The following is a 110,005-nucleotide window of genomic DNA, read 5'->3' as shown; positions in this document are numbered from 1 at the left end:
GTGAATTGTCACACATGCTTTTTCCGGTAAAGTTCTGGCTTGGATGATCTGAAAGGTCCACTGTTCAACACCACACCTCATCAGGCCTGACAAACTCACTGCACCTAACACATGACTTTCACGATATCCTGAAAGAACTGTGGGAGGTGTCTTATCAAAATGAGCCACATAATCAGAGCAAGAGGTCCATATGGGTGATATTTAAGTTGCTGTGTGCATGTATTGAAAATATATTCTAGAATCTGTGTCCCTAGCAGAGCTAGCAATCTGGTTTTGCGAGACAGAGGGATTGCTTGCCTTGGTTTGTATAGAAGTTTAAAATCAACACAAAGTAAGCCCCACTTAACTTTGAACGTAGCATTCTGAAAGGGGGATGTGAAATGACCAGGAGTCTAGAATCAGAGAGGTTGCCATGTTAGTCTGTAGTTTCAAGAACAAGAAGTCGTCTTGTGGCACCTTTATAGACTAACAGCTATTTTGGAGCATAAGCTTTCATAGGCAAAGACCCGCTTCATTGGATGTATGAGTCGGGGGCGGGGGGGTGGTTTCAGAGAGATATTTAAAGAGTGGGGTCCCAGTGAAAGGGAGGGTCAGAGCTGACAAGGTGTATTCAGCAAGGTGGAAATGGCCCAGTATCAGCAGCACTTACCAAAAGAGGAAAAAACAAGTCAGATCAGACGGGGATATGAGCCATTAGACTCTGACAATGGCTCATATCCCCTCGTCTGATGTGACTTTTTTCCTCTTTTGATACGTACTGTTGATACTGGGCCACTTCCACCTTGCTGAATAGACCTTGTCAGCTCTGGCCCTCCCTTTTACTGGGACCCCACCCTTTAAGTACCCCTCTGAAACTACCCCTTCCCTACACTCATGCATCTGATGCAGTGTGTCTTTTCCCACAAAAGTTTATGCTCCAAAATATAAGGTGCCACAAAACTTCCAGGAATCTAGAAGACACCTTGGAGTCTTAGTACTCCCTGGTCAGAAACCACAGGATGCCCTCCTGGCACCAGGGACAAAACAGTTGACTTCAGGATATAAGAGGAAGGCAGAAGGACTCCTCTTTTATTCTACATGTTTGGGGGTAACCCTTGGCAAATTTGTGGATGACCCTAAGCTAGGGGGACAGGTAGACACATTGCAGGGTAGGGATAGGGTCCAGAGTGATCTGGATAAATTGGAGGATTGGACCAAAAGAAATCTGATGAGGTTCAAACAAGGACAAGTGTTGCACTTGGGACAGAAGAATCCCAAGCATTGTTGCAGGCTGGAAACTGACTGGCTAAGTAGCAGTGCAGCAGAAAAGGACCTGGGAGTTATAGTGGATGAGAGACTGGAAATGAGTCAACAGTGTGCCCTTGTAGCCAAGAAGGCTAATGGCATATTGGGATACATTAGGAGGAGCTTTTCTAGCAGGTCTACAGAAGTTATTGTTCCTCTCTATTCAGCACTGGTGAAGCCACATCTGGAGTATTGCATTCAGTTCTGGGCCCCTCCTCAGGATAGAGAGGATATGGATGCACTGGAGAGGGTCCAGTGGAGGGCAACCAAAATGATTAGGGGGCTGGAGCACATGACCTACGAGGAGATGCTGATGGATTTGGGTTCGTGTAATTTGCAGAAGAGAAAAGTGAGGGGTGATTTCATAACAGCCTTCAACTTCCTGAAGCGGGGCTCTAAAGAGGATGGAGAGAGGCTTCTCTCAGCAGTGACAGATGGCAGAACAAGGAGCAATGGTCTCAAGTTAGAGCTGGAGGTGTAGGTTGGACATCAGGAAAAACTATTTCACTAGGGCTGGGTCTACATGTGCCCCTTCCTTTCGAAGGGGGCATATTTAATGAGCGTTTTGAAAGATGCTAATGAGGCACTGCAATGAATATGCAGCGCCTCTTTAGCATAGTGGTGGCCGTGGGGATTCGAAAGCGCGGCTTTTTGAATTGCGCGCCCCCAGTGGAGACGGGACCTTCTGAAAGGACCCCCCCCCCAGTTTCCAAAAGCCCTTCTTCCTATCTGGTGATCGGAAGAAGAGTTTTCGAAAACTGGGAGGGGTGTCCTTTCAGAAGGTCCCGTCTCCACGGGCGACGCACAATTCGAACAGCCGCGCTTTCGAATAGCTGCGGCTGTCATTATGCTAATGAGGCACTGCATATTCATTGCAGCGCCTCATTAGCATCTTTCGAACCCGCTCATTAACATGCCCCTTTTGAAAGGAAGGGGCACGTGTAGACCCAGCCTGGGAGAATGGTGAAGCACTGGAAAGTGTTACTTAAAGAGGAGGTGGAATCTCCATCCCTGCAGGTTTTTAAGTCCTGGCTTGACAAAGTCCTGGCTGGGATGATTTAGTGATTGTTGATCCTGCTTTAGGCGGAGGCTGGACTCGATGTCCTCCTGAGGTCTCTTCCAGCCCTAAGATTCTCTGATTCTATGGTAACCAGGCAGTAGTTTTAACCATAAAAATGTGATCTGAACCAAACTCAGTTGAAACCCTTCAAGAAGGGGCTTCGTGTGAGAAATTGCTTTAGACAAGTTTAGCCTGTTGCAGGTAAGTCTTGGTAGAAGGATGTTACAGTTCTGTTTAATTTGTAACTTATTCTTACCACCCTTGCTCACTATCTGTTAAATCTTTAACTTAATTGGTAAACTTACATTTGTTTTCACTATAGATTCCAGAGCTGCTATGTTATATTGGTGCTGATACCCAGCTGAATCGGATAAGTTGATGTATGCAGTACTATTTCCTGGGGAGAAGTAACAATGATAACTATTGTGCAGTGACCAGTGATGGGCTAGACCCTACGAAAATGCTCTGAGTTGTTTAGGGACAGGTGTACATAGTGTTTACCTGCAAGGCACAGTAGAGGCATGTAGAATCCTGAGCAGAGAGCTTGAGTGGCTGAAAGACTGACATCATCCAAGATCTAACACGAGAGACTCCTCCTTGCTGACGTGCCAGGCAGAACTCCATCCATGTGTCTCGGACCTCTTCAAATCTTCTGTCCCACACGTCGTGTGGGAAGGGGGAGGAATTGAGTCTTTGATCTCCTGGGCTCCAGGCAAGTTCTCTGTCCACTCAGCTGCCACGCGCTATGTGGATAGTGACAGCAGCATCAACAACTCCTCCTCTTCTTCCTCCTTCATCAAAAACAGTGTTGAGCGAGGCAGACACCTAACACATCCATGCAAAGAATGCCTTAGTCACCTGACTCCAAGTGGTTAGCTGGTTCCCATTTGTGGGTTGTTAAGCAAAGACAGGCCCCTTGCTGCAGCCCAGACTTTGGTGTCTGATTCTGTAAGAGGGGGTTGTGGCTTAGCAGACCAATTAGTTGGCATCACCAATTGACTAGTTTATCTCCCTGCCGAGCTTGCTAGCTATTGTGGATCACGTTCTAGGGCGCCTTTCTCACCCTATCCATGGTATAGAGAGTCGAGGTACCTAATTCATGTTGTGGACTGTGATGTTGTTCATCTAATTTCCTAGACCTTTAAAAGTTAGGCACCCACAAGGCTCAGTTTCACAGTGCCCAAGTTCCTTCAGGGAACACACTCCTTCTCATATGTCAGCAGAATGTCCTTGGTTCTCACCCCATGTCTACCACTGAAGACTTCTGTGATCTGGCAGCAGGCTCTGCCACTGCTGGTTTCCCTTTCTTCCTGAGTTAATCAGACTTCCTCTTCAAATGTGGTCTTAGACATCTAGTCTTTGCTTTGTGGAGTTGGGTTTATTAATGTGAAGTTCAAAACAATACATCTTTCAGCCTTCTGAGCTGGCTTACAACCTTAGATTCTTAGTCCTGCCCTTGCTGAAGATTTCCTCCCTCAGGCTTGGTCCCCCACATGCCAGCCTGCTTCCTGCAGGCTTGCACTCTAGGGCTACATCTGCACTAGACATAGAAGTGGACTGCGATACACAATTTTAGCTACGCCAATTGCATAGCTGAAATTGATTTATCTTCAGTCAACATCCACATCTGTCCACACGGCGGAAGGTCAATGGAAGTGTTTTTCCCTTCAGCCTTCCTTATTCCACACCTCTTACGAGGAGTGCAGAGGTCATTGTTGACCCTTGGAAGCATCATTTTACACACATGCAAAATGAAACTCCAGAAGATTGACCCTGAGTGGGTCGACCTTCCGTGATAGTATGACTGTAGCCAAGGTCTCCAAACAAGCCTGGTTCTGAATCGTATGTTCCCTTCATGTGATCCCTGGACTTACGGCCTGCTTCTAGGCAGGCAGGTTATACCTGGTAGTACCTTCTAAAAGAGCCAGATGATCCCTGTTTCAGGAGACCTCGACTCTAAATTCTTCAGGGCAGGAACCTTCTCTTGCTACATGTTTGTATGGTTTTGATCATGGCTGGAGCCTATAGGCACTACTGAAAGGGGAATAAAACAATCTGTTTTCATTAACTGAGTGGTTAATTTGCTCCATGTAGTTTGTGAAACCTAAATTGCAAAGTGTGATACGTGAATGTCTAATTTGCATGCAATTCAAGCTTATACATTACCTGAAAGCTGACAAAATTGTCCCATAAAAGTGAACCTTCTCAATCCCTTTACAATTTTTTTTTACACTGGTGGTATAAAAACCTTCTCTGGAACTCCTGCCGGCCTACTGTTCCCTTTCCAAGTTCATGAGAGAGACTATGAGTAAGATCATGGCCTCACTGAAGTAGACGACGAAGCTTTCACTGGGGCTAGGAGTGCATCCTATATTTTCTTCTATGTCTCTACTAGTCTTTTTAATTGCTTTCTCAATTTTAATTTTCTTTTTACTTTAAGTATATTATTTACATCATTATGGGGTCTTTGGGTATAGTTTTTATACAAATGTTACTATACAGATTAAGGGCTCAGTTCTGCAAACATAAGGTATATGTAATTTCATCTCCATAAGTAATACCACTGAGGTCAGTTGGACTCCTGAAAACAAACATTGACTTTACTCATCTTAGGTCTGTACCCTAAAGTTGGATTGCATTGTAAGAGTTATCTCTACAGGTGCATGAAATGTTTGCAACAAAAGCAAAACTCTTTGTGTGTGTCGCATTTCATTATAAATTGAGAAATAGGCTTGCTTTTTAGAACTATTTTCCATGTTTCATGGATATTTTTCTAAAAAGTGAGCCCTTGTTTCAGTGAAAATAAGACTTTCTGGAAGCAGGAAGGGAAAGGCTCATTCTAAGAAAGAGGTGGGTTTAAAATTCAGTTTGATTAGGAGTGCCACGGAATATATGATGTTGGCCAGCTGTTCACCACCAAAAAGTCAAATCTAACTTACTTAGAAATCAAAAGTTAACTTTAATTGGGCCACTCTCCCATGGGAACATCATCTTTCAGTTAGGTATTTGTTCCTCAACTTTCTAGAAAAGTTCCATACTGAAAGCTAACTTCAATAGAAGTGCTGGATTGTGAGCAACTGGAAAATAAATAAATACGGCTAATTTACATCAATCTTGGCAGAAACTTTTTCAAAACAAAAATGTCTGTATACGACATGGTGAACTGACTGCCGTCTGTAAAAGGCCAACAACTTTGGGGTATGCCAACAAAACATAATATATTCAAGGTACAATTTCAGTCAGTCATATTGTACAAGATACCAACAAAAAAAATAGATCTGTTGAATGAGGATAAACGTTGGAGAAATTGTGGTGAAAGATTTGATTGTTACACTTCGTTTCTCTAACCAAAATAAGTTCCACGTTATAAGATTAATATTTTATTTCTGGTGTTTACCCGCTAATCATTTTTAAACCTGCTAAAACTTACTACATAAATAATTATAACCTCCCCTCAGAATTTGAAATTTTGTACATATTTTCAATGAACAAATCACCATTTCCTTGAACATTGCAGGTGTGAGAAATTTGAAGATTGTGAGATAGCTGAAACAGCTAAAACTGTCATGTGAAACTTCGAGGAAAATTACTGTTGTTTTTGGATGATCTAGTTCTTGCCAGCACTCATCCTGGGTAACTCTTCATTTATGCCTACCCATTTACAAATGGGAGTTATTTTTGGAAGTGCTGTGTCTGTATTAGCCTCTGATTTCACCCCCACTTCAGAACCTTTGAAGAAACTCTACTCAACTACTTTGGTGCATCATGAGTACTCTGAAAGAGACACTGGAAAATGGACCTGTTTTCAGTTCAGTCTTTGTTTTGGCCTCAACAGTGCAAGGTGCAGTGCAACTCCTTTGGTTGTTGAGCACTCTCAGCTCCTACTGTAGGAGCTGAGGCAGCTCGGCCCTTTGCAGGCCAAGCCCTTTGTCCAGGATGTCATTCCACCAATCCCTTAAAGACTGGCTCTGATTAATTCCTTTCCATTCCTATAGCTGTTAAGACTTCTATCTTCCCCCTTACATTGTTGTTTCTCTAGCTATCGTGGATACGCACGTTTTACCAACTGGTTTATTATTATAATTCCCAAGGGAAAACTTTGCCATGACTCACACCATTTAGCATAACAGGCCTTACTGTCACTGTCCAAACAGGAGCAACTGGCATTTCAAAGTCAGCCTTTGTGAGTGGCTGTATTTTATTTCTCAGAGTGATTAATTTCTGGCCTTTTTCAATTGTTGTTCATCAGTCACCATTGAGGATAGATTCTTGTTCTAAGCCTCCCTTTTTCCTGCATTTTCTATATAATAGAGTCTAAATATGTTCTTTTTAATGAGACTGGTGTTTGTTTAATCTAGTTTGCATTCTGGCATTTCATCAACAGTAAAGACATTGCATGATGATAAAACAGGGAAGTCCCTTGCTGATCTCTGGATTTTATCTTGTTTGCACAGAAAATAATTTTGTCCTTTAACAGAACTGTGCTATGATAGTTGCATTCATTACCTTTAACACAAAAGTAATTTTCCTCTTAAATCGCCATAATCAGTTTTTCCTGAAGGTTGGGTGGTGGCTGCTCGTTTTGCTTTGTTTTTGGGCATCTGGTTGGTCTCTCAAACTATTTGCTCCTGTAAATTATTATGAATGATAAATACCCTAAGGTCCCAACCTCTCATTGTGCTGGTTAAACATAGAACAAAAGACGTCTCTGTACCAAAGAGCTTAAAATCTTAAGGCCAGGTTTGCACTAGGCAGTTCGGTTGACATAAGCGGCTGTGCCTCAGCCTACCCGTGGAAGTGTCTTCACTTAAAATTGTCTCCTGCCAGTGCGAGTTCCTCTTTACACTGATGTAGTAATATCGCCTCCCTGAGTGGTGAAGAGTCATAGTCACTGTAGTTAGTTTGACACTGTGCCCATGTCGACATTCTGTTGCTTAAATCAAAAGTGACTGGCTTTCAGGAGCTGCCCTACAATGCCCCATACTACCAAGACAGAGGTGCGGAGGGGAAAAGAGTGAAGACAGCTGGGGAGTCAAGAATGAAGTGAGAAAAGAGAAGAGAGGGCCGTGGAAAATATTTGAAATACAAAGCAAACTTCTCCTGAATTGCCTTATATACTGTTCTAATTATGGAAACAGTTGCTTTTTGTGTCGTTGGCTCTTTGCCATTTTATACACGTCCCCACCAAAATGTGACATTCCTCAGCCAAGTTTGAACAATAAGTCAGCTCTTGTCTGGTCTGGTGTCTAGGTGACCTCAGTTACGTAACTGTAACAGTCTTGGCATGCTAATGTACTTCTAATGCAAATGTGAGCGCACAGGGAAGACAGTCTGAGATCTTCAATGTGCTGGACATTTTTGCAGTGCTGGATGCCAAAGTAATTATTATTGCTGTTTTTTTAATGCAGGCTAAATTGTTTTCATACATTCTCAAGCAGTAACTGTTGCGGAAAGAAATCCTGGCTTAGATTCTTGGCTGGTGTGAATTAATGCACTGCTGATTTGGATCAGCTGAGAATCTGGCCCATCAACCATAATAATTCAGGGTAACCTTAGCACTTTCTCATGTTTTATTTCCATGTAACGCTGTTGGAAGATCTTGGTGCTGTATACATATTTGTATTGAATCAGCATCCAGAAAGACAACCTCCCCACACTTGTTTGTTGTTTCTATTGTTTTTGCCTCCGGAATCCCAGTCAGGATCGCACCTCAGTGCGCCACATACAATGCAAACCTAGAGGGAGACATTGCTAGTCCTTCCCAACTAGGATAGTGACCGACTTACCTTCCCTCAAATATCTCCATCATCCATTAAGATTTTCCTACCTCCTCAGGGAAAGTCCCTGGAACTAGAGGTGCTTCTGTTGCAGCATAAAAATACTGTGATAACTAGCCATATTTCTGTAATTTTCAAAGAAGCTCAAAATAAAAATGATGGAACTGGAGGTGAGGAGAGGCTAACAGAAGGCGAGTAAGAGCAATGCCATTGTCCAATGCATTAAACATTTAAACAAAATAGGAAATTGAAATCAGCAACAAAGTAAAGGTGCTCTTCTCAACAAAAGCCACATACTTGGGGCAATGTTAGTGAAAATCTGGTGTAAAGTCCTGGCCCCATGCAAACGAGTCAGAGTTTCACCATCGGCTTCCAAGGTATCAGGATTTCACCATAGGCAGTGTTTTTGCTGTAAGCTGAGTGCTTGTGAGAGATTCAAATTCCTCTTGCTGGTGCACTTCCACACTGGCCTTGGGGCACATAAAATTTATTCCACATCTGGATGGAAACAAATTAGAGAGAACCCTGGGCATAGGTCCTGTAGATTCATAGATCAAATAAACTCTAAGCCAGCAACGAGCTTGGGTTTATCTTGATAGGATGGTCTCGGCTTCCTCTGCTCACATGAGGTGGAACTAAAGGGACTTACTTGATCTTGTAAAATTTATTTAAACAAACGGAAAGTGGTAACTTGGGAGATCAGCTCCAACCAGATAGTGCCAACAGTGTCACCTAGTTGGGAATCAGTTGCTGCATCGTTATAAATTCAGATTTTGAGGAGTTAATTATTTTTACTTATTTTTGAGTTTTATATAAGGTCACAGTGAGTCTGAGCCTCCTACAGACAATAAGACGACAAGATTCCTGCCCCCTCCCCATTCTAATTTAAAGAGATGACATTCAGATGAAGGGTAGGGGAAGCACCAGAAAATGAAGCAGGTGAGCAGCGAATTTTACATCTATAGTGGTTTATAATGAACATTCCACAGTTTTTGTTTGGCTTTGAAAAGAATTAATCTTATCACCTGTCTCTTTAACACTTGTTTTAGAGGAGACTAAGGCTAATAGACTTCCTGGAAAAAGTGTCTTAAGGGATTTATAGCAAGCATTCTCTGTGGTTACAGATTGGCACATTGCAGGATCTCGGCCTTCTGCCAGATATACATTTGAAAAGAGTCTATGCCACAGCTCATCAGGCTTCAGCTTTCCTATCCATTCTCTTTCCATGTGTGTGAGTATATGCATATAAGAAAAAATATATATTGAATGGTCCATAATTCTGTTTGCCATTAATGTACAAAACAGAAACTTACTGTGCTTTCCGTTCTTGTTTGGGAATGGTTATTATAGAACAGATTATTCTGAGACATTTGTTCTTGCTGGCTTCTTGTGGATGACTCCCATAAGCATTAGTGAGTCATACACATACATCTAGCAGATGACATTGCTGTATAAATCCCATGCAGTGAGCTGGAGGTGGGGAAGAGAGCTTACTCTGACCCTCAACTGAGAACCAGAGACTGCCGAGTTGTAAGTCTTTCTGTGGCTTTAGTTGTGGCCTTGGTAGGTCTACACAGCAAAGTTATTTCAAAATAACTGCAAGCGTCTATAGAATGCAACCGCAATTTTGAAAAAGTGGATGTTTTATTTTGAAACTGGTAAATCTGATTGCCTGAGGAATAGCAGCTATTTGAAATAAGCCGTAGTGGCTGTGGCCCCACTAGCCCCCCTCCTTTCAGAAAGGGCATGTTAATGAGGGATTTCAGCAGATGCTAATGAGGGATTGACAGGAATATGCAGCAATATTCCAAAATGCAAATATCCCATTTGGTTTTAGGAAGCAGGGGCTTTTGAAATCATGGGGTCCTTTCGAAAGGCCCCTGGTTACAGAGGTGGCGTGCTTTTCGAAATTGGCACTTTTTGAAATTGCGCACAGGCACCATCATGCTAATGAGGTGCTGTATATTCATGTCAGTGCCTCATTAGCATCTTTGGAAATCCCTTATTAACATACTTCTCCCAAAAAGGGGGCTGGTGTTGCCACAGCCAGTGTGGCCAATGACTCTATTTCAAAATAGGCTCTATTGCATGTAGATGCTCTATTTCAAAATAGTTGAGCACTATGTTGATATGCATTTTGTGTGTAGCTGCACTATTTTGAAATAAGCTATTCTGAAAAATCTCTTCTGGAACAGCTTATGTCAAAATAATGCTTCTGTATAGATACAGCCTAAGACACCGGACCTCTCTTCCTGCAGCCATATTGCAAGGTCTTAGGCCTTTGTCCACAGCCATATTAAGAGAGCAGGAGCCGTAAATGAAAAACCAGAATGTCACATTTCTCACATTTTGTCTAAATTATATTAAAATAATGTGATATTGGCAATGTTATCCTAATAGCATCCACCATCACTTGGTAAAGATACAGATCTTAAGATGGTTAAAGATTTGTCTGATGGCATTCTGTTTGGCAAGAAATCACTTCAATATTTCTGGTTGTTAAATTCCCATTTGTTTTGTCTTTTTGGCCCCCACTTGTGTGTGCGTCTCTTGCCTTTAATTATTTTTGTCAGTTGTATAATTAGTGTTGCTGGGTGTAAATCAACCTTGGGGGTGGGTTATGGTTGGTTAAAGAATTGTTTTACAATGTGGTAGAACTGGTTAGAAAATTGTTAGTAATATTTTAGGAAAATGATTGGTTATGGTACAGCTAAGCAAGACTCAAGTTTCACTATATCAACTGGACTTCAAAAGAAAGTTTGTGGAAACCAGCTCCAGGACACAGCCCCACGATCAGACCTGCCAGACCTCAACGCTTTGCCAATACCACCCTGAAGAAGCTGGAGTACTCCAGAAGACCTGATTCTGACTGATCAGCAGGAAAAGTTCTGCTTTTTGGAGAGCGGTGAGCATTGTATGCATCACACGTGCATCCTGTTTCGGAGTCTGTTAAATAGAGATTAAGTAGGATATTACTATGAAAGGCTCTTTCACTGGTAAAAGGCCCTACAAACCAACAAAAGATTAAGTCCTTTGTCCACAGAGCATGAGTATTTGCTGTGAGTGTAACAGAATTTCATGCAGGTAGCACTTCCCTTTTTAGCTGTACAATAGAAAGAAATATTTACCTCAGAAGCTCATTGTGGGAGCAAATTAATATTCACCGTGATATGTATATTTGTGCTGAGTAAGGCATTATGAATTTCTTAAGAGCAAACAAAGAGCTCTCAAGTACCATCACTGCCAGCCCCTGCAATCTCAGAAAACTGGTCATGTGAGATACACCCACTTCATCCCAGCAGAGGCTGGTGGCATTTAAAAGCTAGGAGGGAAAACTGACACACTAAGGCGCACTCAGGACCAGCTAATAATAGCGTGACAGTACACCTGGCTCAAAATAGGGTAAGCAAAGCACTGCCCACCCTGAGCAGCCTTCCCAGCCTCAGCCTCATGCAATTTTTAAAGCCAGCCTTGTATAGGCACATGAGCTTCCCAGCGTAACATGGGGAGGGGGGGTTTGCGGGACACGTACATTGGCTTTTCAGATCTGTAACAGCCAACCTGAGAGGAGGGGGCTTGCTATAAGCAGAGGAGAAAAAAATTAAAAACTACCAAAGAGACTTAGGAGCCTTTAGGAGCTCTGAGCACCCTATGAGCAGGAAGGGACTGCTGCTTTCAGACCTACCATCTACTAGGGTTTTCTGCATATACTGCTCTCTTGCAGAGCCTTTTGTAGGTCCACAGGAAAAACTACTGTCAAGCTGTTTGCATTTCCCATTCTGATTGTCCACCTCTTTTACTTCTCTGCCTCCTGGGGACAGGCAGCCAGTGAGTCCTACTGCATACAAGAATAGGGTGACCATCCGTCCTGTTTTGGCTGGGACAGTCCTGTATTTCAGGCACCACAAAGGCGTCCCGACTTATTCTAACAAAAGGGCTAATTGTGCCGTATTCACTTCTCCTGCTGAGCGGCTCTTCCCCCAGGTCAGGGCAGTCACAGCTGCAAGTACCAGGGGCCAGCCAGAGAGCATGTGCAGCAGGTACTGACCAGCCAGGTGTGCAGGCAGCAGCAGGAGAGGATCCATCAGGGGCCGTGCCGTAGGGTAAGGGAGGATATGTTGGGCAGATGGTCGGGGTAGTGTGTCCTCCACAATCCTTTTTGCTGTCCCTCCAGCTAGGGAGACACCCCCCATGTACACAAGACAGGGCTTGCAGCCGCATCCCTGGCTCCCTGTGGCTTGGGGAAGCCAGGAACCTCAGCCCTGAGGCTGCATCCCTGTTCCCGGTGTCACGCAGCTTGGGGAAGTCAGGAGTCACCCCCCAGGGCTGTAACCCTGTTCCTGGTGCCTCGTGGCGTGGGACAGCCAGGGAGCACCCCACGCATGGCTCTGGAGCGCCCACAGGGCAAATGCCGCTGGCGTTTGGGAGCTCCCCTGCAGGATGGCAGCCCCACTTGCTGTCAACACAGGGCAGGCAGGGATGTCCTCTGCAGCAAGGAGGCAGCCAGTTCCCAGCACCCCGCAGCATGGAACAGCTAGGGTGCCCCTCGATGTTGGGCAGCTGCAGAGGAGCTCTCCCATCCTCCTCCGCGGGGCAACCAGGGAGCCCCCACTGCTTGGGGCAGCAACCCCTGAGCCAGCCCCTTTCTCTGCCAGGCGGTATTCCTGGTGCCCCATGGCTGGGGCGGCTGCCTCCACAGTCAGGGAGGACACCCATGGGGCTACAGCCCTCATGCCTGGGGTCCCCTGGCTACACTGGAAAGCTGCAACCCCTATGCCCAGGGCCACCACTGCAAGGCAGAAGCCCCCCTGCCCAGTGCCTCACTGCAGGGCAACAGCTGGGAGTGGCAGGGCTAAATCCTGCATTTCCCTTGTGCTCCCTGTGGAGGAGAAGCCTCTGGAGCCCATCGGACAGAGTCAAGGACAGATTAACCTCCTGTGAGCCTGGAGTCCAAACATTTATGTGGGCCTTTAGGGGGACAATGGACCGACAGGCAGGCCCTGCTAATGAGCAGTAACCATCTACTTGTCAATAAACATTTTTAATTTTTTTTTTTACCTATTAGTTATACAAATGTAGTACGTCTTTTTTTAATGGGTGTTAAGTAAATGATGTTATTTCAAACGTTTGCACGGCATAGGGCTGATTGATTTTTCCATTGAACTCGCTGAACTCTGAGCAATTTTACCAGGTGTCCTGTATTTGGCATAGGGAAATATGGTCACTTTGTACATGAAGGACAGCAAAGTGTAGTGAGCTGAGCTCTCCTCTGCCTTGGTCTCACCCTAGTGTGAATGGAGTCCTGAGAGCCCAGAACCTGCCTGGGAGCAGGTGCTCCCAACTTCCTCTGCAGCTCCTTCACTGGGTCCTCCTGCCCATAGCCCACTAAGGCCCCAAGGGAGGGAGGCCCCAGCAGGCTTGAGGTTGGGAGGAAGCTTCTTCTACTACCTCCTCCTGCTCCCAGGTCTGAGAGGGTGGAGAGGGAGGGGGTACAGCAGCTGGAGGCAGCAGGGAGACAAGATTGCAGGCTCAGCTGAGGAGCCTGCAGGAAGGTGGGGATGTACCTGTGGCACTGGGCAGCAGACTCAGGTGAGGGTGCAGAACTGTGAAGTGGCAGAGGAGAAGAAAGGAAATCTCTGGTTCCTTCCTTATTTCCTCCATTTCTGCCTCAGAAATGCTGTCACCTCTTTCCCCCAGACCCACTCTTCTCCCCACTCAGACACTGCCATTTTTTTCTACCTAGGCCCTATGTTGTTTTTCTGAAGGAAAAAAAACTGAAGGAGGATGAAGGGCTGGGGAGAGCAGTGGTATCCCCCCGCTCCCACCCCAAGGCAGGGCCATCCCATGGGGAGGGCGGGGCCCCATGCAATATCCCACAGACCCTGCCCCTCCCCTGCATGGCCAACTTACCTGCTCACCACATGGCAAGGGAGGGGAGTTGGAAGTTCCTGCACTGGCCCTGCCCTGGTGTGCAGTTCTGGCAAGAGCTGGCTTAAGCGGTGGCAAAAACCAACGGGGAGCTATTTAAAGAGCTGGCAGAGACCCAGGTTGGAATTGGACAGTACCTGTAAGAAATGTGAAGTTGCTTTCAACCCTGTGGAGCACTTTAATATGGTTCTGTGAAAATGTAAGCAAGTGGGAGGGCCAGCAGAATATTTACTCAAACACAGTTCCTTGTTCAGTATACAAAGGATATGACTTTGAGAGTCATGATCATGTATGTTCGCATGTGAAAGATTAATGGAATGAATGTAAACTCCGGAAAATGTAACTTAAATTAGTGATCTTTTCACATGTTACAAGTTCAATAAGCACTACATGTGATAAACAGTTCACTGCTGTTAGTTTACTCAGTTCTTCTCCGCTGAGAGAAGAGGGAAGAAGGCACGTCAATGAGTGGGATATTTCCTTTTATCCTCTTTTCAATTTCCTTTTTTATTCCTCTCTTCTTTGACGCCTGATATCCCCTGCTCTCATACTACTACCACTTAAACCCTTGCATTCCAAGTGGAGTATAGGTCATCTGCAAATGTCCTCCACTTCACTCTGTCTTGGGACAAAACTTCTAGCTGACTTCAGGAGTACCTGTCGTTGTCCTTCAATCTCAGGAGATCATCTCCATGTTGTATGAGGTCTTCCTCTTTTGTGTATCCTTACAGGTTCCATTTGAGAGCTTGATGGACTATGCTGGAGGATGGTTTTCTGAGAGTGTGGCCTAGCCATTCCCACTTTCTTCTCTTAATTTGAATATTAATTAGTTCTTGTCCTGCTCTGTTCCAAAGCTCCACATTTGTGACGAAGTCTTGCCGTTTGATATGAAGGATGTACCTCAGGCATCTGTTTATGAATGTCTGTATCTTGTGATTTGAAGATTTTTTTTTTAGTACGCCAGACTTTTTAGTCTCGAATCCATACAAGAGCGCACTCTCCACCTTTTGTGGTGAAGATCCCCAGTTTCATCTTTGCAGATATTATTTGTGAACTCCATATGGGATGGAGAGTCTTGAATGCAGCTGTTGCTTTCCCTATCCTGGCATTGATATCCTTGTCTGTTCGTCCCTCTCTGCTCCACATCTTCCAGGTCATCCCCTCCCAGTGTGGTGATGGTGGTGTTGGACTGGTTGATCCTCATTGTCTTGGTCTTCACCTTGTTAATGCTCAGTCCAGTCACCTGAGGCAGTTTTGTCTAGTGTTGTGACCTTTTCTTCCATGCTTTCATGTTGTTGTGAAAGGAGGGTGACATCATCAGCAAAATCAGCATCCTCTAGTTATTTGCAAAGTGTCCACTGAATGCCTGTCTGTTGTCTTGTTCATAATCCAGTCCAAGAACAGGAAAGGTGACAATAGGCACCCTTGTCGCACTCCTGAGAGTATGCTGAAGGATTCTGTCAAGGCACAATTGTGAACAACTTCATATATCATATCTCACAGAGCTAGAAGGGATGTTGAGAAGTCATTGAGAGCAGTTCCCTGCCCTCTTGCCAGGGCCAAGCTCCATCCCTGACAGATCTGGCTTTTTGAAAATATTCGTCCAGACCTCTAAAGAGCAACCTCAAGGACTGAGCTCACAACTTGGGATTTACAAGGCCAATGCTCAAACCACTGAGCTATCCCTCCCGCACTTGGCAGTTAGTATGTTGAACAGCTCAGGTTAATAATTTTGGACAGGATGCCATTGTGTTGCAGCAGTTTCCAGAAAGTGTCTCTGTCAATGCTTTCGAAGGCTTATTCAAAGTCTTTGAAGGTTATGTACAGGGGGGTAGGGATGAATTCCATTCAAGCGATTGTTCTGTGATCACTCTGAGACTTGCTATTTGGTCACATCAGGATGTCCCACATTTTCCCAAGTAGGTTATACATCTCGTTGACTGATGTCTCGCTACCTACTTTGATTGCTTCTCAGGTGCCTTCTGCTTTTCAGATGGACAGTGAGTTTTCTGGTTTTCCCTTTTATAGGTCTGCTGCTGTTAATTTGCAGAGATGTGTTTGCAGGCGGTAACTCGTGAGGTGCCATGTGGACAGGGTGATTTAGTAGCTCTTCAAAGTGTACCTTCCATCTACTGAGCTGCTCATTTGAGTCTATTATTACACGCCCCTCCTTACGCTGTCTTGGCTGATCCGCTGTACGCCGTGACAGCTAGTTCTTTTTTTCCCATTTTACAGCCTTTTAACTTCTTTGTTGGCTTCTGAATACAGTCCCTGAGCTTCCACCTTGGCTGCTCTTGTTTTGCTGTTGTTGACGGCTGCTTTTCTGTCCTTTCGTTCATTTTCCTCAGAGCTTCTGCTGTGATCTATTCTTTGTGACACCTTGTCCTCTTTCTCAATGTTTTATCACAGGTCTCTTTCCAGGCTGTTTTGTTGTGTTCCCAGATTTGTTCCATGGTAGCATCTTTTGGGATGAGGTTCGTCAGAGTGCAGATCTGTTGGGCAGTTCGACTTTGAAACCGGCTCTTGTCTCTGTCTTTCAGCTGCTCCGTGCTGAGTCTTAGTCCCGGCTTGGGCACTTTTGTGGTGTACTTCTTGAATTTGAACTTGTTTTGTCATGAGCAGATGGTGGTCTGAACCTACATCTGCTTCTCTTCTAGTGTGGATATCCTGCGTAGATCTTATGAAAGAACTGCTGATACAGATGTGATTGATCTGGTTTTCTGACTGGTGGTCCAGTTAAACCCACATGAACTTATGGATGTTTCTGTGTGGAAAAGCACTACCACCTAACACCAGTCTCTTGAAGGAACAAAAGTCACTGAAGCACTCTCCATTTTCATTCACATTGCCTAGGCTGCCTTTTCCCATGGTCTGCTCTCTGCCTGTTTTTATGCTTCTGATTTTCACATTGAAGTTGCCCATCAAAATCAACACATTCTTCTTTGCTTTCTGGTTCACCGCACTTTGTAGTTTCTCAAAGAAGTCTGTTTTACATTCCTCAGCTGCTTCGTTGGTTGGTGCCTAATTCTGAACAATTAGTACTTTTTGCACTTTGGTATAGAATCTCGCTGTGATGCTGCTGCTGTCCTCTCTATTAAAACGCCAGATGCCTCTCCTGATAACATCAAGCCCACGCCTTCTGTGTGTGACGTGCCCTCTTCTTCATGCCCTGAGTAGATGAGGGTTTCACCTGTTGCCAGGTGTAGCTGCCCAGATTGTCTCCATCTGGTTGCACACAAGCCCAAAACTGCAAGCTTGTACTGTTTCATCTCTGCTGCAGTCTGTGCTGTTTCCCACATACCAAACTGGGTGGCTGTCCTGGGTGAGAGAAGGGTCATCTGTGGGGCAGCTTCCTTTCAACTTTCTCTACTGTGCTTCATACTCAATCTGTGCAGATTGCCAACTCCTCCCAAGCCTTGCGTAGTTGTAGGGTTCTTTGTAGATGTTCCTGTAACTTTTTTTTTTTTATTGGATAGTGTTAACCCTAAGCCAATCCCTTTTACCTGGGGAGAGGTGATCCAAATTTGTCTGGTCTCTACCCTTTAACCTCTCCAGTTTGGATGACTCCTCCAGGAGCTGTAGCTCCCGCTGCCATAGCTCTCCAGGTCCTTCAGGTACACAGTCCACCTCCCCACAACAAGGAATGGACCATAAAGTGGTCCTGCTCTGATACTCCATCAATATTGCTTGATTCTGCTATATATCATACAATCCTGTATGAATTACGTCTCCAGCTTGAAGTTTTCACCCTCCCCCAAACAGAGTTTGCCATAACAGGGGCCAAATAAACGGGGAAAATATGTGACCCAAGGGGATTGTGGGAGCATCTGAGAGGATTTCCTGTTGGGAAGGAAAAATTGCTACGAGACACTGAACCGCTGGTGACCATAAAAAATGAAAGCAACAAATCATCTCTTGAAAAATGGTCATATATTTCTCTCTGATTTCAGTAGCATTCAGCAGTCATGATTCATTACGAATGCTGCCTCCATTCTAATTAAGATTCCGTATATCACCTCTTCTCCCTCACTTGTAATTAGATGGAGGGGGTGATAACGATGCATAGTTGTAGAACTGCTTCCTAAACAAGCAGGAGCATCTTTTCAACTATACCTCACAGTGTATTCTTACAGTCTAGTCCCATTATCATCATGTACTGGATGTTCCCATCTTTTGTATTCTTGAATGTACTAAATTATTAGAGACAGTCCTGAACCAAAACACCCTGAGTTTTGGGAGTAGAGGGGGCGGATCAGAAAGTGATTCAAATCAGATTGAAAACACAAAAGCGTGAAATTTCTCGAAAACAAGTTTTCTGAAACAAAATGCTGGGGCTTGAAGCTGTCCGCCTTGTTAGCAGCTCCTTAAAACACAGTATTGAAACTGGATAGTCTTTCCATGGGCTTCAGTGGTTTTAGATCAGACCCCAAAATCCTAGTGTCCTAGTAACTATTTGAGGAGTGGGCAAAATTTAAAACGAAGGTAATCGCTGATGGTTCCAATTTCCTGGACAGGAACATGTTGGAACAGTGTTTGGACATCACACTGACCACCTCTGAGCTCTAAAGGGCTTGAAGTCTGGTTCCATATCAAAATTCTGTGGTGTGGGTCTTATCTTCCTAGAATATTCAGGTGTATTTTCCAAAACCTGTAGAGTGTATATTAAAGCACCTTCCCCCAACCTCAATGCACTTTGTCTTTATCACTTCATTAATGCTCTGGATGATAATACAAGTATGTTAGTGTGCCGCCTTGGCTCATTTCGTACTTTTAGCTTCACGCTCAACAACATACATGAGCTTTTCCTTTGTATCTCTTTCTCCACATGCTCTTACAAGTCACCAGCCCATTTTGGAAGACAATTTATAAATACCTCCAGCTTTGTTTACTTGGGTAGGTGTCAGACTGTTGCACTCTGCCATAATTTCTGTTACCTTTAATTTTTCAGTAAGGGTGCTAAATGTTTCTTTTCTGTTTCCTAGCAAACTCTTAATGTGCTGCTCTGGTTTAGTTTGAAGCACAAGAGTAATCCTAAGGGAAGCCGGAAGAGGGAGTTCCAAGTCAGGAAATAATGAGACAGAGCATTAGATCATTAAACACAGAGGTCTTTTGCCTTTGTCCTTAGCTAATACAGTGTGATCCCTTCATAATTTTTTTTTTAAATCGGCATAGGAGAGTCCTCATTATTCTTTATCTTATTAGGCAAAAATTAAAATCAGTCCAAAACCCTGCTCTGTGTTAAAAAGAAATAAAAAGTGGTGAGGGAATGGGGTTAGTAAAGCGTTACAGCTCCCTTTGCTACTAGATCACCAGTTCAAATCTATCCTAGGGCAGAAGTAGCTGTTACCAGCTGAAGGCAGTCACTGGACTGTGAGAAATGAGCTGGTGGTCTCAGTCTAGTTTGCTCAGGCCAGGTGACCCCAGCTCCATAGCACATGACAAAATTGACACTATTTGGTATAGTCACTTTCTCCCAGAGGGCAATAGTGGGATGAAAATGGAAGCGGAGTTACCCTCTCGCTCCCTCCAGCCCTGGTTTGAGGCATGTTGTCAGAGCAATGTGGGGAAGCTGACAAAGTCAGTGCTCTTGTAGCTGTCATTATACGACTTTAGTTTCCAGGGCTGTCAACCTGACATCCTTCACTAACACAATATGAGCTCAAAAAGAGAGACCATGAGAGAAAAAGAAAAGGCAAAAGAGATGCATTAACTCCATAGAATTCATGGAAACAACATGGAGGATGTTTTTATATTTAGACTCTTTAAACAGAGTGCAAGTGAAAATGATCCATTTAATGGGGGAGAGGAGACTAAGACAAAGTCACTGCTTCCGTTTCAAAGAAAAACCTCTGAAGACTTCACAAAACTGTTAGGCAGAAAGGAAGCTCTAGTACTGCTGAGAGCCAGACTCAACTTTTATCATTTTTATTCATTGTATGATGGTATATCATTCCTTAGTTTACTTCATCTCATAGAAAATGCTGGTTTAGTATAAGACATTGCTGGAACCTCAGTACTTGTTTAGTTTTTGTCTTTAAAACAAGCCGAATTAATCGGTCTCATTTTTCTTGAAGATTTTCCAGTGGTTGACTTACAACTTGTACATACCTTTCCTAATGTGTGTTCTCAGCTGTGGCTCTGTACTTTGAGGTTTTACTTTTTGTAGCCTTTTGATTTTCTGAGCCATTAATATATAAAATGGAAAGTGGATAAAGTACCGAGAGGTTTCTACTTCCAAATTCTTTATACCTTTGCAACACTGTTTCTCCAGGTTCCTTCTATTTTTCTTGAACCATTAGAGAAACTCGTAACTAAGGGGAAAAATTATTCCTTCTCGACCAGTTTTGATTTATTTTTCTGTTTTACTAGGCTTGTATGAGGCAGCTTTAGCTGTGTACTATTAATTGTCAACAAAATATCTTATCCCGTTAGGAAAGCCATAAACATGTTATAAAAGCTGTGGTATTTGTATGGCTTTTGGGCATTCAACACTATAGTCAAGGCATGACTAATCAACATTCTAGTCATTATTACCAGGAGTTTGGAATGTGTTATTTAGGGCCTGTGCTTAATAGCTGGTGGAATTAAGTGGACAGTAGGAAACCATGAAATTTCTAACACATTTTTCAGCTTTGGTTTAAGGTGTGCAGAAATTGGAGAAGGTCCAGAGACAAGCAACAAGAATGAGTAAAGGTCTAGACAACATGAGCTATAAGGGAAGACTGAAAGAACTGACCTTTAGTTTAGAAAAGAGAGGACTTAGAGGGGACATGATAGTGCTTTTCAAGTACCTTAAAGAGGGTTACAAGGTAGAGAGAGAAAAATTGTTCTCCATAGCTGTGTCTACACGTGCACACTACTTCGAAGTAGCGGCACTAACTTCGAAATAGCGCCCGTCACGGCTATATGTGTCGGGCGCTATTTCGAAGTTAACATCGACGTTAGGCGGCGAGACGTCGAAGCCACTAACCCCATGAGGGGGTGGGAATAGCGCCCTACTTCGACGTTCAACGTCGAAGTAGGGACCGTGTAGTCGTTGCGCGTCCCGCAACATCGAAATTGCGGGGTCCTCTATGGCGGCCATCAGCTGGGGGGTTGAGAGATGCTCTCTCTCCAGCCCCTCAGCTCAATGGTGGCCGCGTGGAGCGGCCTCTTAAAGGTCCCCTCCCCCTCCCTTTCTGTGCAGGAAGCTGAGAGAGCATGCAGGCGGCAGCCCAGACACGCGGCCAGCCTGCATGCTCTTGAGCAGCCCCAACAACCCCCAACCAACCTCATGGCCGCACGGCAGCCCCCCAAGGGGAGCCAGGGCAGCAAGCGGCAGCAGGGCCCCTCCTGGACGGAGGCTGAGCTGCGGGACCTGCTGGGGCTCTGGAGCGAGGAGGAGGTGCTCCAGGTAATGGGGAGCAAGAGGCAGAATGCGGATGCGTTCGCTCGGCTGGCCGAGGGCCTGGCAGCCCGGGGTCACCCTGCCCGCACTCTAGACCATGTCCGGAATAAAGTGAAGGAGCTGCGTCAGGGTTACGCCCAGGCCCGGGGTGCGGCCGGCCGATCTGGGGCTGCCCCCGTCACTTGCCCCTTTTACAGGGAGCTCAGGGACATCCTGGGCCCCCAGCACACCTCCTCTCCTCCGGCCACTCTTGATACCTCAGCTGAGGAGCCCCAGAAGGCCCCGGAGCTGGAGTCCGCCCCAGAGGTAAGCCCCGCACCCCGGGGACCCCCCCTGGAGCCCACCCCCCGGGGCATCGCAGCAGGAGGAGGAGGAGGAGGGGTACTCCTCCTCCGCTGAGACGGGGGCTGCACATCGTCCTCCCCTCCCGGAGCAGCAGCCGGGCGTCCGCCCCCCGGGTGTCCCCCGACCGTGGGAGTGGACCTACAGGTATGTACCCCCCTGGTGTACACCCCTGGGGTTGAGGAGCGGGGGTAATAGATATGGTCAGGGCCCTCCACATGCCCAGATGGCCATGGCCCCAAGGACAGCAGGGGCATGTCCCTCACAGGAGGGCATCAGCCCCTGCCCCCCCCAGCACAACAGTGCCATGCCCCATCCCCGGGGCAGGGGGGAGCACAACCTCTAGGGTCCCCCGGGAGGAGGGGGTGGGACACTCCGCAGCAGCAGCAGCCGCAGCAGCATGTGATGGAGTGGGGTGAGTGCAAATGCGAGACTCAGGCTAGATATGAGCAGCAAGCTGAATATTTCCCAGGGGCAAAGGATGATCCTGGGACTACAACTGGCAGGTGACACCCCTGCCCTGAACAAAGAGGTGGGAGGAGCCAAGCTGGCTTTGAATCGGTGGGGCTGCAGGTAGAGGCTAGGGGAAGGGAGAGCTGGAAGGCAGCCAGCCTGAGGAGGGGGAAAGCTACACCCTAGAGGGGCACCCCTTGGGGTCTTCTACCCAGGACGGGTTGGAAGGACTGTCTCTGACTGCTGTACTGTCGCTTCTGGGAGAAACTGGGCATCTGTGGCCTAAGAAACCTCCTGTCATACCTGCTGAGTGAAGTGAGAGTCACTCCCGCCAGGGGATGGGGTGTAGTGCAGGGGGACCCATGAACCCCATCACAGCAGCATCTCCCGGGGACGGGGATGGGGAACCTGCAGCACAGGGCTGGGGGGACAAAGGCCCCGGCTTGGGGCCCACACTAATGCCTGTCTCCACTCTTCTTCCCCCGCTCCTGTGTTCCGCAGCTGCACCATCGGAAGGACCGGAGAGCGCCGGCGAGGCTTCAGTGGTCCCGGAATCCCCTCCGGGGCCATCGCTCCAGGCCAGCCCCTCGGCAGAGCAATGACCGGCCCCACGGCGGGCAAGATGGCGGACCCCACAACACCACACAGCGGCGACAGACCCCCAGCTGCTGGCCATCCATTGTTGGCAGCTGGAGGTCGCGGAGCAGCATCTGCGGGTGGAGCAACGCCGCCTCCACCTGCAGGAGCGGGCGCTGGCCTGGCTCCAAGAGGCATGGGGGGCCTACATGGAGATATTCAACCGTCTCGTGGACTACCTGGCCCCCCATGCCGCACCGGCTGCCGCAGTGCCCGCCCTGCCCGCTCCACGCGCCGCGCCACCCGCTGCTCCGCTCGTCGTGACGCCGTCGCCCCGCCACCCGCCACCGAGGGCCGGACCGCCGAGGGACACCTGGGGCCAGCTGAGAGTCGCCGGACGTATCTTCCGGTCCGCCCGGCCCCCAGCCAGCCCCGGACAGGGCTGCGGCCGAGGCAGGGCTCCTGGCCGCCCACCCCCAGTGCCGGACTTTAGGGGTGTGGGGCCCAGGACGTGGCCCCCCCCTTTGTATATAGTTAATTTCCACAAAATGACTATGATGGACAGTTTCATTTATATTTGTGCCCCCCTTTGCCCCGTCCCCCCCCCATGTAAATAGTTCTCCCCTTCCTTATCATACCTGGTTTTCTTTTTATTGAACAACAGACCCATATTATTATATGCAAACTTTTTATTATTATTGTTTCATTTGTACAGATTACTTTTGTTAAAGATGTCTTGTATATAGTTTGTTCTTGTTTTAATTATAGTTACAAAAAAACAGTTCTAAAAGAAAAACCAGTTTAATTTTAGCCACAAGTGCGTGCTGTCATTTGTACAGGAGAAGTGTGGGGGGGTGCTGTTGGGAGCTCCGTGGTGTGGGCGTAGGGGCAGGGAGTGTTGTGGAGGAAGTGGGGGGGGCGCAGTGGGGGGCCTGGCAGAGTTCACCCCGCGGCCTCCTCGAAGTGGGCCCGCAGGGCCTCCCGGACCCGGGTCTCTTCGGGGTCCACCTGGCGACTGGGGGCAGCGGGTGGCTGCACGTCACCCCTGCCGGCTTCCACAGCCCAGCCCTGAAAAAAGGTCTCCCCCTTGCTCTCCACCAAATTGTGCAGGGTGCAGCAGGCACCCACAATCTGGGGGATGTTGTTGGGGCCTGCATCCAGGCAGGTCAGGAGACATCTCCAGCGCCCTTTGAGGCGGCCAAATGAGCGCTCCACCACCTGGCGCGCGTGGTTCAGGCGCTGGTTGAAGCGCTCCTGGCTAGCAGAGAGATGCCCCGTGTACGGGTGCATGAGCCAGGGCCGGAGGGGTAGGCCGCATCTGCGATGACGCAGAGGGGCATGGTGGTGTCCCCCACAGGGATCTCCCGCTGGGGGATGTAGGTCCCCGCCTCCAGCCGGCGGCACAGGCCTGAGTTCCGGAAAACCCAGGCGTCGTGGGTGCTGCCAGGCCATCCCACATAAATGTCCTGGAAACTGCCCCGGCTGTCCACCAAGGCCTGGAGGACCACTGAGTGGTAGCCCTTGCGGTTGATGTATCGTCCCCCACTGTGTTGCGGGGCGGGGATGGGGATGTGAGTCCCATCCAGAGCCCCGAAGCAATTGGGGAAGCCCAGCGTGGCAAAGCCCGCGATGGTGGCATCTGGGTCCCCCAGCCTCACGAGCCTGTGGAGGAGCATGGCGTTGATGGCACACACACGACCTGCAGGGAAAGCACATGGGAGAGCACCAATGAAGGGTGAGCAGGGTGTGCGTGGCCCTGCCCTGCCCTGCCAGGGCCCCCCTGCCCTCCCCCCCCGTGGGTCCTCTTACCTCCATAAGGACAGCCCCGACGGTGGCCTTGCCAACGCCAAACTGCTGGCTCACGGATCGGTAGCTGTCTGGAGTGGCCAGCTTCCAGACAGCGATGCCGACCCGTTTCTCCACTGGGAGGGCACGCCGCATGGCGGTGTCCTGGTGCCTGAGTGCGGGGGTGAGCCACTGGCACAGCTCCATAAATGTCTGCCGGCTCATCCTGAAGCTCCTGAGCCAGTGGTCGTCGTCCCACTCCTCAAGCACCAGCCGCTCCCACCAGTCAGTGCTGGTGGGGTAGCTCCACAGGCGGCGGCGTGTGAGGCGGGGGGGGGTTGGGGTGCTGCAGGGTTGGGGGTTGAGCCCTGCTCCCTTGGGGGCCGCTCCTCCTCCGGTGTGGCAAGGAGGTGCTCAGCTGCCTCCCGCATGGCATGGATCAGGGCAAGCCCTGCTCCTGCCAGGAGGGCTGGGTGGACCTCTGGCGGCTGCTGCTGCTGCTGGGGGTCCATGCCTGCGTCGCCCGAGGTCTGTGTGCCTATGGCTCTTCAGACCGCGTGTTGTGCAGGCTGTGTGTGTCTGGGAGGGGCCCTTTAAGGGAGTGACTAGCTGTTGCCCCGGAAGCGCTAGTCCACCCTGTGACCCTGTCTGCAGCTGTGCCTGGCATCCCTATTTCGATGTGTGCTACTTTGGCGTGTAGACGTTCTCTCGCTGTGCCTATTTCGATGTGGTGCTGCGCAACGTCAAAGTTGAACATCGACGTTGCCAGCCCCGGAGGACGTGTAGACGTTATTCGATGTCGCTACATCGAAATAAGCTACTTCGAAGTAGGCTTCACGTGTAGCTGTAGCCCTTGACATCTAAGGATAGGACTAGGAGCAATAGGCTTAAACGGCAGCAAGGGAGATTTAGATTAGACATTAGGGAAAACTTATTAACTGTCACGGTGGTTAAACGCTGGAATAAGTTACCTAGGGTGGTTGTGGAATTTCCGTCACTGGAGTTAGACAGACACCTATCAGGGATGATCTAGACAATGCTTGGTCTTGCCAAGAGGGCAGGGAACTGGACTCAATGACCTCTCAAGGTCCCTTCCAGTCCTAGTGTTCTATGTTTCTATGATCTTTGTATGAAAATATACTAACTTTCACCTTTTTACAGTAGCTTGTATCTGTTAATTACAAAGTGCTACACATGTTAGCTAAGCTTCATGACATCACTGTCTATTAGAGGAAGTGTGTAAAATAATGCAAAGCCCAGCTAACAGCTAGGAGGGATAAACTGGAGAGGAAATAATGCTGACTGAGACCTTAGCATGACAGAGTGCAGCAAATTAGACAAACATTTGAAATATGTGAACATAGGAAAAGTCGAATGCAATTTTGGGATGCATAGGTAGAGATGTTTCAGAGGAGAGATCACAGCAGGCCTTCTCCTTATTGCTCTTTTGTGACGACACCTGGAATGGCGTATTCATTTCTGGGCCCTTCATTAAAAGATAGTAATAGAGAAGTAGCCTTGTTAGTCTGTATTCTATTAAAACAAAACAGCAGTCATGTAGCACATTTAAGACTAACAAAATAATTTATTAGGTGATGGGCTTTCAAGAGACAGACCCACTTCTTCAAATCCGAAGAAGTGGGCCTGTCTCACAAAAGCTCGTCACCCAATAAATTATTTTGTCAGTCTTAAATGTGCTACATGACTGCTGTTTTTTTCATTAAAAGATAGTTATAGACAAAGTGGAAAGAGATCAAAGAAGAAGAACAAAAACAGTGAGATGGATTGGTCAACCAATAGGTGAGTGAAGAGAGATTTTAAAAATTTGCCTTTTCTCCACGGGGGAAAAATCATATAATTAGTTACTGTGATTAGTTAGCTTTACTGGTTTTCAGTAGATAGCTCAAGAGTAGATCGTTAACTCTCATGATAAGGAGAAGCTAAGGAGGTGGAAGTCTCCATAAGGTGGTTTTTGCAGTTTTTCTCAAGTTATTTTGTCACATGAGTGAGGCTGGTTTCCCTGTGGGATGAGCCAAGTGTCTGTGCTCCTAGCCTCATATAATCTTTATAAGGGTGCTGTGCTTCTGTGCCTGCCCTGTGCTTCCACAGCTGCTACTCCAAGCTCCTCATCCCATCCCACGTTGACTTCCTTTTTAAAGGGGCTCCACATTGTGTAGAGAATGCATGTCCAAGATAACACTGTCTAGAGTGTATTTGAACATCAGAGCCACCACACTGGGTCAAAACAAAGGTCCATCTAGCCCAGTATTCTGTCTTCTGAGAGTGGCCAGGTGCCCCAGAAAGATGAACCAAACAAATAACAGTCCTGTGATCCATCCATCACCCATTCCCAGCTTCTGAAAAACCAGAACCTATGGATGCTATACATGCCTATCCTGGATAATAGCCACCGATGGACCTACCATCCTTAAAGTTATCTAATTCTTTCTGTGAGCCCTGTTATAGTCTTGGCCTTAACAACATCCTCTGGAAAGGAGTTCCACAGGTTGACTGTGTGTTATGTGAAAAGTATTTCCTTGTTGTTGTTGTTTTTTGTTTCTGTTGTATTTTAAATCTGCTACCTAGTAATTTAATTTCTTCTTCGAGTGTCCCCGTGGGTGCTCCACCATAGGTGACGGCTTGGCCGGCGCCGCAGATCGGATCTTCCAAGCAGTTTCTGCCGGACCGCGCATGCGCCGGTACGCGCCGCTCCCTGGCGCGCTCCTGGCCATGTGCGCGATCCGGTCCCCGCCAGTTCCTCTCAACCGCCGTCGGCTGCAGACGGAATCCGACTAGGCTAAAGCCACATAGCGTATTCAACGACTTTATTTGTTTTTCTCTTTAAAGTTTTTCAGTTCTTAGGATACCATAAGTAACCGGTTGTTATTTTGCAAAAAAAAAAAAAAAAAACAAACAACAAACAAGCTACGGAGGGACAGCTCAAGCCAGTCCCAGTAACCAGCGCCGGAGGCCGGGAGCTAGGGCCATCAGCCCTCCTGCGGAGGCAGGCCATCGGACGGGGAAACAGCACAAAGAAGTGCTAAGTACCCACAAGCAAACTCAAAGACTCACCAACAATGTCCGCCTCAGGCTTTAAAAAATGTGAGTCCTGCCGAGAGGCGATGCCAGTGTCCGATGGGCACAGTCTATGCATAAGGTGCCTGGGGGAGTCCCATGTGGCACAAAAATGCGCCTTCTGTGCAAAGTTAACGACCAGAGCACGGAGAGACAGGGAGATGAGAATTAAACTGCTGCTTCTTGACAAGGCCCTCCAGCCAGACGTGCCGGAGCGGCCGCAGCAGGAGGGACCCTCCGGGGCCCTTAGAAGGAAAGCTGCCTCCCTCACTCCATCTGCGCAAAAACGGAGGAAAGTTTCTCCAACCCGATCCCTGCCGGCAGTAACAGTGAGCGGGACGGGAGGAGCGAGCAGCCCCCAGCCGCAGCAACAGCTGATCGGCGGCGGCACGGAGAGCCACGTGGAAGCGGCTCAGCCTCCGATCATCAGCCAGCCGCCCCGCACCGCAGGCAGGGCGGCGGCTAAGCAAGCGCCGGTACCAGCGGCACCGCAGACAGCGGCACCGATCCCCGGGGAACCGGCGGTGCAGGGCGCGCAGGCACGTAGCCTGCAGGCGCACAAGGACTCCGCACGTGTGGCACCGCCCTCGAGCGTGCCTAGCACGGTGCCGACGGGGCCGGGATCCCCCGCCCATCAGGGGGCGGAGTTACCTCCTCAAGGGAGGGGGAAGGCTGCACACAAGAGGAGGCATTGCAGCCCCTCTCCAGACAGGGCTGTGGAGCTCTTCTCTCACAGCCCTCCGCTCATGTTGCAGACTCCAACCAGAAGGCAGGGGCCCCCCCTAGCCTACCCGGAGCCCCCTTCTCCTTTCCTGCAATCAGCCTCCCCATGGCTGGCACCCCCCTCGCCCTTCCTGGGATTTGAATCGCTGGACTATTATGCAAAATCGCTCTCTCCAGTGTCTCGACAATCCCCCTCTCCCAGACACACAGGGTACGTGCAAAGGGAGTGGTCAAGGTCACCTTCCCAGGAACAGTGCCTATACTACCATGGTCGTCCCCTCCACGCGGGGCATGGACACCATCGGCAATCTACCAGGGGGAGATCCCCACATATTACCTCGTACCCCCGAGGGCAATCGCGATCGGGGACGGAGACTCAAGCATCCCAGGGGGGGCTGGCCGTGGACCCACGAGATTTTCCCTCGCAAACCTCCAGCGAGAGGGCGCACCATCACCATCAAGAACCGGAAGGGTCCAAAGAAATGTACCCCAGCGGTTCCTCGTTTTCCTCCCCGGATGAGGCCACGGCTTTAGGGGACGTCCATCCCAAGGACGATCTCAAACAGTTTCAGGAGCTGTTTAAGAGGGTAGCTTTCACGCAAGGCATCCAGACAGCACAAGTGCAAGAGAAACATCATAAGCTCCTTAAAAATTTGAGCTCCCCGGCCTCCTCCAGAGTAGCAATCCCGCTTGATGAAGCGATCTTGGAGTCCGCCACTACCATATGGCAGACCCCGGCAACTATTCCGCCTGTCCAAAAGAGAGCGGATAAGAAATACTTCGTGCCGGCGAAGGGCATGGAGTTCTTGTTTAGCCACCCCCAGCCAAACTCCTTGGTGGTGGAGTCCTCGCAGCAAAGATTAAAAACATCTCAATTTAAAACAGGGGGAATGGACAGAGATGCCAAGAAGCTAGAGCTGTTCGGCAGAAAGGTCTACTCCTCCTCCACTTTAACCTTGCGAATGGCAAATTATGCAGCGCACTTGGCGAACCATAATTTCGACAACTATGCCAGATTAACTTCCCTCATGGACTCGCTTCCAGAGGACAAAAAGCCGGTCCTCAAGGCCATAGTGCAAGAGGGCTACGCGGCTGCGAGGATGGAAGTTCAGATTGCTTTGGACGTTGCGGACACGGCAGCACGTTCCACAGCAACTGCAGTGGTGATGCGACGGGAGTCCTGGCTCCAGACCTCGGGCATACCGAGAGATCTGCAGGCGAAGATAATCGACCTTCCCTTCGACTTGCAGAAGCTGTTTGCTGAATCAACTGACTCGGTCCTTCATTCCAGTAAAGACTCAAGAGCCACACTCAGGACCCTGGGGATTTACACCCCTCCATACTCAAAGAAAAGGTACTACCCACAGCAAAGGCGGTACCAATACCAGCAACAGCGCCCCCAGTATCACAGGGGTTACGAGCAAGGGCGGCATCAGCAGCACCAGCAGTACAGAACCCCCAGGCGACGCTCACAACAGGGCCGTACGTCCTCGGGGCGGGGCCAAAGGCCACAAGTTTGACATACAAATCCAGGGCTGCGCCATCACCACCATTGCACAAGATCATCCGAAACGACTTTTTCACCATCGCCTCCGACCATTCTACGACCAGTGGCAAAGGATCACCACAGACAAATGGGTGCTGGAGATCATAGCCACGGGGTACGCCATCCCCTTCCAGTCGCTCCCGCCGCCGCGACCCCCGCCCAAGCCCCACCCCCAGGAGGCCTCCCATGTAGCCAGGCTCAGGCAGGAGGTGGCCCACCTAGAGTTCATAGGGGCGGTGGAAAAGGTGCCGGAGCAACTGCAAGGGAAAGGGTTCTACTCTCGGTATTTCCTGACGGAGAAAAAAACAGGAGGCTGGAGGCCCATCTTAGACCTTCGTGGCCTCAACAGGTATCTGCGCAAGCAACGTTTTCGGATGATCACTATTGCCTCCATCCTTACAGCACTGGACGATGGAGACTGGTTCGCAGCCCTCGATCTACAAGACGCGTACTTCCACATAACCATTCATCCGGCTCACCGACGTTTTCTCCGGTTCATGGTGGGCAACGAACACTTCCAATACAAGGTCCTGCCGTTTGGCCTTTCCTCGGCCCCCAGAGTCTTCACCAAGACCTTGGGAGTGGTGTCAGCCTACCTGCACAGACAGGGGGTGTTTATTTTCCCGTATCTGGACGACTGCCTGCTCAAAGGGACCTCGAAAAGGGAGGTTCTCCGCATGATACGCGTCACAGCAAACACGTTCTCCGCACTTGGCCTGGTTATCAATATGGCAAAATCAAAGATAGACCCCTCACAGGACATAGAGTTCATAGGGGCTCGCATAAACTCAGTCTCGGCGAGAGTATACCTTCCAGAGGCTCGCTTTCGAGCCATCGGTTCCCTCGTGCAGGTCATCACCTTCAGCCCTACGGTGCCGGTCTTGACGTGCTTGCAGCTGCTGGGCCACATGGCAGCGGCTACGTTTGTGGTACAGAACGCCAGGTTGCACATGCGCGGCATGCAACATTGGCTGGCAAGTGTATACAAGCCGGCAGTACACACCGTTCACAGGGTGGTGTCGCCCCCACCTGGGGTGCGCGAATCCCTGCAATGGTGGGTAAACCCCGGGAACTTGCTAACAGGGGTACCCTTCCATCAGCCGCAAATATCGGTTTTCCTCACCACGGATGCCTCCCTCATAGGGTGGGGAGCGCACATGGGCGAAGAGGTGACTCAAGGACTGTGGTCACCCACGGAACAGTCTCTGCATATCAATGTTTTAGAGCTCAGAGCAGTGTTCAACGCCTGCAAACACTTTCGAGACCGTATACAAGGCAAAGTCGTCGGGATCAGTACAGACAATACCTCCACCATGTTTTACATAAACAGGCAAGGAGGAGCTCGATCCCGTACCTTATGCGCGGAAGCAATCCGCCTATGGAACTGGTGCATCGCCCACGATATAATCCTGAGAGCCTCCTACTTGCCGGGCACGCACAACGTGAAGGCAGACCAGTTGAGCAGACGTTTTGCGCTCACCCACGAGTGGCAGATCCGTCCCGATCTACTACGGCCTATTTTCCACGCATGGGGGTTTCCCCAAATAGATCTGTTTGCCACTCAGCACAACAAACAGTGCCCACGATTCTCCTCCAGAGCAGGGCTGGGCCGGGGGTCCCTGGGGGACGCGTTCGCGATCCCGTGGGGAGGCCCCCTGCTTTACGCGTTTCCCCCCGCAGTGCTGATCCACAAGGTTCTGCAAAAAGCCAGGAGAGACAAGGCTCGGATGATCCTGATAGTCCCAACATGGGATCGCCAACCATGGTTCCCCCTACTCCTGCGCCTGTCGGACCGCCCACCGATGCCTCTTCCGGTGGCGCCGGACCTGCTCACGCAAGCCCAGGGGTCCATAGTGCATCCGCACCCCCAAAGCCTGCGACTGCAAGCGTGGCTAATCCATGGCTCAGCTCCCTAGAGAGCACATGCACAGTGGAAGTACAGCAAGTCCTAGAAAGTAGCAGGAGGACTTCCACTAGGAAAACCTACAAACAAAAATGGACTCGCTTCATGGTTTGGTGTTCTACCAAGCAGCTGGCCCCCCTTTCGGTGCCTATACCTACAATTCTAGAGTATTTACTGGACCTCAAGAGAGCAGGACTCTCGCTATCCTCGTTAAAGGTCCACCTGGCCGCCATCTCGGCGTTCAGACATGAGGAGGGAGGGCACACGGTGTTCGCCCACCCTATGGTTACCAGGTTCCTCAAAGGGTTGGTAAACCTATACCCCCCTCGGAAACCGATTCCACCTTCGTGGAGCTTGGACCTGGTGCTTACCACACTCATGGGACCACCGTTCGAGCCCTTGGCCACGGTTCCCCTTCGCCTCCTTACAGTAAAGACGACCTTTCTTCTTGCAATTACGTCAGCCCGTCGGGTGAGCGAGCTTGCGGCAGTCATGGCAACGCCACCCTGCACTGTCTTTTCCAAGGAGGCGGTAACCATACGGCTGCATCCAGCCTTTGTTCCCAAAGTTTCTTCCGAGTTTCACATCAATGAACCTATTGTTCTACCCTCGTTCTATCCAAAGCCTCATAACTCCAGCGAAGAGGCGCGCCTACACCTCCTGGATGTGAGGAGGGCGCTAGCCTTCTACGTAGACAGGACCAAGTCCTTCCGAAAATCGGATAGACTCCTGGTCTCCCTCGCTCCCAAATCTAAAGGAGAAGGTCTCTCATCGCAGAGAATCTCAAAGCACATTGTATCCTGCATAAAAATGTGCTACGAGCTCAGAAAGACTCCTTTGTCGGCCACTCCCAGGGCTCATTCCACCAGGGCGGTGGCAGCATCAACAGCCTTTTTCAAGGGCGTTGCATTGAAAGACATTTGCAGAGCGGCGACCTGGTCATCCTACGACACGTTCGCCAAGCATTACGCCCTTCACAGGGTATTCCAAGAGGATACCCGTCTCTCTGCAGCGGTCCTCTCGGGGACCAGCTGCACATAATCCGATTACCCACCACCTATCTGGGTTACTGCTGGGTAGTCACCTATGGTGGAGCACCCACGGGGACACTCGAAGAAGAAAGAGAAGTTACTCACCGTAGTAACGGTGGTTCTTCGAGATGTGTCCCCGTGGGTGCTCCACTTCCCGCCCATCCTCCCCGCTTCGGATCTCTGTTAGTGTTTTGCAGGGGCAACCGAGGCGGTTGGTCGAGGAACTGGCGGGGACCGGATCGCGCACATGGCCAGGAGCGCGCCAGGGAGCGGCGCGTACCGGCGCATGCGCGGTCCGGCAGAAACTGCTTGGAAGATCCGATCTGCGGCGCCGGCCAAGCCGTCACCTATGGTGGAGCACCCATGGTGGAGCACCCACGGGGACACATCTCGAAGAACCACCGTTACTACGGTGAGTAACTTCTCTTTGGCGACCCTTAGTTCTTGTGTTACCTTCCTGATGCAGGCTTTCTGTCCCTAGCCTCTCCAGTCCAGGCTCTCTCCTACTCCCATTTGCTGTGAACAGATCCCAGGGCTTGGCCCTATTTTTTTTTTTAAATTACTCATTCAGGAACTAGTGGTAGCTACACAAGTTGTGGATGAATAACTGAAACCACAAATCTAAACCCAAACTTGGTAAATGAAGTTGCAGTCATCTGAAATGCTATCTACCAACCATCCTAGTTATGTCATTTATGTCTGGGTTTATGACTATACTATGCTATTTCAAACTTTTGTATCTGGTGTCTGAAGCTGCCAGCTGCCTAGTACTAGCTGACACATCGGCGTAAATAGCCAGTCTGTGCTGCTGTTCCCAAAGTGAACTACGGAATAGACTGAAAGCATGATTGGAACATTATTAACCAGTGATAACTGGTAAAGAGAGTTGGAGCAGACAGAGGTTTAATGTAGGGGGTAGGAAAGTTAGTACATCAATCCCACTGGCCAAGCAGGTTTGATGGATGAGTAACCTGCATGTGTGGGAGGTGGGAATCAGTGAGGCCCAGAGGTGGAATAGATTGATAGAAAAGGGACTCTCAGTGGAGCAGGACCTGGGGACAGGCGTGTGAGCAGGACACTGAGACAAGAAGAAAACTAATTGGAAGGAAAGGCAGGGTCATGACTTTTCTTACTTAATCTTTACTTGCAAATCCAAGGAAGCTTCTCTGCCTGCCTAGCGAGGCTTGTAATAGCCTCTGACTTTGGTATGAAGTGTGGTGATTTATTTCCACTCACCCTGTCACTCTTTTCCTTGAAAACAAAGTTGCGGGGGGGGTTAAGCTAGAATGGTGTTATTGGAGACTTGTGGTAATTGCTGGGCACCAGCCTGAGAGGAGGGGAAAGGTCCTTTGATTCCTTAAAAAAGGCGAAATGAGTCTGGGTGTCCTAGGTGGGAGCTCTCGGCCCAGGACTCAGACCAGCAGACCTTGCACCATATGGTGATGCTCTGGCTGATGTCAGACCAAAATGTGGGAAAAGTCCAAAGAGGACAAAGCAGGAGATTGTAGAGCTTAGACAGGTGACAGATATGTTTAATGACTAGACTCTGCATCCTGAGTAACACCTGTATGCTGCAGTAATAGCTGCTCCTAGGTGCAATCCCCAGCGGCCCTTCAGGTAACCGTGCCACACAAGTTCTCCACTGGCAGAATGCCTCCACTGGTTGTCTTAGGTGCAATTCCTCTCTGCCTCCCCGGTTTTCAACCCTAAGCTTGGCAGTGGTTTCTACAGGCACAATGCAGGCATCCTGTGCATCAGTCATTAATATTCTTTCAGTTTCCATGTTTACTGCTGCAGTGCAGTGGAAAGCAATGCATAAAGTGAGGGTGCCACCCTCTTTCCTCAATTACATCTGTTGTCCTGAAATGAGCACTTTCTCCAGTGGGCCTCAGTTTTCTGCTGCTCTGAGCATTTCTGGGGTTGGGAGGGTCAATCTGCTTTTTCCAAAGCTTGCTAATAAATACAAGGCCAGGTAGGATGTGCACAGCTGTCCACTGGTAATTGGAACTTAACAACTTATTTTACCACCTAAGGGTGGTAGCAAATTCTGGTCTCTACTACATATGCCAGGTATGAACCTGAGACCTGAGGTGACAAGCTTTATGTACTTTCACCTGGGCTGATAGAATTGCTCCCTGTCAACTTTCAGACCTCAGCTTGATTGTTCACAGAAAGGTAGTTAGTGGGACTACTCACGATGGCGTCCATGATTAGTATTTTATTTTGTATTTCTATCGCTGAAGCACGTAGGAGCCCCAGTCAAGGACCAAGACTCCATGTGATGGGAAATTTACTTCTCACTAGCTCTGAAGGAGTTAATGTGGACTAGATGGGCCAATTGATCAAGTAGGCTGCATCTGGAGCACAGCCAGGTACCAATAACTGTTAACTAAGGATGACGCTAACTTGGGTAGGAACTGGCAGGATTTCTGTAAAGCTAAGAAGCTGAGAGCAGAAGGTGGTTACAGGGGGAGTAGTCTGCAGACCCACCCTGCTAGGAGGCAAGTATGTTGAAGATTACAGAGTCTTGGGAGAAGTGATGGGGAAAGGAGCCCCAAGAAGCGGAGGAAGCTTAGTCAGAGGTAAACCCAGAGGTGCCAGAGGATAGAAAGAGGAAGTAGAAGGGCATCCAAAGAAGTAGCAAACAGGTCTGGGAGTAAATAACTCAGTTATGGCACGTAAGTTCCTTGGGCTGGAATCCCAGCATAGAGGATGGCCCCAGGTTCTCCTACCAGCCTCTGGGGAAGTGGCCGTGGCCATATAATGAAAGACTGCCTGGAACAGCAGAGGGGCACCTTGGCATATTCCAAAAGGGGAGGATGACCATGCTGGCCAGACAGCCAACTCACAAAGAGGGAGCAGCCAAGTCATGAAAGATTATTCAGAGTCCTGGAAGGAGAAATTGAGACCGTGGGCTGAATGGCTGCAGGAAGTGGGATCCAACAGCAGTGAGATAATGCCCAGAGGAACTGCGACATGGCTCACTAGTAGCGAGTAGCAAAATCTATTACACTCCATTGTGCTAGGTGCTGTACAAATGCAAAACAAAATGACATCTCTTCCCAGAGAGCTTACAGATTTAATTAGATGTGTTTACAGCTATGTCTGTAGGTGATGTAGTGATACTAGTGGACCTTGCTGTAGCTTAATACAGCTATGTTTATACATGCAGTTGGATGAAAACTATAAACAGAGTCAAAAGTTTAATTTTATTATAATACCCTTGGAAAAATTATCCAACATGCAAGCCACAGTATCTTGTACATTTTTATAAAATATCAAGTTTCCATGTACATTTTGAAGACTTCACCATTTTTAAAAAATGTTGTCATTCATCCCACTGATGATTAGTCAGTATAAACCTCAAACATTGTTTATGCTGTGGTATGTCTAATTCTCTAAGCGAGAAGTGGACCAACGTGACTACATTTGATGCACAACTCAACCAGGAAACACAAAGTGTTTTCAATTTTTTTTAACCTTACATTATTTACAAAAATGTGCTATTTCTTACAGAAATCATGCAGTGTTCTTAAAATTATTCACTGATCCATAATCAAGTACTGTGTTGAAAACATCACTTGGAATCATGGCTTTTAAAGCATATTCACCTCAGTTACCTGTTACACAGAAAAGAAAGCTACAGGCAAAATGCTTTGATTTTTGAACCAGAATACGACTCAGTATAGTGGTAAAAAATACCAACCAAGGAAGATGCACTTCTCAAATGTTCTCATTTCTCTTGGAGATCACCAACTTGATGTAATTCTATTGCAGAATTTCCCTTTCGCAGATGGACACATTTTGAAGTGCTTTACTATGGGATGTTTGCACACAACCCCAGGAGATTCTCAGACATTCTGAAAACATATTTTACATTATTTGCAAAGACTTAGAATTTTTGAATAAGCGCAGCTACTTTTTTTTAACTGTGACCCACAATACACATGCAGTGGTGGAGAAATGTTGATCCATTTATTGATCTTAATATGGAATAACTCAATTAATAGTTATTCCTTATTTACCTCAGCATAACAGAAATCAGAAGCTGGCCCTGTTCCTTAATGCTCTTTTTTCCCCTGTAAAAGCGTATTGAAACCTTGTTTATTTCAGGATTTGAGACTCCAGAGCATGGAGGGATTAGTGTATGTTTTATATAGCCTATTGGGTTTCAAACAAAACTTTGTAATTTAGTTATTGAGTTATCTTTTTATACTGATAATTCTCTCACTTTTTAAAAACTGTGCTCCTATGAATTCATTGAGCCTGGTCCATTAAAGAGCAACAAGGAACTTTCAACAATAGATGCTTGTTTCACAGCCACTGTAAATGCTTAGAAAGCCCTAAATTGCCTTTTATACTCAACAGCCTGATAACAAAGACTTGATTTTCTTCTTTTTTTTCAATTGATTTGATGGTTCACTTGAGCTTTAAAAAACACATTACATAAATCTTTACAGCAATTACAGAAGTCCTTTGTCAAGTTTAATTTGATTTTTTTCATGGTATAATCATTTATTCTTAAATTAACTGTACAAAACCAATCCAAAATGTGCTTTACTCTAGGTTTGCGTGCTCATTAATTTTTAGAGGCTTACTTTGTATGGGAAGGAACTTTATCATTCCACAGGACTTCAATCCTGCAATGTGTAGAGTCCTGCCTTTGAGATATAGGTAAGTGCCCTCTACTCCCATGGGTAGCAAGAGGGGCTGAAGGTATTCAGGGCACTTGTAGGGCCAAACCCTAAATATCTCTTTTTGGCATATATTTTTAACAATGGAAACTTTTAAAAAATAAAATTAAATGAAGATGTGTAAATCTCTCATAACTAATATTATGAAACGCATGTAGATTCCTCCCTGCAATTTAACATCAAGCAGCACAGCAGCAAAACGTTGTAACAACTATGTAAAAGTAATCTTCTAAACTAAAATAAAATAGCTGTTGGCTTAAGGCCAGACTCTGCCATTTTATGTTGACTAGAATCTGACTCTAGTGACTTAGTGCTACTGAAATGGTTGTAGTCTGCCATTAGGTGGGCTTTGCTATCTCTGCCTTGCTGTTCATGTTCAAGCTTACCTTAGTCGTGGAACCTTAGCCTCCGAGATGAATTACCTTCAAGGTTATGTCTGCAGTGGGGCTCAAGGGGTAATTTCCCATTGGAGTTGACATACCCATGTTGGCTCTGATCAACCTAGAGTACTAAAACTAGCTGGTTTCCCTTTGCTATTGGGGCAGAAGGATAGGCTATCAGTTCTTCATTCATCCCATCTGAACCCCTAGATATGGGCTTTTCATCCCATTTCTCTGCTGCTGTAGCCATGGCTATCTTTGGTAACTCCCGTGAGCTCTTCCTCTCACTACTTTAGCACTGGCTAAAGGATAAAAATCTTTTTGAAAATCCACCCATATAAACCTGTCTCCTCCCTGTGAAAGCACGGTGAAAGGACAAAAGCCAGGTGTGTTGCATACTCCGTTGCTTGAATGGGAGTCACTTAAAAACATACTCTTTACAGATGCTGCTGGTGGGAAATCAATACAGGTTAAAAACTCTTCAGAGTTTAGCTAATGTTTTGGGCCACTGAGAACATGTGGAGTTATGTTTTCCTTCTTCAGTTGGAAAGACACAAAGGGCAGTTGTTTTTCAAACTGCTTTATGACACTTGTCACTGGCATATTTTGCTGCATGGTTACATCTCATTTCTTCCCTTGAACACTTTGAATGTATTATATTTCTATCTCTCTCTTTTTTGTACTGCTCCATCACAAAGATGACAAGCCATCCCACGGAGTTGGGAGGGCCAGGTCTCCCTGTTAGTCATACAGGTATTCCAATACCCCACTGATGGGGGCAGAACTTGATTCTCTGTATCTCATCTGTGCAGAAAGGTTCCTGTAGCCTGCAGCAGATGGGAAATTCAGTGGCCGTTTCATTTAGATGGAACTGGGAGGGTTTTAATAAATTAAGCATGAAAATGAAGATCACAATTAGCACCATAGTCCCTTGTGGTGTTTTGCTTCTTATGTAAGGAATGTGTCAGCAGGAGCTCAATACTGCTGAAGGATTTGGGGAATGTGTCCTTTAGAGACCATTTGCATGAAAATACAAAGGTGTGCATATGTAATGCCTTGTGAACAAAGCCTCATGGGAGCAAGCAAAGCAATGAGGTTTTGCCTATTGTAAATAACATGTTGTTGTAAAGTCATAATTTATGCTATCACCCAGTGTAAGCATTGTGGAGTCTCACCAGTGCTTGAAGTTGTGTGGGCTTACAGGGCAGCCATACAGCTGTAAGACTGATTTGACCAGTTTTCCCCCACCCACTGTTCCAAGGTAGACCTAAAGGTAGGTCTATAGTTATTCTATGAGAATCCACCGTGGTGGATACTGAGATGCTGTGGCTAGGCCTAGAGCTGAATGCCACTATGAGCTGAAATCACTGGTAGCTGAAGCTATGGAGAGCTCAAATCACAGGGTTGCAAGACAACAGTGGATGGCCAGTAGGAGTGACTGGTAGATGGCTGGCAGGAAAAGCAGTGGGTGGCTGGCAGGCATGACCGACAGACGGCCAGTGGAAGGAGCAGTGGGTGGCTGGTAGGAGTGACTGGTGGCCGGCTGGTGGGGCATCTGGCAAGGAGCAAGCGGAACGTTGGACCAGCGCGAAGGTGGCCTTGCCTCAGTTTCAATGAGGGAATGCATCAGGGTGATGTATCAGGGCCTGCACAGACTGGACAGAGTTGTAAGTGGGGCAGGTGAAGAGGGGTATGGAGAAAGTTTGGGTGTGTGGATTGGCTGTTCACAGTATTTAACTGGTGAACTTGAGAGGCAAAGGACACTGCTCTATCCATTTGAGCTGGGACAGTTACTTGAGGGTTGGTTATGAACTCTGGGTGTGGTATTTTCCCAAGCTGAGGCCATATGACTTTTCTGCCTCTTTCATAACAAGTTTCTTTTCTACACTCAGACTCTGTGCTTGCGAATGGGGAAGCATTGCCTCTCCAAGGAGCCCAGGTGTGTGTGAATTTCCCATGCTACTGGGTGGGGGCTCGAGCCAGTTCTACGTGAGGTGGATGAAAAGGAACTCCTAGATGTTGAACCCGGCCCTGCTCGCTGCTGAATACTTCCAGCAGAAGGGTTAAACTTATATGAAATAGTTGATTTCCTGCTGTATTTCTACTTTCAGTTGCCAACAACCCGGACGTTTTTGCATTGACAGTGTGTCCTGGCACCACAGAACTTGTGGGGAGGCTGGAAGATTTGGCAGCTGGGATAGCTGGGGCTTTTGGCACAGTGGGGCCATTTGGAGCTATTGGATAAAACACACTTGCTTGGTTTTTTTTTCTGCTAAAATGATCAGCAGTGAAATAGTCAATGGCCTGTATTTAAATTGTCATGTTTAGGCTTCAGCACTGATATCCCATTAAGAAGAACAGGACAATTCAGACCTCCCAGAGCTACTGTATCAGTGGACACGTGATTCACATTTTCAACATTTTCTTCTCAATCTTAAAGACTAAAACTATTCTGTACGTGCATGCATGCTAAATCAATCTTAGATCCTGAGGTAAAATTATGGGCATAAAGTTTGGTGGTGGCCTTCAAATTGAATGCGGTACATTAAATTTAAAAATCACCAATGGACTGTTTTAATAAACTGTCTCATGGAGGATCTTAGTTCAGATTTGGCCTCACTAGGGAACTCTCACTCTCTGCTTGCGCTCAAACTCATTAAAGTCCATAGTAAAGCTCTGCTGACTTAAATGGGTGCAGAGTGTCTTAGATGATTGGTGTCTTTTAACCTTTCTCTAGTTCTATGAGCTAATAGAGTCCTAAGAGGGGTGATGCTCCCATCCATATTTTGTTATGGTTGTGCTTATTGTAAGGTTAGTGGAGAGAGGCTATTTCTTCCTGTTTACAGGGATGGGGCACTGAACACCCTGCATGTGAGGAGGGGAGAGTATTGTAGAAGAAATAAAGATATAATCCAGAATAAAACAATCGGTAAAATGACAATGACCTATCTCCAGTCCCTAACTATGCAGAGGAGAAAGTCTCCTTAGTTAGATGTGATAGCATGAGGGGTGATCATCTGTTTGTCTCCTGGAGTAACTCTCACTCACACAGTGGACTATAGTCTGCTCTCATTGACATTGCTATACACATTTACAACTGTGTAAATGAAAGCAACATTTGGATTTGGATTTGTTATGACCACTGCAAGGAAAGAATGGTTCAGAGTCATCTCTCATGTAATTTAAGGGATGAATTTGGGTGAATTTACCCAGACAGCATTCAGTTAATGAAGCCATTATTCAAATGAAGAATTCTAAACAAAAAAGAAATCAAGTTGCTGGTCACACTGACCAACATTGTTTTGAAGCCAGAGTAGCGAGATCTGTTATACAAACAATAAAAGTAGAGCTAATGCCAACCCACAGCTGCTCCACTGGAATAACTGTGCCAAACTGGCATTACTTTTTAACATACACTCCACTCTGGACCAGGATCCATTGTTCGGTAGTGCCTGTATTCCTGCAATATTGCACATGATGTTGTAAACATCGACTGATCTGATTGGCGGTGCCCTGAAGTTCGATTTGAAATCTGAAACAAAGAAATGCCAAGAGATGTTTTAGTCTCTGAGTGGTGGAGGAGCGGGGGTCTTAACACGGGATAATTGCTTTTTGCCTGAGGTTTTGAATAGCAGGAGCATCTGATAAACAAGGAATTGGGAAGAATGGGGACCTTTTGTTTTTCCAGAGACTAACAGAAAGTCTTGTGAGTAAGGCACAAAATTATCTGTTAAAATTAATTTGCCCAATAAGAAAGGGCAACGGAATTCGTAAGGACAAGAGTTATTTAAATGTTTATATGTTTGTATATTTAAACATCCCTCTGCTGCCTCTTCAGCAGTTTTACTTTGCAATAATTGAGTGAAAGACTGAATCTATCTTCTTCCTCCCCTGTGAAGTACTTGCACTATTCTGTATTTAAAGGCTCTGACAAACTAAGACTCAGAAATTCTCTGTGTAGTGATGCAGCAGGTGTATGATATAAATAATAACCACATGGATGCTATCAAATGGCTCTGTCTTGGTGAGCCCCTGGCCAAAAGTAGAAAAGGTATATTTCATATATAGCTAAAAGCTCAAGCCTCTCTGAGAATTGCAAGTTTCAATTGTTTCGAGACTTCCTGAAGGTTCAGCCGATCCATAGGGCGAGGTGGGGCAGCCGCTCCTGGCCCTGTGCTTTTGGGAGGCCTATGGTGGCCACCCCAGCCATCCTAGGAATGGGAGATGGTTGCATGGGGCCAAGGGCCAGGCATGGCAGAAGCAGCAAGGATGGGTGGTGGGAGCCTGCCCTTCTGCACCTCTCCATACTACCACCACCCCCAGCCTGCTGCAGGAGAAGCAGGATGCAGCTGCTGGCCAGGAGGGTGATGCGGCATGGCATAGAGCTGCTTCTGCTGCCTGTGTGGTGAATAGGGGAGAGGCAATAACCTCTGCTGCTGCCTCATACCACCCCTCCTCAGGGGAGGATGGGGGCAGAGTAGGGGCTGAGGAAGGGATGGCATCTGCAGTATAGGGGGTTGGCCCATGCCCTGTGCCTGATACATGGGGGGATTGCCCCAAAGCCTGCCCCACCCCACCTTGGGCTGGCCCTGACTTCCTGGTTAGCCCAGGGCAAATCACTTAATGTCTCTGTGCTTAGATTTTCCATCTGTAAAATGGGAATAATGGTCCAATGAAATCCTGTGCACCCTGTCTATCAGTAGTATAGAAATAACATACTGTGCACACAGAGATCAGAGCCTGAGACTCTACTTGTTTCCGATAATTACTGGTTGGTTGGCAAGTCCATGGTGGTGTGCTTGTTATGGAGGTGTACACAGTGTGACAGAGTCAGGCCAGATGGCTACCCAAAAGTAACAGAAAGCAGGTATACGAGCCCTAGGTTAAACAAGTCTCTGTTTCCCTGGTAGCCAAACAAGGTCTGCCCCTGGTTAATTAAAACACCTAGAGACAATCAAGAACCTGTCAGAACCAGCTGAGACAGATTTGACTGGGACACTTGAAGCCAATTAAAACTGGCTGGAGCTTGAGTCAGTTTAATGGTGCATCAGGAGTGGTGGGAGGAAGCCACGCTGTTGGAGAGTAGGAACTATAGAGATGCTCTCAGGTACCAGAGGCAAGGGGCTTGGAGAAACCTGCCTAGGGAACAGCCCCTTTGGGCCCCAGAAGTCTGAGGAAGGAAAACCCCTGCGAGAAGCAGGAGGAGAGTAAGTTAATAAATCTCAGCTGTCTCCTGCACATCCAGAGGGGCTGCTAGATTTTCCTCCTTCCTTTTTCCCCTCCTATGCCAATGATAAGAGTGGCTAAATCAGACTATGGCTTAAACTGAGGATCATGGTGAGCCACTGAGGCAAGCAATGAGGCCAGGAGTCTCCCTTTTCCCCAGATGAGGAGAGAGCATATTCAGCCTACTGCTGTGCAGAAGAAGAGAACAGAACCCACTGTGTGAAATTAGGAGCTTTGGCACAACAGCAGTGCAACATGAGTTGCCAGGGAGTGGCTTAGAAGTGGCCAAGATGCCAAAGATCATTGAAGGACTTAAACAGTAGAGGATCCCAAACAATACAGGACCTATTGACATGCTCACGGGTGAGCAAAGCAAGTATCATTTTTTTTTCCGCCACAGTTCTACATGAGATTTAGCAGCTAAAAGCAGAGCAACCCTGCTCTACTTGTATAAGGACAGTGACAGAAAAGGCTCTGTGTTCAGACTGAACCTCTGTGATAACACTCCACCCACAACCGTGCTGGGGATCTGACTTTTCTGTGAAGCTATTTTAGAGCTGTGGTTGGGGTGGGGAGTGTTCCTGGGATTATCTAATAATTCATTTGGCCTACCTGGCCCATATGCAAGGAAGAATCCCCTCATGTTCATGAGCTCATTGTCATATCCATGCCACCCATTCTGCCAGGCCTCCTTTTTCCCTGTACCATTCTCCCAAAATGGAAGTTTCTCTTTACTCTGAGGAAAAGAAACAAACACAGATTACCATAAAGATGCCATAAGCAGGAGTCTTTAAATAATGAAAGAACTGGGTGATTAGCAATGTAGCATAACTTTCCTTTGGTAATGGCATTTATGTTCTGCTGCCATAGACATAGGATCATAGTAGTCAGAGATGGAAAAGACTTATTAGATCATGAAGTCCATTCCCCTGAAGTTGCAGGATATTATCACCAATAGGTCACGTAGCAAGTATACAGAAACTGCTCTTGATTTATTACAGTAGAATACAAGTTAAAAATGAATGCACATAAGAATATTCTTATATCATTATTACCTTCAGTCGTATATACTGTCATATCTTCAGACCTGAGCCTGAGGTCAGTTAATGGGGAAGATAAACATTTCAATTTTTATTTCCCAATTCGTTGACTATTTTCTGGCTGGTGAATATGGATACAGAACTGATCCATATCAGTGAGTTCTTCTATGGCTGTTTCCTAGCAATGCCACTTTCTGTGATGAGATTCAGTGGAACAATTTACATGTTATTTTGTCATTTGCCCTTATGACCAGTGTCAGAAAAGCCATACAAGGAAAAGAGGTATTAAATAACTTGGTCTAATTCATCCACCTGAGCCAATCAATACAAGAATCTTCTGTACAACTCATTCTGAAGTTGTCCTGTTTGCTTGCCATGTTACTGAAGCAATGAGGCTTCCTTTAGGAAACTATTCTACAGACCTGATCCGGGGAGTTTTTGCTGACGATTCACCCTGCATTTTCTTTGACTCTGTTTCATACCAGTACTCCTAGATACACCTGTGCAGACCGCTCCAAACAATTCTTTTCCTGTGGTGTATACATGTTTCAGAAGCTTGTACGCAATCATCATGTGTCCAGTTTGTATTCAATTGACCATGTTATGCAGAAATAGTGCTTTTAAATATTTCCCATTAAGCAGTCTCTTGGACTTAATAAACATCCATGGTTGTACTTTTCATCCAGAAAGTTCCTAGAGTTCTTAGCAAACTGACGTGCAAACAATATTGGAGGGTTATTTCATCCATCACTGGATTGCATCCTCCCTGGAATGAAATGTTGCAGCTGTTGAATACCTCACAATGCCGCGTAAATATTTAAGGGCATGAAGTAAAGGAGGTGACATGGTTGCCTGAAACTGCAGCGGGAATTTATAAAGACCATAAGGCAGTTACCAGAATTGGAATTTTGCCAGAACCCTGGAACTAACAACTCTACTGGTTTAAAAAGGACCCCGAGATCCTGAAGTGGGCAGGAATCAGGATTCACTTTTGCATCTCGTCCAAAAATAGCGTGGTTAGCAGTGCCTACTAACACCACGTGGGGCCATGCGATCAGGACTAGAGCTGGGTGACCAGTAAGAAATAGTTGCATCCCTTCAGTGACTTCTAAACAGAATTGGCCTTCATCAACCAACGTTAAGTTAAAATTTCCCTGCTTGATGAATAACAATGGCATTGAGAGGTCAGGCCAAACAGCAGAGTGACAGCTTGCACACTTTGTACCCATAGCTCTAATAAACTTGGATCAGTGGTGGGACAGGCTGATTTAAGATCCCTTTCTATTTTATTTATGTTTTTGTCTGATCTCATTCTTCTCCTTGCTCCCTCCCAAATAATTGATCATGCATAAAAACCGTAAGATCTATATCCTTGAATATTCATGCATTTCTTTGTATATTACAGTCTGCGGATGTACTAGATAACAGACCCATTCTGTTGTGTTAGTCTGTATCTCCAAAATAAAGGAGTCCTGTGGCACCTTACCAACTAGCTGATACTTTGGAGCATAAGCATTTGGACTTGCATCTGACAAAGCAGGTCTTTGTCCATGGAAGCTTATGTTCCAAAATATCTATCAGTCTGCAAGGTGCCCCAGAACTTCTTATTGGTTTTGACCCATTCTAGCTGACAAAGTGTAAATCTATTGCCTTGTCTCCACCTATTTCACTGACACTTTTTGCACTATAGAGCTTGTCTACAATACTAGTCTGCTTGATGCAGATCCAGGAAACTAGCTATCAATGGGCTGCTTGCCATCGGATAAGTTGGACAGCATTTTTTAGCATCAGTTCGTCATGCATTGTCTTATCTGAGTTGCAAAGTTTCTTTGGAGATATCATGAAATAGCTGAAGCTAAACCTTTAAAAGCATTGTCAAATTGTGTTGACTTGGCTGTTTCCCTAGTAACATCAAACTCAAGGAGCAGAATGCACTTTGACCACAGCCCAAGTACAGAGAACGTTACCTTGCTGCAGATGAGAAATGCAGTCCGACAGATAGCAACTTTTATCTCATTTGCTGGTATATGAGTCAGAAAACGTTACTTTCTTTTACATTGGCACATGGTTGTTTGGGGTCATTAATATCCCTGACTTCAGTCAGACATAGTAAGAGCAGGTTCCAGTGGGGCCAATAGCAACCACAGGTCTCAGGGCAAGGTGGGAGGCGGGGCCTGGCTCTCTGCTCCCAAAGGGGCGGACCCAATGGTGGAAGGGGTGGGGTCTAGGACAGTCAGTCCTTATGTCAGGCATTGCTCCTCATCCTACACTCCGAATGCAGAAAGTGAGGCCCTGTGGAGATTTAAAAAACACCTTGCCTGTAAACCAGCTTTACCTTAAAACTTTCCAGGGTGACAGATTCCCTGGCCCTGGGGATAGTTTCGTTGCCACCACAGAGTGAGGAAAAAAAAAAAAAAACCCTACCCCAAGAAGACACACTTGGATGTCTTTCTGTGGCGGTACACCAAGCTCTTAAACCTCCCTTAAGGAAACAGCTGGACACAGAAACCTGTCATTCAGTAGCTGACTGTTTGGTCTGACACCCAGACTCTTCTTAGGACACAGAAATCAGATCAGTTGCTTACAAAAGTTATTTATTCACAAAATAGGAGAAAAATAAATCATGGGGTTGCATGCAGAGAAAAATATTTCTCTGGGCTTCAGCTTAAAAGTTACCGGGGAAAATCTCAAGTCAAACAACAACAGCGCAAAAGAGAAAAAGCAGAGCAGCCACAGCAAAACAAAGGTAACAAGTCACTGCCTGTCCAAATTTAAAATAACCAGAAATCTGAATGCATCTCAGTATCCTGTGCCCTTGTGCTTACACCTCTATGGCTGATTTTGTGATGGTCAGGATATTTTTATGTCATTTCAATTGACTGGGAGTCCTCTCCCCTCTGGGTCTTCCTCCCTGCCATATGCAGAGACAAAAGCCCCAGGAGCTGTGGTTGTTCTCAGTTTAAACAGAATTACTTCATTCCCATCTGCTCACCTGGGATGAAGGCTATTTTAGAAGATTAACCCGTTCCCTGCACTTGTTCATGACACCTTAGCATGGCAGAGACCACCGTGCCACCCACCCCACAGAGCTGCGGAGCAGCACTCCTGTGGCATTTCCAAGAGATCTGGGGCCCCAGGCGCTGCAGCTGCTGCTGCTGCTGCTGCTTGGAGGTCTGGGTCCCTCTGACATGCTAGGACTCGGGGCAAATGTCTCTTTTGTTGTCCCTTTCCTCTCCCCAACCGGCAGGCCTGACAGATGCTATGCAAGCTCCCCAGCATAGCTCTTCCAGGCTACCGCAGTCCTGCCTTACAACAATCACCCCTTGCTAGCCCTGTCCTGGGCTTCTGTTGAGAAGAGGGTAGTTCAGAACTTCGCCAACTTGTGTGGTGATTTTGTGATATGCACAAATGGGAGCTCAGATGAGATTTAACAAACTCATTTCTTGTATCTAAATTAAACCAAGCCTGCACATTGACCTCTAACGGTGAAACACAAATATGTATGGCCTCTGCAATACTCAGATCCTCCTGACATCCCCCTCCATCCTTATATTTCCTTGTGACTATGCTTGTTTAAACCACATAAAGTACAACAGTAGAGGCACATAACATACACAACCCAGCAAGCAAGCAAACCATCTAATTACAGAGGTACTGAAGCGCACACATTTTGTATGGCAAATTAAATTGGGGGTAAAGAATGAGTAAATCGTTTTCATTCCTGATTCAGGAGGAACAATATAGTATCAACACTGAAACCAACAGAAGTAAAATGGAACAGAATTGCAGTGAGAGCTTTGGATAGCAAAATCCAAAAGTGACATCTGGAAGACCGGGAGGGTAAAATTGCAGAGACTTCTCAAAAATAGCGAGAAAGAAATAGGATTTTCAAGGTGCTCAGAGTTCTACTAACAGTGGAGAGTTTAAAAAAAAAAAAAAAGATAAAATTAACAAGAGATCACAATAGGGAGGAGCTTGACAAAATCTTGTCAGTTATCTGGACAGAAATATAATAGAAATCTCCATTATTACTGTTAAGATATGACACACAACTTGTTTTTCAAATATCATGAAAATGCTCTCGCCTGAGGAAGAATTGACAGAATGAATGAAAGGGCATTCTTGAAAATAAGAAACAGGGAGGAATAGTTCTGTAATAAGCAATGCTTGCTCCACTGGTACTAAAGGGTTTGTCAGATCACCATTATTTTTCTTTCAGAATTCGTTAAGTGTTCTGAGATGGTAAGCTGGTACTGTAGGAGAGGATTTAGTTATTTTTTAGAAAATCAGTTCAATTGTTTTATAGTGTTTTTTTATACACTTGAAACTCAACAATGGCATATAGAGTTGTAAACCAAAAACGTGCAGCTCATCCATCCCTATTCAAGAATGATTTTTTTGAAAGGAGGCTCTTAAATAAGTTTGTGAAACCCAACATCACAAACTAGCAGTGTTCTGTGGAAATGTGGCAGTCAGATAATTATATGATAGGCATAAAAGGAACTCTTCCTTTTAGCTTGTTAGTTTTTGTCAGGTGAGCATTGTCTAGTAGTTATTAGAGAGATTGGGAGCTGGAATGCCCAAGTCTGTTTCCAACTATTTCATTACTGAGTGACCTTGGACAAATCACTTAACATGATGGTGACTTCATTTACTCATCTATAAAATGTGTATAACCATCCTTATCTAACCTCAGAAGGGCATTCTGAGGCTTAAGTAACATCTGTAGTTAAAGCCGCTTGAGAATTTTTTGAGGAAATATTTTTTCACCCAAACAAGATTGTTTGTTTGTCAAATCAAAAATTATTTTTGCAAAAGAGCTTGGAATGAATCTCCAAACTTAAAAGAAAAAATTGAAAAGAAGTTTTGAAATTGTTGAAATGTCTCCTTTTGACATTTTTGAAAAAAAATATTTGGGGTTTTTGGTTCAAAACTCTTTTAGTTACAAAAATGTTCAAGATTTTGATGCCCTCTTCCTCCCCCAGTTGAGATGGGAAATCGTCTGAAAATTCTTACAGGGTAGGAAAACTATTTTGCGTCCAGACCTAAATGCAGTGAACTCTGAAGGGCTTAGGTGAAACAAATACTAATTATAGCAGTAATATTTTATCATAATGAAGAACTGATATTAAAGTCTTTAGATATAGTGGAATTTGTAATTCCTGTTTTTTAAAACAAAGTGCTTAGTTGTTCAACTGTACATATTAATTGAGTTCTGTAATATTTAAATTAGTTTGTTTTCTAAAATTCCCCTTTGCATTTTCAGTTGCATAGGGTTTTCATTTCCTTTCTTCAGACTGTGGTTGCTACCTGCTATGCACTGCAGGAAGGGTCCAGTCCTACAAGGTGAGTGCCTTCTGGGGAACATAGCACCTTTCTGGAAGGCACACTGAAGTAGCCCTTTTATTCCACTCCAGAAGTCATTTGCATTTCAGTGGTGATTTAACTGAGTTCTAGGCATAGAAATGCATTATCTCAGTTATGCATTCCTTCTAAAACCCAAGTTAAATAGGAGTGTTAGGGATACAAGCAATGGAGGATTGAGACTACAATCTCTGAAGTTCTTTGGTTTCCTTCTATATAAAACACCCTACCCAAGTATATTGATTACATTCTGGATTTAATTTTTTCCTCAAAATAATTACACACAACTTTAAACTCTCTCTCCACACACACACACACACACACACACACACACACACACACTCTCTCTCTCTCTCTCTCTCTCTCTCTCTCTCTCTCTCTCTCTCTGTGTCAACACATTTCTTGTTTATGGCAGGGAACAAAATGCTTAGCTTCAGCCACTTGTAATCATTCAGTTGAGTAAATGATGTATTTTGTATCACCTTTGGACACAGATACATAGATAAGTTTTCATCTGTAACAACAAAAAAAAAAAAAAAAAAAAAAAGCCCTTAAAAAGAGGGTGGGCGGAGAAATTGCCAGAAACAAAGACCAATCCTATATTCAGTGTAGTTCTCACACCAGTTGTTTAATTTAAATACGCTAGTCTGGTATTTAAATGTGAGGCAGAAGTATTCACCGCAACCAAACTCTGAATAGGATAAATCACTATTAATCTTACAATTTTCAATATTTTTTCTTAGTCATTAGACATATTATACTTTTTAACCACACCAGTAAATTGACAGTTTGTTCATATGCTTTACCTCCACTATGAACCATCCTTCTTCAGCCACAAGGGTTAAAGGAGACACAAATTTCCCTTTTTTGTAATAGAATCTGTCTGGAATTTCTGCTATGCTATAAACGTTCATGTGTTGCACAGCTTTCAGTTTATTATGCACCTGTAAAGGAAACAAAAATTGTAAAAGCCTCTGCTTGTAAAAATTGCACATTCATGGTGGGTGGTGTAAAACATGTATTTTTAAACCAGGTAATTTCTCTTCATCTGTGTCCGGTTATGTGTATAAATATAAATGCATACAAATAAGACTTTGCAAGAGCAAATGGGGGTTTGTACAACTTTGGAAAGTGTATTTTAAGAGGCTCCTTTGGAAGTTCACCCTCCCATACATGCACCCTGAGCCACAGCGCTGGAAACAATTATGGAACCATTGAGTTAATCACTGAAAAACAAGTGTGCTCTCGTAAGCAAGGCCACCTGGGGCTGGGTGGGGAGGAAGGGATTTGAGGGGCAGTTGCTTTGGCCCCCATTTGAGGTAATAGCAATCATCTATTTCATCAGGCTGCTGTGAATTTAATTTATTGACGTTTTCGTGGAGCTTTGGCTGTTCACAGTGCTTCATAACTAACTTTTTAACATTATCCTAATGTTTAGAATTTCAGCATACAAATGTAACCTGAATCATTCAGCAGAAATACCTAGAGACCTTTGGGAAAGGGGCATTTTTTTTATACTTAAAAGCATATAAATTTCTCATCTGCACAGTTGTCAGTGTAATAACCTACATGGAAGCACAGATGCATTAATTGTGTGGTAGTGTTCACAGCCTTTAAGAGGTGCTAGGCCCATGGCCTGAATAATTATGAGATGGCTTCAGAGATGAGCAGGATGGATTTGTTTGCTTTGTTGTAACTTTCAAGACTGACCAGCCCTGCCAAATATACAATTTAAATTGAGACTCTCCACGGTTGCAGCCGTCATCAAGAAATAATGCACCAGTATATAATAACTGGACTCACTGGGTCAAATCCTGCCACTCGTATGCCGAGTTGTACTTTCAGTCATAAATCGTCCTGCTTCAGAATTGAGTTGGACTGCTCAGAAGACGCTTGCGGGTAATTGCGCGAGTGAAGAGTGTGAGACTCTGGTTTACTGGGTGGGTGGGGGGGCGATGGTATAGCAGTAGAACTGAACTTCATGGAGTTTGTCCACACTGAAAACTTTGAGATGGTTACGTCTGATGCTGTTGAAGTAACTGCCTCTTAGGCTACTTCTACACTTAAAATGCTACAGCAGCAGAGCTCTAGTACTGCAGCTGCACCTTTTCCAAGCTTCAGGCATGGGCACACACTACAGTGACAGGAGGGGTTTTCCTTTCACTCTAGAACAGTGGTTCCCAAACTTTTCAGCATCACCCCTCTCCTTTTGATTTTTGACCTTCATGCCTCCCACCTCTTCTTTACCATCATCCAACCTCCCTTTTAACCAAAAATTCAATTCATAATTTAAAATAAACACACAAACTCAATCCAAAAAGGTTATTTAAAACTCAAAATAAGCATTAATAGTTTTTCTTAGCCCAAAAATTTCATAAAAATGTAATTCAGCATCACAAATAGCAGAAACAAAATGAATTTAATGTGAAGGATGACACTGCATTTTCTTCACAAGTTGAGAAATCCTAGGTTTCAAAGATGAAAGTGTGCAATGCAAATTGTTTTTGACATCCGGTCGATTTCTTTGTTTCATTTTTAATGTGAGTAAACTTGAAAAGCTTTTTTTCACAGGGATATGGTAACAAAAATGGAAGATAATACATAGCACTTTGTCCCCAACTTTCCAGAACTTTGGGAATATTTTATCCAAAATTCCTCCAAGCTTTAGTTTTCAAAATTCTTTTGCACTTGAATCATATTTTATTTTGAGTGCTTGTTCTGGCAATACTTCTGGCAATGTATCAACATCAACATTGAATGGATTGCTTACTAATTTATAAATGGGGTTGCCAGAAAAGACGTCTGGAAAACAGCAGATAGCAGACTCAATGGAGCTGTGCTGCCTCGCCCTGAGCCGCGTGCCAACCGCTGAAGCCTTAGTGTCCACCGCCCAACCCAGGGACCCACTTACCTCCTGCTGGACCTTGACCCCTGCTGGGCTGACACCAGCCCAGCCACATGCTGCTATGATTGGTTCCAGCCCCTTGCTGGAGATGGCTCTTGCCCCATGGGCACCAGCTCAACCCCAAATGGGCTGCTGGCATGGCCTGGACCCTGCAGAGACCAGCTGCAGCACTGGATGCTTGCTGGCCCCATCCCAGCCTGGAGGCTGACTATGGACCAGCCAGGCTAATGGCACCTTGCTGATGTCTGGGGCAGCCCTAGCTGCCTGAGCCCTGTGCCAGCTACCATAGCTGCCCACCCACCCGATCCCTGCGTTGCCAGAGCCGCGTCCCTGCCCTCCCACCAGCCACAGGGGCCAGCCACCTGCCCACCAGCTACCTGAGCTGCCCACCCAAACAGCAGGTCAGCTGCCTGAACCCTGTGCTGCTGGGGCCAGCTGCCTGCCTGCCCGCCAGCCACCTGAGCCCCACAAACCGCCCACCTGAGCCCCTCTCTTCCCCCGAGCCAGGCTCCGACAGCCCCCACCATCTAACCCCATCGTTGTCCTCCCCTCCCCCCCGCAACCCACACTCCTTTGTGGAGGATTTGGGTCTTTGCCAGCAGCCTGCTTTTTATAGCAGCTATGCCAGGTCGCCCCTGTAAAATAGCAGGGGCTGAGAACTGGAAGCAAATGCTGGCTCTTTCTTGGAGTAGGGGGATTGAAGAGTGGGAAACTGGGTCACCTCACGCCCCACCCCTCCCCCCTGGAATTTCGTAAAACACGCCCCCCGGGGGGGCATGCCCCCACCCCAGTTTGGGAAACCATGCTCTAGGAAGTCCTACAGATGGTAAGCTAGACTGATGGAAGAATTCTTCGTTCATGTAGCCCTGTCTACGCTGAGAGTTTGGTCAGCTTAACTAGGCCTCTTGTGGGGGCCATGGGGATTTCCATACCCCTTGAGAGAGACAGCTATTCTGATGTAACCTCTTAGTAGAGGCTAGTTCTAAATGATCAGCTGTTATCTCAAATGCACTGTTCCCTTTAGGGAATTGAAGAAGGTGCTACCAATTACTCTGTGCTTTGGAGTTCTGAAGAAAAATCCTTCAGGAAAGAACACCATGAAGCGACACCCTGTATTCCATCACTACCCCGGGATAGATCGCTATTTGAAGGAACTGAGACATGAGCTCTGCCCATATGATTAGCAGGCATTACGGGTGGCTGATGTTAATATCCAGCCAAAAAATAGACACCTGTGAAGCAGGACTGAGGCAGAGAGAGAGCATTATGAATATTTTTATGACCTGTGGGAGCCCTAAAGGAAAGATCTAGCATGCCTTTGAGGCCATTTTAAACCCTGGCCCTACCTTCAAATGGTCAGACCATCAAGTCACTACAATACCAGCACTGTGCCCTAAAGTGGCTGGTTTTGTGCAGAAATTTACAGTTTGTCTTCTCCTGTATTTATTTACATTGTACAAGTGAGCTATCAAACGGTCACTAGCAGAAGAGCTGTAAGAAACAATCTTGCACTGGTAGGTACCTGGACTAGATAACTTCATGGCTGTGGCCACACTACCCCCCCCTTTGAGAAGGGGTATGTAAATTACAGCTGTTCAAAAATGCAAATGAGGTGCTACTGTGGATATGCAATGCCTCATTAGCATAATGGCAGCCATGCGAGTTTTGAAGCTGCTGACTTTGAAGTTGAGTGCATATTTCAAAGCACCCATGGCTAGGCTGCCTGTCAGCACTTCGAGATTAGCAGCTTCAGAACTTGCGCGGCCACTGTTATGCTAATGAGGTGCTGCATATGTATGCCAGTGCCTCATTTGCATTTTCAAACAGCAGTAATTTACATGCCTCTTCTGAAAGGGAGGGGTAGTGTGGCCACAGCCCAGATGTTTACTTTCTCTGGTTTTATGCAAAACAGTAATCATTTTTAAGAGTGTGTTTTTAGTTAACTATCAAGAGGGCAGTCTTAATTAACCATACTGCACTTTCAAAAGTTTGTCTAGAATTTAATTTGCTTTCCATAGTTTTATTTCCAACAGTCTGAAAACCAGCAGTTTTAGGCTTTTATCATTTATTGAATAAAAAAAGCTAATGCTTCAATATTGTTCTAAAGAGATTTTGTAGAACGGGCCAGAATTTTTAAATGAGCCTGATCAAGTCAGACATTCAAATGCCATTGAAATTCAGTGGAATCCGGGCACTTAACTCCTTTAAACACCTTTTAAAATCACAGCCTGGATGCTGAAATTTGGGGTGTTATATAGTTGCCTAAAAATGGTTATAGACCCTTCTTGATTTTTGAGCCATTCTGCACTCCTATTGAGCTCAGCGGAGGCTGGTGGGTGCTCATTTATTTATGGATTAGGCTTAATCAGACTAATGTTAATGTCAGGCATCAGGTTAGAAAATGTCCTTCGCGTTTTATAGCATTAAACAAAAAACTTCAAAAATGGGTCTACCTCTGTGCCTCGTGCAAATAGATGCCACTGATGTGCGAAGATTGAGTATAAAATTCAGAGAAAGATTACAGTGTTTGTTTGTTTTTTTTAAATTTCCTGGTGTGAATTTTATTGAAATATATTTTGAACTTTACCATCCACCTTTAGATGAAGCCTGAATCACGGGACCAGATTTGGCCGCCTAATATACACCTCCCTTCTACAGGACACGTGCATGCATATTTGAGCACAGAATTGGACACTGGTATTCACTCTGAAGCTGAGAGATGATTGGTCTAGAACAAGAAATAAGAATGTGATGCTTTTGCTTGCCTCCGTCAGCTTTTCTGCAATTGGCCACAAGCTCACAACAGGGCCTCGGTCCTTTACTTGGATAATATCAGTCATATTGATATAGTTCTTCAACTCAATCACTTTGTCCATCCAGGAAATGTCGGTCATCCCATGATCGGAGAAAAGGATGACATTCAAGTCATTTTGAAGGCGCTTGTCCTGTCAAATGAACGAAGACAGCAGTTACAGTTTGAAAAGAATAAAGTGTGTTCTGGACTCAAAAATGCTGTGGTAGATGGCTTAATTCTGCCACAGTCAGTGGAGTTATGTTTGGAGTGGGCTTTGCCTGGGACACCTTACAGTAAATTACAAGAAGAAGAAGAAGTCTGGTCTTGGTCTGTTCCGACAGAGAGATCTCATGGAATTTTCCATCATTTTGCTTGATGTCTTTTAAAAGCTGGTCACAATAATTTGACATTATCTCAAGGTTTGAATCCAAACCTGACTCCTGGTTCAAATTTAAACCTGACCCTCAGACCTTGCCTATCTCAATTCTAATTCCCAATTGCTGTCAAACTTCTTGTCACTATCTAAAGTTATAGGTAGTGTTTCATCTCTCTGCCTTTGTTCTGAATGAACATTTCATACAAACTGTTATGCACAAAATCCAGAACCCATCAAAGTGAATGGGAGATTTACCATTGAATTCATTGACACCAGGAACTGATCTAATCTCTTTTTCTCTTCAGTCAAAGCAGACCGAGAAAAATCTTTCACACTTCCATCTGTGTGGATAAGTCATTTCCCTCAAATATAAAAAACTCTCTGTTCTGGTGCACTTATACTTAAGAAATTTGAAATATTTTTCACCTCCTTTCTCATATTACTCATTGCTGAGGAAGGTAACACCACAAAGCGTATTTACCATTGTGTTTTCTGGTGGCAGAGAAATTCACAAAATTGGCTTTTACCCAGCAGCCTGTTGTGCTCATTCCTCACTATAAAATCATTCTGATAATGTTAAAGCAAAGTTATAAATACAGAGTTATGAAGACCATTGTAAATCTGCCATAAATGGTTACTATCTGATTTTACAGCCCGTATAAAAATAATTACTTATCTACCTGCTATAAATTCCATTTGACAATCTGTTTCAGAAAAAAAGCAATACCCTCACTGGTTTACAACTTTCTGGGGCTCCTGATATTACAATGCAAACCACCAGAGACCAATATAGATTGTGTACTAAAATTAAACTCACCAGAGACCAATATAGATTGTGTACTAAAATTAAAATTAATTACCGTGCCTTGAATTCCAATCAAAGCAATAACCTCTGTTATTGCAGAAATGCAATGTCAGCTGACCAGGGATGTGAACAGAACTTAAATTCTGAGGCTATGTCTTCACTGCACTAAGAAAGTTGACTGCAGATATGCAGTTCTAGCTACGCCAATTGCATGGCTAATATTGACGTAGCTGCACTCAGCTAATGATATAAACTTAGCTGTCTATGCAAGGAAAAGCTGACAAGGAAGTTTCTCCCGTCAACTTCCCTTGCTCTTCACGTTTCATGAGGAGTACAGGGGTTGACTGCAACCCAAGAGGTCGATTTCGCACGTCTCTGCTAGGTACCCAAAATCGAACCCCAGAAGATCAATCCTGAGCATCTCGATCTTCAGGGGTAATGTAGACCTGTCCTTGGAGCAATTTTCAGAACCCTCTTGTAAGTGCTGGGGCTTGAAGCATCAGCCCTCTGGGTATAAAAATGTTCAGCTCCACTACTGACAGCTCCTGCTGAATTTAAGCTCTGAATACGTATATACGTAACATTCTCCATAATGTCTTGCAGAGACATTTTTTTAACCTCTTCTAACAGCACTGTTTCATGGTCTTTCAAAACTATCTTGTTAGTGGCACTTCTTATCTAAAGAAAGAAGAGAACACACTATAACACTTGAACTGATTCATTCAACTAAGTGTTACGTTCAAGAAAGTAGGCAAATTACAATTATAACCACCAAGTATAACAAGGAACCTTTCACTACCAAGCAGTTGTTCAATGCAGGAAGGAAAATTTATGCAAAGAAAGATACTAATGGCTGGGAACCTTTGAAATGCCACATGCATACTAACCAATAAATTGTTGCAAAGGCGCTTCAGTGGTAACAAGGATTAGGTAGAAAGAAAAATTAAACATCTCCAAGCACGCAGGCTTTTGTCCCATCACTGACCTTGATTAGTTTTATCATGTTGTTCAATACTGTGTCCACTGCCTTCAAAGCATTCTTCCTCTGAACAGATAAAGGACCATAATGGTGGCCTTCCACATCAATGCGTTCATAATACACTGCTGCCATTTCTGCACTGCCATTTCTGGGGTTGCAACATGTTAAGAGTCAGGTGGAAACATGTACAGTTACTTTTTCAGGGGCCAATACCATTTATTCACATAAATATTGAATTAACCTTAACTTGCCTAATATATATTAGGGATACTTTATCAACAGCATACACCATCATCAGTGCTGGGATCTTTGTAACAAGATTTTGTGAGTTTTTTAGACCTGGCTTCCTTTTACTAAAATTGTACTCTACAATAATGGTCCAAAACACTGCCGTTTTCATGAATGTTAACTGTTTAGAGCCATTTAATACTGCATTTATTTTAGTTAGTTTTCCTTTTTACTCTTTGGCTTCAGCCAGTTTTGGAGAGAGCTCCCAAGATAATCAGATATTCATGTCTTCTGTTGAGCACACTTGTCAAAACCAGATGGGGGAATCATGGAAGTTAGAGATGGGAAGTGTGTGTTAGGTAAAGGATTCTCGACTTGTGCGTTGTAAACAGGTGTCTGTCAGTTGTGGCTGCCTAAACCTTCGAATGTTGCTCAGTGAGAGAGATGACCTTAGCTGGATGGGAGAGAGAGATGGCAGTAAATGAGGCCCTCACATGGAAGAAGGTGAGAGGCGCTATGTCAGGCAATCTAGCCTATGTGTTACTTACTCAGTACAAAACATCTTCTCATTCTTGTCTATTCTAATTTAAAGTGTTTGCGTTTAGGGTCCCCCTATTTCATCCAGCTGTTAACCCAGAGTGAAATGGGTCTCACTGATAACAATATGTCTCCACTATTCAGTCTAAATCATTTTTTCTTAAATGTATCTGGTTCCTTCTACTATACATGTGCCTTTTGAACTGCTCTTGCCATAGGTCTCTTCCTCTTTGATGTCTGCAGCCTTCAGATACATTTATGTGAGGTGTGTCTTCCCTGCTCACCCATTCCTAAATCATCATTTAGTTCTATATAAAAGCTGTATAAAAATCTAAGTACCTTACTCTTGATTGTATGAGATGAACAGACATATTTAGACCGAAGTGTGAAATCTCTTAGTAAGGGCTCAATCCTGTAGAATAAATGAAACAAGCCACACGCCTCAGGTTATGCATACGCATAAGAGGTTTGCAGGAATCCAGGCCAGAAAGGACAGAACTTTACAAGCTTGAGTTCTTATTAGCTATCGTTTTTGACATGAAGAATGCTGAAGAGAACAGGGTATATGGTATAATCAAGAAATGCTTTGCCTTTTCAAAGCACTTCATCTACATGAAACCATTTTATGGATGGGGGAAATGAGACAGATTTTGGCTGAACTTTTCAAATGTGTATGTTTAAAATTTAGCTTCTAAATATAGACACAGGAACTTAGATTTGGGCATGCAGCGTTGAAAATATTGACTTTAGTGACTTTCAAGGGCCTGATTCAAAGAAATGCGAACTCTTCCTGAAATAATCTTTCCTTTGATATCATCAGAAGTTGTGCTGGGATCCTAGCAAGTCACTGGACACTCCAGATGTAAAGTGTTGTCCCTGCTGAAGCCCATGTTTAAAAAAAATTTCCTTCCGTGGAGTCAAGATTACACTCAGGAGTTTGTTTCGTGGCTCATGACTTATCCCTGCACCATGCCAGCACTCATAAAAGATCCTGTCTCCTGAAGTCAGCTCAGATTTTGCAAATAACGTTAGTATGAGGGGGCCCAATCCATTAACTTCTAATAACTGCCTTATAGTTCAAGTGCACATCTGGGAGATTTAAATGTTAGGTCTTTCTAACTGCAACTCCAAATATTAAGCAAGGGAGTGACAACCTAGAGTGTAACACATAGTATTCTTGTCTTTATGTGGAAGAACAATCTTGCAATGGACTGTTTTCCCACATATAGGTAGTTCAGCCCGAGGTAAGTTGGTTTAAAATGCATTTAGTGTGTGGAAAGGAAGCACTTTATAATGGAGAATAGATCTATTTATCTGCCCTCTTCAGCACCATGAATCAGAAGCGCCTCTGGCCAAGCAAAGTAATAATGGAAAATGACTAATGGAAGTGTCTTTTATACTGAAATTTAGGGTACAAATTTACACTTCTAAAATAACTCTATTTCCAAAGTAATATTGCCAGCCTTACATCGAGCACAACAGCACTATAAAACAACCCAGTGTTTCTTAAAGTAGTGGAAATGGATGACGGGGATAGAAAAAAAAATGAGACAGCATGAGAAATAGAGGGCAGCTATTATAAAAATTTTAATCCCATCTTCTCTCCTTGCTTTCCTCTTCCTTCCATATCCCCTCTTCTCTAAGTAGCTACCATATTAATGCTTATGACTGATTTTATTCTCAGTCAATCCCTTCTTCCCTCCCTCACTCTTCCCTTGCTGTGTGTATGCAAGTAAGTAGCAATTACAAGGATCTGAATTTAAAGAAATGGAATTCAGTCTCTCCTGGCGAAGTTAGAGGAAATTGGAGAGGAACTTCTTGACATGGAAATAGGAAGTTAGAAGTGGTGGTAGCTCTCCAGTTCTGGATATACCTTCAGGGATTTGGCTCCTCAGAGGGTTGCAGGTGGTGTTTTATTACATTACAGTATCACCAGTTTCCTCTGTTAATTGGAATTGCCAGCTCTCTCCTTTTGTGAACTGCGAAACAGCTTTGTATGTCTGTGTGAATTAGCAATGGAAATGTTTTTGGTGGACTTCAACTTTCCAGTAGAACAGCTTGAGGGACCAGATCTTTCTTAGCTCAGTCATTACTTCATTAAACCTCTAATAATCTAAATCAGCAAATCCAAGATTAGACTCTGTCCAAAACCTCTTGCTGCTTGCCTCACAGAAATGAACCAGGAAGCAGCAAACAGGCCTATTCTCACCCCAGTACACTATCCCTACAACTTGGTTTTCAATGACCATATTCAGTTCTTTCTTATCACTCAATAAGCTGAATGCTGCAAGTAAAGTCCAACAAATGAATTTCTTCACATCCATCCCTCCCCTCCATCCATGCGACCAAAAATCACCTACAAACAGGGGAATCATTTAACATCAGGTATCCAGTCACCTCATAAACTTCATAGGTAAGAAGAAACACTGTACTGAGTTATTGGATTGATTCCTTGGCTGTGTTGGAGTAATACTCAGGACACCAGAATGGCACAACATACCAGGATGCTTAATTTGACTACCTGCCACTCAAAGCTGGTTAAGTTTAAAATTTTGAATGTGGACTAAAGACTGACTCCTGGGGAGATGTGAGTGCCAACAGTTTACTCGAGCAAGTAATGTTTACACATGCAAGTAATACCTTTTGATTTTAAGGGGACTGTTTAGCTGCATAAGCCCTATTAATGGTTTGCATAACCAGACTTTGGTCCTCACTGAAGACTGTTTAAAGAAATCTGGCCTAGAAACAAGAAATTCGTATAGCTTGAAATCTGTAATTGCAGAATGGGAGGGGTTTGTTTTCCTTCCCTTTCTAAATTCCTTCTAAAGTGTGAGATTCTAGACTTCAGACATGAGAAGCAGGTGGAGCTTCCACTCATGGAGGCTGGCTCCCTTTTCTGCCTGCAGCCCTGACCACACTCCACCCCCAGCTTTGCGCTTCCCTGCTCTTTGCGTGTCCCTCCTCTCACCCCTTCTCACATAGTAAGTAGGGTGAGATGAACAGGGAGAGACTGGGCAAGGTTGGGGCCGGGGGAGGGAGAAGACTGAAGAGGAAGACCCTGACAAGCACTGGCTGGACAGGCATGATGAGCAGTGGAGGGAGAGGATGAAACCCATGAAGCAAAGTGAGGGGAGGACTGAGCAGGGAGAGGAAGATGATGGTGAGTAGAAGGTGGGTTGCGTGGGGAGACAGGCAGGAGTAGAGAAGACACTGAATGGCAAGTGGATAGGCAGGTGGGACAAGCAGGGAGTGGAGGATGAAGAAAGGAAGAAGGAACCCAGCAACAAGGGGATGCTGATGGAGTGAGAGGGGGCTGCCTGGGGAGGAGAGGAGGAACTGGCAGTGGCAAGCAGCGGCAGGGATCTCCAGAGGTGGGTTTGGAGATGGAGGGCTGGAGACTGGAGCAGCGGTAGCTTGCAGAGAAAGCTGGGCTTCTGCTTGTATATGCTCCCTGCAGGTCCTGGGGCCTCTGAGGAGATCGTGTTGGCTACTCAGCTTACCAGGTTCATTAGTAATCTCTCTGGGGAGTTCAAGGGGTCTGGGAAAATGAATAGCAGACACGGCCTCCTCAACTGTCTTGGAACATGCAGGGATAATATTAAATATGCAAAAATTTCTGGCAGACTATGGAAGCCCATTCCCAGCTGTACCAGGGAGGCTCTGGCCTATTATAGCCACTGCCCATGGTTTCAAGTGATCTGAAAGGTAATTTTCATTAAACTGAGGTCCCTTGAGTTTTATATACAATTGCAAATATATACAGACCCTTAAGAACTGGAAGTTTATACTTCGGATGAACACTGTTCAAAGCCTATTTTCTGCAACAATAATCATCCTAGAGTTTTCAGGTTCTCACATGTACAGCAGTCTACAACATCTGAAATGTAACAATACAACAAATTCAAATGATATAATAGTGAAATTTTAATAGAGTTAAGTGTCTCCTGGAAATGACTGAATTATAATCAGAACAAAAAGTTGCTAATGAAGAGGCATGTATTGTGTGGCCTGGATAATGGGACTGTGTTGGTCTTGAATACCTCAAATCTTACCTGGTTTTAAAAGCTAAGTAGGACTTCTCCTGAATAACATCTGGTTGGCAAATGGCTGGATCTGAACAAGCATCTATTTGAGGTTGCTCAAATCCAGACCTGAATTGTATAGGCTGGGCCCATCTGTGCATGGAAAGTTTGCATATGGAATCTAACATTAAGCTTCTAAATAAATGACCTGATTTTAAATCTCAAAAAAGCTGAATGCTCAATGGCTCTGGTTGGTCTTAAATTATTAAAAGTCCTTTTGTGGCTAAATGGGTTAATTCTAGCCATCTGATTTATAAATGGATTGAGCCTCATTTCGCCACAAATAGCCAATATATGGAAAAGAGTTCACCAAGATGGTACATGCATGTAATATCATCAGCAGGAAGAAAGCCAACAAGAATACGTATTTTTCTTTGTCCATGTTAAAATAGCAAAAACAGCCTTGGTTTCATCAGGTCCTTCAAACTGGCCATTATCTCCAAGAAAGTTCCTTCAGGCAAAACCATTGTTGCTCAAATGCTAATGCTTGAGAGAAGAAATACCATGCCAACTAATTTTAGTTGCTTACCTCAGTGACTCAAGTGCATCACTGACAGCATCAGAGAAATTAATGTCTGTTGGGATGCTGAAATATGGTTGACAAAAACTGGGTTTGACGCCAAGGATTTCAACCTCACAGCCTAAAAAGACAAATATGGGTACGTTTTATTAGTCTGGATTTCATTATAAACTACAAGCACTGGTGGACACAGGCAGGAGAATGTTTGTTGTACTTCTGCCCACATCTGCTGGAGATTCTGAAGTTGTCAAAGCCTAAATGGCATGTGTCATTTTTTTCACATTCTTAGTTTGTGAAAGATGGCACAGCATTTGTACACATGGATTGCATTTGACTGGGATTCTCTGGAATCTATTCATTTTATCTATTTTTTTTTCCATTCAAAAAGTTCCATGTTGATTTGACCTTCCCTGTGATAAACTCTGATTCCTGTGTGGCAGGTCTTTGCCATGAAGATCACCAGGTTGGCTCCTTTTGTAATAATGCTCAATAATGCAATCGCCTTTCTTTGTTCCCGAGCAGCCAGTGTAACAGAGGTCTAGATTATTATTCATAAAGAAGATGCTCCAGTTATACACAACACCTAACATAAAAATAATCTTCATCAAATATATTTTATTCTGTGAAACTGAAATTGAACTATGAAATCTCATTTTCATCAAAACACTTTTCATCAATTAACTCTCATATTTAACCGGCAGCCTTTCCTAGCAAAATGCATTCCCTTTTGTACCTATCCTATGACTAAGTAAATAAGACAGATTTTTTTCCCTGCCCTAACCTGATGTTAGCAGCACTTTGAAATCGGTAAAATTTGGGCCACTTTGCTAATCCTTGGGATTAAAGAGCTATTCCTTAAGGACTGTTAGAAACTGGAGTCTGTTGTAGGAAGAAATAAGGCTGCACAGCTCTGTTTATGTTACTGAGATGCTGAGCCAGTGAGGGTTAAGCAACATGACCAAAAATTTAAGGACATATTAGAGTACTCAAAAGATAAAGACACATAGTTAGCAAAGCCATATTAAATAAACCAGAGTTCTTGAAATGTAGTCCTGTACTGTTAGAGAACTAAGACTAGATACAGATTCTGCCCCCCAAGTCTGCCACCCTCAGGACCCAGGCAGGGAGGTTAATCCTCTGCTGGCCGCCAGCCCTGCTCCCAAGTTCCCCTCCCACTGTCTGGCCACTTCCCAGCCCTGGCTCCTGCTCCCTGGCCTGCCCTGCCCAGGTCTCCTCAGCCCCTGTGTAGGCTGCTGCTCTCTGGCCCCATCATGGACTGCCAGTCTCCAGCCCGTGACCATTCCATGGGTCGTTGCTCTCTGGCCCCACCTGTGGCGGCCCCTACCACGGGCTGCCTCTCTCCAGCCCCAGTCATGGGCAGCTGCTCCCGTTTCCCAGCCCCCTCTCACAGAGCGCCAGGGTTCTCTGGTCCAGCAATGTCCATGGTTGTGCTGGATCATGGCCATCACCCAACCAGAAAGGCATGGATTTTAGAGGTTCAACCTATCCTCCTTGTAGCTGCTCGTATTTATCTATAACTTGTATGTGCCTAAGTATGCAATAGGTTCTAAACTTCTTTACTTGTCTATATGGTTTCATTACTGTATTCTATTGATTCAAAGATCAAAGGGGTACATTATAATTTAGATGGGATGTGTGGTGTAATAATATTGTCTTCACTGAAATTTGTGGTAGACTACCTAGAAACGAATGGGTTAATTGCTTTATGCTAATGAATGCACCTAGTTACTGGAGTAGGCTAGGAAATGACCCTTAGTTTCCAAGCAATAATATGCATTACCTATTCTTTAGCCAAGGACACCTTGCTGTGACCACAACTTGCTTCAGTTATATCTGAGGTCCTGTTTTATCTGAGATCTGCTTAAACTTTGTTAGGGAAAGTTTAAGTGGAAAGACTGAGGTCTCCAGGTCTGCTCTTAATTAATTTTCTTACAGAAGAATTTTAATAAAGTCTGCGCAAGGACTGCCTTTTGCGCACTTTGAACTTCTGCATTTATGCATTTTTGCAAAGCAGTCTTTGCCATCTCTGCTAGAAAGTGACCTAAGAACTTTATTTGTATCTGTATGTTTTATGATCTTTTAACTACAGAGAACAACAAAAAGTCTTGTGGCACCTTATAGACTAACAGATATTTTGGAGCATAAGCTTTCATGGGCAAAGACCCGCTTCATCAGATGCATGAGTGAGGGGGTGGTTTCAGAGGGGTATTTAAAGAGTGGGGTCCAACACCCATTCTCTGAGCTGCAATTTATTTGCAAATTTGACTCCATTAACCATAGATTCAACAGAGACTGGGAGTGGCTTGCAGCTTACAAAGACAGTTTCTCTGCTTTGGGTGTTGATAGCTCCCCATTAGACGCTGACAATGGCTCACATCCCCCTGTCTGATCTGACTTGTTTTTTCCTCTTTTGTAAGTACTGTTGATACTGGGCCATTTCCACCTTGCTGAATAGACCCTGTCAGCTCTGGCCCTCCCTCTTACTGGGACCCCACTCTTTAAATACCCCTCTGAAACACCCCCCCATGCATCTGATGAAGCAAGTCTTTGCCCATGAAAGCTTATGCTCCAAAATATCTGTTAGTCTATAAGGTGCCACAAGACTTTTTGTTGTTCTCGAAGCTACAGACTAACATGGCTACCTCTCTGATACTTTTAACCACAGTTATTCTTTTTTTTTCCTTCTAAATAACTCAGATTTAGTCAGTAAGGATTGGCTGTAAGCATATTTTTGGGTGAGATCTGAAATAACCATTGATCTGGTTGCTAATGCTATCTTGGGACTGATCAGACTTTGTATATGGTGAACAAGGTTTTCAGTAAGTCTTACTATATTAGAGTTGGCTATCTGGCTGGGAGCCACAGGCTGGATTGCCTAAAGGGAACTGCATTTTGGCTTCTTGGTGACCAGTAAGGTATTACAGAAGATGTTTTGTTACTGGCTCCATGACATTTAATTATAGAATAACACCCCCTCCCCTGTTTTGGGGATCATTTGCTTTATTTTTTGCAATTTACCCTGACTGAACATTCTCAGTATAGCCCCTCCAGGGGCCACAACCACATTTACTTAACAGGACTCTCAGAAAAATCTATGTTTTGGTCTTCTGTGTCTCTGTCCGGCTGTGCTCATATTCCCAACTCTAAAAGCTGGTGTTGCAACAAAAAAATAAAAACGGTACAAATAAAGCAGGCTACATTGACACACTGATGCACCTCCGTTGCTGCAGATGTAAGTACTTAGGCAAGGTGTAACTTAAGGACCACATATAAGTACATGAAAGCTTGTTACAAGGAGGAAGGAGAAAAATCGTTCTCTTTAACCTCTGATGATAGGACAAGAAGGACAATGGGCTTAAACTGCAGCAAGGGTGGTTTAAGTTGGACATGAAGAAAAACTTCCAGTCAGGGTCATTATGTACTGAAATAACTTGCCCTGGATGGTTGTGGACTGGAGATTTTTAAGAGCAAGTTAGGTAAACGCCTGTCAGGGATGGTCAAGATAATACTTAGACCTGCCATAAGTGTAGTGGTCTGAACTAGATAACTTCTTGAGGAGTCTTCCAGTCCTATGATTCTATTATCTCACTTCAAGATCATTTTATTGTATTTAATACTTTATTGTGATCTGTCTACTCAGGCCAAGAGTTCCGAAAGTGGTTGCTGAAAGTTAAGCTCCTAAATCCTTATTTAAAAGCCATCATAAAAAAGCTGAGAGGTGCCCAGTCTGTCGCAGTTCCCACTGAACTCGGTACCAGTTAGGGCTCAAGTTACAGAAATCAGGCAAATTTAGACTTCTAGTTTTAAACAACTGTTCTCAAAATTGTTGGTTTTAATCTACATGAGTTCTGATGCACTCATCACTGTAGTTTATCCCACAGAACTACAAACATTTTACTGACCCAGGTGAGAAGAATGTACGGCCATCAAGCAAATGCATGTATGAGGGTGTGGTCGTATGTCTTACGGTATATTTATTTAGAACTGATGAATGGCATAACTGATGTGACTGGCTGTAGATTCAATCTATTTTATAGCAGCAGTCCTGAGACCTGCAGCAAGCAATATAGGTTGTCAGTAAAGGTGGAACAAAAATTTTTGAGTGAAACATTTTTTTCAGCAAACAATGCATGAGTGATGCCAAAATGTTTTACAAGTTCCTGTTACTTTTGCCACATGAATCCTCTTGAGCCTTCCTCCTCTTTCTCTCCACCGCCTCCACTGAAACATCTTAGTTAGACGTTTCGTAAATGAAACAGTTTTTTTAGTTCAAAACAATTGTTGTACACAATTTCCCATAATTTAATGTAAAATATTCAAAAATAGCTAAAAGTGCTCAAAATCTAAGCGCACCTTTTTTGTTCTTTCCCCAGTTCTTGGAAATTGCCAGTGAACCAAAAAAATTAGTTATTTGCTCACATGTTGTAGTAAGTCACTGCAGAGGTTTGGTCCTGTGGGTTGTTTTAAGGCTACTGACCTAATCAAAAGTTTGGCTCAGCAGTCCGTATGCTTCTGAGACAAGGGCTGAATCCATTTAGCTTTATTAGAACTTCTTCATTTTTTTTCTATTCTTCCTGTAACTGGATTTATTTAAAACATAAATATTGGGCCCCTTCTGCAGCCATTAAACATCCTTTCCTAGCAGTTACAACACTGAATGCTACGTGTAACTGAGGTGAATCTGGGACTGCAGAGCTGGAGCAAATAGAGGGAAAAAATATCGGATTATTTTAGCACTTGACAGCCGAGCTTGTCTCTTTCCCCTCAGCACCTCCCACCTGCCAGTACGCCGCTGACCAATGCCTCCTCTCCCTCCAAGCACCTCCTGCACACCACTGGATGGGGCGTGCTCAGGTGAGGGGGCAGAGCAGAGGTGGAGCCTTGGGGGAAAGAATGGAATGGGGCAGGCTGGGGTAGAGGAGGGGTGAGTGCCCCCTGAGCAAAGAGGAAGTTGGCCTTTATATAACTGAGAGCAAAATGGGCAGCCCCCATCATGATCTGTACAAACACATCACTACAAGGCCCCCCCCAATACCTATCTAACCCAACTGTCTGCAAATGCTTGTGCAAACAAGGGCCCCTCGTCTCATGCACTGATGGCTGATGACTATGAATTCCACTTCACCAAGGGGCTGAATGAATTCCAGAGTTACTGGCAAAAAAGCACTGGGCTGCCCCTGATCTCAAATATCACGATGGAGCATGGCATTTCCTTACGTTTGTGCATGTGATGTTTAATGTACAACAACGGGCCTGAACTGGAAGTTCAGGTCCAATTTCTCCTCTGCCCCTTGAATTTAGGAAAATCCAAACCCAGAACAGAATTGACTCTCTCTCTTATGGGCCATCTAGAACTATAAATCCACACAAGCTCATTATTTGGGTCAGAGTTACCACTAAGTGTTTCAAGCAGGGTGACTAATTATACACAAAATACCAATTTGATTAATTTACCCTTTCTTTCTGTTCACATATGGTCTTCAAATAGTCTTGAATGTAGCTTTTCAGAATTACTTCCTGAATTTTGTTTGTTAACCTCTTTGGGCTGGTTGTACATTAATTTGCTATTTCTAAATTGTCATGGGGTCCTCATGACATGGTTGTTACAGACAGAAATAATTTCTGGTACTTCTTGGTCTGCACGTGAGCAGTTCATTGATGGTAGTAACTATTTCAAATGTGGCCTGCTTAGATTAGACAACCAAGTCTCATGATATGCTTTTATTCCCTCTTTGAATGTTTGTTCAAAATCAGGCTTCTGGTGTGAACACTTGCTACAAAAATTGAAATGTGCTTGCTGTGTACATTCAATAATAATTACTTAAAATTCACTGTCAATGATCATTGCTGCTGGTAAGTAAACATAGGAAGTGTGCCAAACTAGGTAAAGTGAATTTGTTTTAAAACTCAACTGAAATGTTGCATTGTATGCTCAGCTCTAATTTCAGACATTTCAGTTGCACCATTGCATAGCACTGATTTGCTGGTTTAAAATACTACCCTTCTGGGATTCAGGCAGGAATGCAGATGTCTTTCATAATGATGTATGTGCCATTCTGTTTCTTTCTTTGACACAAAAACTTGAACCTCTGCCATTTCTAACCTGCATTTCTAAATATTGATTTAACAGTTGGACGTTGACTGTCAAAACACAGCGTTTTGAAAACTTGCCAGACCTGCACAAAAGTCTGGAAAATATCTTGTTTAAATGGAAAATGATGTTTTGTTTTATTTCTTTTTTTCACATTTAAAAGAGATGCCTCTATACTTCATTTGAAACAAACCTGGACTGTCGGCAGACGGGATACTGGGCTGGATGGACCTTTGGTCTGACCCACTATGGCCATTCTTATGTTCTTATGGCAGCTACAGGATTACTAATTACACTCTACATCATAACTCACTGAGAAAAGAAGAGAGAGAACCTTAACCCTTTTAAAACAAAAAGCAGTCAAGTAGCAAGGCATTAACCCTTTTACTGCTGCGTTTCTGACCCAATTTAAAATGTAATAGAAACGTTCTGAAGCACCGTGGTTCACTGGAATACCAGTGCTCCAAAGTGAATTAGTGGCTACAGAGGTTCATACGTTTCACTTCAGATGCTGTACAACTTGCTATACTTTATTCAGCAGAAAATTATTTAAAGGATAAACAAGATTTCGCCCAGGGATAAAGCCCGGGAGAACAGAAACTGCTTAATTAATAAACTGTTTGTTCGCTCATCCCTGAAACAGACCTCTTTTTGTGTAGTGATTAGGAGGGAGCAAATGTTCCATAAAAACCAAGTGCTTAGAACATTGATGTTATAATACAGATAGCAATTAGGAAGCCTGTTAGTGGAGATTCTTTCGCTTCTGCGTTTCCACTCAGATAAACCCTGCCTGCATTTTAGCTTTGTTATTTCTTGCATCCTCATAGAGAAAGCAATAGATGATTGATGATTATTCACAACAAAGGTCTTTTCTGCTTTCTTTTTCTTTACTGGTAACTTTTTAGATTAGTTTTTCTTGAACCCTGACCTTTCCACATAGCTTAAACATCTCCTCACTCATATTTCCATATCTTTTTATAACCAAAATTCATGTCACAGAATTGTCCGATTCTTATGAGTGCAGTCCTCCTTGTTAGCTAGATGATACTTGGTTTTTATGTGAATGGCTGTTTGGATCAGTCTTTGTTATAGCTCAGAAAGCAAACTGCACTTCCCATCACCAAGCATACCAAATCTGGCCTTGCACCTCCATGACTGTTCGAGCATTCCAAATTTTTCCTGATCAGAACTGTTAATAAATTTCCAAGATCCACTGCCAAGCAAAGATGGGTCACATGCTACCCTAACAAAAATCAAATGCTGGAAGGTCACGTAATCCAGAATGCAAAAACTATGTGGAATATACACAGTAGTGTTAAGCAATCGCTTCTGCTTTTCCACTTTTCTGTGTCCATGTGTCCTGGCTCTTCCCTCCCCGCACCCCCCACTCTTTCTAGATAAGTCACCTTATGGAAAAATATTACAGAAATGAATAGAAAATTATACTTTTAATGTTAACAGCTCTGTAAAATTTAAAAGAGAATCTATTGAGGAATTCTACAACATGGTTAAAAAAATCTCATATTTTATTGTATTTGGAATAAATTCTATAGAACCCTATTACATTCCTATAGAATCCTATGAGATTAAGGATTACCTCGTCCCCATCTTTAATTTAGGGTTTTTTCATTCGGACTACTCATATGCTTACAGTTAAGCACCTGCTTAAGTTCTTTGGCATATTAACTCCACCAAGATGCCTGCTGTGAAGACTATAAATAATTGAAAAATAGCAATCCTGATCTATGAGTGAAATGCTGGCACTACTGAAGTCGCTGGCAGAATTCCCAATAGTTTCAATGGGGACAGGATTTCACTGGTAGTGTCTAGCAGCAGGTGACACTGGTAAAATATGTTAGCGGATGCACTACTAACCCTGCAACATGACCAATGGAAAAAAATAGGTAACATGCCAAAAACTGTTAGTTTTCTGCTGGGCATACTGTATATATCCCATAGCCATCTGTTTCTCAGAGAATATTGCTCAAAAACATCACCACTCACCCCACAGGGTGAAAGACTTAGGGAAAAGTCCTCTGGCCTGCAGTACAAAATGGTAACTTTTCTGTAGGCTTTTAAACCCTACTATAGAATTTCAGGGGATTATATCCATGCTGTGAAATTCTATGGGATGCTTAAAACATAAAAGCCTTTAGAACTCATTAAACCACACACATTTTAGAACAATTTATATAGACAACTGTTACATTTCTAAAGAAGATTGTTAGTTTCGTATCTGTTATATTCCATAGTGTATGTCCATAAACATACAGTGTTGTTTGATGCTCAGAAACCATTTGGTAGGCCCTGCTGCAGGTAACAACTATTTATGTAATTGGACCCACAGAAAAATGTTTCAATACAATGCTTCCTGCTTTCTAAAGTAACCATGGTTTGGCTAATTTCTCTGTCAGCATATGAATATAAACCAGCTTGTTTTGCCATTTCTCTCTGTTCCTGTGAGTTATTGTTTTCTCTCTTGAATGTTGTTATGCGGCATTGTACTAAGATGATGAGGCTGGGCAAATGTGTGATGGTATGAGATGGACTGGCTGGGGGCCTGAATGAGTGGGTCAATGTCCCCTGCTGTGCCCACCAACACTGGAGTTTTCCAACTCTGTGATTCTGATGTGTGATCCCCAAGTAAATTACAGATATTTGTATGTTAGTGCAGTGCTTGGACTCCAATGCTAAAATGACATGCTCAAGAAGTAAAAAGCCAAGTGCCTTGAATATGTGTATTAATAACTGGTCAATGATGCATATTTGTAACATCTCTATCTGATAGAGATGATGATTGTGGTGTTATATCTGTGTTGGTCTAAGGAGATGAGCGAAGCAAGGTAATATAGGTAATATCTTCTATGGGGGAACAGACAATCTTTTAAGCTACATAGGGCTTTTCTTTAGGTCTGGAAAAAGTAACCGGAGTGTCAATGTTGGGAAACAATGAAGTGCTTATCTAAGGATACCCCCTATATGTTTCTTAAATAGTCTGAGCATTTGCAATTAAAACTACAGATTTAGTCATTTCCTATCTTTTGTGTAAACTATGTTAGTGACAGTTACTTTAATGTAATTTCTTACATGTGCCTATGTTATGAAAAGTTTAAAAAATGAAATAGAATTTCCATGTGTGAGTGTAAAAATGTACTTGCAATTGTTTTCAGTTTATAACTGCAAAATATTCAAGAATCATTCTACATAACTGTCCATATTTTTAAAGCTACAATATTTAATGGTGGTTTTGAAGAAGTGCGTTTAGAGATACTGACCAGGCCAGTAATACATGTTAACTTTCTTCTTTGCTTTTGTCATAGTGACCCACAAAGGCTCTGATCCATTCCACCAAAGAGGTAACAGGCTCTCTTTATTCACACCGATGTCAAAAGATGTATTTGTTCTTGGGTCCCACATATAGTTTCCAGTCATCTGATGGACTTCACAGTGGCGACCTAAAAAGGACAAGAACGTGATTTAATTCTCACTCTTAGCACCTACTTGCCAATTTCTATTTTCAAAGCTGGAGAAACAATAACTAATGAATCCTCACAATGCACTGAAGAGATAATTATTCTTCCAATTTTGCAGATGGGTAAATTGAGGGAGAAGGGTGAAAACTCTTGAAAATAGAGGTTTGTAATTTTGGTTGGCTCAGTTTTGCAGTACCTAACATTTATACACATGGCCTTGGGCTTTCAGAGATACTGTGACCTAGCAGCTCCTTTTGATCATATTTAGAGCTGAGATATTCAACCCTCCTGAAAAATCTAGTCCTAATGACCATGGACATTGAGGCCCTTTACCCATTTTCAGGGGGGCTGACAAACAGACTTGCCCAGCTCCTGGGCAAGATGGGGGAAGCGCTGGCTCCATGCCCTCAGGAGGGCACAGGGCTTCAGGCAGAAGGGGCGTGGCTAGGGTTAGCCTCCCCCAGACTGCCCTCAGCACTGCCTGGAGCACACTGTGCCCCCCACAGGCAGCCCTCAGCACTACCCAGGGCTCTGGCAGCATTTTAAAGGGGCCAAGGCTCCAGCTGCTGCAGTAGCACCCAGGAGCTCCAGGCCCTTTTGAATTGCCAGGCCCCCGGGTAGGGTCCCTCCTTGGTGGGCTTGCCCATTTTAAAGCCCCTTTGCACTGTCAGAGACAAAAAAAAAAGGCAAAGCCCCAGTTACAGTAGGAAGGCGGGCCTCGGGGTTGGACTTTATTTTCCAGTACAGGACTGCTTTCTGCCACCCTTCTCAGTCTGAGCAGGGCCTTGCTACACAAACAACTCTGACAGGCTCACTGGGGCTACTCTGGTAGCAAGTTACTGTACTACCCAGCGTGCACAACGATGGCAGAATCAGAACCACTGATATGTATGGCATAACGGTAACTGGTGCTTCACCAAGAGAGGAGGAGAAGGGCTCAAAAGCCATTGGAAGCTAACAGAGTTAGACATAATATGGTACACAGACCACAGGTGCTGGAGCTAAGGGTGCTGGGAGAACTGCTACAGTCCCTGGCTTGAAATGGTTTCCACCATATACAGAGTAAACAGTTTAGTTCAGTGGCTCTCAGCACTCCAATACAGATAGGGGAACTAGAGAGCCCTGAAAAAGTGAAAGAATGGGGGAGACACATTACAGAGATCTCAGCCCTGCTTTCTGTCTTCCTAGCTACAATCCTGGACTTCATGTAGAAGAATTTGGCACCTGAAGACTAACTGGAGGAAGTGAACGTTAGGGAAGAATTTGAAGGAGGATGTTTAGCGTGTGGTTGGTCAGAATAAAGCTGTTTTGTAAGTAAAGCTTTGTCTGTGCTTGCAGAATGCCTTAATACAACAGTGTAGTGGTGGCACCAGTGCTGGGAGAGAGCACTCCCAGTTAGGAAAACCACCTACACAAGGGGTGAAATTACTGTGTTGAAACTTGCTGCATGCAGTGTGTGTGTGTGTGTGAGAGAGAGAGAGAGAGAGAGAGAGAGAGTGTTCCTGGGAGATTAGCTATAAATAATGGTTGAGTTTACACTTCTCTGGTGTTTTGTAAAGTTGTACTTTGCAGCAATACCGAATGAGACACAATGCCCACTGACACTGACTTAATTTTTCCATTTTAATTACATTGATGACACCTCAGTTGATGCTCGCACTGATTAGAAATGCATCATGTTTACTGCATATATAATTCTGCATTTGGTCTATTGTAGCTGCACCAAGGTCAAAGGAGCATGTGGAATACTTGAACTAAATTTGCACATAGCTATTTAGTTGCATTGGGCCTTATGAATGTGGTTATAATTCAGTGGAAAGATATCATGGAGCCTTCATTCCTGTTAGTTAAAGTCATCTGTCCTGTGTTTGTTAGTTGTTTGTCATATTTGCACACAGAGGAGATGCTGGGGGCCCCCATCCTTATTCCCCAGAAGCTATGCATGCATTTAAGACAAGTATTGTGTATGAAGACTGTCAGTTACAGCCTTCACTCCATTGAAGGCAATAGATGAGTTTTGCTTTTGGTTGTTTTCTAAAATGTAATATGCAGTGAGATGTTCAAACCCTTTTAATACTGTGTAGTGGGGCATCTTCCCCCGTGTCCAGGAAGGGGTTAAAGCAGACTGGAGGGAGCCTGTGCGGGGCTCCAGCCAACCAGGAAAGAGCTCAAAGGGAGACAATCAGAAGGCAGCTTGCTGAGGCAGTCCTGTTGTAAGTAGCTGCTCAGCAGAGCAGTGGGCAGTTGGGTCCTGACTGGAGAGGGTGCAGGACTGACTCCCTGAAGAGAAGCATCTTAGCTGGGCAGGCTCAGGGGAGCAAAGAAAGAGAGGGTCTAGCCTGACACGTCCCAGGCTGTGACCTTGACATAAGTGCCAACAAAGTGAAAAGTGTCACAGGAGAAGTGAACCGGGGAGCAGGAGGCAGTAGATCGGAATGAAGGAGGGCAGGACAAGGCTGCTGCCAGAAGGTCCCTGGGCTGGGCCCCAGTGCAGTGGGCAGGCCTGGGCCCCGATCACCCTTGCATCACATTTGGCCACCTTTGGAGCATAGCCTGTACAGACTACAGCTTACCCCTGAGGTGAGCGGCTGGACCTTGGCTGCAGTTGGCCACAGTGGCAGGTGTAAGACTGAAGACTGCTGATACTACCGGACGGGGACAACAGACCAGAATATCGGGTACTGCTGGAGGACAGTGCCCTGGAGAGGATTCCATGGTCTTGGGAGCAGCATGGGGCCAGAGGCAGAGGGTAGAGTGTGCGAAGCAACAAGTGACACACCAACCAGAAGAGGGCAGCCTGCTAAGGGTAAGAGCTAATCCCCAGAGTGATCAGCAGGAGGCACTGCCGGGATGAGTTCTCAAACTTCGTTACACACAGTAAATACATTCTTAGCATATGATTACCAAGGTACATATTTAAAAAAAAATCCCTCCAAATGGAGAAATCTGGATGGGTGGCATAAAAGGAAAGAAAAAATAATGGGACGTAGCTTAGTTACAGGGAAGTTTGAATCAACATCACTTTATTTGCCATCTTTATGATGCAACTTGACTAGCATCCATTGGAGATAAGTGTTTTTAGAACCAAACTCAGAATACTTGATAAAAATTTGTTGTATATTTACCATACAACAACAGAAACTAAGCTCACATAACACTTGATGGGTGGCTGTAATTCCCACGCATTATCAGAAGGCAGAATCCTGGATTTTAAACACTAATCGGTGGCTGAGCTATTTTAAAAGGCAATGTTAAAGATTAAGTTGAACTGAAAGTTCATAATTTACGCATCTTAAAAAAAAAAAAAGTGATGTAGGTGTGAGACACGTTCATCATTACCCTGTGAATCACAGATACTGCAAGGACCAAGATAACAGGCTTTGATTCTTGTGAGAACAGGGGTAGCAGTTTCAACTAAAATAACCTCAACATTTTTAAATGCCATCTTTTGAGTGGGGGTCTTCATATCCTTTGAGTATATATGGTCTTGAGAGGGTTTTTTAAAGCATTTTATCTGTCCATGTGTATTATACTGTGACACAAGCTATTTCTCTCTCAACTCCATCTTTGTACTTCTCCCACCAAAGTGGAAAAAGAGCATCTGGTTTATTATCAAAAATATTTTAACTTCAAAAAATTCCCAAACAGTTACACACCCAGCATAATACATAATAGTTTCACTGTAGAATCATACCTCTGGAAGAGTTATTCTGGAAATAGCAACACAGACACAGCTATGAAATGGGCCCAGTCCTGTGAATTACGGCATGAAGTGGCAGTATTTCAAGGGCATTTCAAAGCATCACCCACTCATGAATGCTTTGTTCTATATACGTCTAGTACAGTGGTTCCCAACCTGGGGTCAGTGGAGGTATCACAGGCAGTCCATGAAAAAATAAAAATAAAAATGATCATAGAAAATAGAATTAGGTTTTACAGGGGTTCGTGATGGGTTTTTTGGCAGGGGGCAAAGTTTGGGGATCCTTGTTACTGAAAAAGTTGGGAACCACCAATTTTGTAGCATGCAACTGGTTAAACATCTTATAGCATCCTTCCATTCTATCCTTCTTCCAGGCACCTTCTGCCCACCCTCTGACCCCTTCTGCCCGGCACAAAGCCAAAGAACTGTTGCCTTTTTTCCCCAGCAGTGCTAAGCCAGTCTTCAAAGCTTGATGGGTTATTTCCATCAGGAACCATAATTGATGAAAGCCATTTCTGGGGTCCTGTCATTAGCTGACAACTGGATGCATTTCTGGAAGAAATATTTTAGTCAAACAAGTTACTGAGCTCAGTTCAGGGCAACAAATGAAATCTTTTGGCCAGAGCCCTGCAGAGATGCAAAATTTGTATTTGTACCTGATCCACGATCCCCATAATGATCTATAGATATCTCAAGACATAAACCAGATATCTGCAAGATTTGCAGGGTTCTATTTATGGCCTTAAAAATCTATGAATCTGAAAAATATCTGAAATGATCTTCTGTGCTTACTCCTTGTAATAAGCTAAAATAAATTTGAAAATCCAGTCTTTCTTTCCTCCCCCACCATTAGGAGTGTGTTATAATAGTTCATTATTACAGGATCGTGAATTTCAGTGCATGGAAACCCTGTGGAGTACAGCTTATTCTGTAGATTTTTGCAGAACACAAAGTCTTTTTACAAAGCATGACGGGAGCCTTGAGAATGAAAATGGACATCCCATGGCCTGGTTGAGCTTGCAATTAAGATAAAAGATTTAATCCACAGCAGTGCGAGCTTCTCACTTATCTGAATAATTCTCTGCGCTGTTTTACAAAAAAAAAATACTTCACTCACAGCAAATCTGTTGGAAAAATATTATCCCATCTATTAGATAGGTGGATAAACTGACAGCACTTGTGTATTGAACTGTACACCTCTAAGTCATGGGTTCAAAGCCAACCCAAACCCAGGGAGGCTAATGGTCATTTTTATATGCAGGCACATTGGTAGCCTGAGTCCTCTTTCCTGTGCAAAGACCCTAATATACTACAAGTGATTGCAAATGGCACAAATAAACAATCTGGCTTCTAGCTTCCAGCATTAACCCTGTACAAATGTGCGCCTTATTTCTAATTTTATTTTTCTCTGGCTTTAACCTTTAGCCATTTATTCTTATGTCTTTTTAACTATACTAAAGAATCCTTTAGTTCCTGGATTTTCTCCCCATGAAGGTACATAGTAACACCTTATACCTCATTTTGTTAAGCCAAACAAATGAAGGCCTTTAAACCTTGCTACTGGAAGGCATTTTCCCCACCCCAAGAAAACGAATTGAGGTTTTAATGAATGGCTACCAAAACAACACAGTATTTGTTACTATCACTGCTGTTGCATCTATTTTATACTTAAACATTAACTGGACAGTCTCAAGGGAACAAAAGGGGAAAAGACAGATGCCGTATATGCAAAGGCCAGTAAAATGACTGTAAATGCAGTATGAAAGCTTCCCTTTGCCAGGCAACAGACAAAACAAAGGCTAGATAATACCCAAGAATATGGTGGCTACCATACTTTTTTGATGGGTTATTAGCAAAATCATTTGCACATTTGTGTTCTACAGCTAAATTAACAAAAGGGCAATCCAGTAGCACTTTAAACCCTAACAAAATAATTTATTAGGTGGTGAGCTTTCGTGGGACAGACCCCCTTCTTCAGACCATGGCCTGTGGTCTGAAGAAGGGCGTCTGTCCCATGAAAGCTCACCACCTAATAAATTATTTTGTTAGTCTTTAAAGTGCCACTGGACTGCCTTTTTGTTTTGATAGAATATAGACTAACACGGCTAGCTCTCTGTTACTAGACAGCTAACTTAGAGAAAACAAATGTAGCATACTATTATCTCTCTTTCTTGCACAGGGATTCCCAGCTTATGGGTTGGGACCCAAACATGAGTCGTCATTAGATTTTCTAAAGGTTGTCAGCTGGGCAGCTCCAAGCTGTATATGGCTTGTTAAGGAGCCATTTGCAGCTCCTGTCATGGCTCACTCCTCTGTCTCCCAGTGCCTGCCTTGCCACGTTGCAATGGAACTCAATTTAATTGGTTTAACATCTGGCAGGAGGGATCCGGCTGTTCACCTGTTTAAGTGGAGCACCATTTCAGCACAGCAGGGCAAAGAACTGCCCACGCTGCGGGTGGGAGAAGGGAGTAGAAGGGTTGGCGGGAGCAATGTGGAGGAGGCGGTGGCAGCCCAGTGAAGGAGCAGTTGGGGGGGCAGCAGCAGGGCTCATGTGAGGTGGGGGCTGTTTTGCAGTTGTGAGGGGTTTAAGCCTGGGGGCACAGGGGGAGTGAATCAAAATTTATAAAAAAAAAAAAAAAAAAAAATCCCAGAGGAGAAATACCTGCCTCCCATTTTCAATTGCTTTGGGTCACAAAGTCTAACTGAAGTGTCAAAATAGGTCACCCTCTCAAAAAGGTTGGGATCTGCTGCTCTGGCACCTTACCCCTATAGTACTAAGCACTGATGCCAATAGCAGAATATACTGAACCCAAAGATGAAATTTAAAAAAAAAAAAACCCCAATCACCTGCCCCAAAATATTGGCACTACTCATTCAGTAGCCCACCTTGTTTCATGGGCTCTGCCCAAGATCATTCCGTAGCTTAAGTTGCTCCAAGAACAGGGCTACTGACACAAGCCCAGTTTTGGCTCTCTTTAAACTATATGGGGACATGTCCATTGATTTCAATGCACGTTGGATCAGGTCATTCCTAAGCAGCACCTCACACTGAAAACACTAGCTACCAGTTTGTCTCTGAGTAGAGTGTAAGATGTTGGCTTTGACCTCTAAAGCATTAAACTACCTCAGAAAACGCCTTTCTCCTGTACGATGTTACAGCCTTTGCAGTTGTAGGAGGGGTATAAGCTAACAGACTCCCATTTCTTTTAAAGGGTGTTGCCTGTGTAAGTCACTACCTTCCCTCCACTTGTCTAACAGATTGTGTTTAGGATACGCTTTGAGCCTCATTTAATTTTTTAGACTTTTCTTGGGGAGTGTAGTGTGGTTAGATGGGAAGTGGGTAAAGCATGAGTCTGAGTTTCACCTCTTGTGATGATGGTACTTGCTCTGTGGTTAGTTGATAAGGAACCATTCTTAATGGGTAGGGCTTAAGCCCATGACTTGCAGTAGGATTGTTGTTAGGAGGTCTAACCCAGGCCCCGTAGAGGGCTATCAGTGTGCTGGCATCCAGGGGATGCTTAAGGCTTCTCTCCCTGGGCCACTTCCTATCACTCCCTGGTGTTTCTCCCAAAGTCACCACCTGGATTAAGGCAGGGTGAAGGGAGTCCACACACCACAAGGCAGCCTTGGGCAGCTGTGTGTAGTGACGTAGTTCTCCTTCTGTCTTGGATACTAACTGCGTCCTCCAGAGGTATGGCTCACCCTCCTGGGGCGCATCCATCCTGGGGCTTCCCCTGCAGGGTGTTAGCCGACGGTCAGGTGAGATACCACCTATGCCTTTATTTTCATCCGAGTCTTTAACTGCTAGGACAGACAGCCCCTTTGCAGCAGGCAGCCTGGGCAGGCTCTCAGACGCCCCAAGGTCCTAACACCCGAGTCTTTAACTGCTAGGACAGGAAAAGTCCCTTCGCAGCGGACAGCCAGGACAGGCTGATGGGTGCCCCAACAGCTGCACTGAGAGCTTCCCACACACGAGTCTTTAACTGCTAGGACGAGAAAGTCCCTTTGCAGCAGACAGCCAGGACAGGCTGATGGGTGCCCCAACGGCTGCACTGAGAGCTTCCCACACCCGAGTCTTTAACTGCTAGGACGAGAAAGTCCCTTCGCAGCGGGCAGCCGGGGTGGCTGCCAGGTGCCCCAGAGAGTCTGTCCCATGCAGGCGGCAAGACTCAGTGCTCAACTCTCAGTGCGCTCCTACCAATGACCAGGCTAATTACAGCTGAAAAGCAGCTGAGTTCTTTGTTTTGTGTTCGGCTTGCACAATAACAGGGAGAGTCAGGTTACAGCTTAACCAGGTACTTATTTATTGACTAAGGAGACTTAACTCTTATAGTTACAAGATTACAAGATATATATATATATCTATTTTGTTGCAAACTTACAAGATTTATACCTTGTTACAAAGATTACAAGGTTTACACTTTGTTCTTTAGTTGTCAATAGCACGTAACAATTCATACATCGATTATTGAATGTGCACAAAGAAAACAAAAGGAAAGCAATGTACTTAACAGGTCTTATTCTCACCCCTGCATTACCAACCTGGAGTGGCCAGTGTTTCACTCAATCCCTTGGGAAGAAGCAATAAAAAATGAGGACCTCGGGAGGCAACGACCCTCCTGACCGGCAGGTAGAGGTAATTGGAGCTCAATTAGAGGGGCTGCCGGACCCTTACTTTATACCCATTGGGTCACGTATGCATCTTCCTTATCCAAAAGGGTGCCAAGTGAATTAACTCGTCTGAGACACTAGTTCTCACAAGGCTGGTTCACACCTGTGGGGTGGAGATAATTTTTGGGGCATTCTTTATAGGCCGGAGATTTTTCCTCCATCTGGGACGTTTGTGTAGGCGAATCAACTGATGGTAATTAACCAAAGGCAGACCGAGGCTCGGCTGGTTATTAGCCCATTGCCTCTTGTTGCAGCTCCGGAGCATCAAAAACACTGTGCCTGAGATAAGCGCATCTGTGCTCTCGGGCATTCCAGGGCTGAGCTGTTTCTTTTTAACCCTTTGGTGTCTGAAGCACCCAGGAGAGACCAGAGGGAGTAGAGAAAAAGGAGGAGGTTCTGCCTGGCTACACAGGGGCAGTCCAAACAAAATAAAAGGAGTCGAAGTCTGGCATTCGTTCGAGAGAGGAGAATGCTTCACACTCCAGCTCTCTCTGTGGGACGTCCTTCCTTCTCTGAGAGGGACGGTCTGTGTATTTGTCTTAGGGAGAGATTCTGCCTGTCCCTCAGGTCTTGTCCCCTGCAGCTCATGGTTCCGGGTCTGCTCTCTGCCCTGGTCTGCCCACGTGGAATGTGCTCTTCTGTCTTTTCACTCCTCCAGTTGGTGTGCTTGCTACAGGTATGGCACAGTGGGGCTGTTCCTTAATCCTGGTTGCCCAATGTGGGATTTCTAGGCCACGTCCCGCCTCCATTTGATGAGGAAAAGTACCATTTCTCTGTCTGAAGGGAATGGTACGCTTTGCACCAAACACAGAGGAAACTTAAGGCTGGTCTACGCTGGAAAATTAGATGGATCTAGCAACGCTTCTCAGAGATGTGGAAAATCCACACTTCCCCGCATGGGCTTCCCCGGGACACGTAAGGTGACCATCTGTTCTGTTTTTACTGGGACAGTCCCTTATTTAAGCCACGTCACAGCTGTCCCAACTTTTTAAAGAAAATAGGCATGTTGTCCTGTATTTTGCAGGTCTTTTGTCTCCTGGCACCTTGTGTCTTAAGGTGGCAGCCCCCCCCCAGTGCCAGGGAGCTCCTCCACTGGGTGGCTGCTCTGTTCCCTGGCGCTCTGCACCCTTGGCAGCAGCTTCTGCTGCAGGAGAGCCTCCTCTATGGGGCAGCTGCCCCATTCCCCAGCACCCCTGTCGGTGGCAGCCCCAGCTGCAAGTGAACTCTACAATAGGGTGGCTGTACCACTGTGGAGTTTTAAACGTAGGCAGACCCAAGTTGGTTTTGGCCAGATATAATAATAATAAACACCTGTTTGCAGGGTTGTAGCTGTATCAGTCGTAGGATATTAGACACAAAATGGATGAAGAAATAGCAGGTTTTTTGGGCCAGTGTCTGTTTGTGAAACAAGCCTTTGAATTTACCCAGCTTTTCTTTGAGACCAGCAGTTCTCTACCTTTTGTAGAGAGGGACCTATTTTGACAATTCAGGAAGACTTGGTGACCCAAGGCAATTCAAAAACGGGGGGGAGAGCAGAGTCGTAACTAGCTAATTTTGCACTGGAGGCAAGAATATAAAATTGTGCCCCCTCATGTTTATATATTCATAAGTTATTTCTTAGACAAGGGAAAACTATTAATAAAATAATAACGCTAAATTTACTGTAGTTAGTGAGAGCTGTGGTGCTGGAAAGACTCTCATCCCTAACCTGCTCCCCCCTTCTTGAACCCCACAATCAGGGGCTTGGGGAGTTACATTCAGGGCTAGGAGTCACTCAGGGGCTGAAGGCAGCTAGGAGAGGCACAGGGACCCCTGCAGCTAGAAGCCGGTTGGGGCGCATAGCCCCAGTCAGGAGCACCTGCTGTGGGAATGCTGGCCGGCATTGGGGGGAAACCCCCATCCCCGTGGCTGGACGCCAGCTGGGGCAGAGCCTGACCAGCACAGCCAGCCGCGGGAATCCTGCCTGGCCCAGCGGTTGCCACCCAGACCCCAGGGCTGGAAGCCAGCTGAGGCTGGGGGGGACACCAAACCTCCATGGCTGGAAACTGGCTGGGGCTCAGCCCTGGCCAGCAATGCCATCTGGGGGGACCCCACCTCCTGCAGCAGCTGGAAGCCAGGGAGCTGATCAGCTCTACCTCCCACCAACTCAGGCCCCCATCTTATCTGAGCTGGGTGCTGCTCCTCAGGTATGCAGCTCTCTGCCCTGCGGCTGAAATAGTTCTCCATTTAATTGACTGGCTTAACTGCCTGACTGCTGTTAATCCAATTAAGAAATTGAGAACCACTTCAGGAGTATGAATGGCTTCGTCATAGCCACCTGAGGAGCCACCCAGCCCAGCCGGGGACCCTTTGGAAATATAATCGTGACCATGTTTGGGTCTCTACCCATAGGATGGGAAACCCTGTTCAAGACCAATACATGAGCAGCAGTGGCTCTATAAACACTTCTAAGTTGCTCAATTAAGAGACAAAGCAGTGACACACCCAGTCATAAGATGCTGATGCAACCTCTGCCAGCTCATCCTGTTGTGATTTGAAAAATCACAGTGTTTCCCTGGTCTTATTTAGACTGAGCCTCAACCAGCTGGCCCACATCCAATCCCCCTGTTTCAGTCAGGCATTGAGCTAGCCACTCCACTGCAGCAGGCAGGTCAGATGAAAGGCCATCAGAGCTGGGTATAGTAGGCATGGTATTATTATACCATAATCAAGCAATCCCTTGTGGCTTTCTTTTGGATTTGCATAGGTTCCTTGCAGCTGGGGTTAAGTTGGAACAGTATATGCTTTCTTCTGAGTCCCTTACCATGCAGAACGACTAAAAGAAAACACCAGAGAATAACACTGTCACAGTGTAATGGAGGGCCTAGATCCCATCATGTAGGCATCTGTGAAAGAGTTAACGCTCTGATTAAACAGCTAAACAGTCTTAATGCAGCCTGTTCCTGGAACTAAGCCAGGAGAGACGGTGGTGGGGGCTCAACCAAATGAAGTTTCTAAACTCCAAAGTGGCCTGTAAGAGCAATGTGCTCAGGGAGTACGGCAGTCTGACCTAGACCACCTGCAAAACTGGGATGAAATCCTGGCCCCACTGAAGTCACAGGATTTCATGCCATCGCTTCCCTGTATGAGAGAAAACAGGCTAAAGAAAATCTCATTTTTTTCAAAAGTGTTTGCACTTTGCACATGGCTGCTTTTTTTTTTTTTTTTTTTTTTTTTTTTTGATGTAGCAAACTAGGCTGACAGACTTTCTGTCACTGCTGTGTTCTTGTGCCTTGGGTTCACTGATCTGAAAAATTTATGTCCAGCCCAACAGGTCTGTCGTTCCTACAGCAACAAAAAGAGATGAATGGCCCCTAGTTAGCAATAGGCATGGGCAGAGCAGTTCAGCTGAAAGTGGGAGCTTGTGCGTCGGTCTGAAATGAAATTGGATGATTTAAAATTTCATTGTAAAAAGTGCAGTGTATACACATGCACGCACGCACGCACACACCCCTCTGCATGTGCCTGTGCACGTTTTAGTTTCCTGAGGTATTTCTGCTGCCCAGCATAGCTGAAAGCAAGACCCACTGGAATTTCTTTATTCTTACTTGTATAACAATAGTGCCAAGAGGGCCCCTCACCCCCACTCCCAAACAAAATTGGAGCTGGTTCTGCTACACATTGTACACATGTATAGTAAGACACAATTCCAGTCTAAATAGGCAAACCAGCAAATGCTGGGAGAGGAAACAAAGACACAGGCCAGGTCTGTATTAGGAGATTAAGTTGAATTTTAGGGTCTAAGGTCTGTTTTTTTTACAAACCATCAGTCTACACCACAGCATTCAATAGGTTGATATTAAAGGAGTCTGAGGCTGCCTCTACACTATAAGATAAAACCAAATTTAATTCAGTCAGCTTGATTTTACCATGTGACTGTCTTCACTGTAAATGCCATTAGCTCAATTTTGGGTGCACTAATCTCGACGTTACAAAATCGCAGTTACCTGACAGCAATAGTGTCAAGCTCGAATTCAGAAGTTCAGTTAAAGGCAAGCGTGGAAGTGCCACTTCTTAAAATTGAATTTATTAGCCTCCAGAGGTGTCCCGTATGTAACCCACAATGCCCCTCTCAGTGCTCCCTTCTGGCTCCTGCTCTCCAGGAACAGAAAGAGCCTGAATTTCCAAGCGGGAGCCACAAGCCTTTCGCTGTGGGCTCATGTTAGTATGAGAGCCTGAGAAATGGCTTCTTTCATCCTATGCTGTTAGAGCTGTGAGCGCATCTACCCATTCACATAGCCCCTGCAGGGAGTTCATGGATCTGCCTGTACACTTGCTGGGTTTTTTTCTGCACTGCCTGGCGCCAGCCCCTGCCCTGCTGTACCACATGTCAACAGGGCTGTGCTGGGCGTCGTGCTTGCATAACATGCCGAGAAACTTCTTCTCAGTGGCTTACATTTGTGTGTGAACCCCCTCCCCCCCCACAGGCACCACACAGTCTGGGTCTTTCCCACGCTCAGCCACATCACATGGGTAGCCCCCAACCCAACCCAATAAAAGGCTGCGCCTGCTGTTCAGTGCTGGCAATGCTGCCAGTCCTGCATTTTGGGCTTCGAGGGCAGGAAAGATCTTCTGAGTTTTGTTGCTGCCGTGGGGAAGTCTCCCCCAGCAGTTCAGATACTGGGGGGGGCTTTGCTGCAGCCAGGGGGGAGGAGCACCTCAACTTCCCCCCCCCCCCCACTTCACCCATACCAGGCCTCGCTGCTGCTGGGAAAGTCTCCTCCCGCAGCTAAAGGGCTTGCGGCCGCTGGGGAAGGCCCACGGCAACTGCCTGCTCTCTGCACTGCACCCACATACCCCTTCGCCCATACTGGGGCTTGCTGACACTGAGGGGAAACCAATATTCTTTTTTTCCCTGTACTCTTCTATCCTCTTTCTTCTAATTTTAACACACAGGCCTGGACCCCCTCTCAACACATGCACGCGCGCGCGCTGTATGGGACCACCCAGAAATTCTTTCTTCCTTCATTCTTCTCAGTTAAGAAACATTCCAGGCCCCTGCATCATTTTCAGGAATCACATGCATGCAAATCATGGGAGGTGGGACACTCAGTGGATGGCCAGTTGAGAATACACTCGCTGCACCCCTGTTGGCAATGTAACGTGGGCTGGGGTGGGGACCAAAAATTCTTTCTTCTAATATTGAGGGTCTCTGCATTATGTCCAAGGATCAGGAGGAGAATGATGAACATGCAATAGAGGAAGATGATGTCAAGACCTGTGAGCATACCCAGAATGCAACGGGGATGAGGAAACTGTGGGAGAGCTTCCCACAATGCACTACTGCAAGTCAATGTGTGTGTGTGTGTGTGTGTGTGTGTGTGTGGCAGCAATGCCTTGACTTTGTGGAGAGCACGGTGGAAGTGAGGATGTCAATATCAAATTTATAAATTCCAGAATTAGAAAACTGATATGAATACATTTGAATTTATCTTGTAGTGCAGACGTAGCCTAAGGGCGACTTTTGTAATGCAAAGCCCCTTGGAGTTGCTCCTAAAAGTCGATTTTTACAATGTCGACCTATTCAAATGCAGACAACAGTGTTATTAAAAATCAATTTTATTAGCCTCCAAAACTGTCATACAATGCCCCTCAATGGGTCCTTTCTGGTCATCACATCATCTCCACTGCTCTCCAGGGCTACGTCTACACGTGAAGCCTACATCGAAGTAGCCTATTTCGATGTGGCGACATCGAAATAGGCTATTTCGATGAATAACATCTACACGTCCTCCAGGGCTGGCAACGTCGATGTTCAACATCGACGTTGCGCAGCACCGCATCGAAATAGGCGCAGCGAGGGAACGTCTACACGCCACAGTAGCACACATCGAAATAAGGGTGCCAGGCACAGCTGCAGACAGGGTCACAGGGCGGACTCAACAGCCAGCCGCTCCCTTAAAGGGCCCCTCCCAGACACACTTGCACTAAACAGCACAAGATACACAGAGCCGACAACGAGTTGCAGACCCTGTGCATGCAGCATGAATCCCCAGCTGCAGCAGCAGCAGCCAGAAGCCCTGGGCTAAGGGCTGCTGCACACGGTGACCATAGAGCCCCGCACGGGCTGGAGAGACAGCGTCTCTCAACCCCCCAGCTGATGGCTGCCATGGAAGACCCCACAATTTCGACGTTGCGGGACGCGGATCGTCTACACGGTCCCTACTTCGACGTTGAACGTCGAAGTAGGGCGCTATTCCGATCCCCTCATGAGGTTAGCGACTTCGACGTCTCGCCGCCTAACGTCGAAGTTAACTTCGAAATAGCGCCCGACGCGTGTAGCTGCGACGGGCGCTATTTCGATGTTAGTGCCGCTACTTCGAAGTCGCGTGCATGTGTAGACACAGCTCAGGTGAGCAGGAAGCAGAGGTCATCAGCCTTGGAATGTTGAATCCCTTTGTTGCCCTTTCTTACCAGTATGGCAAGCAGACCTCTGCAGCCCACATTGTATCCATGAGTTCCCTGGGTTACAAAAGAGCCCCAGCATGGACCTATCAGGAGAGCCTGGCCCTCATCTCAATGGGGGGGCAGGGGAAGAAGCGGCCTTCCTTCAGCTCAGAGCCAGCAAAAGAACTGCTGATATTTGTGACAATACCACAAGGCATGAGTCTGAAAGGGCACACCAGAGACATTCAGCAGGCTGGAGCGCTGATCCTATCTGGACATCTCACGGGAGGTCTTAGACAGGCACTTTTGGGTTCTCCTCACAAGATTTTTTTTGGGGAGACCTGACTTGTTCCTGCTTCCACAGTAAGACACCGTACCACATCGAGCCACCAGTAAGTAGAGCAGTCCTACTAGTTACATGGGGGATACATTCCCACGCACCTTTGCATAATATGAGTTTTGTGTAAGTCGGTGGGTGGTTTTGGCCCAGGTGGAACGCACATAGTGCAGCTGGGGAAGCAGCAGGAGCACCTGGCGCTCCTTTGGAAAGTTAAGTCGGGGTGGGTTGGGGTGGAGGCAGTTGAGCAGGGTTAAGCCTGGCAGTGGGTTGGGCCCATGGGAGGTGGACAAGTCTGAGGTGGATTAGGGCTGCAGGAGGGGCGGGGGGGGGGTAGAGTTGAGCTGGGGGATGTGCATGGGGTGGGGGGGGGGGTGGGTGAGCTGGCGGGAGTGGTGAGCTGAAGCTGCAAGCCCGGGATTTAACCAGACCCATGTGCAGGGCCAGAGGGGTCAAACTGGAGCCATGCATGGTGGGTGGTAAGCTGGGCCATGGGGTGGGGTGGGGTCTGAACCAAAGTCAGGGGGGAGGTTGAATAGGGGCTATGTGCAGGGGGTCTGAGCTGTGGGGGGGGGCTCATTGAACTGGGACAGGGGGAGGTTGAACAGGGGCTACTTGAGAGGGGGGGTCTGAACCAGGGCAGGGGTCGGGGGGCTGAACTGGAGCCACGCATGAGGCATTTGAATTGGAACTGGGGGTGTGGCGGGGTTGAACTGGGGTGGGTGTGGCGAGCCAGACCAGCGGCAGGGTTGAACCGGGGCCACATGGGGCAGAGGGACTAAGCCAGGGCCAGGGGAAGCGGGATTTTGAGTTGTGCTGAACTCACGTTAAATCGAGTTAAGCACAACTCAAAACCGTGCATTTCAAGGGTTTGCTGTAATTTGGAATCATGGCCCCAGAGAGCATTCTTTTGCAAATTTTCCAACACTGTACCCAGACAAAATGAGCAACCTTTCCTCATCCCTTTCTCTTACTGGGAGGAGACTGATATCTCCTCCCGCAGCCCTGAGATAGCTTTGATCTGCAGAAGCTTTGCTCTAAGCAAGCTGGAGTAGCTACAGCAGTGAAGTCTCAGCAGCATGGGAAGCGCCCCAGGTTTATGTACCTACGGTTGTGGGTGGACCTGTATTTGAGGCTCAGGATCAGGGGAGGCTTAGTCTGTGCCACTGCCCTGCTGCCAATAGATCAAAATCTACCTGACTGAGGTGTAATCACATCTGTAAATTCTCTGTGTAGCAGTGTCGCAAAGCCAGCTGCACTATGGGATTCACAGTATGCCATTTGAAATTTAACAGACCCATGCTCAAGAAGAGGGGACACTATCAATTTAAAAATCATATCTCATGAATAAATGTTACTGCAGTTGCTGATAATACCTTTGATTGTCAAACGAGAAGGAAAAAACTTTCAAGTGACACATCACAATGCTTTTGTTCACCTCTTCTGCATTGCTCTCAACATGGACAATGAAAATTAATGAAGTGAGTCTCATTTTTAGTTTATAAATGATTTTACTCAGCTTCTAAATGTTCAAAGTTTTGTGTTTCAAATCCTGCATAGCTGATGTTTATATACTTAAATAAAACATGACATTTCATTTGAGTCTTTAAAACAGAACATTCACTTGCTCATGCCTCTTGCAGAAACTTACTTTGGCACTAAATTTAGTTGCTTCTTAGCCTGTATTGTAGTACAGGTTATTTTAGCCCTGTAGCAAAAGCCAGGCCATTGCTCCCATCACATGAGGAAAAAAGCTAGCATCCTCCAAGTTTCATTATTCTCAATTAGAGTGAGGTTAATAATTATGTTGTTAGGAAGGCGTTGAACTATGCAGTAATGAGCTTAAGGTTTGCTTCTTCAACAGATCTAATAACTACTAACCCCCCAAGAACTGGGTTAGTTAACCTAATAAGCAGGTGGTCATATTTACACCAGTGCAGTGAGGTTGTGAAATGCTGCTATTCTGATTGGGTTGTGTTTTCCAGCCACTTTACACTGGTGTTGATTTCACAAGGTGCAGGCCAATAGAGAACCAGGGCCTTGCCTCTGTTCAGTGCAGAACTATAGATAGTGTCTTGGAGAGCTTATCACGTGTTACAGATGAGTTCCAATCTCTTGGAGAACAGTGACATCGTCCGACTAGGCCTGGGCAATTTTTTTTCTGTTCAAGCGTAAATTTGCCAAAAATTGATGTGAAATCAAGTTGCGGGGGGAGGAGGGTCATTTCGGTGACAAAAACTGAAGACTTTCCTTCTGTTCAAAACCACCATATTTTTTTTTTCCGCGCAGATTTTTTGTTTGGCCATTAAACCAAAACATAAGTTATTTGCTCAGCTCTAGTCCTCCTCATACTTCTCAGCTTTGGTTGGAGAGGAAACAGTAGCTGAAGACAACTCTTGAGCTTTACAGAACACCCTCGATTTAATGGACTAATAGGGTTGTCCATTAAACCTGAAAGGCCGTTACGTCTGAGCGTTGCAAAGTGCCCCCCCCACCCGCCGCCGCCTAGCCTGACTCTCCCTGCCGCCACCAGAACCATCACGCACTTTTCCCACCCCGTCTGGGGTAGGAAAAGTGCATGATGGCTCTGGTGGCGGCAACAGTCCAGGCCGTGGCAGCTCCTCCAGCCACGGTCACTGGAAGCAACGTTGGAGGAGGCTCCAGTTGCAGCAGCTCCTCCAGCCACAGCCACTGGTGGCGGCTCCAGCATTCACTCCGGCGGCTCTGGTGAGTTACCGTACATACTTTCTTTGAGGGGGGACTGGTGGATTGAGGGGACTTTGGGAACACCGGGTGGAGGGCTGGCAGACATCTGTTGTTCCCAAGTCCTCTGAATTTTGGTCCACAAAGTCAAGTATTTGGAGTTCTCTCAAAATCTAAAAACAATTAAGTTAAAACAGTAAGTGTCAAGTGCTATTCAGAGTCTGGATTTTGCCATTATTCACTACACTTGCTGCAAACAATTTTTTCAAAATACTGTTCTAATAACTAGCTGCCAAGCATTATGTCCCCAGCCTGCCTGCACGTGCAATAATCTCCTTCATCCATTCCGTTAGTGTTGTTTGAGTTTAATATGCTAACAGAGAACACGTTGTGCATCATTATAATAACGCCTCTGATGTCTTTTGAAGCTTTAACTTAGGAAAATGCAGTTTTTAGAACCAACAGCAAGGCTCAGAGGTTGCACTACAGCTTTTGTGTTCTATCTCAGACCACGTTTTATCCTTTGTGAGAAGGTTGTATCTGTTAACCACTGGCTGCTTGAATACTGAGAATCTGTCCTATGGAGCAGGAGAACTTTTACAGCAAGTGAAAAGTGCAAGAGTGGCTTGGTAGGCAATGTGTATGGTGCAAATCAAAGAAGGGCACATGGGTGAGAGAACAGAGGGTATGTTTTTCTGGAAGGCAGACTCAAAAGTCCTCCTAATAAACAGAGAATAATTGGCTTGAATTGGCTTATTTGATCATTAAAGAGGAAAGGTGCAGTATAAGCTTAAGATTCTGTAAATAAATGTGGAAGGGGACTGTGTGTACATCAGGCCACCGAGCTGAGCATTTTGGCTTTCTCTTTGCAGATGAGACCAGACTTTCTTATTATCTTGTTGGGGAACCATGCTATAGCCATGTAAAGATTATGGAACTGATCTTATTACTGAACTGAGAGCCATGAAGTAGTAAAGTCTGGAGAAGGTATCACAGTTGGGCTCCGACTTCTATGAGTATGCTGTAAAACCAATGACTTAATAAAATGCTCTATAAAGTGATTTGAGAGGCCTAACAAATGAAAAGTTCAACATTAAACCATTTTGTATTTCAGTGGATCCAAAATACCACAGGTTTCATGAGACTTTGCAGCTTTCTACTGACCATTTCAGATCAAAATTTTTCAACTGTCTAAAAACTCCACTCTGCTACCTACTCCTATTCCAACCATTTCCCACTGACTGCACAAGTAGGAATGCCCGGCTCCTTTCCATGGAAGCCAAAAGAAATACATTTGTTGGCAAGTAATGTTGCAGAATAAATTGGTTTGATGATTTGTTCTAAAAAATGAAGTGCCAAAAAAGGATTATTTTTGCTGATAAAGTCCTAGAAAAATTCCTTTCTTAATTTCCATCTATGACACTGTCCAATTATTTGTACTGGCTGTTGCTTAAATTATAAGAAGCCTTGGGAGGTGCTGCTTTCATTCAGCTGTTACTGATTTCTGTGGAAACTGGAGGTGCCCATTGTGGGGAGCATGTATTTTATGGCTGTCTTATTATTGCACACTCAGTGCCTTGTAGAGAGTCTTTTAGCACCTGTGGACCACATAAATTACCAGTCCGGGCAGTGTGTTCCAAGGACTGTTGCAATAACCATGATGAAGTAAGAACTGGTAGCTGTAGGGGGTAATGGAAAGGTAAATCAGAAATTCCATTTATTGTGGATAGAAAAATTAATGCCGGAGCAGACCAAACCAGATGGAGAACTATTAAACCTTATAATCTACGCAAAGATTTTCAAAAGGATAAACATCTGCGGTGACTTTGTAATCTTAACTCATCACACTTGTAACTAAAAACACATGGTGCCATTAAATGACCACTTAGAGTGCCCCAATGCCTTCTCTACTCTTCATCTGCCAAGCCCATTTACAACCCACCAATGGTCCCTCCGCAAGTTCCAAAACTCGCCTTCCCGAAGGAAGAACTTACCACACCCCATCTCATCCTTACACACCCTGCCCCACTTTGGGATTAAAATTCTCATGCATCTCCCAGAAAAGTGCCTTAACCACTTGGGGGCTGAAATTTTCCACTCCAGACACGATGCCCCTCCCAGCTGCTTGCTAGACTGTCCCCATTTTTCATCTGGGGGTCAAAAGCTCCTGTCCTGTTAAAAGATGTTTCAAAGCAGCCACACACAGATGATGAAGGCATCCGAGAGGCCCAGCTGCAGCAGCTCAAGTCGTTAAACAAACCCGGCTTTGATGGAGTTCTGTAGGCTGTGGGAGAAAATGGGAGGGAGCAGCAGAATACAGGAAATGTTTTGTACGGAACTGATTTTTTCAGAGTTGAACTTTCTGTCAGTGGGTCATTAAGAGTAAGAGGAGGTGTCACAAGATTCCCACATCCAACTAGTTTCTTAGCTAACAAATCAGGTAACATCCACTGACTGAAGCAATTATCACTGTTGATTGGTGTTTTCTTTAAACTAAGCATCCACTGTAGCACAGGTTGTCCCCAAAGGCAGAACGCCATCCAACATGCCTGTTGTGTTCTGACTGCCAAAGAAGTCACTCACGCACCTTCCGTGTATTATTTACAACTGTGTTATCCATTGTCCCTGAACTTGCTGCTAGTATGCTAGACTGCAGCATATTGAAGAAGGGCAATGTGGTATTTCATAACTGGACTACACCTCATGGGCAATGTGACATTTCAGTATTGGATGGCACCTGAAGTACAACATGACATTTAATAAGTGGACCTATATGTGTGTGATGCAACATAGCAGTTCATAACTGGATCACACATGGCGTGATATGTCCAACAGTAACTGGATAACGTCAGGAACGCGACATGGCATTCTGCCTACAATTAGCTGTGTCGAGGGCTTCTTTTCTGCTGGAATACCACAGAACGGTGTTCCGGCACCTTTTTTTTCTGGTGCTGCCATTTTCAGGGCCATAACTAGGGCGAGCACTAAGGCGCAGCTTTGGGGCCTTCTGACAGCTGGCCCTAAAAAGGGAAATCAGTAGCTGGGCCCTTACCAAAGATGGTGTCCTGGTGATCAGGTTCAGCACGCCCTTTCTACGTGAGAAAGCGGAACCAATGAGGGGTAGGGAAGGCCCCGTGAGCTTTCTGCGATTAGCTGGCTGCTAAGAGTCAAATTGGAGGGGGACATAGGTTGCAGATAGCAAAGAGGTAGCCGTGTTGGTCTGTATCTTCAAAAACCACAAGAAGTCTCGTGGGACCTTATAGACTAACAGATATTTCGGAGGATAAGATTTCGTGGGCAAAGACCCGCTTCATCAGATGCGTCCATAGGTTGCAGAGTGGTCAAGCGCATGCTGGTGGCTGAGTCAGGGCTGACCCATGCAGGGCAAGAGGGAGGAGGCTGGGGCGAGTAGCAGGTGCTTCTGGGATCACACTGCCCAGGGGCATGGAGCCAAAGGGTCCCTCTTGGCCTGTAGGGGGAGGGAAAGGCGGGAGGACAAGGCTGCAGGGAATGACCCAGCACTGACAGAGCTCCCCTGAACCCCAGCTGGCTCCCCAGCATTGCTGGTGCTCCCCCACACCCTGGCTGACTCTCTGGCGCTGTCAGCGCCCCCAGCCAGCTTTGCAGCCCAGTGCTCCCCCAGCCTCAGCTGCACCGAGATCCCTGGCTCCAGCACAGCAGCAGCCCCTGCCAGCTTCACAGGTCCACACTGCTGGGCTCCTCCAGCCCCTGCCAGCTCCCACAATGCTGCCAGCGTTCCCCCGGCCTCAGCCCTGCCAGGATCCCTGGCCCCAGAGTTGCCAGCGTTGCCCTGCACCCTGGCTGGTCCCCAGCCCCAGCCCCCAGAATGGAACCCAAGGCTTGGCCTGACCCGGGAGGCCCAGTGCAGCACCTTCAAGCCCAGCTCCCTTGGCAGTGGTTCCAGTGAGTTGGGTGGAATATATGGGAGTGGGGTGGGCTGGAGATGCCTACTTCTGGGGGAGGGCATTGATTTAAAGCTGGGGGGATGGGGTGTCTGTCTTTGGGGGAGGGGAAGGGCATTGATTTAGAGCTGGGAGGAGGGCTGGGGGTGCCTGGCTCTCACGGGGGCAGTGGGGCATTGAGTTAGAGCTGGGAGGGGCTCTGAGGGTGCCTGGCTCTGGGGGGGTGCCTGGCTCTGGGGAGGAGGAGGGGGAAGGTATTCATTTAGAGTGGGGGGGTGAGGATGTGGGGAGGAGTAAAGTCTGGGGGTGCAGTTTGGGGCTGTGGGGTAGTTAAGCCTGGAGGCATGGGGGGGGATAGTCTAGGGCTTGAGTTCTGGCCCCTCTTTTCCAGAAAAAAAAGCACTGTCTGGTCTTGGAATCACCTGGTCTTTATGGTAGTAACCCAGACAGTAAATATTATTCTTATTACATTATTATTATTATTTAATACACTTTTCTGTGGTTTGATTTCCTTTCTTCTAATTACTTATAAAGGGGAAAAGTCTCTGCCAAACGCCCAGCCCTGGATTTTGGAAATTTACTGTGTCATTTAACTAAACTTCCTTTGCTGTTTTGTTTTAGGTAAACTTGGAAGGCAGAGTTCAACAGGAAACTTAACTTCTTAATCAGAGTGCGAATAAAGAATGTTACTGGCTCTGACTAAAATCTGAGGATGAGAGCAGCAGGTTTTTATTCCCACTTTGTCCTGCTATGTCTTGTTACGCCCCATTTTATATTTCATGCAGTGCCTGACCCCTGCCATGGGCTTTGGGGATTATAGCAATTAATATCAGGAAAGCTGGATTTTAGCCCAGACACTAGATTCAGCTTTCATTTGCTAGACCTTACTTCACCATTGTCTTAAACTGTGGCTTTTGGTAACTCAGAACACTGAGAATGTAGGTGTTGCAGTCGCTAGGTGCCTTGCGGACTTCCTGACCCACATCCAGCTCCCTTACAAGGACTGAGAAGAGTTAAATGTCTAAGATGTGTTTCACAGAAGCCAGCAAACAGTGGGAAGCCACTTAAGCTAGCCAGTAGGAAATGCTTGTTTCTAACATCTGAAGGAAAGAAGCACCTCTTCCTGTGTGGAATTTCCAGCTATCAAACGTGACTGAAATTTCAGAGACCCTTCCCTCGGTAACAGCCACCTTCTAACAAAGTGACTAGATGGCGGTGGGAGAAAACATTTGACATGTCTGAGTAAAGTCAGGCGATAACTAAGCATCAGCTGACTGTAATTTAGTTAATTTCATGCTCTGATGGTGATAAGTGCTGTATAAATTCCTAGACAGACATACAGCCACTTATGCACCAAAATGCAAGTGCTTCTGCGATTAGAACATGGGAACTGTTTAATTGAACAACATATGAAGAATACTTTGTTCAAACGATAGGAAGACATTATGATAAAATACATGTTCTATGCCCAAAAAGAAGTTTATGCCTCAGAGGGTTGGGAGAATACTTTTGATGGAAATGCAAGCATTTACCGGCATGTGGTGTGAGAGTCTCCTGAATGGGAATTAGAAGTTAAGACGCAAAAGTATCACCTTTAATGCTACCGGTGCATAATTATACTGAGGTGCAGCATTACCAAATCATAACTTGGAGTTGCAGCATTTTGACGCAAATGTCATCCTTCCATGCTCTATACTACTCAGTAGTTGACCCAGAAGTTGCTCTCAGAACATATTCCGGGAGTATGAAGAAAGATCTGCAGGGACAGGTGAAGGCTGAGTTTGGGTTCTCTACATGCCCCAAACTTTGTGACCATTTGCAGAAAATGAACGTCCTGGGTTTTTCCCAGTTCCTAAGTCCTGTTCATGGCTTTCCTAATGACTCACTTAATTCCTGTTTCACAGAAGTTTTATGAAGCTCCATTAATATTCAAAATTAATTTATAACTGGAATGCTTTAAGATAACCTGGATGCCACATGGCATTTAAATGTAATTACAGTGTGATTCTGGAAAGCATTTTGCTTTGAAAATTGTGTTGTAGCTTTGAACCAGGGTGTGTGAATTACGTTAGCATAAAAAAACTAATACTCCTGTTTCATCATCTAAAGCCATCTTCTGCCTTTATAAATGCTATCAGATCTTAACATGTGAGATTTCTGTATGCAGGAGTTTTCAAGTAGGACATACTGGAAGTTCTTATTGCCTGGTGCCTTTAATAGTTAATAGTCATTGTATCGGTGGCCAGTTGATCAAAAGGTCATAAAGTTCTTGTCCTGCATCAAACTAAACAGAATTAAAACCACTATTTTGTTGGAACCCTTGGGGGGTGGATGGCAAAGATGCTAACACTGAGGCCAAAGTAACACCATAGAGATTTTTATTAACAAAACCAGATAAGCTCCAAGTCCCATGGCGAAAGAAAGGTAAGAATACTACTCTAGTGGGGATATCAATAGGATTATTCTTTGCATAAGGCCTTTGATTTGCATACTCCCACCCTTCATGGAGTACCTAGTGCTGACTAACAAAGGACCAGTCTCTGGTATGCATGATGAGTCTGATGGGGTGGGGAGGTGGTGAATTTTGTGCTGTTTAAAGTTGATAGCATGTTAAAGGGTGGGCCTTTGCTGAATTTGTAATATTACGATAAAGTTGTAATTACTGAGGCGTATGGAAAATATTGTTGTAAACACAATTCCTGCTGCATTGCCATTTCCAGAGGTGGAAAAGGTCCCAGACCTAATCAAAGAGGAACAATTGTTAAACTGCTATTGTCCAAAATGTTTTCAAAGTCATGAGAAGGAGTGAGCTGCATGTTTGAACCTGTGCCAACACTTACCATTAGGAACATTGCAACAGATGGGGTTTGTTACACCACACCTCAACACCTGTTTTGCTGAAGATTGTGCGACAGCATGGTCCTTGCCAGCCTCCATCGCTGTCTGCAGGCACAAGTCCAAACACTTAGTTCTGCCCACATGCTCCCCGTAGCTTTTGGAGGACTAAGGATCTCTTACTCCATGGCAGGAGATGAAACTTAACAGTAAATGACCACCGCAAGGGACATGATAGTGATCACCATAAGATCCATTTGACCAAGAGGTGACAGTTGTATTCAGCATCTCAGAATCTAAGGGGTAACTCAAACTCGTTATCTATGCCAAACGTCACAGGCCCGCTATGCTTATGCTAATTTATATGTATTTGCATAAACTGTCTTACAGAATATGGACTGGTATGGTTCTTGCATTACAGCTGTATCTAACGCAGGCTAAGCTTTTATGGGCTATAGGACTACACTCTCAAAGAGCTGAACAGCTTGTAGATTTCTCTCCACCTGTTATAAACAGAACAGGGATCTTTTTGGGAGATGAGGACAACATCCGAAATGGAGACCTCCCAATCTTTCAAAAAACAAATTCCCTCTAGAGGACGTCTAGCCATCTGTTCTGATGGATGGGCAGCTGAGCCAGATTTGAGTGGTGCTATGATCTGTGGACCCATTGCAACACCACTCAGCTTGGGGCCCTCTGGCCTGGGTATCGGGGCAAACTTCTTTTCGTAGAAACCCTAATGGTTGTCAAGTAACAAGCAGCCCTGGTTGTGATGGTCAAGCTTGACAGAGACAGAAAGCAATTTCTTTAGCATTGTTTGTTTGTTTGTCTGTTCGTTCTTGGGCCAACTTCAGGAAAAGCCTTTTTAGGCATATGAAGTACTGACGTGATTTGCGTTTACGTATCAAGAAGATAAGTGATGGTGCCGTTGCACCCTTATTCTCTGTCATGATGTTTACTTTGCAAAAAGGGTTTTTCGTGGGCTTGTCCTGGACCACGTGATGAAAAGACGAGGCCATTTGTGCCTTTTTCTAAAAAATGACCACTGAAAAGTGGCATCTCCTCCACACTTGGGAAGGAAGGGTTAATTAACTTTGAAATAAACTAGGAAAACTGATGTCAGCTTTTTGACTTAGTACTATGTTTGTTTTCAAACAAGCAGTACACGAGCTGCTAGGCATTGTCTTGTTCTATGGACAGACAAAGCCTCTGCATATCTAGAAAAGAACTCATTTTTTTCTAGTTAGTCTGAAGGTCTAATTTATTCAATAACTGAGGAGGCATTCAAGCTTGAGAAAGCCTATTCCCTGCTAACAGTAATTCTTTATTTCTGATCATTTAGCTGAAGCTTATTCTCCAAAGTAACTTTCCAAAGTACTTAGCTAGTCTGCAACTGTAGCTGTCTGAAATCCTGCTGAGTTAAGAAGAAACCACTTTTAACATATAGTATAAAAACAGACTGAATGAGCATTTGTAGCGTCTTGATTGTATTGCCTGCTTTGTAAGAACCCTTCCTTGGCTTTCAGAAAATGGCAAACTGTAATGGGAATGAGCAAAAACAAAATCATCACACACTTTTGTTTCTAACTGAATGCTTCATAATCTTTTGCAAATACTTGATCTTAAGGGAGAGTAAAAACAGAATCCAACAAATCCCCATATTCTAACAGCCAAAGCAGGATGTCAGTTTTGTTTCAAGATCAATTTAACACAGAACTGCCTAGAGCAGATCCTTCTCTCAAGCCAAGACCATTTTGGTCATCCTCCGTTTGTACTAGTCCTTGTTAAATGCATATATTGAGTCTTGGGAAATACTTTGTATGTTTACAGTCCATATATTTCCCACCCATTTCTGCTTTCTAACTGTACCAGAAAGAAAAAAAAAAAGACACCTTGTTATACAGTATTCAGGCATTACAGATATTCCAGACAATTTGGAAAAACAGCGTTTTAGTTAGAGCTGAGGAATTTTGTGTCCTGTGTCTCAACGAAAATAAAATGCAACAGGAGAAGCACCCAGAGCTCGCCCATGCCCATGAGTTACAAGTACAGGTACAATAATTTTCAAGAATCTTTCTTTTGGAAACTACACAGGCTGGTGACCTTGTGAAAAAGCAAATTTTTGAAAACAAATCTTAACTGCTGAGCAAGATTATATTTATGCCCTATGTGTCTGGTTTTACTGTAGATTGGAGAGAATTGATTGATTGATTGATCTTCCTGCCCTCAACTGAAATTCAGCCTGAGTAATGCAGTACTTTTTACACCTCGCTAAGGGTAACAGCATAATTGAAAGCCTAACCTCTGTGTAGCACAATCCTTGACTTAATCTAGGAAACTCACTGACTGCTCTTGACATCATAACAAATAAAAGAACGTACTCACCCGTCATCAGCGTGTAATAATTTGGATAGGAAAGGCTGGGAAAGTCTGGGGTCATGTAATCCACTTTCACTCCCCTGTCCACAATCTCTTTAAAGCCAGGAAGGGACTCCAGTTCATTGTCATTGATGTAATCATAGCGAAAGCCATCGATCAGAAAGACTAAAAGCTTTCGGCGTGCAAAGGATGAGCTTGCCATGGTGAGAACGAGGAGAAAAGAGAGGGTCATGTGCTTTGCCATGCTGAGAGATCTCTCCTCAGAGCACTGTCAGCGCTGCCTTCCCCTTGCAATGACTCCGGGTGAGATGTCTGAACTTGCGTACAGGGGCTGGACCTTACACTGTTCCCCTCACTTCCCAGTTTCGCTGGCAGGGTTTAAAGGTACAGTGCCTTTATTAAAACTGCTAAGCTTGCAAGGTTACTGGTTAATTGCTGAAGTATAATACACGTTGCTTCCAAATGCATAGTGTGTGTGAGAGAGAGCGTGTTACCTTTGTGTTCAAGAACTGTACTAAGCAACTGGGAACTACTGTGTACAAGGATTTGAAGACCCAGACAAAATTCCAGGGATCCGTCTGCGTGCTAGTCAACACTGCCTGCTGGCCTAACAAAACAGTATGAGTACAGTAGCGTGTAAGTTTCCAGTTGCTACTTGTCTATTTCAGGGTGGAACTCTTTGTCCCAATTGGTTAGCTATGTCTGTAAAAGCCACTTGAATAACGTAAACAGCTTTTCAAGTAGAAAAAGAACTTTTACGGAGTTCAAAAAACACTTTGAGTGTTTTAAAATGACAGCCAAGGACATAGATGTGCACCGTATTTTCTTGCTATGGCTTTTGATAGGAAACTAGACTGAAGATGATCATGAAAACCCCATCTCATTGTGCACCTGTATTACCACAGTATGTAGGAGCTCCCTTTTGGATGAGTGAGTTAGGTGCTGTGCAAACACAGAACAAAATGCCAAGCCCCTCCTCCTATGGGTTTACAGTCTAAATACCCACTTTTGCTGTGGCGGTGTAATTTTAGACCAGTGTTTCCAAATTTTATTTGGCCACGGAACCCTTTTAAACTTGAAAGAATTTTGTGGAACCCCTAACAACAGCCATATATATGCAGCTGAAAAATTAGACCATGAATAAGTAAGGATAATAATAAACAAAGGCTACACAAGGCCATGAGATCAACATTTCGTTTAATTGCACGTATTTAAAAACAAAAATCACATTTAATTTAATAGAGTGAGTAGGGGGATTTACGGTGGCATATATCATCATCCCCACTGTCTGGCTAAGCTGGCATTACACGGACGCTTATCATGACAAGCACAAATGAAATTCAAAAATGTTGAAATATTCATTATTATTTTTAAATCATAAAAGGTGCAGCTACCCTAGAGCTCTCCTTTGAAGTAGCAGGCACAACGCTGAGATAGCGCACGTCGCGTCAACACGCACTGCACGCTACATCGAAGTCGAAATCGATGTTAGGCGCGGGGACGTCGAATCTGCTATTCCAATGAGAAGATGGGACTAGCGCCCTGCGTTGACGTTTAATGTTGAAGTAGGGTGTGTGTAGACGATTGGCAGCCCACGTTTTCGAAATAGCGGGCTCCGCCATTGCGGCAATCACCTGGGACACAAGAGATCTGCTGTCCAGCCACAGCAGGGCTCCATGATCTCTGCGCACAACAGCTCTTAAAGCTCCACAGACCCAGAAACCCCAGAGCAGGAAGCTGAGACCATGCAGGCAGGAGCTGTGGCACACGGTGCCCCCGCACGGCCCAGACTGAGAAGATGGCAGCCAGCCAGCCACCCAAGCGCCCCGGGGACTCCCCCCGACCAGGGGCCCGAGGGTAGTGAAGGCCCCAGCCAGGGGAGCAGGACGCAGGGCCCCTGCTGGTCCAAGGCCGAGCTCTGCGACCTGCTGGGGCAAGGAGGAGGTGCTCCATGGAATGGGGAGCAAGTGCTGGACCACAGCTGCGTTCACCCAGCTGGCTGAGGGCCTGGGCGGCCTGGGCAGCCAGGGTCACCCTGCCCGCACTCCTGACCACATCAGGAGTAAGTTAAAGGAGCTGCGGCAGGGTTACGCCCAGGCGCGGGACTTGGCCAACCAGTTGGGGGCCACCCCCACCGCTTGTCCCTGTTACGGGGAACTTAGGCCATCCTGCGCCCCCAGGACACCTCCTTCCCCCAGCCGTCCTCGACACCACGACTGCGGAGCCCCAGCAGGATGTGGAGCTGGAGCTGGGACCAGAGGCCAGTCCCGCACCACCAGGGCCAGAGCCGGAGCCGGGCACCAAGGAGGACTAGTCAAAGGTAGAGGGGGGAGCTACTGCTGGACCTCCCCTCCCATGGCTCCAGCCAGGCATCCACCCAATGGGCTTCCCACCCGACCGCGGCAGTGGACCCTCAGGTATGTACCCCACAGAGCACACACCCATGGGGCGGGGGCGCCATACATGACTGTGGCCCCCACGCCCCCAGCAGACCCCAGCCCGCCAGGGCCCAGCTGGACCACAGCCCAGGATGGTGGCACAGGCCTGCTAGGCTTATGCTAATTTATATATATTTGCATAAATTGTCTTACAGAATATGGACTGATATGGTGCTTGCATGCTTCATCAGATGCATGAGTACAAATGAGGTAATACCCAGATTTGTATCCTTAAATGTGCATTGCCTCATTTACAACATATTCCCCGGTCAAATCCTGCAATCCCCAGCGCTTCTTCCCTATCAAGCCATGATGTTCTCTTTGGCCAACCATCGCATGTGCCGCCACTTCTGTCCCTGGTTCCCCCAACCCTTCAAGTGTCCTCCCACCACCTCACTTCCTCGTTCTGACTTAGGTCAGCCCCCCACTCTGCCTTGCTCCCGCACTTGAGTTTCTACCATCCCCAGCTTTTGTTTCCTCTGTACTGATTCCCATTTCTAGATCCTGTGCTGACTGCTGACCCTCCCCCTTAAATCCGCTCCCCACCAAGGGCTGGTTTGCAGGTGTCTGGTTTTCACTCGGCATACTGGGTCGAAAACAGAGCCTGATGGCCCCAGTTGGCATGTGGGGGTGGGGGAGAGGCCTGTGGCTAAGGCAGGCTCCTTACCTGCCTGGCTCCACGTGGCTTCCAGAAGCAGTGGTCAGGTTCCCATGGTCCCTAAGCACTGGGGGGCTCCATGTACAGCCCCCACCCTGAGTGATAGCTTCACAGCTCCCATTGACTTGAACCGCAAGATCTGGGTGCTAGAAGGCAGCATCGGCAGGTACAAGTGCAGTGAGCAGAGCCTCCCTGGCTGCTGGGATCCGGACTCCACTTCTTAGGAGCTGCAGTAAGTTCTGTCCCCTATCTCCCTCCCATACCCAACCCCCTGCTCCAGCTGGGAGTCCCCTGCCACACCCAAACTCCCTCCCAGATCCCACAGACCCCCTGCACCCCAACCCCCTCCTGCACACCCTCCCTCTTCGGCTCTACCCTGGAACCCACGTCCCCAGCTGGAGCCTGGACCCCCCCACAACACCTCAGCTCCCTGCCTCAGCCTGAAGCCCCCTCCTGCACCCCAAACTCTCATTCCTGGACCCACCCCAGAAATCACACACCCAGCCAGGTGCCCCTCCTGCCATCGCAAATCTGCCCTGTCAGGGAGCCACCTCCTGTATCCCAAACCCCGCATGTCCCACTGCACCCCAGAACCCACACCCTCAAGCAGAACCCTTTCTCTCACACACGCTCTCTCTTTCTCTCTCAAGTGAGGCACAGGTTTTCTGAGCCAAGGGAATGCCAGAGTTTGCTGTGCAGGAATCGGGGATGAAACTAGTTCTGTTTAGATCCCCATCAGTGGGGCAATTAAACTTTAGGTAAAATAGGTCTATGGAGATCATTTGGGGTGCGTCTACACTAGGAACTAACTTCAAAGTTAGGCATTACATTGAAGTAGCCAGCAGACAGGCTACACACATTTTTCCCTTACTCCAAAGTTAATTTTGAAGTAGGGAGCCCAACTTCGAAGTCCTTACTCCATCCCTGGGAACAGAGTAGTGCCCTACTTCCAAGTTTAACTTCCAAGTAGAGAGGTAACAGAGAGGGAGCCGTGCTAGTCTATACACTATCAAAACAAAAAGCAGTCAAGTAGCACTCTAAAGACTAGCAAAATGGTTTATTAGGCGAGCTTTCGTGGGACAGGCCCACTTCTTCAGACCATAGCCAGACCAGATGGTCTGAAGAAGTGGGTCTGTCCCACGAAAGCTCACCTAATAAACCATTTTGCTAGTTTTTAAAGTGCTACTTGACTGCTTTCCAAGTAGAGTGTGTGTAGAGGCTCTACTTCAACGTTGTACTTCCAAGTAAGCAACTTCATAGTTACTTTTGTAGTGTAGACACAGCCTTGGTGTGTGAGGATTGTTTTTGCTGAAAATTATTTGGCCCTCTGGTTAAACAAATAATACTTGGGTGTAAGAAGGCTGTCATGGGTTAGTGTAATCACAGACTCCCAGAGAGAAGCCGGTCCCAAACCCAGTTGGACCTGCTAGCCAAGCACCCTTTATGCACAGGGTACTGAGCCCTAGGGATCTGCTTAAGAATAGGAGAGTTGTGAGATGCCACTGCTGCAGAAACGTCAACAGTCCAGCTGGCCCTGTAACTGTGACACTACACAATATTAAATTGTATTGCAGCAGGCAAGTCCCCTGAAGCGTGGGACTGATGCCAAGCACTGTAGCTTGCCAGCAAGAGAATTTGGCACTAGACTTCATCCCTGCCAAGCAATGTTGAGTTGTTTGGGTGACATTCACTTGCAAACACCCTGTCTGCACAAAGCCCCCAGATGGCATGGGAAACTCTAGCATTACAATAGAAGGACGCAAACTCCCTTATTGCTACCAGAGTGTGGAGCTGGAGTCTGTTGTCAGTAATTCTTTCAGTCTGGAAGTGACAAGTTTTTTAAAAGAAACCACGGGAAGGAGTAGAAAATAAAATGGAAATCCCTCGCCTCAGTACTGTGCACCATCTGGGACCCCCATCGACACTCTCAAATTTCTATTGGCTCTGGCTTCCATTGTTTGTGTTGCCCCTAGAAGTTTCGGACTGGAAGGGACCTCAAGCAGTCATGTAGCTCAGTCCTCACAATGGCAGGACTTCAACCATCCTTTCCAGGTGTTTGCGTAACCATCTCTTAAAAATCTCCAGGGAGGCGGATTCAACAAGCCCCGCAGGAAAGTGCAGTGCTTATCAACTGTGACAGGAAGATTTTTCTTCATGTCCAACCTAAACTGTCCTTGTTGCAATTTAAGACCATTACTGCTTGTCCTGTCATCAGAGATTAAGGAGAACAATTTTTTCCCTCCTCCTTGTAGCAACCTTTCATGTATTTGAAAATTGTTCTGAGGCCTGGGGCTAGAAGATTTTTTGGGCCTCCCCAGGCTGTTAGTTACAGCCAGAAATGAGGGGTTCAGTTTGCAGAAGGGAGGAAGCAGGGAGCAGGCTAGGGCTGGGGGATCTGGGCAAGAGGTATGATGAAGAAGTGGGCTGAGGTAGGAGGGATTGGTGGGACATTAATGTGCAGGAACAGGCTGGGGGTGAGTGGGAGGGAAGAGGTTAAGGTGCCTATGTGGACAGCTCCCAGAGGGCACACACAGCTTGGCAGCGCCCTGCGTTTTCAGGCACGACCTCCAGTCACACCCATTGACCATGATTCCTAGCCTATAGGTGATGGGGTGGAATCTGCAAGCAAGCTCAGCAGCAGAGCTTTGCAGCGCTGCTGCCGTCCCAGCTGGGGGTAGGAGGAATAGAAGCAGGCAGAGCTGCTTGCTTCCCATTGCCAGGCAGAGCCTCATGGGCTGGATCAAGGCAGCCTGTCAGCTGTAGGTTCCTCCTCCCAGTTCTAGCTGTTTGCAGATTGATTGTTTACTTATTTTCTGCCCTTATCTGTCCAGGTACTGAGGTTAAGCTGAGAGGTCTGTAATTCCCCAGGTTGTCCTTATTTCTTTTCTGATAACTTGGCATTATATTTGCCCTTTTCCAGTCCGCTGGAATCTCAGCCCTCTTCCATGACTTTACAAAAAGAATTGCTAATCCTCTTGATAAACCACAACTCCATATTTGTGGTAGAATGACTGTTTCTGGTACCCTGGGGGCGGGGAGACTGTCATTTCCCTTGATCCAGTATACAGATTAGGTATAGCAAGAGAAAACAGCCGTATTCAAGGACCTCACTGAATGGTCTGCTTTGGCCCTTAGTAAGGTGACCATATCTCCCATGGCCACATATGGGACAGAGGTCGGGGTATGTGCTCCCCCCGCCCCCAAGCCTCCAGGAAGCAGCAGGGATGGAGCAGCAGGGGCGCTCCCCATCCCCCAAGCCTCGGGGAAGGGGAAAGGCGCTAACCTGCTGGCTCCCTGTGTTGTGGAGAGCATGTTCCGATGTACAGCACCTGTTCTCCAGCAGGCAGCTGCGCCTCCACAGCAAATACGGGACAATGAGTCCCTTTTATAAAATAAGTCGGGATGCCTTTTTGGCGTCCCAGATATGGGACCGTTCCGCTGAAAACAGGACAGACGGTCACCCTAGCCCTTAGGGATCACAAGCCTTCCCTATAACGTAGCTAGTCGTGCATTGCCAGACACACGAGCTCACGGACGAGAAAAAGTGACTGACAACGGGGATGAAGAGGCTGCTCCTCCCTTACCCAGAGAGCTGGAAATACCTAAAGGAACAGCTGGTCCATCTTTCTCTTTCTGAGAAAAAAAGCAGACTCAGGAGATGACCTATTGCAGCGGTTCTCAACCTTTTTGGTAACACAGCACACTTCAACGAGACTAACAATTCCACAGCACACCTGCTTTTTTCAGCTGACTCGACTGCTCATAAATGTCACTTTTACTTACATTTGCTATGGTTATGGTCTTACTAAAGAGGTTTGCAGCATAGTAGTGCATACAACAAGCTAAATAAGGATCAAATGCACTAATGTTTCAAATCCACCACTGAACACGCTGTCAACAGGCTGAAAACAGACAAGCAAGCGAAAGCGTGCCATGCTAGGAATGTTGAGTAATCGCGTAACCACCGACAATTTCATCAGTTATTCAATTGCTTAAACAACGAGAAGTCCTGTGGCACCTTATAGACTAATAGATATTTTGGAGCATAAGAGTGGGTAGGCAAAGTTTTCATGGGTGAAAATATCGTTGCATCTGACGAAGCGGGTCTTTGTCCACAAAAGCTTCTGGTCCAAAATCTCTGTTAGTCTCTAAGGTGCCCCAGGACTTCTCCTTGTTTTGCCGATACAGACTCACATGGCTACCCCTCTGATACTATTCAACTGCTAGTGGTGAGGGAGGAGGGGAGGCAGCTCCAGAGAGTAGGAGATCCCCTGCAAAGAGCCACAGGGAGGGGAAATTGATGAAGTTTCACGTTACACTTGGATAGTTCTCAGGGCACACCAGTTTTCTCACTGGTTGAAAACTAGTGACCTATTTTCAGCTTGCAGTCCTTTACTTCTCACTAGAGCACCAGGTAATGGTAGCTAACCTTCTTAGCCAATGTATGCTGATCCAGTTGTTTTTAATATATTAGCAGAGGATGAGTGACCCCCTTTTGGAGGGAGCGGAAAAAAATAGGAGGCAATAAGTTGCTTGGGTTTATTTCTAGAAGAACTAGAAGGCTTTGTTCAATGGGATTGGCCCACAGGCTTTCTGGATCCACTGTGACAAAGCCATACCAGATGGCTTCAAGAAAGTAGATAAAAGGGAAGTCTAGAAGGGTAAAAGGCCCACTCTTCTATGCACTACAAGTGGGTTGCTGAAGGTCAGTGAGGATCAGCTAAAAAGGGGTTGTCTCAGGCAGATTGGGGTCAGCTGAAACAGGGCTACCTTGGACCAGCTGGGATCAGCCGACTCCATTTCAGAGCTGCCTGGGCCACTTTAAAATCCTCTGCCGTTGGGAGAGAGAGTAAAAAGGAGGAGGAGTGATAAAGACACACTTCTGAGAAGTTGTTAAGCTAGACTGAGCAGTCCCAAGAAGAAGACAAGCCCAAATCTCCGCTAAGGGGAAGGCTGACTGTCCAGATGCAGCAGATGGAGGTGCTTTATCCAGGGCCCCTCTCACCGGGGGAGAGATGCAGAGGCTGGTAAGGGGAAGGGTGCTGACCACACTACCAATACTGGACAAGTGGTGGGAATGATAAGCTTCTGAGCAACTACCACAAATGGGCTCTAGAGCAAAAGCAATGGGAGCGGCAAATAAGGCTTAACAGGATTAATTCAACTATAGCTCACCAGCTACAAGATGTTTTTTTAGTTTCTGTGTTCTTTCCTTTCACACACTACAGTGAAAATCAAGAGCTGGCCACCATAATGTGAGAAAGTCTGGTCCATTTCTAGCGGTATAGACTCTGAAAGATTCTACAACACTTCAGTTGGACTAGTTATGTTTTTTCAAATGGGATGCAATACGAGCTTCCCCGCCTCAGTCCCTTGCTGTAGCATCTTGGTTAAGTACGCTTTATTTTTTCCTGTTGTGAGCAGGTCTCCCGGGGGGGAAGATGCCCTCTGTCCCACCATCCTGAGCTGTTCCTCACACTGTGAGGCTGGCAACAAGGTACAAGCCACTGCCAGGGGGCTGCACTAACACAGCTGTCCATAGGCAGGTACGCGCCCAACTGTGTTATGTAAATCATCTCCCAGACATTCATGAATTATCAGAAGAGGATTTCCAGTCAATCCTGCCACCACCTTTGCACCTGAGAACTGTACGGTCTTGCACCGGCCAGTAGAATTTCCGTACCAGTCCGCTACTCCGTCAATGAGGAGAGGGCACACACCAGCCTTTGTAAGCTGAGCTGAGATTTCCTGAGCACATCGATGAGAACACTGTTTTAGGTGAAATATGAAAGACATATTAACTACAGAATAGATTTAAAGGATTATGAGTAGTGGGTGTAAAGGTCAGAGGCATTAAGAAGATAAAATGTAAATGTGCTTTCTACATCCTAAACGTTCAGTCTTAGCAAGAGGTAAACTCAGCAGCTTTTCTCCAAAGGGTTAAAGGATCATCACTGGTGTTCCCAGCCTCACGACATATTTCTGTAACACATATAATACTTCATAACGTCACACACAATGATCATACAGCCACTCCAACCGGGTATTCATGTTCAGTAGCTCACGATTTGTAAAATGATACCTCACAAGGTACACTTAGTACAAAACTATCCCATTCTTATCCCATTGGTGACTATAGGGGCTCCAGAGTGCTACTTGGAGGTATAGAGTGTCACACCTATACGTCTGAGGGCACCAAAGTACAGCAAGGAATCAAATGTGGCCCTCAGAGACCCTAAACGTGAACCATGGTCCAGAAGGCAGCGCTGTAACCTGGGACACGCAACCTCCATTGTGTCCTGTCTTCCTGGGGGGAGGGAAAAGCTCAGTGGTTAGAGCATTGACCTTACAAACCCCCATGTGTACGTTTAATCCGTGGCTCGGGAGGCCTTTTGCAGGTCTGGGGTAGGTTAGATTTAAAAAAAAAAAAAAAAAAATCTGTCAGGGCTGGTGATGGGTCCTGCTGTGAGGGCATGACCCTGGGCTCCGTGAGCTCTTGCGGTTTCTCCCAGTTCTATAGCATGACATATTTCAGAGTGGAACATTGTAGGCTGGGAGCTGTAATCTGTGCCCTCCATGCTGCCATTCTATGTCAGCTGGTTTTACTTAACACAAAGTAGATCAGGCCTCTGGCATTTGGCCAGTTGCTAACCCCACTTTGTATCCTGCAAATTTTAGTCACTCCTAATCAACTAAGCAAACAGATTAACTTAAATTGTGCATTTAAATTCCAGTTATAATTATGTATTATTGCCCTGTTGATTTGAGCAGTGAGACAATCTTCAGAGCCTTGCCGTATTGTTTTCCTTCGAGGGAGAACCTGTTTATAAATATCTGGTCTTTCTCTTGTGAACCTCAGGCCAAGAATGTACACTGTCTGGTCTCCCTGAACGCAGTAGAAATCAACAACAGGAGTCAGTTTTCTTGGGCAGAAAACCAAGAGCTGTGCCCCGCCCCCGAAAATTCTGTCTCTTCTGGTCTGCCCAGGGCCGTGCTCACTACAGCTTCTGCTGCTGCCTGCTGGCTTTCTCGGCACTTCCTGCTTCTCTCCAACTCGGAGACGCAGCTTCAGCCAGTCAGCACTCCCACTCAAATGCTTCCAGTCAGTCCCAAGGGAAAACCCTTTGTGCACACGGCTTAGCTTCTGTTCAGGCCTTGCCACGCTCGCCAGTGCCTTGGGCAGTGGCTTTTCATTGTTTCAGCTCTCCTGACCGTAACCCCTTTTGGGCTTCCGAGAGCATGGCCCTTTTAAATCTTTCTTTTCTGAGGGAGGAAATGCAGATTTTTCCAGGCGGAAGTGCTGCTGGGTGGGATGGGGAGCAGAGAGCCATAGAAGTAGCAACAGGCTGTGCCATCTGGAGCTCCAGACAGAAGTCCCTCACAGAGAGATGGCCAACAGCTTGCCCAAATCCTAGGAACCAAGTCACAAGCTTTCTGATTTGCTGCTTTGCCAGGGATGGCTCAACCCCTGCTCTTCCCCAGGCCCTGCACCCACTCCTCCCATTCTCTACATGCCCCATCCTGCCACTCCCTCGTCCTGGTCTGGCCAG

General features: G+C 45.7%; 1 protein-coding gene and 1 long non-coding RNA gene across 3 annotated transcripts; one reads left to right on the top strand and one right to left on the bottom strand.

Annotated features, from left to right (window-relative positions):
* The first annotated feature begins 10,942 nt into the window (after positions 1–10,942).
* LOC142012542 (uncharacterized) lies at positions 10,943–73,626 on the top strand. The gene is made up of 3 exons (XR_012645390.1): positions 10,943–11,026; positions 72,233–72,268; positions 73,574–73,626. It is a non-coding gene; the product is annotated as an uncharacterized LOC142012542 (long non-coding RNA).
* On the bottom strand, positions 36,068–99,652 carry ENPP6 (ectonucleotide pyrophosphatase/phosphodiesterase 6). 2 transcript variants are annotated; one of them, XM_074992955.1, is made up of 8 exons: positions 99,366–99,652; positions 72,188–72,367; positions 62,810–62,921; positions 57,440–57,581; positions 55,245–55,424; positions 50,381–50,518; positions 43,783–43,906; positions 36,068–41,476 (listed from the first exon to the last, which is right to left on the bottom strand). In XM_074992955.1, the coding sequence occupies exons 1-8, from the start codon at positions 99,601–99,603 to the stop codon at positions 41,271–41,273; spliced, it is 1,320 nt and encodes a 439-aa protein (XP_074849056.1). In that variant the 5' UTR covers positions 99,604–99,652; the 3' UTR covers positions 36,068–41,270. The 2 variants fall into 2 exon arrangements, with proteins under 2 accessions (XP_074849056.1, XP_074849057.1); XM_074992956.1 differs by lacking the exons at positions 36,068–41,476; positions 43,783–43,906 and adding an exon at positions 44,264–44,976.
* Positions 99,653–110,005: the final 10,353 nt, after the last annotated feature.

Source organism: Carettochelys insculpta, chromosome 4 (genome assembly GCF_033958435.1).
Source record: "Carettochelys insculpta isolate YL-2023 chromosome 4, ASM3395843v1, whole genome shotgun sequence".
Classification (NCBI taxonomy): domain Eukaryota; kingdom Metazoa; phylum Chordata; order Testudines; family Carettochelyidae; genus Carettochelys; species Carettochelys insculpta.
Note: the sequence above shows the minus strand (reverse complement) of the source record. Positions and strands in the feature narration are given on the sequence as shown.

Excerpts from the sequence above, each read along its gene's own strand:
- ENPP6 (XM_074992955.1), bottom strand. The coding sequence starts at position 99,603 with ATGGCAAAGCACATGACCCTCTCTTTTCTCCTCGTTCTCACCATGGCA. Across the intron at positions 43,907-50,380 it reads AAGGATGGTTCATAGTGGAG|AGTAAAGAGAAACTTCCATT; the intron begins GTAAAGCATATG and ends TCTTTTCCTCAG. Across the intron at positions 41,477-43,782 it reads CTTCCTTGCATATGGGCCAG|ATTTCAAATCGAACTTCAGG; the intron begins GTAGGCCAAATG and ends TCTTTGTTTCAG.